The 121,896-nt window shown below is 39.5% G+C and overlaps 2 protein-coding genes and 1 non-coding gene across 6 annotated transcripts in view; all 3 read right to left on the bottom strand.

Annotated features, from left to right (window-relative positions):
* Positions 1 to 1,555: 1,555 nt before the first annotated feature.
* Positions 1,556 to 72,273, bottom strand: marchf6 (membrane-associated ring finger (C3HC4) 6). 2 transcript variants are annotated; one of them, XM_059945386.1, is made up of 26 exons: positions 72,004 to 72,273; positions 52,728 to 52,824; positions 49,446 to 49,519; positions 37,142 to 37,285; positions 31,547 to 31,619; positions 31,056 to 31,224; positions 30,277 to 30,493; positions 29,185 to 29,246; positions 27,442 to 27,474; positions 27,057 to 27,108; positions 24,738 to 24,814; positions 23,326 to 23,406; positions 21,164 to 21,232; positions 20,431 to 20,505; positions 19,909 to 20,043; positions 19,385 to 19,504; positions 15,584 to 15,684; positions 12,002 to 12,139; positions 7,680 to 7,884; positions 6,750 to 6,819; positions 5,929 to 6,110; positions 4,404 to 4,538; positions 4,036 to 4,125; positions 3,070 to 3,202; positions 2,286 to 2,421; positions 1,556 to 1,884 (listed from the first exon to the last, which is right to left on the bottom strand). In XM_059945386.1, exons 1-26 carry the CDS (start codon positions 72,020 to 72,022, stop codon positions 1,797 to 1,799), a joined length of 2,775 nt encoding a protein of 924 aa, XP_059801369.1. In that variant the 5' UTR covers positions 72,023 to 72,273; the 3' UTR covers positions 1,556 to 1,796. The 2 variants fall into 2 exon arrangements, with proteins under 2 accessions (XP_059801369.1, XP_059801370.1); XM_059945387.1 differs by having other exon boundaries at positions 24,756 to 24,814.
* Positions 72,274 to 74,594: 2,321 nt separating this feature from the next.
* On the bottom strand, positions 74,595 to 74,668 carry trnat-agu (transfer RNA threonine (anticodon AGU)). The gene has a single exon. It is a non-coding gene; the product is annotated as a tRNA-Thr (tRNA).
* Positions 74,669 to 98,054: 23,386 nt separating this feature from the next.
* The window catches only part of LOC132378686 (genetic suppressor element 1-like), a 255,016-nt gene continuing 231,174 nt past the window's right edge, over positions 98,055 to 121,896 (bottom strand). For all 3 annotated transcript variants that reach the window (XM_059945790.1, XM_059945791.1, XM_059945792.1), the window contains 4 exons: positions 120,991 to 121,350; positions 116,530 to 116,742; positions 104,599 to 104,702; positions 98,055 to 99,875 (listed from right to left, as the gene is read on the bottom strand). In XM_059945790.1, the coding sequence (XP_059801773.1) occupies positions 99,732 to 99,875; positions 104,599 to 104,702; positions 116,530 to 116,742; positions 120,991 to 121,350 (821 nt within the window). In that variant the 3' untranslated portion in view covers positions 98,055 to 99,731. The remainder of the gene's footprint in view (positions 99,876 to 104,598; positions 104,703 to 116,529; positions 116,743 to 120,990; positions 121,351 to 121,896) is intronic.

Genomic DNA, 121,896 nt, shown 5'->3' with positions numbered 1-121,896 from the left:
TGAAGGCTTTCGGCTCAAATTGTTGACTGTTTATTACTTCCATAGATGTTGCCTGATCTGCTGAATTCCTTCAGTGTTTTGTATGACTTTCTCATCTTTGCATAATTGTCACTTTTGCACTGATTTTTTGATATAAATCATGATAAGATGTAATCAAATCCAGGAAAACCACATTGACTATTATCCAATTTAAGCCATACCTATTTTCATCATCTACATTTAGAACAGAACTTTAAAACCATTAAAAGGAATTAAGTTCATACTGAAAATTTATACAATACAGTGCAAAAGTATAGGATGCCCAAGACTTTTGCACAGTACTGCAGTAATTTTATGTATTGCACTGTACTGCTGCCACAAAAAATCATGACACACACGAGTGATAAACCTGATCCTAGTATTGGGCTCTACTGTACACTGAGGATGGGAAGGTGGTAGGGAGAGGGGAATCAGGGTTGGGAAGGAGTGGGAAGCACCGGAGACATTCTGTAATGATCAATTAACTAATTATTTGGAATCAAACTACTTTGCCTGGTGTCTCAGGGCTGGGTCTGTCTGCACCTGTGCCCCTCCCCACCCCTGGCATTCCTTTGCCACCTGTCCCACAACCCTTTCATGGTGCCATTTGCGACATCCTTTGCAACTGCCAGATTTACAAACTTGCTCTCTGCTCCATGTTGACAAATACTGTACTGTTCAAAACTCTCAGGCATCCTATCTATCTATATATATCACCAGATCATAACTGCTCAGCAAGATCTCTTTAGAATATGATCTCACTAAACATTTTGGATAGCCACAGTACTGGGTATTTACACAGTACAGCTGGACATGACGACATATTCAAGGGAATGCATCCAAAGTTATTTTGAATTATGTAGATCTTGGAAAACCTAGACATCAGTGTCTGAGCTAAGCACAGAAAATATCAGCTTTACTAAAAGAGTGTCAATGTGTTAATTTAGATAGTGCAAAACCAACCCTGTCCCCCAAATTCCGTATCACAAAATATTAGAATTACATAATGGAGTTAATTTTGTGACTGTGGATGAACAGATGGAGGATGTGACATTTTGCCAAATCTACACAAACATTAGTTGCACATCAGTCCTGACGAAGGGTCTTGGCCCGAAATGTCAACAGCGCTTCTTCCTATAAATGCTGCCTGGCCTGCTGTGTTCCACCAGCATTTTGTGTGTGTTATTAGTTGTACCAGTTATTTGTGGTATGTGCCTCAGGCCATTTTGATGGTGTTATCATCATGATCCATCATTGCTATCAATATGGATGATCACAGATTTATGTAAGTATATTTACACTGTATGGATAAACATGGCTGTTGCCAGAAATTGTCAAAATTAAATAAAAGCTCTTATTATTGTCATTCATTTGCAGTTGGTTTTTCTTTTCCCATTTAATAGTTTATTTTTATTCTGTATTAAAACATCAGCCATTATGAACATTTCTAAAAAAGTGAGTTTAAGAAGTATCCAAACACCTCATTATATTGCCTCTCTGCCACCGTCACTCCCAAAATGTAGGACAACAGTCCAAATAAAGTGATGACTACATTTAATAAATTAATATACATATTTTAAGATTTACAATGCACATTCATTTATCTTTAAAGGGGCTCAGAATGTTCATTATATTTACACATATACAGTTACCAGACAGACTGTAGGACTTTTTTGCTGTACGTAAACAATGGGGAAAAGGAAGAGGTTCGGTTTGGGGAGTTTGGCGGGTTTTGTGGTAGGAATTTATAGGAGGAAGAAATAGTCAGCCAACACCGACTACTCTTCAGAAGAAGTTGAAGCAGTTGACGTTGTTTGTTTACCCATCTTTCGCTCATAGTTAACAAGCCGCTGACCAACGAGATACCTAGATTTAATGAAAGACAAAGCATCATCATAAAATGCACATAAAATTTTCACGAAGATTAAAGTTAAATTCAAGCAGTGGTAAAACTTGACCATGTAATACAAGGGAACTTGTGCAAAAAAAGTTTGAAAATATGTGGTATCATTAACAAAGCCATAATTTATAGAACTAATGCAAAAAACAAATTATTATTCAACTCTATGTTTTTCCTCTTTTGTAGTACTTATTTATAATCCTTATTAATACAACTCATGTCCTTCTACAAATTGCCCATTAGATATTGGCATACTTCTGCTGGCTTCAAGTCCAGAGATAAAAGGTTAATCAAGATTTAAAGCAGGGACGCTTAAATCTATGATTCATGTATTTGAATGTATAATGTTGCAAACTGAAAGACTTACTTGTCATTTTTAATGTGCTCATATAGGCGCTTGAACTGGCGGATTTGGAAGGACAAGACTCCCATCAATATCACCACCATGAGAAGGAAAGGATAAATTCGACGCTGGACTAGATTTTGCATCTCTGTGGTCACACCTGCATAGTCAATGGAAACAAGTTCAAAATTTATATTGAAAATTCCACATGAACAAGCAAGCGAGAAATAAATCTGAAGTTATATCTAAAAAGGATGATGCAAAATAAAGAGAATTTTAAAAACACAGGTTCTTTATGCTGGCTTTCATCATTCCTTCAGCATGGAGACTTCCACTCACCTTTTGAAATTAAATCATGTTACTTCATGTTTAATTCAAACTGATGAGTGCACAGAACATTTATCTGTGTTATCCAAGGATGTATCCCGACATCAACACAGTCCATAAATAACACAAACTCTTGTTTGACAGTCCATAAATAACTTACAAAAGGAGTGCATAAATGACTTCAAATGTTTGAACTCGGACTGTTGGGGGTTAGACTTAATAAATAAATAAATATGCCCAAGTTAGTTAAAACTTCACCATTTAACATAGTTCTTGGAGCATAAAAATGATTCAAATTTATTGGTGGAATTTCATTTACAGATACCCTACCTAAATTTCAGTTTGGGAATTTTAGAATGTAAATACAGAGATCAGACAGAAATCATACTATCCAGAACAGCTTCTTAACAATTGCTTTTGCCAATCAAGTTGGCATTTGTTGAGAAAATGAACAACCCTTACAAAACGTTTCAGTACCTACCCAGCAGCGGCACAATGCCTGCAGCAATGACATAGGGCAGGCAGAGTGACAACAGTAACACGGCAATGACTGGCGCTGCTAGCTTGCAAATTATAAAATGCAAATCGATGTTTCGAATTCCATTTGCATAGACCTGAAGAGAAAGTGAAAGTTACACTTCAAGTTGTAAGTAATACACTGATTATCATTTCTCTAGCCGTTGTCTCCAATTTCAAAATATGTTACTGAATCAATGCAACCATGCATGGTGATAATTTGTAACAGTACAACTCTGTTCAACCAGATGAGATAGGTGTGATGTGACAGCTTGAGTTGGCAATGGTGGAAGACAGTGTATGTTACAAAAGAGAAGTGCTGATAGTTTGATGTTAATATAAAAAACAAAACGAAAAATCAAAAAGCATTCAATTCACAATCATCTGCCTCCACTGCACAGTATAATGTGGATTCTGACAGAACCTGTGTGTGATCTATCATCAAATAAGGAACTTGAATATGAGAAAACACAAGGCACAGATTGGGGAAAACTAAATACCAATGTTTAACATACATATGAATATCCATCTTAAATCATGTAACAGAAATAAAAGGTTCTGCCATTTTAACACTGCAAACTATAAACTTTTCAAAATGTCAAATACAGTATAAAATACTTTTAACAGAACCAAACACTATTTTTCCTCTTACTGCTATGAGCCTTATTTGAATGTTATTTCATCAGCAGTTTCTATGCATGCGCTCAGGTCAATGCAGTTAATGTAAATGCAACTCCTGATTTGGGAAATACCCCATAATGAAAGCACATTTCTTCAGTGTAAAGGTAAAGTGTAAAGTCCTGACGAAGGGTCTCGGCCCAAAACGCCGACATCGCTTCTCCCTATAGATGCTGCCTAGCCTGCTGTGTTCTACCAGCATTTTGTGTGTGTTCTCCTTTACATTTCCTATCCATTCTTTTAAGAATTTTACCTGTTCAATAACAGTTTTCAGCCACCACTGAGGTCCCATCAGTGTTATAGCAGCAATTATTTTTGCATGAAGAACACCAAGAGCCCAATCCTATTGCAAATAGAAACATGATATCAAAAAGTAGAATTTCGGGTGATAGGTGCCAAGTCACAACATTCAATGTCTTAAAAGCCTTGAATCTGGTTTAGAGAAAATTCAAGAAGGCTATCTTAAGTTTTTGAAACACTCCTCCCATTCCAGTTTTGATCCTGGTTGACCATGAAAATCAATTTAAATTTGATTTGCATCAATATTTTTTAACAGATAGTCAGCTGAGCTATTTCTATGCATTAAAGACTGAAAAAATGTATTTAAGGATGGTCACGCACCTGCCAAGGGTAAAAGAGAGGTGTCTGATCCAGAGGTACTCTCAAGGGAGCTACGATAACTAATTCGAACAAAAGTCCTAAAAGGAGTGGAACCATTCCAGCCAACAACAAAGCCACTATTAATGTTTTCACAATCTATGGAGAAAAAAGTTGCAGAAAAACCGTTAGAACATGAGGAAGCAGGACTCGGGGGAAGGACAAACGACCCTTGTGTCTACTTCGCTACTCAATAAGATTATAATTGATCTAATCACAGTGATACACCACTACTCCACTCTCTACCAAACCCTCACAGCCCTGTCATTCAAATATTTAACAAATTTTGCCTTGAACACATTCAGTTTGTCTGTATTCACAGTTGAGGTTAGAAAATTCCAAGAATCAACTTGCAAAGAGGTATTTCCTCATCCTGTCTAGAATGGGTAAACCCTACTCTGAAACTATGCCTCCTGGTTCCAGATATCCCAAATAGCAAACAATCCTCTCAGCACCCAGTTTTTTAACCTCCCTAAGAATCTCATGTGTAAATAAGATTGCCCCTCATTTGTCTAAGAGTTTGAATAAGAGTTTGTCTAAGAGTATTGAATACAGGAACTTTTCTTTATACAACAACCCCTCTATCACAGGATTCAATCCTGTAAATCCTCTCTGATTGTCTCTCATGTAAGATCATTCCTTAAATTTGGAGATCAAAACTATTAGCAATTACTCAGGTAAGATCTCACCAGCACCCTGTAAAGCCACACTGAAATTGTTCTATTTGCAATAAAGCCCAATATTGCATCAATCTTGCTAATTTCTGATTATACCAGCATGCCAATCATCTGCAACAAATTCAGAAAACATTAGAAACGATCAGTTTCTAGCCTAGTTTTATATCTGATTTTCAGTATTTGCATTTTTAAGATATGAAATTACATGGCAACCATCTGTTTCGTACACTTGGGTACAATCTTCCTTCCCAAATGCACTCCATTTAAAAAATAACCTGCCTTATCGTTCTTCCTTTAAAAGTGGATAAAGTCATTTTCCTACACTCTATTATTATTTTAAAGCCACTCACTTCTTATTGATAATTATTCCTTCTATGTCTTTGCAGTTTTATGTCACCATCTATATTTGAATCATCAGTAAATCTGTAAACTTAATGTTTTCACCCCAGTCATTAATATAGATGGTAAACTGTTGATCTGATAGCCAATGTGAAAATGACCTACTTATCCTAACCTTGTTTTCTGTTAGTCAGACACTTCCCTACCTGGTACATCACCCCTCACTATGCATGGTCTTATCTTGTGCAGTATCTTTTTATCTGGTACTTTACCTTCTGTAAACAATGGAAATCTGAGTTTTTAAAAAGATTATTAACAAGTTAATAATTAATATGTTAATTCAAGGAATGATCTCTCTCCACATCCATCCAGAAACACGGTCTTCTTTTGCACCTCAATTAACATTATTTAGCTGCATATTTATCCAGAAACTCATACAATTTGCCTTATCTTTAGAAACTTGAATGACTTACCATGAGGGACCACTCCTTTAGTTTCTGAAAAATAACATCTCGGCCCTGTGGCATCCAAGCAGCTAGTACTGTAATTGCTCGGATAGTTAACCAGCAGATGTATAATCCACAGGCAGCTGTGTATAGCTCATGAATTTTGGCACTCCCAGTCCAAAATGACATCAACCAACGACCTGCTGAAACTGCATACATAATACTATGAGAGTCTAACTGATTCACTGAAAAATGCAAAATACAGCAGAATCAAATCAACTCACATCTTGAAAATAAAGGCCCCAAAAATATTTTAAATTCAGTTTTAATATAAACGCTGAAAGAGTTATCTAAGTTCTCTTTGAAGTATGAAGTCCAACATTTTAGTACTTCAATTCACCCAGTCCAATAACCCCATTATGATCACCTCTATAACTTTGCATTTCACATGCCCAAAAAAATCATTTTTACTATTTAGTATCAATACTGAGAAAGGGAAAAGTTAATTATTTTAAATATCTACTAGCCACTGAAGTTTGGCTGGCCAGGCAAAGAAATCTTGTGTTCAACTAATATAAAGCATTTAGTTGATATTCTTTACTCGTGAGGTTTTATCTTTAACCAATTGCATTTCAAATAGTAGAATTTAAAATGAGTAGTCTAATTCCAATCTGTCTTCATCAAATATACATCCCAATCACTAATACTACTCACTAATACTATGCTTGAACATGCTGCATTATTCAAATGTATTAATATCCACCCAGCATAAATCAAGAAACTGAAAATTTATGCAACAAATTCTTATTGAAAGTGTTGGGGAGAAGAAGATGCAGGTTTTCACGTACCTGGTAGTGTGAGGCAGATGAGACTGGCAATCAGCAATGTTAGACACATGAAGATGACCAATAAGAGGATCTAAAGGAAATAAAAAATAACCTTTGAGTGATTGAAGTTAGCTTGGTAAAAACATGACATGTTAAGCACAAGAACAAACTCACAAACTGCCTGAACTGCCAGCAAGTATTAGCTTAAAAAAATAGGACAGGCCAGTAAGGACCTTGATGAGGAAATAGGAAATAGTGAACTTATGGTATTTTCCACCACATAAGGTGTTACAGTGATTTTTGGGTTCCGGTCATTTACATTTAGCAAATGGCTTTGGCGACCAGTCTTCTGTTCCTTGAAAATGTATTGTGGATTTAACTTGGAACAATGCATTCCTAAAAGCTGTGAATCCCAGTCTACAGATGCTGCTAACATCTGTGGGATGGGTGCAAATCAGAAGGTGTGAAGTTTGTATGTAGCTTCAAAAGAAAGCATTGTCTATAATTTGTAAATATGGAATTGTCCTTTGTGTTTAGCAAATAAATATCGAGCACCACGTTGGGCCAGCAGACCTTTCCACTGAAAGCATCTCTGTATGATGCCTGCTGTATGTTTAGTCAAATAAAGAAGCTGCTTTGTATCTACCAGTAGTTCTCTCCGGCAATTTCATTCACGCAACAACAGAAGGCAGTTGAGGCAAAATCATCAAATATATACATGAAATTAGATATAGTTCTAAAGGCTAAAGCAATCAAGGGATATCCGTAATGATGACTTGGAAATAGATGAGTCATACAGTTATAGTCAATCTTTTTCAAGGATTAGTGGGCCCAGTTGTTCTTGAAGCATTAAAAAATTGTAGCATCAAAAATACAAGAATATTTCCCGACCATTGTAAGTAAAGAACTTAAACTTGGATTCTGAGAAAACAACTTTAAAATGTTACCTACCCTAAGAGGAAACTGTAAAGGCTTCCGATAAGGCTGGAAGCCTACTGGCCCACCCTGTTGCAGTATGGCCTGGTGGGCTGCATGAAGCCCTTCACCGACTATCGGGATTGCGTTGTTATTACGAGGCTGCTGATTGTTGTTTGCGGGTTGATTGGCGTTGTTCTCATTTTCCTCCTGGTCGCCAAGCAAATACGAATGTAGATCTCTATTAGCAAGAAGAAAATGCATTCAAGACATTAAGATGAGAGAGCAACAAGGTTTATACAATTGATTTTTGTAGCATACTGCTATTTTTGACACTTAGTTTGCTAAACTAAGTTTGGTGACACCTTTAGTTCTTTACTGACACAGCACGTGGTTTATAAAGAGCTCGAGTGCTTTGTTTCTGGGACTTTTTGGCAGGCAGCAGTCATAAAGATCTACTAGGCACATGGCAGGGGCCAATAAAAAGAAGTAAGCTGTAGGCAGAGGTGTGAGTGGACAGTGTTAAGAGTGGTCAGGTTTTGGCTCAACAGACTTGAACAAGAATAGGTGGAGGTTACAAGTAAGTTTCTTGTGATTTTTTCTCCCCCTTAGTTAGAAAATAGCTAGTTCTTGAGGAGTGGAAAATTGCAAATGCCACTCAGAATCAGAAATAGATTTTACATCACTGCCATATGTCGTGAAATTTGTTGTTATGCAGCAGCAGTACATTGCAATACATAAAAACTATAAATTACAGCAAATAAAAAAAGTTAAGTAAGTAGAGTAAAAAGAGAACAAAAGTAGTGAGGCAATGTTCATAGGTTCAATATTCATTCAGAAACCACACGGCAGAGAAGCTGTTCCGAAATCGTTGAACTTGTGCCTTCAGGCTCTCGTACGACTCCCTGATAGTAGCAATGAGATCACCCTGGGTGATGGGGTCCACAATGATGGATGCTGCCTTTTTGAGGAATCACTCTTTGAAGATGTCCTGAATGCTGGTGTATATGATGGAGCTAACTGATTTTGCTACTTTCTGCAGCTTATTTCAATCCTATGCAATGGCCCCTTCCTCCCCACCAGATGGTGATGCAGCCAATTAGAATGGTCTCTGTGTTACATCTATTAAAATTTGTGTTTTTGGTGACATACCAAATCTCCTCAAACTCTTAATGAAATATAGGTGCTGTTGTGCCTTCTTTGTAATCAATACGATGGGCCCAAGATAGATCATCAGAGATGCTGACACCCAGGAACTTGAAATTGCTCATCTTTCCACTTCTGATCCATCGATGAGGACTGGTGTGTGTGTGTGTGTGCCCTCATCTTGGGCACTGGTGTGTTTGTTGCCCTTTTAAAGCAGGTGGGTGACAGTCCTTCTCCGTGGATTGTCATCTTGTCATGGTGGAGAAGCTTGTGTGGTCCTGAGATCCTTGACAAAGAACAATCCAACCAAGACTTCAATAGTGGAACAGGTAGATGAAGTTACTTTGACTCAACGGCTGTGAAGGCGGATGAAGGCTGCAATAAATCAGCTCCAACTGTCGTGGTTTGCATGCCATTGGAATTAGTTGGTTGATTTGTGAAGTATCGTGTGCTTCTTGGACTGCAACATCAAGTACACGTTAAACAAATACACGCACAGGCGTCTTCTCTCTGTGGGCCTCATACGCCACTTAGATCAACAGAACGAAGACCATCATCCTCGACCTCGAGGGATAGCCACGACGAAAACAGGTGGGAGCTTCCGACCAGATGGTTGGCACAGGTTTTCAGAGTCCTACTAGGTACACTATCGGGGTCTGTCACCTTGCAAGGGTTCACCCACTTCGTTCTGACATTGGCATCCAAATCAGAGGTCACAGGGTCAATGGATGTTGCAGGGATCCTCATATGGTAGCTTTATTCTCTCTTTCAAACCATGTATAAAAGGCATTGAGCTCATCTGGGAGTAAAGCACAATTGCTATTCACGATGTTACGTTTTGCCAACCCTGTCAGAGTTGTGCATTCAATCCTGTCTCTAACCCCAAACAGAATTCTTCTTTTGCTCTGGAGATAGCCCTAAGTCGTACCTGGCCTTCTTGTATAGTTCTGGGTCACCAGACTTAAATGTCACAGAGTTTAGCCATCAGCTGAAAACAAATCTCCTGGTTTATCTACAGCTTTTGATTTGAGTATGTAGGGCATGTTCTCATAGGTACACATTCACCCACACAGGTTTTGATGAAGTCAGTCACAACGGTGGGATATTCATTCAGACTTGAAGATGAATCCACTCTTTAAGAATGGAGGGAGGTAGAACAAAGTAAATTGTAGGGCAGTTAGCTTGACGTCAATTGTTGGAAAGATGTTGGAGTCTATTATTAAGGATGAAATTTTGAGGTATTTGGAGGCACATGACAAAATAGGTCAAAGTCAGTAAGGTTTCCTTAAGGAGAAATCTTGCCTGACAAATCTGTTGGAATTCTTTGAGAAAATAACAGGCAGTATAGATCAAAGGACAGTCAGTGGATGTTGTTTATTGGGATTTTCAGAGAGCATTTGACAAAGTGTCACACAAACAGCATGAGACTGCTGAACAAGTGCCCATGGTATTACTGAAAGATATCAGCATGGATAGAAGATTGTCATGGAAGATTTAGAACAGGGATGAGGAAAAATTCCTTTTGCCAGAGGGCAGTGAATCTCTAGAATTCATTGCTACAGATGGCAGTGCAGCCCAAGAGATAAGGTACATTTAAGGCAGAAATTGATCAGGGTGTCAAAGGTTATAGGGAGAAGGCAGGAGAATGGGGTTCAGAGGGACAGTAAATCAGCCATGAATGGTCCAATTCTGCTCCCACATCCTATGTTCTGTTATAGATGATCATTTCAAAATCTGGATCGTAAAACATTTTTAAAAGCAGTCATAAATGTGAGCTTAATTTCCCCATAACAACCTTGAAGCTTTTCTCAGTCTTTTGAGATTGAAATGCCCAACTTAGAAACATTTAGGGACATAGCACGTTAAGTAAAAATGTATTAATTACAAGAATTGGTGCTAAATCTGCAATAACTTTACTGTAAGCTTTCTAAATTATATTGTGTGTCTTGACACATGTATCCCACAAATTTACCAAAAAATGAATGAGCTTTTTTGTTAAAATGTTACCCATTATAAACTGGCAATATGGATTAGTGTACTCTTCCTTTCAAAGTTAGAAATGACAGCTTTAATAAAATATAAACAAATATCTAATCTATCATGCTGAAAAAAATATTCCAGAACAATTATACTATTGAACTTATCCAAAGATGTTCATCCTCTCCACATCTCTTCAGTCAGCTGACTTCCTCATTGGGAGACCATAATCAATGTGGATCGGAAAAAACATCTCCCTGTAGCTGACAAACAACACTACTGCACTTCAAGGATGCCCACTGCTCTACTCTCCTCTATACCTACAACTGTGTGGCTAGGCACAGCTCAAGCCATCTATAAATTTGCCGATGACACACTTAGGAATTTCAGATGGTGACAAGGACACATATAGGAGTGAGATTGATCAGCTGCTTGAGTGATGTCACAAAAACAACCTAGCATACGTTAGTAAGACCAAGAGATTGATTGTTGACTTCAGGAAGGGTAAGTCAAGGGAACACATACCAGTCCTCATTGAGGGATCAGTAGTGAAAAGGGTAGGCAATTCCAAGCTCCTGGATGTCAACATTATCTGAGGGTCTATCCTGGGCACAACATACTGATGAAATTACAAAGAAGGCATGACAATGACTATATTTCATTAGGAGTTGGAGGAGAATTACTATTTTACCAAAGACGATCACTAATTTCTACAGATGTACCGTGGGGAGCATTCTAACTGGTTGCATCACCATCTGGCATGGAAGGCTGACTGTACAGGATCAGAAAAAGCTGCGGAGAGTTGTGAAGTCGGCCAGCATCCAGGACACCTTCAAAAGGCGATCCCTTAAAAACATGGCATCCATCGTTAAGGATGCCTGTCACCCAGAACATGCTCTTTTCTCATTGCTACCATCAAGAAGGCGGGACAGGAGCCTGATGACACACATTCAACATTTTAGCAGCTTCTTCCCCTCCGCCATCAGATTTCAGAATAGATAATGAACATATGCATACTACCTCAATTTTTTCCCTTTTTTATTCTCTTTTTGCACAATTTAATTTTTAAAATATATTCATTGCAATTTAGATTTCTGCATTGTAGTGCAATATATCACTGCCAAAAAAGAACATATTTCATAACACATTTCTGTGCCAATGATATTATACCTGATTCTGATTCTAATAATCTTCACTGCCAACTAGAAAGGATAAAAGACTGAAGAAGCACTTACAGTAAGTACCCAGCTGTGACTGTCCAAGCTCGAACCAGCCCCTTCAACCACTGTCGCGTGTGTCCCTGTTCCAGTAGAGCCGGCAAAACAACCTGCAGAAGCAGCAGCTCCAATGACAGCTCACTGACTGGGGCATCACTATAGACAGAGGGGAAAAAAGGAAGTTAAGACAAATACCAAACAGTCTATTTATACAATTTATCAATGAAAAGATATGACTCTTTTCTGATTAGCATTACCTCTAGGGAGGTTTTTGAATTGTTGGAATTTTTAGACAGCTGTCATTTTTCAATTTTATCAGTCTGTAAATGACAACTGGAGGACAAAGCATGTTAGATTTCACCTCCTTAAGTAGTTGCTACTTCACCAAATTGCAGAGGGTTGAGGTAACTTTGTGAAACAGCAATGGAAATGACCTGGGTTACTGGGAATGAAAAGAGGAAGACACACAAGGTCAGTTCTGCGTTATCAGATGCCACAGCAACATTGGGCAGATGTGTCTGGAGAATATGAGGCCAACATAAAAGGAAAAGCTTTTAACAGAATTCACTTTCATTGAGATTTTGCAGCTTACCAACACAACTATACTGGATTAAGTATTATGTTATGAACTAGATGTGACGAAGGACCTTAAGGTAAAAGAACCCTTAGGAGGCAGTGATCAGAATTTGATTGAGTTCAGCTTGAAATTTGATAAGGAGAAAGTAAAGTCTGATGTAGCAGTATTTCAGTGGAGTAAAGAAAATTACAGTGGCATGAGAGTGGATGTGGCCAAAGTAAATTTGAAGGGGATGCTGGCAGGGTTGACAGCAGAGCAGCAATGGAGTGAGTTTCTCGGAAAATTGAGGAAGGTGCAGGGTAGATGTATTCCTAAAACAAAAGAAATACTTAAATGCAAAATAGTACAACCATGGCTGACAAGGGAAGTCAAAGCTAATGTAAAGGTGAAAGAGGGGGCATACAACATTGCAAAATTTAATGGGAAGACAGAGGATTGGAAAAATTTTAAAACCCCACAGAGAGCAACTAAAAGAATTATTCGGAGGGAAAAGATGGAAGGAGGAAGGAGGAAGGCAACAGAAGGAAATTATAGACCAGTTAGCCTGACCTCAATGGTTGGGAAGATGTTGGGAGTCAGCTGTTAAGGATGAGGTTATGGCGTACTTGGTAGGCCAAGACAAGATAGGACAAAGTCAGCATGGTTTCCTTAAGGGAAAATCTTGCCTGATGAACCTGTTGGAATTCTTTGAGGAAATTACAAAGGATAGATAAAGGGATGCAGTGGATGTTGTATATTTTGACTTTCAGAACCCTTTGACAAGGTGCCATACATGAGGCTAATTACCACATTAAGAGCCCATGGCATTTCAGGAAAGTTACTGGCACGGTTGGTAGGAGACAGCAAGTGGGAATAAAAGGATCTTTGTCTGGCTAGCTGCCAGTGACTAGAGGTATTCCACAGAAGTCGGTGTTGGGACCATTTCTTTTTATGCTGTATATGCATGATTTAAATGATGGAAAAGATGGTTTTGTTGCCAAGATACAAAGACTGGTGGAGGGATAGCTATTGTAGAGGAAACAAGTAGACTGCAGAAGACTTAGACAGAGAATGGCAAATAAAATACAACGTTGGAAAATGCATCGTCATGCACTTTGGTAGTAGAAATAAATGTACAGATTATTTTCTAAATGGGGAGAAAATCTAACAATTTGAGATACAAATTGCCTTGTGCAGAACACCCTAAAGGTTAACTTGCAGGTAGAATCAGTAGTGAGGAAGGCAAATGCAATGTTAGCATTAATTTCCAGAAGTCTCAAATACAAGAGCAGGGATATGATACTGAGGCTTTAAGGCACTGGTGAGGCCTCACCTTGAAGACTATAAACTGTTTTGGCCTCCTCATCTACGAAAACATTGGCATTGGAGAGTGTTCAGAGGAGGTTCACAAGGCTGATTCTGTCTGTGAATGACAGGGTTATCATACGAGGAACGTTTGATGGCTCTGGGTCTGTAATTGTTGGAATTTAGAAGGATGAAGGTGGGATCTCTTTGATACCTTTTGAATGATGAAAGGCCTAGACAGGCTAGATGTGGAAAGGATATTCCCCATGGTGGGAGAATCTAGGACAAGAAGGCACAGCCTCAGGATAGATGGGCATCCATTTAAAACAGAAATGCAGAGAAATTTCTTCAGTCAGAGAGTGGGGAATTTCTGGAATTTATTACCAAAGACAGCTACTGAGGCCAGTTTACTGGGTGTATTAAAGGCAGAACATGATAGGTTCCTGAATAGATACAGCATCAAAGGTTACAGGGAGAAGGCTGGGGAGTGGGGCAAAGGAAGGGGAAGGAGGATCAGCCATGATTGAATGGTGGACCAGACTCGATGGGCTGAATGGTCTAATTCTGCTCCTCTGTCTTATATGGAGGTGAAACATTTTACAGTATAGCACAGGAACAGGGTTTTCAACCCACACTATTGTACCAAACTTATTAAGCTAATCCCTTTTGTCTGCACATTTTCCATATCTCCCCCCCCCCCCCCCCCCCACCTTCAGAACACTCTTATAAATGCTGCCATTGTACCTGTCTCTACCGCTATCCCTGGCAGCACATTTTGGGCATTACCACTCTGCAAAAAAAGAACTTGCCCCAAACATATCCTTTGAACATTTCCCCTCCCCTTACCTTCATGGTCTGTAATATTAGACACTTTGAGCCCTGTAACAAAGCTCTCTACCCTATCTATGTTACTCATAATTTTTATAAACTTCTGTCAGGTCTCTGAGCCTCAGCCTTTGCCTCTCCAGGGAAAACAATCCTAGCTTCTTAATGTAGTCCTTAATGCAGCAGCTTTGTAAACCTCTCCTGCACCCTTTCCAAAGAATGTTATAGAACATTCTTCCTATAATAGGCCGGGGTAATGCGAAAGAGACCAGAGCTGAATTTAATACTCTGGATAAGACATAACCACACTTTTATAAAGCTGCAACATAACTTCCTATCAAACTCAGTGGGTCATTTAATAAAAGCCTTTTTTGCCACTCAATCAATGGGTGCAGATACTTCCAGGAACTATGGACTTGAACCCCAGGATCCTCTGTACCTAACTTTTTTTAAAGACATACCACATTAAGAATTTAAGAAAAGCTTAAGAGTGCATTGTTATTGGCAGGGGAGTGTCAAACTTTTAATTACATAAGGTACACAGGAAGCAGGACATTGGTACCATTTCTACAACTGGGTGTGAAGTAAATGCCAACATGTTTTACAGCAGTTCAAAAAAAAAACAAGATATTAGTATCAGGAAGATTGTACGGAGCACTTGCCCCATAACAAACTAAAGTTAGTCCAAGGTATGTTTAAGTGTAAGTTCAGTGGTCATTTAGTATAGATGATAAACATATACCCTATGCTGGGATGTACGAATAAGGTCTCAGGACTCTGGTTAATTAAACCTTTCAAGGGACAATGGACATTCAAGTTGTCAGAATATGGCAGCCCAAATCATATTGCCGTTGGACATTTAAAAATCAGGAATGCCTATTATAATATTGTTGTTATACAAGATAATGTTTTACCTGTAAAGCATTACATTGTATGGCAGAAAGTCAGGTAGCAGAGTCTTAATAATACGAATTGGTAACCACAACATCAGAAGGACTATCGATCCAAAGACAATCTGCAATGAAAAAGTCAACATCCTCATATTTAACCAAAAGAGCTATGTAAAGCAAAAAATAAATGCTTGAGTTGTTTTACTTATTTCTCACATGCCTAGAAAGTTTTTCCTTCAAATGTTTTCCATCTTCACCATATAACCATATAACAATTACAGCACGGAAACAGGCCATTTTGGCCCGTGCCAAATGCTTACTCTCACCTAGTCCCACTGGACCGCACTCAGCCCATAACCCTCCATTCTTTTCCCGTCCACATACCTATCTAATTTTACTTTAAATGACAATACTGAACCTGCCTCTACTACTTCTACTGGAAGCTCATTCCACATAGCTACCACTCTCTGAGTAAAGAAATTCCCCCTCATGTTTCCCTTATACTTTTGCCCCCTAACTCTCAAATCATGTCCTCTTGTTTGAATCTCCCCTAGTCTCAATGGAAAAAGCCTATCCACATCTACTCGATCTATCCCCCCTCATTATTTTAAATACCTCTATCAAGCCCCCCTCAACCTTCTATGCTCCAAAGAATAAAGACCTAACTTGTTCAGCCTTTCCCTGTAACTTAGGTGCTGAAAACCAGGTAACATTCTAGCAAATCTTCTCTGTACCCTCTCTATTTTGTTGATATCTTTCCTATAATTCGGTGACCAATTCACCATTTTCTTCCAGTTATTTGTATAATTGTTTCATTTTGAGCACAGAGTCAGAGCAATACTTGGACAGAGGTGCTTTGGCCAGAGTCCACGCCAATCGTGGTGCCCACTCATCTGGTCTCAATTTCCTGCATTCAGCCCATATCCTTCCAATCCCCACTAGTCCAACTACCTATCCAAGTGCCTCTTAAATGAAGCCATTGAACTTCTCACAACCATTCCTCTGGTAGCTCATTCGATATACTCACCACCCTCTGTGTAGAAAAAGTTACCTCTCAGGTTCATATTAAATCTCTCCCCTCTCATCTTAATTTTGTGTCACTTAGTTCTGGACTCATCTATCCTAGGGAAAAGACTGTTACCGACCATCAAATCCATGTCTCTTATAATTCTAAACACTTCTATAACATTGGCTCTCATTTTACTACGTTCTAAGGATATAGACCTAACCTGACCGACCTCTCCCCATAGCTCAGAACCTATGTAACCACAATTTCTATAATAAAGTTTTCAAAACTGCACATGTTACTCTAAGTGCAACTTCACCAACAAATTGTACAACTGCTACATAATGTCTCTTGTTGACTTCGTTGACAACATCCATTGCCCATCCTCACCTAATGTTTTGCTCATCTGTTCCAAAACAACTTTTAAAAGTTTGTTAAGCATGACCTTCCACACACAAAATCATGACGATCATCCAAATCAGACTTTGTCTCTTCAAATATTGGTAAATTCTGTCCCTCAGAAACCCCTCCAGTAATTTCTGAACACTGAAGTCAGGCTGACAAGCCTGTAGTTCCCTTGCTCATCAGAACTAGCCTTAAACAATGGAAAAACATTAGCCACCTTCCAGTCTACAGGAACTTCCCCAGTGGCTAACAAATATCCCTGCAATTTTCCTATAGTTTCCTACAAAGTCTAAGGACCTAGGGCTTATCCACCTTAATCTGCTGGAAGGCTGCAAATACCTCATCTTTTGGTAATATGAATGTTTTCCAAAACACCTCCACTTGCTTCCCTTATCTCTTGAGCAACCATGATTTTCTCTTCAGTAAACACAGAGGAAAAATATTTATAAATATTCCCATCACACTTTCTGTGGATCACGGCATGGCTACTAGCACAAAGGATAAAACATAAATTTTCGTTGATTGGAGCGTTTAAGCCAAAACCAACAAACCATACATAATATTGAAAACCAGTCTCTTCACCAAAATTCAGTCATTATTCTGAACAAGAATCCAGTTACTGAAAAAGTGCCACTGATCAAAAGCTACAGAAGCAACTGGTGGAATGTGCAAGTTTCATCCATATGCAATACAAAAATAATTGAAACATTAAAACAGTCAGTGTTCCACCCCTCAAATGGGTTAGCCACTTACTCATAATCCTCTTAAATACCATGTTAACCAATCTGAGATGCTGATTAATTCTTCACAACCAAGTACTTTTGCACATTTATTCCAAATATTCCTTTCTGCAAACACTCTGGGTAACTCGTCTCTGTTCAATAATTTACCTCAAGAGTACAGGGCACACGTGCTTGGGGTGGGTAGGGTTAGTTCCTAGAAATACATCTATATTGCAATTTTCTCCAACACAAACTCCTTTTACCAGTTGAATCCCACGTTATAAGCAAAGATGGGCCCCAAGGAACAGGATGCATTTTATTGATGATGACCAAGTGACCCACTGCCAAGGATAATATTAAACTTTGCAGATGGACAAGGCTCATATGAAAAAAAAAATCATTAATTTTTATTTTTTAGCTACTCAATACTGTGGGACAATAAAATTTGCATACATTGGCAGTCACAGCTAAGCCTGTCCTCCATCATGGCATCTCTTGTCTGAATTTAGGTGAACAGATGCCTCAGAGTGCAGCACTGCCTCACTCTTCCTCTGCAAGCTAGTTTCTCTGATATGTAAAGCTCATGGATTCAAAAAGTTAAAAATTAGATTATCATCATATGCACAAGGCAATGAAATGCTTATTTGCAGCAGCACTACAGGCAGATATCATCAGATAGACAACATTTGCAGGAAAAACAAGTTATACGTAGCATTTATAAGAAAGAACACAATGGGAACACAAAAATATCCATTTTACTGCAATGACTCAAGTGATCATTTTGGCTGAACTGTAGTGATTATAGTTTACTGTCAAGAACACAACGGTTGAAGGGAAATAGCAGTTCTTGAACCTGTACCTCTTGCCTTATTGCAGTAGTGAAAGATAGCATGGCCAGTATGGTGGGAATATTTGATGATGGATGACGTTTGTTTGAAGCAGTGTCTCCTGTAGAAACAGTACTACCAATGGTGGCAAGGGATGTGCCTGTGATGTATTGGGCAAAATCCTCTAAACTCTGCAGCTTCTTACATTCGTGTGCATTTGAATTGCCATACCAGACCATGCTACAACCACTCAGGATACAAACCCTGGAAAAGTTTGTTAAAGAGTGTCCAATGACAAGCCAAACCTCCTTAAGGGATTAAAGAAATTGGTGTTCTTTTTTAATGAAAGGGTTTTGGAAATGGGACTATCAGGAAAAACGATGGAATTTGAGGGTTGGTGCTCTTGCGAATAGGTTGATGTTGAAGGAGTTCAGCAGGGTACCAGGGGTGAGTTACTGGAAGTGGAGTAAAGGTTGATGGATTACCTTAAGAAACTGGTTATTGCATCTGAATTTCCTCACAGTCATCAGAGAAAATGCTTCATCATTACACTGAGATAGCTATCCACATGTCCTCAGACTGAAGATGTAGCAAAGGGGGAGCTTAGATCTAAGTTTGACCCAATTGACCCTGTGACGCCATATCCAAGTCAAACTGCATCACAGCACAGAATGGCTAAAAATAAAAATAGGCAAAATCTGTTCCTTTCAAATTGTGTTTATTTTACATCCTCCCCAACATAAATTCTGAAGAGTGAATTTTAATTCAAAGCTCAAATCTTTGGGTAATGATTTGTCAATTCTGTTACTAAAATGAATGGCTGTAATGCAGGGGGTTCACCTGTAATTTGTTGATGTGTACTTACCACAGACAATATGAACCGCCTGAAATGTCTATATATGGGCAAATGGATCATCTCTTGAACTGGGTTAAAGTCTGGATCATTCAAATTTCTTAAAAACCATAAGACGCCAGGTCTCAACACCTAACAGAAAGTAACAACTTTAAATAGTAACAGCAATAGATGAAAGTCAAAAAATATAAGGTACAAAATATACTTTGAAAAATGTTGTTTTTGACAAAAAATAACATTTTAGCAGATTTCTTCATTACCAAATAGAAATTAATAAATTTTGTTTTACTGAAAATAATTGCATACATAAGTATTAAATTCACATTATAGGATTTATTTTTTTAAAAGTACATTGAAAAATACTAACTTGGATTTGCAAAAAAAATTAGATGCATTTGAAAGATGAACCAGTATTGTGATGTGCGAGAGGCTGACTGTTGTTAGAAAAATATTTTTAACTATCTTTAAGGACCAGTAACAAAACATATCTAAGGAAAATCATAATTCCAACAGTTTCTGATTTTAGATTAACTTACCTCCCTGAGTAGAAGAATGAAAGATGCAAAATAGAAAACATAGACCATTCCCACCAGCCAGTGCAGAAACATTGTGGTGCCAGGTGCAGATTGAAAACTCAGCTCGCGGTCTTTCAAGGTAGCATCAAACATTTCCTAGAGACCAGATTGAAATTAATAATATGTCAACTCAACAGCTGAGTTTCCAAAGCACACTGAAAGAAAATATCAAATACCAACATCCTGAAAAGGTTTTCCTGTCATTTCTTTCTGAATGAATAGCACCCTATCTGAAGATCCCTAGTTCTTGACTCCAAGTTTGAAAAATCACACCAAGCTGTTAAAACCTTTAAGACTTATGGTTCTCAATGAGATGTCCTCATGTTTATACACTAGCAAATACAACACTAAATGCACATTGGACATTGTTTCTTCCTAAATACTTGTCATTTTCAAAGATTTTGAAAGTAAGAATAATTCTCAAGTCTCACACTGCCCATCAACTAGACCAGATTTCTATTCCATAATTAAAAAAACACTTACCAGTGAGCAAATATCAAGCCACCATCCGCAAATAAGAGGGAACACACCAATTTCTACAACTACCAGCAGAGATACCTATATGAAAATATTTTGTATTACCAACAATCTTCAATAAGAAAACTCAAGATAATTCCAAAATACATGTAGAATCATTTTTAATTTTCAGTCACTGTATTGAAATTAGAGTCTCTAACACAATAGCAAAGGATAAAATAATACAAACATACAAATATATATATATCAAATGAATTTTTAACTTTGTATCATGCTTTACATTGAGGCACTAAAGGAAGGCTAGATGACTCCCTACATAAAGATTCTGGGAAAAGCATCAGATATCTCTCCATAGTACTGCTGTTTCTATTCTTCTGGAAGCCGAGAGACAGGACATCCATTGAGCATTCTCAAAATTATTTCAGTTGTGAATTTCTTCTAAAATGTACTTTCAACACGTTCTAAAATTACTCTGTTGTTTTGATTAATGACAGCAAGTAGTAATAATCCCATTTTAAATAACATTTATATTTAATTTTAATCTAATAACCCTCAAAATTAACAATGACAGAATACATAAGTCAAAACATTTCCAATATACAATTCAAGTTCAAAGTATATAGAATCAAATGCTTCCAGATATATATTCCAGTAATCTGCTTATTTTGAGAATGCACTTAACTTAATTTCAAATATAAAACCACAGACAATTTCAATCTTTAGGCCAAGGTTACAATACCTTAACAACAATATAGCAGACGCCCAATAAACGCCGGGATCTCTGAAACTTCACCAGTGCAGCCAACCCCTGAGTTAAGTTAAGCAAGACAACCAAATATTTCATGACGTTTACATCTACTGCTTACATATTGTATCCAAGCAGCAACGGGAAGGACGAAAGAAGACAGTGGAATTAGGGTAACAATCCTAGTTTCATAACAATTATCAACCACAACTTAAAAAAGATATTCCCGGGCAGCTGTAGAAATCACTGAACAATACTAAATTAAGCACAGCAGGAATGTACTCTATTGGTAATCCAAAGAATTTCAGATGGGATCCTAAAGCTCCCACATGTAATTGAGAGTACAAATCCCTATTTTAAGCCACCAGATTCTCAATAACAAAGAATTGTGAGACAATAGGACCTTGTGAGTCAATGTAGTCATTTTAACAGACCAAACAGGACCTGCTCTCTAACGGCCAAAAATAACTTTAATGATCCTAGCAAAACTTTTCAAGCGTTTCTGAATATCTCTTTTTTTTCCAATAAATTTTTATTCAATTTTCAATTTTAATTACATAGAATAACATCTACCCTCCCACCTCCCCTTAACCCTTCCCCCCCCGTAACATACCCCTACCTAAGAAAAAACAGAAAAAAAGAAAGGAAGAAAGAAAGAAAGACTTCCTGAATATCGGAAGGTCTCCACATGTTCCATGTGATTCAAAATAAATTTAATATATGTATTTGTTTCTTTCCCCAAAGGACCAACATCTTTATCATCAGAGCACCTATATATACAATCCTATCTTTTGTAAATAAGGGCACCAAATACTCAAAAATGTATCATATTTATTCCTTAAATTATAAGTAATTTTTTTAAGTGGAATACAAAAACAGACACTTAAACAAGGAATCCATAAGTCAAGACAAAAATGGGAAATGGATTTGAGTATCTCTTGACATTTAGAAATAACAGAAGATTTGCATATGCTAAATTCATGCTTGATACTTTGATCAATAACAAGAGTGGGTAGCCTGTTCACCCCAGGAAAAAAAAATGCTTGGATGCTAGAAATCTGAAAAGGAATATAGAGTGCTGGAAATGCTCAAGTCAGGTGGGTAATGTCTGTGAAAAATGAGAAATAATAATTCAGTTTGAATTATCATCAGAACTTATATTTTTCTGGGAATAGGTCTGGGGTTTCTGGGCTAGGCAATAGCCTCATGTGTCATGTGACATGATTCATAGGCACAGAAAGGGAGGGAAATACTTGGAAGGAGTTGAGGGGTAGATTAAGAACCGAATGAGATGACATGGAGGCAGAAGTAGGGAAACCGCAGGTAGCAAATGGAATTGGGCAGGATATAGTGGATGGGGGGAGGGAGGTGGGAGGGTTAGGTGGTGTGAGGAAGGGAGACCTCAGAAAGATCATGAGTGAGATCATGTTTCGGAGTCTGTGTTTGTTTAGTCTCTGTGCTGAGGTTATGTACATACGTTAACATTCGTTGGCAAGGAAAGTCCATGTAGAAGACCCTGGATTCTAATGCTTTGAACCATCTTGCTATTTGACCAAGAGCTCACAAATAGACATCAAGCAATGCCATGAAGAATGAATACAGCAAAATTAAAGACACCGGGTGTAGAATTGAAGATATGTGCTGCAGAACTACTTCTTTCCAGTTCCCTGCACGAATACAGCCCCACAACACACAAGTAGTTCAAAGGCTATACTAACAATACCTCCCAAACAGGAGATCCTATCATGGACAGTGGCAGCAGATACACAGGTACCTCATCACCTGTACTTCCACACCATTATCAATATTGCACACCATTCTGCCTTGGAAATACATCACCATCCTTCATAATCACTGAGTCTACATCCTGAACCAGAGAGAACAGCTTCATCGGAAGGGCTGCGCCAGTTTAAGGTTGCACATTGCCACCTTATTGAGGAAAATTAGAGACGGTTAATAAATGTTGACACTGCCAGTGATATCAAGATCCTAAAAATATAAAAAAAACTCAAAAACCCTTAACCTGTTGTATGCTTTGTTGAAACACCCAGTTTGTTAGTCCTGGAAGGGAACCCAAATCACTGCAGCACTGGTGGGAACTTTTACTGATACTGGGAACTCAAAATAACTATTTTTTGAGGAAACAAAAAGGATACATGACAGATTATTAATGTCATAGCCAGCAACACATAGCCAACTATTGTTGTTATCAGGCCTTCAAAATGTGAGGCTTGAACCTGAAAAACACAATTAGTACAGTGAATTACCATCACTGAGCTGCATAAATAATTAATAATAAATTTAAAATACATCTCAATCTTTATTGTTTGACAGACTGCTCACCTTTAAATGCAAAACACATTTTTCCTAATGCTAATTCACTTTTAGGATGTTTATTTAGGTTTGATACATTTTGATAGCAAGAGAACTTTCCAGTAAAACTCTGATAATCTGCGATCTGACCATTTGGAAATCTTGATGGTTTAACATCTGGCTCAAAAGATGTTTATATTTTCCATTTATTGGGTTTCAGCTCTCAGTCTCCACATTTACTCTCCGTCGTGCTGGTTCCAAGATTTCCGCCCATTTGCTGGGACACTGATTCCTGCACTTCTGTTAAACTCACCTGGCTGTGAAGGCCAACCTTCATTAAGATTTACGAAGTTCCCTGTACTTCTTTAAAACTTACCACTTCACTGATATGTGTAATGTTTTTTCTAAAAATTTAAGATAATTTAAGTTGTATTTATAAAACGTTGATAGATTGTAAAATTTACATCACCAAAAATCTCAAATTTGCAATTCAGACTTTTATTGTATTTTTACTTTAAATTTAGAAGTAGCACTGCAAAGCAATTCATTCTCAAAAAGCAACACAGATCAAGTTATCATTTTACTAATAACTTCCACCACTCTTAAACCATGCATACTAATAATTAAACTGATTCTCGAGATGTATATTAGTATAAATAGAAAATACATTAATAAAAATAAGCAACAATGCAGACAGCCAAAAGCCATCAGAATAGACCTTTCCAAGGGAAAATAGGGATGACAATAAATGCTTGTCTGGCCATTGATATTTAAAGATGATTAATCCTATATTAGCAGATATTTTTCACACTCCTGCATATACATTTCCAAAATCAATGCTCATAATGGTAAAGGCACTGTCAGTTGTTTAACTGGTAAGAGCATTGGGATTGGCACCATAAAGGGCCACCCTCTCCCCATCCAAAAGGAAGATGGTCCCCAAAGGGAGGGGAGAGGGGTGGCCCTCTATGGCGCTGATTCAGAACCTTCAATATTTTGCTTTTGGAAAATGATGGATTATCAAAAACACCTCACCAAACTCCAAAAGAATGGTAAATATATTAAGGTATTTTTGTTAAAATGGATAACCAATTTCAAGAGCATATTTACGTAGGTATTCTTGATTACTGTGTACATTTAACTAAAATAAAAACAATCAATTTGGCTCACATAATCAAATATAACAATACCACACAATACTTTTACATTACTAATTTGACTAACTTCATATAGAATCTTCTAATAGGACACGCACCGTATCGTTGGTACTTACATACTCCTCAAAACCCAAACCAACTACTGAGAAGTGTCCGATGTGGTAAGGACAGAATGCTGAAATGTACAAAAGCAATATTACAGAATAATGCACTGGGGTTTGTTCTTTCTATTTTTGTTCGAAAGAATTTTTCGAATTAAACTACTACAAAATGCAAACTAGTTTTAAACATTAAAGAGAAAGGAGGAATAATGGTGAATAAGATGTTCCAATCAACTTATTAAAAGGATAGAAGTTTCACCTATCTGCTGCTTTGATAACATTTGTTTGGACAGTATTTGATTCAGCTGGATATAGCAACACTACAACAAACCCATAACAAAAGAAATTTCTTATCCTTGAATAATTAATGCTGAAGATATAGTACAACTTTTTAAATAAAGCTCTTAATTTAAAAGCTAACATTCTTCCTTTCAGAGGAGCCAAGATTTTAGAATATTGATCTTATCAGTGGCAGGACTGATAGAATTGGGAATGCTAAAAAAAAAGGCTAATGCACTCCTTAAAGAGTATACAAAATTTGACAAACAGTAGTGGCAGATTCATCCTGACAATGAAATGTAAAAGAAACTAATTTATGTAACATTCATAAAATCACTTCACTAAAAGTATGGAAATCATTCATAGGTGCTTGATTTAGAAAGTCAATGGAGGCACCTCTCATAAAATAAATATGGGAATATTTAGTGCTTTTGCTTTTATTTCAACCTAAAGCAAATTAGCCTTTTTCAACAAACTGGTGACTATTCTCCATTTCTTCGCTATAAAGATGCAGGAAAACCATCAGTCACGATTCACATTTCTGAATTGTATGTACATTCCAATTCAATTAAAATTTAAACTAGTTTCAATGGACCAATAATTAAAGTAATCCAGATGAAGATCTGCAGAAAGTTACTATTTCTTTGTAAAAGTCTCTCAAGCATACTTTTTATCCAAAGACTGTCTGATCTTCAACTTGGACATAATCTACCTAATCCAACATCACTTGATTTCCCTAATAACAAAAGAAAATTGATCAATCTGGTTCAAATGAATCAGTGATTATTTCTCTACAGCTATTGATGCTAGAGAATGCCAAAGATTCACCACTGTGCGGAAATTTCTCATTTCAATCCTAGAGGGCCTCCACTTATCTTGAACCTGTGCTGTAGCAGTTCTAGATTCCTCAGTTAAAGAAACATTCTCCCTGTATCTTCCCGAAGAATTATATACAGTTTGATGAGATCTTATTGGACAAAATGCACAAAAAATTGTTTGACATTTGTCAAACAGTTCTCCAGTAAACTAAACCAAATTTCCATTGGGAACATGCTAGAAAACAAAACAAAATGGTCTGCGTGGTCAAGCATATCAATCCTTGTTGTATCATTACTTGGCATCATATGCTTTCCTTGTAGCTATACTGCAGAATTAGCTCATGGACCCTGGGATGAACTAGATTTGACACAGGATCTGTAATGACATTGACTTCAATGGGTTATACAAAAGTAGGTTCTTTAAAAGCTGGACTTTGCATAATGTCCTAATTACTTTAAAGCATGTTTGTTGTTCATTTAGTAATTTAAATAATTGTAAATCTGACTAATTTGCATAATTTAAAATCCCCAACCATCTGGGGGAAAAATAGGGGCAGGGATTCTTCAGTTGTCAAAGCTAGCAGCAAGTTTTGTATTTACCACTTCTCTACTGTCGTCACAGAACTCTATAATACGTTGAGTTAACGAGATAAGAAAAAAGGCACAGAATGACCAAGAGGGATAATGGCAGGATGACACCGAGACTAATTTATATACTTGCCCAAAACATGACTCAGGTATTATTATCCAATAACACTACCTCATCAACCATGTTCTCTATTTTGCTAGTTTTTGAAAACAATGGAACATGAAAGTAGGAAGCTAAAGTTAAAATGATTCTCCTTTGTCTATGGTGTATTCTTGAGTTGTCAGTGGTACAGCTTAATTAATTTCAAAGTTAAATCAGTTGCTAAAGAAGTTGAGCTTTTCAATCATTCCATTATGGAATACAGATTTCAATTTAAGCTACAACTCAGCCACCGGTTCATCTGGATCTTGTAAAGCAAGAATTCTTTAGTATACATGTACCTCTGCAAATTATGATAGCAAGTGAAAGCAAAAATTCAGCTTCTGGAAGAATCATAAATTACTTTTGGTATGTTACAAATACTAACCTTACAGCACCTTAATAAAATGTATGCATGAAAATATACAGCTTATGCAATAAAATCTTAAAGATTTCATCATTACATTGAATAGCAATTTAGGAGGTACTTACCAAATACAAGAATAAAAAGCGTATTTAAAGAAACTACCCAGAAGACATGTTCCTGTCAGAAAAATAAAATTGTCAGTTAATAGATTAACAATCACTATAGTCCTAAAGGTTTAAAAAATATTTTTACTCTTTTCTTAAAAACAAAATAATAAAATCCATTATTGATCCGTATCAACATGCATCTAAACTGTATGCACATATGCACTTTTTGGCAAAATCAAACTTAGATATTCACTAATTTTCCTGTTCAAAATATGAACTGCCACAGCATTAATAGAAGAGTAAAATACTGAAATTTATTTTAGCTAAATATCACAGTGCAAAGTAAGTTACTTTAGGATTGACTGATTTCATTTTACACAAAATAGCAGCTATTTAAGCTTACCAAGAATACAAGGGAACCATCCAATCCAAGCATCTGTGAAACAGAAGACGTAAGGTTTAAATATCGTGAACATTAATCAATATTGCTCTTGAATATTTGAATTTCACGCCTCTTCCCAAAATACTTATATTCAACTACTTCAAAATAAAGTCCAAAACAATGTCCCCATCGTGAGAGATGGAAATGGGCAAGGCCAAACAACAGGGCTCTGGTGAAGCTGTAAAGGCCAATTGATACAGTCAATATAATGGATTACAGAAACATTGATGAAATCCAACATTGATAACTTTGGATAATGGAGAAAGGAAATCATCAACAGTCTCTGCTTCACCAGGAGCTAAGAGACTTCAAGAAGAAGAGAACTTCAAATTAATAAATGACAAAACAACAGAACAGATAATAGGATGATCTGAATTAACATTAATGAAAATCATATTATTGAATCTATCATTATTTATTTGTTTGCTTCTTGAGATACAGTGCCGAGTAGGCCCTTCAAGCCTCACCACTCAGTAACCCTCGACTTAATCCTAGCCTAATGACTGGACAATTTACAATGACCAATTAATCTACCAACCGCTAACATCTTCAGTCTGTGGGAGGAAACCAGAGCACCTGGAGAGAATGTACAAAATCCTTGCAGTGGTGGAAAATGAACCAGGTCACTGGTAAAGCATTGTGATAATCACTATGCTATAGTACCGCCCCTACATTACAATGAATGGAGAAATCCTCAGCCTAAGAAACCAAAATAAAATGGATACTAGTTAGAGCTTTAGGTATTCAAATAAACTCCGTATGGCTATTTCCTTTAATTTACTGATTATCCATTACCCATTAAAAAAAACACCTGCCTACAATGCAATGTTGACTAGAGGCCACCATGGAGCATCTCATATTTTCATCTCATAAGGAACTTTAATGTATAACTATAGCTAGATAGCATATTTAATTATGATTGTTTTATAGTTAACTGTCTCATCATTATTGCAGTTATGTAGAGTGTTGATGAAACAGCACCTGGTGTTTTGGTCTTCTCAAAAAGGATAGACTTGCTATACAGGGAGAGTAGCAAGATTTGCCAGATTAGTTCCTGGAATGGCTGATCTGGCATAGGATGAGATTGAGTAAGCTAAGGCTCTGTTTCTTAAGAGCTTAGGAGAAGCAGAGTAGACGTGGAGAGAATGTTTCCATTGGCTGAAGAATCTAAAACTAGGGGCACAGGTTCAAAATAAAGGGAGTCTTTTTAGGGTTGTAATGAGGAGAAATTTCTTAGAAAGTGTGAATCTTTGGAATTTCCCTTTGTAGACCGTGGGGGGGGGGGGGGGGGAATCACTGATTGCATTCAAAACTGATAGAGAAATTAATGAAATCACCAGATGTACAAATAGGGGCAGTTAAATGTTGAGATTGAAAATAAACCAATCTTTATTACATGAAAAGCAGACTTGAAGGGTAAATGAACTATTCCTGCCTCTTATTTATAATGGTTTTATGATGAAGTACTAACTTTTTTCAGAATCTTCTGAACAGATAAAATGGATCCAGCTCTATGTATAAAGAAAGGCATCTCCCTGGTTCTTCAATGCAGATTTTAACCAGCCATCCATAATAAGAAATGTTTTATTATAATGAATTTTCAATTTAATGAATACTTGTTTTATTCTTTTTTTTGAATAAGAATATCTGTAAGTTAATTATAACTTCTAAAAAACAAATATGAGAAACTATAAAACCACGTACACGTTCCCATGTAAGTTCTTCTGCAGCCCTATCCCATTCTAGTGCATTCCAGTTCATGTCATCTGAAAAGAGAAAGACCATTTTAATTCATCATTTGTACAAAAATCACTTGCACAATTATATTTCTTTTATAGCTCTCTGGTATAAAATCCTTCCTTACAATTATTCTAACTGAATGGTAGAGTTTAATAAAGATTAAGAGTAGGCATATTAAAATACCAAAACATATGCTATACTCATTTTGTCAAAACACAGAGGTTGATATGCCCTATTGTGGGGAGGAAGGAAACAGTATTGATATTTCATGTGTAAAGATTCACAATTACAAACAATTAAAATAGATCCTAAAATTGATACTAGAAAGAAAACAATGTTATTTATACTGAATACATACAAATCGAAGAGAGCAACAAACTGGAATAAATCCAGGATACAGACCAGGAGATAAAGGCTGTTGAAGCACCTGACAATACATAGATAGCAAACACAATATTAGATGTATAGTTCAAGACAGAACCTTTTTTTTCCCCCCAAAAAAATCCTCTGGCTTAATCTTGGTTGACTCATTATAGAAAGAACATGAAGAGCATAGCAAGAGTCCAGAACTATTTATGAGAATGGTAACTGGGATGAAGGACTACAGTTTCAAGCTTCAATTAAAAAGGCTGGGACTGCTTTTGTTTCTGGTAGTAGTGTAGTTAGAATCTGGAATGCACTGGCTTGTCAGGTGATGCACACAAATTCTACTGTAATCTTTAAGAGGGAATAGAATAAATATATGGTGGGGAAAAATTTCCAAGGATTCAGTGGGGAAGGAGGGAATAGATTTAGTGAGTTGTTCTGGTAGACAGCTAGCCAAACAGTCTCCTCCTGTGCTGTAAAATATTAATGATCCAATGATTGTGTACATAAAACACAAAAGTGAGACTCACTGGTTTTTGATTATTGATTACATGAATAAACTCAAAAAGGCTGCCTCCTAATTAATCTTTTGTGATCATGTGAGGAAATTTTTTTGCAATAGCTCCATAAGCAATGAAAGGACTCACATTCAGCTTTGATCCAGTCAGGTCACAAATTTACCATTCATACCTTGAGCACCATTGTTGGCATCAGCGCCATCTTCAACCACTGCATCGTCGTCGTCCTCATTCTCTTCATCCTCGTTTTCACCTTCATCTGCATGAGCGTTGGCATTCTCTGCCACTACAGGGGCAGCTCCCGCAGCTGCTGCTACATTTCCATCTGGTTCCTCAGCTTGTTGAGGATTCTGGGGATTCTCCACTGGAGCATTTGGTGCAGCTTGAGGCTGACAGATCAATATTATTAATGAATTACAATGATGAAACTTTAATTTTTAAACAAACAAAAACTTCCAGAGTGACAGTATAGAGGGAAAGAGAATATGTTGGTGCAAGGATTTGCATCCCTGGTCAGACTCTAGTTGTAGCTTGAGGGAATCTATTTGCTCCATTCGCTGCAACAACTTTGTTACTAGGGGGGACACTATCCTTCTTGCAGTGGTACAAATAAGAAAGGAAATGTAAAAACAGAACTAAATTACTGGTTACGCTCATAATATCTGGCAGCATGACAATGACTAATGCTACTAGTAGCATACATGCTTCTGCCTACAATTTATAATTACCCAGCTTGGGTTAGTATGCAGAGCAATCCATATCTAAAAAACTTTGCAAAATGAATTGATATAAAATCATATATGCTAATAACTTTGCACCTTTTAGAATAGCAACAGTGAAAATGAAAGCATATGAAGGACAAGAGTGAGTGGGGTGAAAAAAAATTAAGTCTCTAATCTTTTTTTTGTTATTCTTGTAAATAGCTTTTTAAGGGGAATTAACAGTCCCTACCTCATTTGGTTGCCCCACTCCATTGGGTGGTTGAGCATGATTTTGTTCTAGCCACTGTGGAGCTCCACCATGTACAATTTGTTCTCGTAACCAGACAAGGCTAATGAATGCACATAGTGTGCACATTACCACAAAACAACCCTGCAAAGAGTCTGCCAGCAAATTCTCTCTGTAAATAATCAAGCATAAAGATACAGAATCAGTTTTATAATTAAACATTTTGAAATCTTAAGTCCAACTATTTAAAGGTCAAATATCCAAACTGGTTACAAACTTTTGAAAAGATGCCAGAATTTATTACTACACCTTAAGTGTAAATTGCAAATATTCATTTGACTAATCAACTTTTAAGCAATATTGGGCCTTGTTGAATAATACTTCATTTCATGGTAATGAAAACAGAAAATTATGGGACATGTAAACCGGATTTGGATCCTCTCTAATTCATTATTTCAAATTGCTACTTCATCAAAAGAAAGACGTGAACTTACGTGGATAACATATCCAGTGGCAATGTCAACAGTGAGCTCACAGAGCCAGTAAACAAACATTTGTAGATACGACCTAAATGAAAAACAGGAAGAGTCAAGGAAAGGTCACATACAGCCACTCAAATGGATATTTCTTCTAATCTGATTTTTTAAACCCATGACTACCACACTTCTTTAATATTAAAAAAATGTAGACTGAGCACTACATAACTCAAGACAGCTCATACATTTCTTGATGAATGTTATTTTACACATTACAGAATTATTTTGGAAACAGCATAATTAATGCCACATTTTTAACCAAAGAAATAGAGGTAAAGTATGTAAAATAAGCACAACTAAGGCCTGGCTAAACTTTAAAATATACAACATGTAAAGCACAGGAATAGGCCCTTCGGTCCACAATGTTGTGCAACTAATCAAATGCCCAACTTAACTAATCCCTTCTGCCTACCCAATGCCTATATCCTTGCATTCTCTGCACATTCAAGAGTTATTTTAAAGTCTCTTATTGGATTTGCCTCCATCACCACCACAGGTAGTGTACAGGTTTTCCCCGCTATCTAAAGGTAGAGTATTCCTATGAAACCATTCGTTAAGCCGAAATGTCGTAAAACTAAGAAGCAATTACCATTAATTTTTATGGGAAAAATTTTTGAGTATTCCCAGACCCAGAAAATAACCTACTAAATAAATACACAAAACCTAAAATAACACAAACATATAGTAAAAGCAGGAATGATACGATAAATATACAGCCTATATAAAGTAGAAATATTCTATGTACGGTGTAGTTTCACTTATCAGAACAGGGAAGACAGTGAGCCATAATTGATTTGGAGAAGAAAATCGGCACGTACATGCATACACGCACAATTGCCCGCATAAGGCTTCACTGTCATTGTAGTCTTTCTCAGGGTAAACACACATATAAAGCGGGCCTTTTTTTTCATAAAAGCGAAAATCCTCTTTGGTCACTGAAAACAGGTACTAATATAGGTCTTTCGTAACAGCGAGCTGTCATAAAGCAATGTCATAAAGTTCAAGAAATGGGGGCCACCTGTATTCCACGCACTAACCACTGTATTAAAAAAAAATCTCATTCCATAAACCTCCTTTGAACTTACCCACACTCAGCTTAAATGTACATTCTCTGTTATTGCACATTTTAACCCCAGGGAAAAAGATAACTGATTATGTCTCTCAGAATCTTATAAAACTCTTATCAGATCTTCCGTCAGACACTGCTGCTCCAGTGAGGACAACCCAAGTTTGTCCAACTACTCCTTATAGCACATGCCCTCTAATCCAGGCACATCATGCATAATAAAGCTGGTGAACCTCCCCTTTACCCTCTCCAGAAATGTGTAATAATCAGATGCAGCCCAACATTTTATAAAGCTGCAATATAACTACTTGACCCTTGAACTGAGTTCCTCCACTAATAAAGGCAAACATCCCATATGCCTTCTTTATCACCTAATTAACCAGTGTAGTCACTTTCAGGGAATGATGAACTTGGTTCCCAAGATCCCTCTGCTCATCAACACAGTTAAAGGTCTTGCCATTAAAGTGTACTGTCCCTTTACATTTAATCTCCCAAAGTGCAAAACTTCACATTTGGCTGGGTTAAACTCCATCTGATATTTCCCTACCCATATTTCCGGCAGATCTATTATCTCATTTTGTCATTTGCAAGTGTTCTTCTACACTGTCCACACCACCAATCTTCAATCAATATATACCATAAAATCATTTTGTGTTGTTGGAAAACATTTTATTATGCATGATGTGAAGGATCTTGGATAACATCAAATACAGAACTAAAATATTGGAAAACTGATACTGTCCACTCACTTCCAAATAGTAATTAGTTGTGAGCTATGCTAAAGATTCTGTACCAATGATGCATCTGATTGAGCAAACCAACTCCATTCACATAGGACACCTTATAAATGATAAAGGGGGAAATGCAGCTCATTAAAAAAAGGCTGTGACATTGCTTCTCACATTTCAACCCACAAGAATTTTATGGCATTGGAGGGTTCTGTCAGTGTACAATACCAAGCTACAAAGAGTGAAGTATTCTGCCTGCAAATTGTAAATAACATGTTTTTCCTCCAACTCCCCTGTTAATTATTTACCACTAGTTGCATCTAAGTGCAGTGCTCCTGTTCTACAACTGGTAGTTACTGTCAACTTTTCCTCATTTTATGGTTCTTTACTACTATAACCTGGGTCAAGATTCAGCTGGATGTCTGAATCCAGACAAACTTGGATTTTGCAGACACATTCTGGTGAAAGTGCTGGATTTCACCTTACGCTGCATACATATTACGTTGCATGACTGAAGGCATCATCTAGATTTCTATCTACTCCAAACAGACATTCTCATATTACTGTGATGTGTTTATGTTATTTTCCTGACTGCAGTGAACTCCTCAGAGTGAGAGAGTTTTCAGCAAAATCTGCAGAAATTGGTAAAGAATTCCTGAGAGACTGTGGCTGGTTAAAACTGATGCATGATCAGCAGTTCAAATTATTTCATGGAAAGGAATGGCTGACAATAGCTAAATTGCAACTAGCTTAAACTTACTTCAATTAAAAATTACTTCAACTGAAGTTATTTTAAGAGTTCTAACACACAAGTCACAAGACACAACAGGAACAGAATCAGGCCATTCACCAGCTTTCTTTTCAATTTTCACCTCTCGTAATAGCCATTTCTATCCTGGCTGCCCATTCAATCTATGCCTATCATTTCATACACTCCTATCAAGACATCTCTCATCCTCCTTCACTCCAAAAAGGAAAGATTAAGCAAGCTAGGGCTTTTCTCATAAGGCATGCTCTCTAATACGGACAGCATCCTGATAAATCTCCTTTGCACACACTCTAAAGCCTACACATCTATCCTATCATGTGACAACAATACTGAGCACAATATTCCAAATTTGGTCAAACCAGAGTTTTATAGAGCTGCAACTTTATCTCATGGCTCTTGAACTCAATCTCCCAGTTAATGAAGCCCACGATACCATACATCTTCTTAACCACCCTATCAATTTGCCTGGTAACTTTAAAGGACTTATCAACATAGATCCCAAGATCTCTCTGTTCATGCAGAGTTATGAATCCTGCCTGAACCTTGCACTCCGAATTCAAGTTCGACCTTGCAAAGTATATCACTTCACATCTTTCTAGATTAAGTTTAATCTGTCCCTTCTCAACCCAGCTCTGCATCATATTAATGTCTCAATGTAACCTGTGACAACCTACCACTCTATCAACAACACCATGCACCTTCAGGTCATTTGCAAACTTACTCACCTATTCCTTCTACTTCTTCATAAATATCACGAAGAGCAGAGGACCTAGACAGAGCCATGCGGAACACTAGACACAAACCTCCAGATAAAATACATTCCATCTACTGCAATTCTAAGCCCTATGTGGGCAAGCCAACTTTGAACCTGAGCGGCCAAGTTTCCATTGATCCCATACCTCATGATTCTCTAAGTGAGCATAACATGGGGAACCTTGCCAAATGCCTTATTAAAGTTCATATTCACCACATCTACCACTCTACTTCCACCCTACCAGGGATAGGTTTCCTCTTGTCCTCATCTACCACCCCACCAGCCTCTGCATCCAGCACATAATTCTCCATAATTTCTGCCATCTCTAGCGGGATCCCACCACTAAGCACACTTCTCTCTCCAACCTCCACCCCCACCCCCAACTTTCTGGCTTCTGCAGGGATCAATCCCTATGCAAGTCTGTTGGAGACAGCAATTGCATCCTGGGCTCCTGGTGAGGCCTCCTGTACAATGGTGAGACCCGATGCAGATTGGGAGACCACTTCGCAGAGCACCTATGCTCCATCCGCCTCAAAATGCGGGATCTCCCAGTGGCCACCCATTTTAATTCCACTTCCCATTCTGCCATTTCCATCTCCCTCCTCTGCTGTCACAGGTTGCTGTCAGGTTGAACCAGCAACATCTTGCATTCCACCTGGTAGCCTCCAAGATGATAACATGAACATCAGTTTCTTGAACTTAGTTAATGCTCCCCCTTCTCTTACCCCCAATCCCCTTTTCCCTCTCTCACCTCATCTCCTTGCCTGCCAATCGCCTCCCTCTGGTGCTCTTTCCCCCTTTTCTTTCTTCCTTGGCCTGTCATCTCCTATCAGGCTCCCCCTTCTTCAGCCCTGCATCTCTTTCAACAATCAACTTTCTAGCTCTTTACTTCATCCTTCCCCCCTTCAAGTTTCATCTATCACCTTGTGTTTCTTCCTCCCCTCCCTTCTAACCCTGACTTCTCATCATTTTTTCCTCCAGTCCCGCTGAAGGGTCTTGGCCCAAAACATTGACTGTACTTTTTTCTGTATATGTTGCCTGGCCTGCTGTGCTCCTCCAGCATTTTGTGCATGTTGTTTGGATTTCCAGTATCTGCAGATTTTCTCTTTTTTGTCACCACTCTACCTTCATCAATTTTTGTCACTTCCTTGCAAAAGTCTTATCAGATTCTCGCAGCTCGACCTGACCTGCACAAATCCATGCTGTTTGTGCTGCGACACACAGCTCCGATCTGCTGATCAAATTCACAGATGACATGACATTGATCAGGCTTATTTCTAACGGTAATGAGACAGCCTACAGAGGAGAGGTTGACACCCTGACACAATGATGCCAAGGTAACAACTTCTCCCTCAATGTCCAGAAAACAAAAGAGCTGATTGTGAACTACAGGAAAAACAGAGACAGGCTCACCCAATCAACTTCAATTGGTCTGCAGTTGAAAGGGTGAGTAGTTCCTCAGTATACATATCACCAAAGATCTCACCTGGACTGAACACACTGGCGGTGTGGCAAAATAAGCACAACAGCGCCTCTTGCACCTCAGGAGACTGAAATAGTTTGGCATGAGTCCCCAGATCCTCAAGACCTTCTACAGGGGCACCACTGACTGACTGTATCAGCACCTGGTACAGGAACTGCACCAACATTGATCACTGGGCACTGCAGAGTGGTACGGACAGCCCATCACACCTGTGCACATGAACTTCCCTCATTTAGGACACTTACAGCAGCTAGCACAGAAAGAAGGTTTGGAACATCACTGGGGACACCAGTCACCCCAACCATAATCTGTTTCAGCCGCTTCCATCTGGCAAACAGTACCACAGCACTGAAGCCAGGACCAACAGCTATGGGACAGCTTCTTTCTACAACCTATTAGACTTACAAATTCACATGTCTGTACATTGCAACTGAGAAATAATGCAAAGAATTTTACTCCCTCTTCATGGTTGGCACAGATTTGAAGGGCCTGATTCTTTGCTGTATGACTCAGAGGCAGAGTGGGATAAGTAACTTCCTCCAAAGCTGGACAACTGCATAAAAATATGGGTCTTCCTCAACACATCTTAATTGGCAGCATTTATCTTAATTTTGAGCTTACAATTTGAAAATAGTTCAGCACAAGGGCTAAAGTAAATAAATCATGACCACAGAAAGTAAAAGGCATTGCATGATTTTTTAAAAACTTGAAATTATAATAATTTGGGACCACCAAGCATAGGGATGTACTTACATGCTGTAAGAGGTACAACTCCCAGCCATGCAAAGGCCACCAATGTATAATGGAACCAGTATCTTATTGCTGTACCAATACTTGTAACCAGTCCTGCAAAAATATCCTGAATTGGAAGTCTAGATGGCATATCTGGAGAATAAACTGGAAAAAGAAAAATGTTTTGAGAATATCAATTTGACATAGTACAAAAAGGGCTCTATGAAAAGACTAATTAATTTCAAATTATATATTTTCACGCAATTTGCAAAAAATTAAGTTTTTGCAACATTCAACATGGCAACATACTGAAAACATACCTTCAATACTTGCCAGAAACATCTTCTAAAATAATTAGCTAACTTAATTTGTAGAAGCATGAACATGTGATTATAGTATCAGAAAGCCAATACCGGGTGCACAAAGGTTTGGGAGAACCAGAAAGCACAATAAGTAATGGAACAATATCAGATGGAATCACACTACAAATACAATGTGAACAAGGCAGCTTTGCAGTATATGTACAAAGAAATAAAACCCTTAATAAAAAGTTGCCATAAGGGGATTAAAAGACTGCAAAGATACTGCAAATGTCATTCAAATATAGTTTCAGATTCCTGTTTTATTAGCCTGGATCCTTAAGGAGCATGCACTCCCTGAACACCACCCTACACAAAGCATTAGAACCAAGAAACATACATTTATGTAATTGAACTTAAAATTCAATACTTTTGGAGGATTACCCAAATCTCAGGGACCAGCTTGGAAATGAAGGATAAATAAACACCCTAAAACCACATCATATTGGATCTCCACATGTATTAACTCAAACAGGTTTAAATACTGTTCACAGAGAGAAAAAGAACATTTCAAAATCAGAACAGCACTCCATAGCACAAATCTGTTAGAAAATCTTCATTCCCCCCCCCCCCCCCCATTTATCAATGCTAAATAATATCCATAAACTCATTGGCTCTACAAAAGTCATCATTCATCCTTAATGAAGATTCTCAGCCTGAAACAACTGTTTATTCCCGTCCATAGAGGCTACCTGACCTGCTGAGTTCCTCTAGTTTTTTGGACATGATGTACAAGATTTCCAGCATCTGTGAAATCTCATTGTTTACTTGATTTTAATCATGTACTTTAATCAAATTTTTACAAAAGAAAATATTCCAACCATACATGACCCAAACATTGGAAAAACTGTAATCCTATTTGACTTTTATATTAACACAGTAACAGTCTGAGGCATATAGCAGGGGTCACCAACCTTTTTTTGCACCATAGACCGGTTTAATATTGACAATATTCTTGCAGACTGGCTGACAGGGGTGTTAATCACAACTGTAATATAGGTGATAAGTCAACTATAAGTCACTTATAAGTGGCTAATACACTCAACTTCATTTCTAAAAGGGTTTATCTAATGAATTTAATATTAAACACACAGCGCATATTTTCCTTGTATGAACATACAAAATCATTGCAACACACCAATATCGCTGAATCAGTGGGAGCCCTGAGCTTGTTTCCCTGCAACAAGACAGTCCCATTGAGGGGTGATGGGAGACAGCAATACTCGAAGGGGGTTCCTTATGTCCAGTCTATTCCGCAATTTAGTTTTCGTTGCATTCATTGCAGAAAACCCCGCTTCACAGAGATATGATGTTGGAAATGAAACTATTGGAGGGGGATGCACAATGTTCAAAAAGACATCTTTAAATGTGAAATATCCTTGGAGAGCAAGACCATATATTTTGGATACATACCTCAAGAATGGTTGAAAAGACATAAATATTTAATGAATATACTGTTGGTGGCTGGTAAAAAGACTCTTACTAGGAAATGGTTATCACAGGAGAGCCCAACTTTAAATACATGGATGGAAATTACAATGGACATTTACAAAATGGAGAAGATAACAGCATCTGTTAATCATAAGCTGGAACAATTTGATTCATACTGGGAAAAATGGTTTAACTACATAATGCCTCATAGGCCTGATTTTATTCTCACAAATCAATGAATCTGTTGTAAAAAAAAGATCACTCCCTACTTGTACATAGTTCTTTCCTTTTACTTGTTTTTTCTTTCCACTCTTTTCTATAAGTGTATACCCAGATAAATACTTTGTGGCAATTTTGTGATATATGATATATATGTACAATGTCTGAAATACATCTTATGGAAATGTTTGTTTGATGAACTTCAATAAAAAAAAATTACAAAAAAAAAGGAAATGGAAACAACATTTTCAGTGCTTTCGTGGCTGTCTCAGGATATTCAGCCTCGACTTTGATCCAGAATGCCGGCAGAGATGTTATGTCAAACATACTTTTCTGCCCCCCGTCATTTGCAAACTCGAGGAGTTGATCTTCTTCTCACGTTGACATGGATGATTCATTGGGGACATTCACAAATGGTTCTCGGACCCATTCCTTTGCATGTCTTGGGTCATTTGCAGTTGGGAAGTAACGCCTGAATTCTGTCAACAGCGAAGATAGGTGATCGCACACCAGCTGTGAGAAGGACGGTGCAGCCTCAGTCTCTCCCAAAATCCCAGCTAATGTTGGGAACATGCCAAATATGCTCCTGTCCACTCGCCGTCCCCATAGTTCCAGTTTGGCTTTGAAAGCAGACACTTTATCTGCCAACTTGAAGATAGTTGTCATTCTCCCCTAAAGCGACAAATTGAATTCATTGAGCAGGTTGAAGATATCACACAGATAAGTGGATAAGTGAGTTTTGCTAATCACTCCTCGTCACTGAAGGGTGCTGCCAGTGGTGACTTTTCTCCTGAAAGAAATCTCTGTAGCGGCTCTCTTAGTTCAAAACCCTGGCCAGGGCTCTCCCCCTTGATGGCCACCTGACCTCAGTGTATAAGAGAAGGCGTTTGTGCTCTGCATCCATTTCCTCGCAAAGCTGCACAACAGATGTGAGTTTAGGGCCTTTGCTTTGATGTGTTTGTTAACTTCAACAACGTCACTCAATACGCTGGTGACATTTTTCAGCTAGCCAGCATTTCCCTGTGTATGACACAGCGTATAGACTGGCATTCAGGAGCAACCGACTCGGGAAGTGAAACCAGACAGCCATCCAGTCATAGCTGCAGCCCTGTCTGTGCATATTCCAACACAGAATGACCAGTCCAGTTTGCGTGACATGTAGCTGTTCAAAGACTTGAATAGTTCTGCCCCAGTGTGTTAGTTGGCAGCCGCAGTGCACACAACATATCCTCGTGTACATACCTTGAAATATATATCGCACATAAGCCAGCAGTATTGCCTGGTTGTTGACATCGGTAGACTCATCAACCTGGATAGCATACCATGGTGATTCATTAAGCCGTTCCAACAGCTGTGCTTCGATGTCCTCTGCTAGGTCATTGACTCTCCTTGAAACTGTGGCAGCTAAAAGAGAAACCTGTGCCACCTTGTTAGCTGCAGCTTCTCCCAATAGTTCACAGCAAATGCCATTGGCAGCAGGCAGAATTAATTCTTCACCAACAGTGAAAGGCTTCTTAGCATTAGCAATACAGCTGGCTACTAAGTACGATGCTCTCAGAGCACCAGCATTTGTGGAGGTGGTGGCTCTCAGCACTTGCTTCTGTCCCGCTTGCTCATGCCTTTTTCTGCTCAAAAAACTTAACGGGTTTGTCTTTAAGTGCAGGGTGTTTGAATTCGAGGTGCCGAAGCAGTTTTGAGGGCTTCATTGCCTCATTAGACAGCTTGTCTCCACATATCACACACAGGGGGCTTGGAGCATGCGAGTCAACGGTCGCATTAAAGCCATATTTTATGTATGAGTCGTATTTTCTGTTGAAGGAACCTTTTTTCTTTTTTGCAGTCTCAGCCTCAGCTGTCTCTGCATTATCATCGTTAGGCCTTTTATGCCCCCTACCACCTCTTCCAAAGAAACTCTCAAGTGATGTTTGGTTTTTACTCATTTAGTTGTAGGTTAATATCCGACTGATGACCTCGCGTGTGTTCAAGTTCAACAGTGGGCGTGACAGGGAATTAGAAAGGTGCAGCTGACTCATATTGTTTCATATCACCAAATCATATCATTTCCTCACGGCCTGGTAGCACATGCTTTGCAGCCTGGTGGTTGGGGACCACTGGCATACAGCATGGAAACAAGGACTCTGCACCACTGAGTAGAGAATGAACAAGCCCCATTTATGCTGCCTGTATCAATGGTTATGAGGTGATGGTTAAAAGTTTCAAGTTCCTAAATGTAAATAACACAAACATTTCCAGCCCCATCAACAGTGGAGCCAAGAAAGTACACCAACACCTCTACTTCCTCAAAAATCTAAGGAAATTCAGCATGTCAAGAAACAGGCCCTTCAGCTACCCTGTTGTGTCAAACTAACTAAATTAGTTATCAAATGGTCAACTAATCTCTTCTGCCTACACAATGCAATATTCTTCCATTTTCCCTACATTCATGTGTCTATCCAAGAAGCCCCTAATGCACCTGCCTCTACCGGGACACTAGCACTGCACCCACCACTATGTAAAAACTTGTCTGTCACATCTCCTTTGAAATGACCTTAAATGCATGCCCTCTGGTATTAGTTTTCAACCTTGTGAAGGAAATAGTGTATCTACTCTACCTATGTCTCTCAATCACTTTATCTTAACACTATATTCCGCCTAGTTTTCCTTTCTACTTTCTCAACGTATGGAATTATCAGTCTTGAGGCACATAAACAAAAGCTTTCTGTTCGTTGGTATATGACAATAATGAATTATTCCAATATTAATCCTTCCTTTTATTTGCATCAACTCCACCCAGATTTCACCACTCAACTACACATAAGGGACAATTTACAGTGGTCAAATAACCTACCAACTAGAAACACACAAAATGAGGGACATACGAAAGAGAGTATAGTCGATGTTTCGGGCCGAGACCCTTCAACAGGACTGGAGAAAAATAAGATGAGAAGTCAGAGTCAGAAGGTGAGTGGACCTTCCCCCCCCCGCCCCCCACCACCTCCCACCTCAAGTCTTGGCCCAAAATGTTGACTGTACTCTTCTCCATAGATGCTGCCTGGCCTGCTGAGCTCCAGCATTGTGTGCGTGTTACTTGGATTTCCAGCATCTGCAGATATTCCCTTGTTTGTGACACCAACTAGCAATCTTAGGGATGAGGGAGGAAACTGAAGAACTAAGACGAAATCTTGCGGACTGTGCAAATTCCACACAAATATCACCTGAAGTCAGGATTGAACCCATCTGCTTAGTATTGTGAGGCAGATGCTCTGCTAGCTGAGCCAATCATTTCAGCAGTATTTACAGTCGTGATAAAAATCACCCAGTGCTATAATTTGACATGCTGACCAGCAGATTTTAATCAATACTATTTTATTGATACTATTCCATAACCCATTTACAAATTGACTGCTCAAGTTAATTGGTAACACAATTTGTTTTTTGACAACATTGGGTAGAAACCAAAATTTTAAAAACTAACAGATTTTTGAAGTTGTGTCAAATCAAACTCAGTCAGTAGCAATCTGACTTCCAAATTTAAAAAAAATGACAACTCAGGAAGCTGTTATTTAGCCCACGGTGTTTGCACCTATTGAGAAAGAGCAACCCAGCTTCCTCTGGTTCGTAGACCTGGAGATCATGGCTCTTCAAATATGCACCCAAGTGCATCTTACATGTGATGAGAATTTCAGTCCTCTCAAAATGTACCAGAATCATGATTACAGAAATAAAGGGGGTTATATTCAGTTTGATGTGTCTCTATTGGCTCTCTGACAGAACAACTCACTAATTCTTGAAGGCCTCCATTAAAACTGCCTCCAGCACAAGTGCAGGTAAAACATTCCAGATCCCAATCCTACACCATGTAAAAAAGAAGTCTTTGTGACACAGTATATTCTTTGCCCCTTTACCTGATACTTGTGATCTTTAGTCCTTGACTCCAGCACCAAACAGAATCACCTTCCACTATTACTGTTCGTCATTTTACAGACAGTAGAATTGTACAGCATGAAAACAGATCCCTGGACTTAATGCCCATGCCAACCCAAGATGCCTAGCTACACTAAATCTATTTACCTTTGTTTGGTCCAAATGCCTCTAAACATTTTCCATCACTGCATCTGTCCAAATATATTTTAAACATTATAACTGCCTCTGCGACTTCCTCTGGCAGCTCATTTCAAATACCAACACCTGTGTAAAATAAAATGCCCCTCAGGTTTGCTTTCACATTTTACCTTAACCTTCTGATTTTAGACCCTATTACCTGTGGAAGAAGAATATCTACCCTATCTGTGCCTTTCATCATTTTCTAAACTTCTACAAGGTCACCCCTCAGTTTCCTTCACTCTAGAAGGATAGTTCTAGCTTATCTAATCACCCCTTATAGCTCAAACTTTACACTACAAGCAACCAACATTCCTATGACTCTTTCCTGCATCCTCCAGTGCAGTCACATACTTCCCACCAGGCACCAGAAGGCAAGCATACCTTATGCCTTTGTCACCACTTCCAGAAACTATGTTGTTTTACCCCCAAGGTTGGTTTTGTTTTTCAACACTCCCCAAGGTCCCGCCATTCACTGTGTTTTTCCTGATCTGTTTTCACTTTCCAAAATTCATGACTTCATCCTTGTCTAGTTATTCCCTTGCCCACTTTCCTAGTTAAGATCATAAGATAGAGGAGCAGAAGTAGGCCATTCGGCCCATTGAGTCTGCTCCACCATTCAATCATGGGCTGATCCAATTCTTCCAGTCATCACCACTCCCCTGCCTTCTCCTCATAAACCTTGATGCCCTGGCTAATCAAGAACCTATCTATCTCTGCCTTAAATGCACCCAATGACTTGGCCTCCACAGCCACTCGTGGCAACGAATTCCACGGATTTACCGCCCTCTGACTAAAGTTATTTTTCCGCATCTCTGTTCTAAATGGACGTTCTTCAATCCTGAAGTCATGCCCTCTTGTCCTAGACTCCCCTATCACAGGAAATAACTTTGCCATAACTAATCTGTTCAGGTCTTTTAACATCTGGAAGTGTTTCTATGAGATCCCCCCTCATTCTCCTGAACTCCAGGGAATACAGCCCAAGAGCTGTATGACATTCCTCATACAGTAACCTTTTCATTCCTGGAATCACTCTCGTGAATCTTCTCTGAACCCTTTCCAATGTCAGTATATCCTTTCTAAAATAAGAAGCCCAAAACTGCACACAATACTCCAAGTGTGCTCTCACGTGCCTTATAGAGCCTCAAAATCACATCTCTGCTCTTATATTCTATACCTCTAGAAATTAACGCCACTATTGCATTTGCCTTCTTTACCACCGACTCAACTTGGAGGTTAAACTTTAGGGTATCCTTGCCAAGGACTCCCAAGTCTCTCCGCAATTCTGCATTTTGAATTCTCGCCCCATCTAAATAATAGTCTGCCTGTTTATTTCTTCCACCGAAGTGCACAACCATACACTTTCCAATATTGTATTTTATTTGCCACTTCTTTGCCCATTCCCCTAAACTAAGTCTCTCCGTTTCCTCAACACTACTTGCTCCTCCACCCATTTTTGTGTGGAGCCACAAATCCATTAATCCCATTGTCCAAATGATTGACATACATTGCAAAAAGTAGCTATCTCAACACCGACCCCTGTGGAACTCCACTGGTAACCGGCAGCCAGCCAGAATAGGATTCCTTTATTCCCAAACTGTTTTCTGCTAATCAGCCAATGCTGCACCCAAACTAGTAACTTCCCTGTAATTCCATGGGCTCTTATCTTGCTAAGCAGCCTCATATGCGGCACCTTGTCAATGTCCTTCTGAAAATCCAAGTAGACTACATCTACTGCATCCCCTTTGTCCACACTACTTGTAATTTCCTCAAAAAATTGCAGTAGGTTTGTCAGGCAGGATTTTCTTTTCAGAAAACCATGCTGGCTTTGGCCTATCTTGTCACGTGCCTCCAGGTACTCCATAACCTCATCCCTACAATCGATTCCAACAACTTCCCAACCACTGATGTCAGGCTAACAGGTCTATAGTTTCCTTTCTGCTGCCTCCCACCCTTGCAATTTTCCAGCCATCCGGTACAATGCCAGAATCCATTGATTCTTGAAATACCATTGTTAATGCCTCCACAATATCTCCAGCTACTTCCTTCAGAACCCAAGGGTGCATTCCATCAGATCCAGGAGATTTATCCACCCGCAGATCATTAAAGCTTCCTGAGCACCTTCTCAGTCTTAATTTTCACTGCACATGCTTCACTTCCCTGACACTCTTGAATGTCTGGTATACTGCAGATGTCTTCCACTGTAAAGACTGATGCAAAATATATATTCAGTTCCTCTGCCATCTCTGCATCTCTCATTACACTATCTCCAGCGTCATTTTCTACTGGTCCTATATCTACCCTCGACCCTCTTTTACCCTTTATATAGTTGATCTACATTCCATTATAAACTTAAGACAACCTTCTTCACTGTCCACCACAGCACCAATTTTGATATCATCTTCAAACTTATCAACATGCTATCCTGATACTTGTCTCAATAATTGTTACATATGGTGAATAATAAAGGACCCAGCATCGATCTTTGCAGCAAACTAATGGCTACAGGTCTTCAAACTGAAAAGTGACCCTTCACTACAACTAAGCCAATTTTATATTGTATTTTCTATTCCTACCTGGATCCCATATATTGTCCTTCTGGACTGTAGGGACTTTGTCTAAAGACTTCTAACAAATCTCCCCTAAACCATTTTTTTTTTAAAAAGGAAAGGAAACAGTCTAAGCCTTTCTAATCCATCCTTTTAGCTATAGGCCCTCATGCCAGGAATAATTCTTGTATATCAATTTAGGACCTTTCTATTGCCTTTACATTCTTCCTATAATGCAGTGACCAGAATTGAACACAATACTCCAACTAGGCCAGACCAATATTATAATGAAGATTCAGAATTACTCCCTTACATTTATATTCTGTGCACCACAGAAATTACACAAAAGTGTGTATGCCTGATCATTTTCTTAACCTTACTACTTTCTATCATTTGTGCATGTGTATTTTAATGTAGAAATCCAACTACAAATTAATCTGCATCTTTTTTCTAGGTCATTTTTTTTTTGTTATACACAAATTTAGAAATTGTGTTGTACCAAGTTTACAGTAGGTCACTAACAACACCGACCCCCAGAAAATGCTATAATTCCACAAGCTCCAGTTTAAATATGATCATTTATTAAGGCCCTGTTGTCCCTACTTAGCCAACTTCTTACCCACGACATCAATACACATTCCACTTTACTCATAAACCTGTTGCCGTCATAATCATGTACCCTTTGAACCAACGAGTTAGAGCCGACCCTTAAAATGTGCATTTACCCTAAACCCATTTCATTAACCTCACATTCCTCTTAATGTTACGCAGACTTTACTCACCTATATATTAAGACCAACTTATAGTGGCCAATTCACCTTCCAAATAGCATGCCTCTGGGATATGGGAGGGACTGAGCAGCCACAGGGAAAATTCCACAGACAGCAGAAGGATTTCACCTCAGTCGCAGAAGCTGAGAGGCAAGAGCTCTACTAGCTGTGCCAGCTTATCAAAAGCCTTCTGGAAGTCCATATACACATTTCAAATAGAGAGCTTTAGACCCCTACTAATCACTGGGTGCAAAATGTTTCATTTCTCCTCCTTCCTTTGTACCAATTATTTAAAATCTATGCCATTTTCCTAAGGGTAAGCAATCCTTCCTAAAGTTAAAAACAGAAAAAAGCTGGAAACACTCAGCAGGTCAGGCCATATTTGTCGGAAGAGAAGCAGAGTTAACCTTTCACTTTGCAGGCCTTTTTTTCTGAATGGTGGAGACAAAAGAAGTCCTTAATTTTGGGACGGGTGGAGGAAGATCTTTCTGATAAGGTAAAACCAGAGTAACCTTAAGATCTAAACTAGGTCAATTAAGATGAGGTTTACTTCAGAGACTATACCTTACCACACCCTCCTTTGTAGGTTTATTAGCTCATGTTTTCCACTCAGTTCTAAGGATCTTTGGGCCGAAATGTTAACTAATTCTCATCACACGGATGCAGCCTGACTTGCCGAGTATTACCAATATTTTGTTTTTACAGCCAGCACCTTTCTAGTATTTCCTACTTACTCAATTTAGGCCACTTCACCTTAATTAAGTCTCCATTCTTTTTTAGTTTCACAGGAAACATCTTCATATCTTTGCTTCTAACTGAAGTTTTCTAGTCCTAACAATAACTTCAGGATTCCTCTGCATCCTTAATGGTGCAATATCTTTATTAAGAATCAGTACTGTAAACAGCCATCAGACCATGGTCTAATCAGCATTACATGCAGTTCCAGCCACTGGTTTTAAATTCTATGCCTAAGCAAATAAAAAACCTGTAGGTTAATAATTTTCTCAACTATATCCTATAACTGGTATGGACTGCAAATTTCAAAAGTCCTTTTGTTTCTCCACATTACTTGATATTTTCCCATTACTTTATGTTTTCTTTCATGAACTAACAGGTTTGCAGCATAACAAGCAGAGAAACCAATATGCTCCTTAGAATGTAATTTTCAAAATGAAGATTTATTCCTGACAAAGCTCCAAGTACTGTACTGAGTCACTAGAATTACTTGGAAAAAGGAAAGTTAATGCAGTTTGCTTTCATGACAAAATATAATCATACTGAACATACTCAGTTGTTTGGATACAGGCAAAAACTTAGAGAACTAGATTAATTACTGTAAATACTGGGAAGCAGCATTCTCTGCCGAAGCATAGTATTGTTTATCAATAAAGTGTTCTGTGTGACAGCTTGACAATTCAACTTTTTGGAATCTTACAGATTACAGAGTAAAATAGCTGGATGGGTCCCTCTCCCCTCAAATGGTACATTTTTCTTTTCATTATTAATTATTGTAGCCATTCTGGTTACAATAATTAACCAGAAATTATTTATTCTGGTTATAAAAATATTAAATAAAAATATTAAAAGTTAGAGAAACTGTGGTAAACCACTTTTTAGAAGGAAAAAATACTGTGGTTATTGGAAAGCTGCAGCATAGCTCATTGGATTCTACTCAATAGGCAAGAAAGATCAGTCAAAAGTTTCTTGCATCATACAGTTAAATTTACATAGTCTTTGGTGAGCCTTAACCTTATAAAGGGAAACTTCAAGATGCCAATTAAAAAAAAAAATAACCACTAGGACTACATGCTGAAATTAGTACTAATAAACAAATCAGACAGAAGAGAGAGAGAACAAAGATACAATTAAAGACATCAGGTCATATGCTGCTCACAATATGTGCCATCCATGCATTTCTCATCTATTCATCATGCACTTTGGACCTGGAAACAGCCATGCCTAACTCAATCTTAACTTTGAAAGTTTACAAAATAAGTCACCTAAGATTAATCTTATGTGGTATCCATGCTGGATTGGGGGCTGACCCCTGTGCGTTCGTCTGTGGACCTCTGAGTGCTTGTTCTTGCCAACAACAATGCACCATAGAACATCTCACTCAGGGACTTGGGCTATTTTTTTTAATTGGGTGACTGTATGTTTACTGCTACCTTATCTTTACTAAATGTGCCTTGTGCTGTGCTTGACTGTTATAACCATATAACCATATAACAATCACAGCACAGAAACAGGCCATCTTGGCCCTCCTAGTCCGTGCCGAACCCTTAATCTCACCTAGTCCCACCTACCCGCACTCAGCCCATAACCCTCCACTCCTTTCCTGTCCATATACCTATCCAATTTTACCTTAAATGACACAACTGAACTGGCCTCTACTACTTCTACAGGAAGCTCATTCCACACAGCTATCACTCTTTGAGTAAAGAAATACCCCCTCGTGTTTCCCTTAAACTTCTGCCCCCTAACTCTCAAATCATGTCCTCTAGTTGGTACTGTGTTTTGCACTTTGGCCCTGGAGGAATGCTGTTTCATTTGGCTGTATTCATGTATGATTGAATGATAGCTAAACAAACTTGAACTTGAGATTTGAACTTAACTTAAGTGTGTTCTTCTCCAATTGTTTTACATGCAGGTCTATAACTAAAATTACTCAAGTACAATAGTTTAAGCAACCAGACTAGGATACGAAGCAATATATCACAAGTTCTCGATCTAAACCATGTAACTATGTTGAAGGATATCAAAATAAAAGGTATGAGTGACTAGTTCAGAAACTTTGAAGCAGTTATTTATGAACTTTGTTTAAGATGGTGCATAGCCTACAATAAATATATGAAAATGACCAAGGTAGAAAAAAGGTACACTGATAGTCACTTACTTGGTGTAAAAGCAAATCGATGTTTGCATAGTTCACAATATTCTTTTCTGCTGTGTTTGAGCCACTGAACTAAACTGGAAGGAAAATGGAAAGTTAGCAATTCCAAAAAATCTTCGTTTTTCAAAAACATGTCAGATATTTGTTAGTAAAATAGCACTGACACTTGGAAGTTTACGGGAACTATGTAAATATTGAATTACTCCACTTTATACAGTCCTAATATTTTGCTTTCAGGTATTCTCACCTATCAAATCTCTGTCGATATTGTTCACTGTGTTGGTCACAAAGTATCAATTAGTTAACTACCTTTGCCGTTAGGGCAGATACTGTCAACAAATTATGTGCATTAGCAGTGAGGTCCACATCCAGTGGACCTGGATCAATGAGTCACAGATTAAAAAAAAGATCCTGTCCAAAACAGAATACATACTTAAATACAGAACTGGATGTATTGTTTGTTAAAAATCTAGACCAGTAGTTATCTAAGCAACACACACAAAATGCTGGAGGTACTCAGCACACCAGGCAGCATCTATGGGAAAAAAAAGTACAGTCAACGTTTTGAGCCGAAACATCGACTGTACCTTTTTTCTATGGATGCTGCCTGGCTTGCTGAGTTCCTCCAGCATTTTGTGTGCATTGCTCAGATTTCCAGCATCTACAGATTTTCTTGTCAGTAGTTATATAATATGGCTTGAAGATGATTTTACCAATTTGAAGCCAAGCATTCAGAGAACCCCAAATTTATAGCAAAAACATTATTTATGAAATGTAATCCATGGATATAAAAAAGTTGCTGAAAGTACAGTACCTATTAAAAGTATTCACACCCACCCCCAGAAACTTTCATGCATCATTGTTTTACAACATTGAATCACAGTGGATTTAATTTGTCTTTTTTGACAATAATCAACAGAAAAACTTTCACGTCAAAACGAAAACCAATCTCTACAAATTGATCTAAATTAATTACAAATATAAAAACAAAATAATTAATTGTATAAGTATTTCCCCCCACCCCCCCCCCACTTTAATATGACACACCAAATCATCATTGGTGCAGCCAATTGGTTTCAGAAGTCACATAATTAGTTAAATGGAGATCACCCAAGTAGTTTCAATTGATTGTAGTAAAAATATATCTGTATCTGGAAGATCCAATTGCTGGTGAGTCAGTCTCCTGACAAAGTCTACACTATGATTGTAAAAGAACACTCAACTCCTTGAAAAGGTTATTGAGAGGCACAAGTCAGGGATGGATATAAGAAAATTTCCAAGTCACTGAATATTCCTTGAAGTATAGTGAAGTCACTCAAGAAACGAAAAGAATATGGCAGAGCTGTGGTGACCCACTTCCTAGTGCACTCGAACCGGCTCACAAATAGCCAGCGCGCCGGCATAAAGGCCAGTCCCAAAAGGGCGCCAGGTCTGCTTCACCAACAAAGGGAAAAGCCCGCGCAGGACTGTGAATACGTGCACCCTACAGCATCCACGCCCAGGGAGGGCGGGATCAGGGAAGCTTTAAAACGAGGCCACTAAGTTCGAATAAAATCTTCTTTAACTGCAGTTTACCGACTCTGTGTCATTATTTTAGCACTGCGTGTACCACACTGCTACAGAGCTATAAATCTGCATAGAGCACCGTTCTCAAAAACTGAGTGACCAAGCAAGAAGAGGGTTAGTAAGGGAGGCCACAAAGAGACCTATGACAACTCTGGAGGAGTTACAAGCTGCAGTGGCTGAGATGGAAGAGACTATGCATACAACAACTGTTGCCTGAATGCTTCACCAGTCAAAACTTTCTGGGAGAGTGGCAAAGAAAAAGCCACTGTTGAAAAAAACCTTAAATGAAATTTCAGCTAGAGTTTGCCGGAAGGCATGTGGGAGACTCTGAAATCAGCTGGAAGAAGGTTCTATGGTCTAATGAAACCAAAATTGAGTTTTTTGGCCATCAGACTAAATGCTACACCACGCATAATCAAAAACACACCATCCCTACCGTGAAGCATGGTAGATATTGCATCACGCTGTAGGGATGCTTCACTGCAGCAGGGCCCTGGAATGCTTGTGAAAGCAGAGGGCGCAATGAATGCAGCAAAATACAGGGAAATTATGGAGGAAAACCTGATGCAGTATGCAAGAGAAGCGTGACTTGACAGAAGATTTGTTTTCCAGCAAGTCAACGACCCCCCCCCCCCCCCCCACCCCCAAGCATAAAGCCAAAACTACACAGGAGTGGCTTAAAAATAACAAAGTTCTTGTCCTGGGGTGGCCAAGTCAGAGTCCAGACTTCAATCCAATTGAGAATTCGTGGCTGGACTTGAAAAGGGCTGTTCACTCACAATCCCCATGCAATGTGTCACAGGGCGAGCAGTTTTGTAAAGAAAAATAGGGAAAATTGTAGTGTCCAGATGTGCAAAGGTGATACAGACCAGTCCACATAGACTCAAGGCTGTAATGGCCAAAGGTGCATCTACTAAATACTGACTTGAAGGGGGTGAATACTTATACAATCAATTATTTTGTGTTTTATATTTGTAATTAATTTAGATCACTTTGTAGAAATCTGTTTTCACTTTGACATGAAAAAGTCTTTTCCTGTTGATCAGTGTAAAAAAGGTCAAATTACATCCACTGTGATTCAATGTTCTAAAGATGTAAAACATGAAAACTTCAGGGGGGTGAATACTTTTTTTTATAGACACTGTATATTTAATAGCAACTTTCAAGATCTGTAGGATAAATTCTGGAAGTAGAAAGATTTTCAAAGCTATGAAAGAATAGGAATCAGCAGGGAGGATACACTTCGCCCACTGTATCGTCCAACCACCACTTCTTGGTTAGAGACTGAGAAAGAGCAGATTTCTCGGTAGAGGCTGAAAATGTAGGCTTTCTTGGTAATGGACTCATACTCAAATATTTTAGATGCCCCAAATGAATTAAAACACTGAATGAGCTACTATTTATATTTCTAACTTACAATTTAATGGTTTTTAAGATCTTGGATGTTATCTTATTACAGAAAAACAGTGAAATTAATTTAAATTACTGCATAATTTGCGATATTCCAACCTTCCAGCTTTCATTTAATGTCATTATCAGCAGCAAAAGAGTTTTAATCAACTTAAAAATTATTATTCTGCATATGAACATTACTGATGTTAATTTGCATACAAATACTTGAAGAAAGCCAACGCTGGCAAAGAGTTCTCTCTCAGGAAAATTAAAATTGTCTGCCCAAAAGATAAAACTATTCCATGCATAAAATATGACCCAACCTACCATTCCTGATGGATAAATTTTATACTGCCAGTGCACACACAAGGATGGTAAAGTGGTTTATCTGGTGTTCCTTCTGATCGACACACCCGACATATATCTACAAAAAGGAGGAAAATAATTTTTGCCATTGAATTTTTCCAGACCATTTTGTACATTTAATTGTATCAAGACAGGCACATTCGTATATTTTCATAGAGACTACAAAATTGTGCACTATTTACTCTGACAGTACAAACTAAAATATAACAAGCAAAAAAAAACAAATATAAGGAACACAAACGATGTTCATTTACACACTAAATGTAAGGAAGCACAAATTCCATTTCCTACAACAGGACATCTGCATTTACTTGGAATGTTTCTGACCGAAAATACTTCATTCATTGTAATTTTGAGGGCAACTTTCTCCCCACAGTTGTCCCATAGTTTTGATTTCTATTTTATTGGCAAGAGGTTGCAATTTCCTTCCTTTTTAGGAAAGGAAAAAATAAAATAGGGAATAACAAAATTCAAACCCAAAAAAACTTACTCTCATGCACACTTGCACAATATCAACATGAACTGAAACCAAAAGGGCACAAGCTTTCTACTGATACTCATGCATGTGAAGACACAATGTTTATTTGAAATACCAAAGACTGAATTTCAATACAGCTTATGCAACGTACCACCCACAGCAAAAACAAAGACCAAGAGTAATCATGTGGAAAAACTAGGGAAACACGCGATTCCTCAAAATAGCAGAAAATACTGCAGTAATCACGAGACAGAGAATTAGACAATGCTACAGACATAAATAAAACACCTTTTGTATTAAAATATGAAATTCAAACTAACTTCTCTCTACAATATTTCATGCAGTCCAAACACAAAAAAAGTGCACTCCTTTGACAATACTGGGAAGAAATATCATTTTTGGTCAGTGCATTCAAATACTGCTGTATTGCAAAACTGATAAAATAATTGCTGCTCAAGATCAGCAAATCAGGCTCATTTATAGTTTCAACCAATCACAAAATACTTAGAATCATCATCCTTCTGAAAGACAACACGGACTGATACTACAGAGAAACCAAAACGTTATGCCTGTTTGGGTAGCGGAAATTCAGCCCTGTTGAATTTCACCAGGTTACACTACTTAATCCACAAATAACATGTGATTCCACCCAAAGGTGGAAGGTATACGGTGGGGAACACACTTGGGCCCAATCTACATCCGACTCTTTGGAATGCACGGAATGGTCCTCGCTTTCAAAGTTCAAAGTAAATTTATTACCGAAGTACATACACATATGTCACCACATACAACCCTGAAATTCATTTTCTTGCGGGCATACTCAATAAATCCAAAATAGAATAACAACCATTTTTGATATTATTTCAGTAGTTTTGTGTATTACTGCAATTACTATTACTGCAAATCCTATTACTGCAATTTTGGGATTACCAGTGAAGGACTGTAGTCATTTATCCCCTTCAGCTTGCCGTTTGATTGCATTTGTTACATTAATAGCCAGGAGATCCATTTTATTTAAATGGAAAGATTCTAATCCCCCTACTACATTTCAATGGTTTTCCCAAACTATAACATGTTTAAACTTAGAAAAAATTAGGAGTGGTACTATCGACGTTTTGGTTAAATTTGAAGAAAGTTGGAGGCCATTTATTCAACACTTTCATATGATGTAAGCTGACCTTTTCCAAATCCTTCTCAATAACTTTTTGTTTGTATAGAGGAGCGGAGTTAGTAACAAATAATGATTTTAAAACATGAAACATGGCAGCCCAGCTTTTGTTTTGTTTTTTTTTGAAGTTTAGGGGGACTTTTTTTGTATAAAATGTTTTGAATTTTTTTTCATGTTCAGTTATTAAGAGATTGTGAGGCTTAGGTTACATACATTTCTTGGAGTCTGTGTCTGTATACGTTAACCGTTATTAATGTAATCTTGAACTCTTTGTATCATTAAGATTGCTACGTTTATCAATTTGAAACTTAATAAACACGATTGAGAAAGAAAGAATAATAACCATAATCGAATCAATGAAAGACTGCACCAACCTGGTCTTTCAACTAATGTGCAAAAGACAGCAAACTGCAAACACAAAAAGAAAGAAATAATAAAGAAATAAGCAATAAAAATTGAGAACATGAGATGAAGAGTCTTTGAAATTGAGTCAATAGGTTATGGGAACATTTCAATAATGGGGCAAGTGAAAAGTTGAGTGGTTATTCCCTTTGGCTCAAGGGCCCAATGGTGAGGGCTAAAAATTGTTCCTGAACCTGGTGGTATGAGTCTTCAGACTCCTCTAACTTCTTCCTGATGGCAGCAACAATATGAGAGCATATCCTAGGTGGTAGGGGTCCCTGATGATGGATGCTGTTTTCATTCAACAACATTCCATGTAGATGTGCTCAATGGTGGGGAGGGCTGTACACATGATGGACTGGGCTGTATTCATTCAAGGGCATTGGTGTTTCAATACTAGGCTATGATGCAGCTTATTCTCCACTGCACTTCTATAGACAAAGCTTTAGAAGTTATGCCAAATTATTTGCAAGGAAGTAGAGGCACTGCCGTGCTTTCTTTATAATTGCACTTAAGTTCTAGGTGCAGGACAGGTCCTCCAAAATAATAACACCAAGGAATTTAAAGTTGCTGACCCTCTTCCCTTCCGATCTTCCAATGAGAACTGGCTTGTAGACCTCTGGCTTCCTCCTTCTGAAATTGTAATCAGCTTCTTGGTCTTGCTGACAATGAGTAAGAGGTTGCTGTTAATGGCACCACTCAGCCAGATTTTCAATCTCCCACTTATATGCTGATTCGGCCTACAACAGTCAGCCAACTAGAATATGGCATTGGAGCTGTGCTTAGCCATGCAGCTATAAGTGTAAAGTGAATGGATCAGGGGGCCAAGCACACAGCCTTGTGGTGCATCTGTGCAGATGGAGGTCGTGGAGATGTTGCTGCCAATCCTAACTGACTGGGGCTGACATGGATTGAAAATTGGCTGACTGACAGGAAACAAAGAGTAGCGATTAACGGGTCCCTTTCGGAATGGCAGGCTCTCACCAGTGGGGTACTGCAAGGTTTGGTGCTGGGACCACAGCTGTTTACTATACATTAATAATTTAGATGAAAGGATTAAAAGTAACATTAGCAAATTTGCTGATGACACAAAGCTGGGTGGCAGTGTGAAATGTCAGGAAGATGTTATGAGAATGCAGGGTGACTTGGACAGTTTGGGTGAGTGGGCAAATGTATGGCAGATGCAGTTTAATGTGGATAAATGTGAGGTTACCCACTTTGATGGCAAGAACAGGAATGCAGATTACTATCTAAATGTAGTCAAATTAGGAAAAGGGGAAGTACAACTAGATCTAGGTGTTCTTGTACATCAGTCAATGAAAGCAAGCATGCAGGTACAGCAGGCAGAGAAGAAAGCTAATGGCATGCTGGCCTTTATAACAAGAGGAATTGAGTATAGGAGTAAAGAGGTCCTTCTGCAGCTGTACAAGGCCCTGGTGAGATCCCACCTGGAGTATTGTGTGCAGTTTTGGTCTCCAAGTTTGAGGAAGGACATTCTTGCTATTGAGGGAGTGCAGTGTAGGTTCACAAGGTTAATTCCCAGAATGGCGGGACTGTCATATGTTGAAAGAGGATCTGATTGAAACATATAAGATTATTAAGGGATTGAACATGCTGGAGGCAGGAAGCATGTTCCCGCTGATGGGTGAGTCCAGAACTAGAGGCCACAGTTTAAGTATAAGGGGCAGGCCATTTAGAACAGAGATGCGGAAAAACTTTTTCACCCAGAGAGTGGTGGATATGTGGAATGCTCTGCCCCAGAAGGCAGTGGAGGCCAAGTCTCTGGATGCATGCAAGAGAGAGTTAGATAGAGCTCTTATAGATAGTGGGGTCAAGGGATATGGGGAGAGGGCAGGAACAGGGTACTGATTGTGTATGATCAGCCATGATCAGTGAATGGCGGTGCTGGCTAGAAGGGCCGAATGGTCTACTCCTGCACCTACTGTCTATTGTCTATTGAATTCTACTCAAGGAACCTCATCTGCCTTTTTCTGGCGCAATGACAAGTGCATTGATGCTGCTTTCTATTCTCACAAAAATTTCATCACTTTTACCATGCCTAGTCTCACCTTCACATTGTTCAGCTGACACTTCCTCTTTCAGGATTTCTCAGTCTCTGGGGATATGTCAGCTACTTACATCCATTAAAAGTAACAGTCTCGTCACCTTGACTAATTTTTCCCCACACTGGGGCATCATCCCATTCATCCAGGTTTTCTACTTCCACAATATCTGCTCTTTTCATTCGGGCACTGCTAAAGTGACTTCCTTTTCTTATAGCCATAGTTTCTTCACTACTATAGCTTAAGAACATCTAATTTGTATATTAAACCTCTGCGCTCAAACCTTTTCTCCTGTCCAGAACGACCATAGGTTATCTGGTTCTCACCTACCACCCTACAGACCTTGGCCTTTAAAGCATTGGTCCATGGCATAAAAAAGTTTATTGGAAACACATTTTAGATGGTACTTAGAATTTCTGCCATCTTGAACAATATTTCACTGTTTGACACCACCTATCAACCCCTTCCCCAAGTACACCAAAGGGAGCAAGTAGTTTACGATACCCTAATCTGTTTTCCCATCTCCATAAACCTTCTCACAACATTTCCACCAAGCATCTGAGGGAGTTTCAACACCTGTGACTCAAACAGCCCTTTCTGCTGGAACAATGATTTACTTGCACTTTCAAGCTAATGCATTCCCTTCAATGCTCAGAATGTGGTCTCTACTAGGAACCAAAGGCAGCTGGGTAATTGCTTTCTCCAACCGAAGTAAAGGATTCACTTTGATTCCCTATCCTACTCTCATTTAGATCTGTCTGTGCCTTTATGCATATTCCAATAAGGCCCAAATTAAGGTTGAGGAACAGCACCCCATCTACCAATTGGGCAGTTGCAGTCTTGGGAATTGCAAGAAAAGTCAATAGTTTCAGGTAACTTGGACTTTTTTTTGTTGTATAAGAACTGACCTTTTGTACTGTACTACCATCTATCTGTGACATTAGGTTAGACTTTCCTCACTTTACAGACAATGCCAAATGTCAGCAATGTTTCCAACATTTCTTATGTTTTCAAGTCTCATAAACAGTTGACTTGAATTCCACTTCTTTTACGTAACCTTTGCTTGTTCTTTTCCCTTAACTGGTTCTACTAACTACCCTCATTAATCTACTAGTTGTGTTAACAGTGGATGACTTGAACAATTATGATTTCACCCTATCCAAGACAGTCCTTTTGCCCTATCCATCCATCCACAACTTTTTCTGTAACTTAAAGTAATTTGCTTTCTTCATTCTCCATGGTTCCAATAAAACAATCTTCAATCCTTAACCTATGACCTCTTGTTCTTGTCTCACCCAGCCTCAGAGGAAAAAGCCTGCTTGCATTTACCCTATCTATACCCTTCATAATTTTGTATCCCTCTATCAAATCTCCCTTCATTCTCCTACACTCCAGGGAAAACAGTCCTAGTCTATTCACCCCTTCTCTATCACTCAGGTCCTTAAGACCCAGCTAAATCTTGTAAACTTTCTCTGTACTCTTTCAATCTTATTGATTACTTTCCTGTAGGTAGGTGACTAGAACTGCACACAATACTCCAAATTTGGCCTCAGCAAAGTCTTATGTAACTTCTACACAAACATCCCACCTGCTATACGCAATACTCTGATTTATGAAAGCCAATGTGCCAAAGGCTCTCTTTACAACACTGTCAACCTGTGATGCCACTTTCAAGGAATTATAGATCTCTATACCCAGTGTGATGAAAAGCTGGAATAAGAAGAGAGCTGACATCATCAATCAGGAAATGGCTGCTGGAATTTCTGGGACATGTACCAAGGAAAGAGAAGCTCAAACATCTTGCAGTGACGGAAAAATTAATGGAAGAAAAAGCCACAGTTGACAGCACATGACATTCATGAGTTACATTAAGGGATAAACGGAAACGTTTTAAATAGCTTACTAGAGCTTCTCAGATTAAAGACAGATGGAGGACCAAGACTGCCCACGTCATACAATGTGGCACATAACTATGCTGATGACCAGATCCCTTTGTTCTACCATATTATCAGTGCCCTACTGTTAACTGTGTAAATCATACCCTGGTTTGTATTCACAGATCACTCTTCTTGATGTGTCTCGCAAATGGGACTTTGTCAAGGGCTTTTTCAAAGTCTATGTAGACAACTTCCACTGCATTTCCTTCATCAACTTTCCTTAGTAACCTCCTTGAAAAACTCACAGTTTGGTTAGAGACAACCTACCACACACACAGCCATGTTGATTATCCCTTATCAGGCCCTGTCTTATACAAATACTTACATATTTTCCTCCTAAGAATACCTTCCAATAATCTATCCACTGTTGATGTTAGGCTCACCAGCTTAAAGTTTCCTGGCTTATTCTTAAGAGCTTTTGTTGAACAACATTGACTATCCTCTAGTCCTCTGCCAATGCACCCATGGATAAATATAGTTTTAATATTTCTGCCAAGTGTCACGAATCCTGTAACAAGTTGAAAAGGACCAGCAGAAATGGAACACACCTGGAGTCTGGTTTATTATAAATTAAGACTATATTTATTACTACTATGAATTAATATCATTAAAACTGGATAATATGATACAGGTTATAAACTATTTTTTATATTTATATCTCCGTAGATGTCTGTGTGTGGATACAAAGATAACAGTCCCGGAGGTAGATATCAGTCTTACGGTGTCAGGTAAGTTTAAGCAGTTTAGTTCACTTTGTGTTGCGTCAAGTTGAATTGATGGAGAGAGAGTTAATTGAGTTGATGTTTACGTTGGCAGCTTTAGTTGTTTTTGATTCCGAAGCCTTTACAGTCACTTCGTGTGAATCCCACACAGACACAGATGGACAGAGCCCCTTCTAGGGAATGGTCTACTAACCCACGGCACGGGTTCATCACCAGCAGACCCCCACAGACAAGCTCTTACCCACACTGGTAATCACAGGTCAAAATTAATTGGTCCGTGGCCTCCACCCTCGTGGTGGTCTTAAACTCCACTACTGGTTTCTTGGGTAGCTTCCACAATTCTCCCATGTTGTGTCTCCTCTGCCGTTATCAGACCCCAAAGCCTCAACTTTTATATTCCATTCGAAATTCCAGCCATCTGTTAGCTCAACTGGTCTGAGCTGTTACCATGGTGACTTCCCAACTCGTGTCTCAGCTGGCGCCATACTCTCTTTCTCTCAAGGTCACAATTAAAAGTGTTATCAACACCAAGTCAGAGTCCTCTCTCTCTTTTAATTGCCTCCTTGTTCATTAGACTGCTGAATTTTCTAGCAGTTTCTCACCTGCATGACACCTTCCCCCTTTTAGAAAAATTTTGACCTTTGAGCAAAATTTTGCTCACTCACAGATTCTACACACCAAGCACTACATTCTACTTCACAAAGTGTACATTTAGTATTTACACAGTTCATCAGCATTTTTTTTAAACAGTGGGATAGGCAATCTGCAATGACATTGTCCATACCCCTTAAGTGTCTTATCACGATATCAAACTGCTATAAACACAGGGTCCAGTTTAATAAACGCCGATTTCGATCTTTAATCTTATCTAAAAAGACCAAAGCGTTGTGGTCAGTGTACACCACTAACGGCTTTTGAGCGGCACTGACATAAACCTCAAAGTTGTAATGCAAAACTGTGGGACAGCAATTCTTTTTCTATTGTCGAGTAATTTTTCTGGTGCACATTAAATTTTTTGGAAAAGTATGCCACTGGATGTTCAATACCATCATCTCCCCTCTGTAATAGCACCGCCCCTGCAGCTTCGTCGCTAGGGAGAACGGCTTAGTGAAGTCCGGTGCCTTTAGCGCCGGATGGTGACACAAGATACCCTTTAACAGTTCAAATGCCTTTTGGCAACGCTCATCCCACACAAATCGTTCACTCTTTCCCAACAGTTTTGTCAGTGGAAGGGCAATATCCGCAAAGTTCTTGCAAAATTTTCGATAATACCCCACCATACCTAAAAACCTTCTCAGGGCTCTCTTACCCATTGGAACGGGTACATCAGCGATAGCCTGCACTTTCCTTCTTTCACAGGAGCTAGTTGACCCTGGCCCACCACATAACCAAGATATGTGACCCTGGTGTGACCAAACTCACTCTTGGCAAGATTCACTGTCAGAGCGCCGGTGAAATAATTTCTCTACTGTTACAATGTGTTCCACCCACGTGTCGTTCCATTCTACTAAATCGTCAATATATGCCCCACTATTCTTCAAGCCTTGAATCACAGAGTTTATCATACGTTGGAATGTCCCAGGGGCATTTTTCATGCTGAAAGGCATCACATTATACGCGTACAACCCGGAAGGGGTGACAAATGCTGATATCTCTCGAGTCCTATCAGTTAAGGGAATGCACCAGTACCCTTGACCAGTAACTTGTCATCCCCTTGTCTGAAAAAACTATCCCAACCAACACCTTTCAGATCCTTCCTGATGCCATCAAAATTGGCCTTTCTCCGATTTAGAATCTCAAACAAGATTATAAACTAGGACCAGTCTTACTCTTTTACACACAGTTGGACTTCTGTTTGTTCAATTACAACATCTACATAAAGCTATGCTTCCCATCTTCAAAATCACTTAAGTATCAATAGTCTAATACATTCTATATTATACGTATATTCCAGGATATATTTAGTAATGGAAACTGCATATTAAGTATTATATTTTCACTTTCTTTAATAGCAGCTGCTCTTTGGCTTTATCAAAGGCTTCATGAAAAATTGGTAGATAATTTTTAGAGATAAATATTCCAGTAAAAACTCACAAAAACTGTTTCTCAAATTACATCCGTCAGAGGTGAATGGACTTTGAATAGGCTTGAAATTGGCAACTAGCATAATTATTAGGGGCAACAGCACTTCAAAGATGGACTCAAGATGGTTTTTTGCATCAACTGAAGCATATTCTCGCATTTATTGCTGGTACTGTTGAGGAGATATAAACTCTAACTTTGTTCATATGACTTCCCTGGAATAAATTATTTTAAAATGATTTTTAATGAGGAAACATTCACCCCTGCTTGTACTAGGTTGAAGCTTGAGTGCTAAACAGTCACATCCAGCTGAGCATACTTCATGGCTATTCATTTGGAACCATCTAAATTGTGAAGTTACTAAATAATCCTGTTTCTGATGTGACCCTTCACAGATCCCGATTCATTTACCACAGAGACATACAGCGGTGAAATGCATCGCTTGCGTTAACAACTACCACTACCAAATGATGTGGGGGTGAGGGCACCTCGCAAGTGTTGCCACACATTCCAGCGCCAACATAGCATGCACACAATGCTCAGCAAAACAACTCAGAACACAAAAAGCAATAAAACAGCAGCAAAACAAGCCTCATTCCATTCCACCCGTGCACACAGTGCTCCAACCCCAGGAAAGGCTGTCCTTGGCCTTCAGCTGACGGACGTATTTGCAGACAGTGGGCTTCGCCTACTGCGGCAGACTAACAGACCCAGGCTTCCATAGACTTCTCAACTTCCAATTGACCTTAAGGCTTTAACCTTTAGAACTGACTCCAGGACTCGCTTATCATGACAAATATGATCGCTGAACACTAGGCCCCAAACTCCAAATTCATCAATTTGCATAAATATGGGGTCACTGGCCCTCATGCCTCCTGCCTGCACAGAACTTCAATCCCACTGATGATGCCTTGACCTGTTTGGGGGAGGGGGCAGCCACCAGCCCTGATCCTCGCTGGTCTGCTAGCCTGACATTCGACCATGGATGTACCCTATCCACATCACCATCTTCAAACCGGGGCAGAGGACTAGACTCCAGCCTGACCTCCAATTTCCCCCACATTCCTGTCCGTAAAGCCTAACCTGACACCTAACACCCTTCTCTGTTGGCACAACCACCCCTACGAACCTAAAAAAACTAAATCTGAACCAAGGCCTCTGCAAAATTTATACCCAAACCATTAAACCAAATTGATCAGCTTGGCACACACACAATTGAACAAACAGTTTTGGTAAAAAAAAAGCTGCAATGTAATTCCTACCTGATGAACTTCAGGTTGAAATTAAAACAAAAATACTGGAAACAGTCTGTACGTAGAAAAAGTAGTGCTGATGTAGCAGGTCTGAGACTTTTTATCAGAACTTAAGGTTACTGGCCAATTCTCAAAAGGCTTGTCACAGTCTTTATCCGACTAGCTCAAAATTCAAAGGCAGTATTGAGGGAACAGATGGAAGTAAAAAGTACAAAGTTTTGTGTCACATTCTTAAGATCATGGTCTGATTTGCTAAAAAAAAGACATTGTGGTGCAGGCTAAAGTCCTCAGGGAATAAAATGCACTTCTTAGGGTTTCCTGTGTATTTTAACAAAGATAGTACAGGACAGTTTAAGGAAATTGTTTGTCAATAGTCACCTTCAGTATGGGTAGATAGATTTCAATGTTTATCGACTGAGATCGATTTAAACCACATTACAGCTAAAGGAATGAGACACTAGGGTAACCTGAACTAATTCTGAGGATTTCTAGGGTCACTTCCTCAAATTTACCTTTAGGTTATCACCCAAGGTATGTATTATCTACCTGACACCACAGTTCATATTCTGGAACATTTCTGGCTAAACTGCTCCTAAATTAAAAATGAGCATTAAGGCAGCATTTTATGGTCATCAGCAGAACTGTATCTCTCCACTATTACCAACAAGCATTATCATGGCAGATGATCAAGCCTAGTTCAATAAGGCTTGGAAAAGCATGTTAGGAATAGCAATCAACAGAGAAAATCCATCTGTAATCCCCGACATTCAATAGCATTACCGTCACTGAATCCCCCAATCTGAATATCCTGGGGGTGTCACCATCAGTCAGAAACTGGAGTAGCATATACACAATGTGGGCACAAGAGCAGGCTAGATATTGGAAAACTTGAAGCAAAATACTCACTTCTTAACGGCTCAAAGGCTGTCTACAATCTACAAGGTACAAGTCGCAAGTATGATGGAATACACTCCACCCACTCACTCCGCCACCAACACACAGCAGCAGTTAGTAGTATCTACAGGATACTCTGCAGCAACTCAGCAAAGCTCCATAGACAACACACTGTAAACCCACAAACTCAATCAGCCAGAACAAGCCCAGCAAAAACATGGGTACATCACTACCTGGAGGCTGCCCTCTAAGATAGCCATCATCCTGACTTGGAAATATATGTAACACAAGAAAGTTTGCAGATGCAGGTAATCCAAAGCAACACACACAAAATTTTGGAGGAACTCAGAAGGTCAAGCAGCATCTATGGAAATGTATAAACAGTCAATATTTCCTTGTCAACTTGTCCACAAGTAGGGTCTAGGCCAGAAATGACTGTTTATTCATTTCCATAGATACTGTTGGAAATATACTGCCATTCTTACACTATTGCTGGCTTAAAATCTTGTAGCTTCCTCCCAACAACATATGTATACGCATACTTCAAAAAGCAAGGTGTGAGAAGCTTACCTGTTTGCTTGTGTTTCCTGGCATAACTGGTGTTTAAATTAGGCTTAACTGAGGACTCTATTTAAGCAAAAACATAACTGCTTTTTTCTGATTTGCTGAGCAATTCCAGCAACTACAGATTTGTTTTTCACATTCCCAGCATCAGTATTTTTTAAAATTTTGTATCCATCTCAGGGCATTGACGACTTCACTTTTGAAAGTTAAGACAATTCCATTCTAATCATGTTTACACTTCTTATTAGTTTATTTCTTCCTCAGAACGATTGCTCTTAGAACTACTTTTGCATTGATGAATCACCCAGAATAAATCACCAGAATTAGTTCACTCAACTACAAAATTAAAACAAAGGGAACCTGATTTAAACTTTATAGAACACATCCTTCAAGACTTCAGAATGTGTATGTAATTATCGCACATGAGATCAAAGCTTGGCCAATGAGATCAGTTGAATGAGGTCAATGAGGGCAGCTGGGCAGCATAGCAGTTAGCTTAATCACTTTACAGCATAAGCTTTGTAAGATTGGGGTTCGATTCCTGCCACTGTCTATGAGAAGTCTGTACGTTTTCCCCAAGAACGTTAAGGTTTCATCTGGGTACTGCAGTTTCCTCCCACATTCCATAAAACAGAATTAAGTCATTGGCCTATCAGTCTGCTCCAACATTCCATCAACGCTGATTTATTATCCCCCTAAACCACATTCTCCTCCCTTCTCCCCAAAATCTTTCATACCCTCAGTAGTCAATAACTGATCAACCTCTACTTTAAATATACTCAACACTTGGCCACAGCCTTCTGTGGCAATGAATTCCACACATTTACTACCCTCTGGCTAAAAAAATTCTCTTCATTCCTGTTCTAAAGGAACATCTCCCTATTCTCAGCTGTGTCCCATGGTCCTCGACACCCTAAACGTCCTCCCACATCCACTCTATCTAGGTCTGTCAATATTCGATAGGTTCCAATGAGATTCCCCCCCTCATTCTTCTAAACTCCAGCAAGTAGAGGCCCGGAGCCATCGAATGGTCCTCACACATTAATCCTTTCATTCCTGGAATCATTCTCATGAACCTCCTCTAGACCCTTTCCAATATCAGCCATCTTTTCTTAGTTAAGGGGCCCAAAACTGCTCACAAATACTCCTATGTCTGTCCACTCAAGATGAATTCTGGCACTGTATTTGTCTTCCTTACCACTGACTCAAAGTTCAAAGTAAATTTATTATTAAAAGTACATATACGTCACCAGGTACAACTCCGAGACTCGCTTTCTTGTCAGTGTATTCAGTAGAACCGAGCACCGTAATAGAATCAGCCAACAAAGTGGACCAATAACCACTGCGCAAAAGGCAGCAAACTGCGCAATCCAAAAGAAAAATAAAAATAATAAATAATTAAGCAATGAATATCAAGAACATGAAGAGTCCTTGAAAATGAATCCACATGTTGTGGGAACAGTTCAGTGACTGGGCAAGTGAAGTTGAGCGAAGTTATCTCCTCTGGTTCAAGAGCCTGAGGGTTAATAATTGTTCCTGAACCTTGTGCTGCAAATACTTAAGTTCCTACACCTTCTTTCTGATGGCAGCAGCGAGAAAAGAGCATGTGGTGGGTGTCCCTGATGACAAATGCTGCTTTCCTGCGATAGGGCTTCATGCAGATATACTCAACGGTGGGGAGGGCTTTACCCATGATGGACTGGGTCGTTTCCACTACCTTTTTTTCCAAGGGCACTGGTGCTCATACCAGGCTGTAATGCAACCCAGTCAACCTACTCTATACATCTATAGATCTATAAACATTTGTCTCAACCTGCAAATTAATCTGTGGGGAATCCTGCATAACGACTCCCAAGTCCCTTTGCACCTCTGAGTTCTGAATTTTATCCCTGTTTAGAAAATGGTCTACATCTTTATTCCTTCTACCAAAATGCATGACCTTGTGCTTCCCTACACTATATTCCTTCTCCCACTTTTCACTTTCTCCGAATCTGTCCAAGTTCTTTTGCCGACTCCCTGCTTCCTCAACACAACCTGCTCCTCCAATTATCTTTGTATCATCCGCAAACTTGGTCACAAAACCATTAACTCCGTCATTGCAAAGAATAACGGTTTGGGGTGAGTTGTGGGCAACTACATTGGTGCCAGAAGTCTGGCTACAATCCCAGGACAACTCTTCTAATTTGATTTGACTTGACGCAAACAACACATTTCACTATGTGTTTCAACGTACATGTGACAACACTAATCTTTAATATGAAAATACAAAGTTAATCCAAAATTTTATCTTCCGTTTATTCTAAGAATTTAGATCATTAAGCATAGTGGTCTTCTACCAGATACCTACTCTCAGATTTGGAAAGTAAATTTCACTAGGGTTTACTTCTCTCAATTGTAATTTAGTTCTACATTGGCCAACTTAAACTGCAATACTGTGGAAATTGTAATCCCAAAATATCAGGGCTCTTTTGTAATGTAGCTTATCTCCTGATCACCAAGCACAGAGTTCAAAAAATCACCCAAGTGCAACTTCACCAGTCTCTGACCAAAGAATCAGTCTCAACTTATGTTTAAGCTACAGAGGTACAATACATCTCATTCCTTCAACCATGCAGGTTCATTCTGCTGCAGCGCCACTGATTAACCTGTTATTCTACCTCAAAAATTCCAATAGTACTGGCAGCACATTTTGCATCAAAGTTTTCAAAATTTGGTCCATTTCACTCAGGGCTTGATTTTAAAGCACAACAGAAATTTTTAATAGGAGGTCAATCAACTCTACATCACCTACCACCAGAAATTTTACTCTTATCAATGGCAGTGGCACATTGGATAATAAGTGAAACACTGTGGGACTACTAAACATCCTTCAGAAAGTGATTGATATACTTCTGATAAATATGAAGTAAGACTATGGTTAAATTCCAGCAAATGATGATTGATGTCACTTATACTAATATAACGATGCAAAGTTACAGATGTACATTTGAGTTTGGCAATTCAAGTAGCAGATTACCAATTTCAAAGTTAGAGAAGTGTTACAAGATCACCCACAAACGATGACCCCCCCCCCCACCACTTTAATCGCACGCTCAAGACAGCCTATTGATCCTCAAAGTCGACAGACTCTGAACTGCAGACTCAGGTTACAACTGCAATTCCCCTTTAAAAAAATATCAGGAGGGAAGGAGCGCTGGGCTACAGGAATGATTGAAACGCAGAGGCCTTATACCCTCATTCCCAACATTCTGCTGGCAAATGTATAGTTTATGAAAAATAAAATTGAAGAGCTCTGAACAAGATTGTGAGGACCAGAGGGATATTAGAGACTGCTGAGTACTTTGCTTCATAGAAATGTGGTTAACTCTGCTATTTTGGACAGTGTTGCAGCCTGATGTCTTCATCATTCACTGTAAAGACAGGTCAGCTGCGTCAATAGACAATAGACAGTAGGTGCAGGAGTAGGCTATTCGGCCCTCCTAGCCAGCACCGCCATTCACTGTGATCATGGCTGATCATACACAATCAGTACCCTGTTTCCTGCCCTCTCCCCATATCCCTTGACCCCGCTCTATCTAACTCTCTCTTGAATGCATCCAGAGACTTGGCCTCCACTGCCTTCTGGGGCAGAGCATTCCACATATCCACCACTCTCTGGGTGAAAAAGTTTTTCCGCATCTCTGTTCTAAATGGCCTGCCCCTTATTCTTAAACTGTGGCCTCTAGTTCTGGACCCACCAATCAGCGGGAACATGCTTCCTGCCTCCAGCGTGTCCAATCCCTTAATAATCTTATATGTTTCAATCAGATCCCCTCTCATCCTTCCAAATTCCAGTGTATACAAGCCCAGTCGCTCCAATTTTTCAGCATATGACAGTCCCGCCATTCCGGGAATTAACCTTGTGAACCTACGCTGCACTCCCTCAATAGCAAGAATGTCCTTCCTCAAATTTGGAGACCAAAACTGCACACAATACTCCAGGTGGGGTCTCACCAGGGCCCTGTACAACTGCAGAAGGACCTCTTTACTCCTATACTCAATTCCTCTTGTTATAGAAGCCAGCATGCCATTAGCTTTCTTCACTGCCAGCTGTACCTGCATGCTTGCTTTCATTGACTGATGTACAAGAACACCTAGATCTCGTTGTACTTCCCCTTTTCCTAACTTGACTCCATATAGATTATAATTTGCCTTCCTGTTCTTGCCACCAAAATGGATAACCTCACATTTATCCACATTAAACTGCATCTGCCATACATTTGTCCACTCACCCAACCTGTCCAAGTCACCCTGCATTCTCATAACATCTTCCTGACATTTCACACTGCCACCCAGCTTTGTGTCATCAGCAAATTTGCTAATGTTACTTTTAATCCCTTCATCTAAATCATTAAAGTATATTGTAAACAGCTGTGGTCCCAGTACCGAACCTTGCGGTACCCCACTGCTCACAGCCTGCCATTCCGAAAGGGACCAGTTAATCGCTACTCTTTGTTTCCTGTCAGTCCGCCAATTTTCAATCCATGTCGGTACTTTGCCCCCAATACCATGTGCCCTAATTTTGCCCACTAACCTCCTATGTGGGACTTTATCAAAAGCTTTCTGGAAGTCCAGGTACACTACATCTACTGGCTCTCCCTTGTTCATTTTCATAGTTACATCCTCAAAAAACTCCAGAAGATTAGTCAGGCTTGATTTTCCCTTCATAAATCCAAGCTGACTCGGACTGATCCTTCTACTGCTATCCAAATGTGTCGTAATTTCCTCTTTTATAATTGACTCCAGCATCTTTCCCACCACTGACGTCAGGCTAACGGTCTATAATTCCTTGTTTTCTCTCTCCCTCCTTTCTTGAAAAGTGGGACAACATAAGCCACCCTCCAATCAGCAGGAACTGTTCCTGAATCTATAGAACATTGGAAAATGATTACCAATGTGTCCACGATTTCTAGAGCCACCTCTTTAAGTACCCTGGAATGCAGACCATCAGGTCCCGGGGACTTATCAGTCTTCAGACTCAACAGTCTATCCAACACCGTTTCTTGCCTAATATAAATTTCTTTCAGTTCATTCTTTACCCTAGTCCTCCAAAGGCGAGTATGCTTCATGATTAACTCATCGTGGTGCACAGACATGATGGTTCAGTCTGTCTTCCACACTCAACCGGGAATAAATAGTGGTCAAGTGACATTCATTTTATCTGCTGAGGGTGTTTTCTGCCATCATTCTGGTAGCAGTGTACTTTCCACCTCAGGTCAATGTCTGGCAGGCATTGGAGGAACAGAACACCATTATCAATTGTCACAAAACAGCGAACTCTGATGCCTTCCCTCTCCTTGTGGGGGGATTTCAACCAACACATCACCCAGGGAACCAGAGGAGACAACACAGGAACACTTATACCACCATCAAGAACACTTGCCATGCCATCCCACACCTACGCTTTAAAAAGTCTGATCATTTGACTGTACTTCTACTCACAGCATATAGGCAGAGACTGAAGATCGCAGCACCAGTGGCGAGGACGAAGAAGCTATGGTCAAGGAAGGAGGAGCAGTGCTTACAGGACTGCTTAAAGTTGATGGACTGGACAATATTCAGGGATTCATCTTCAAATCTGAAAGAATGTGCCACAGCTGTCACAGACTTCATTAATACTTGTGTGAATGAGCATATGCCTTTGAGAACATACTAGGCATACCCAAAGCAAAATCCGTGGATGAACCTCTCACTCAATGTCAGTGAGATCAAGGAGTTGATTATTGACTTCGGGAGGAGAAAACTCATCAGAGGATCAGTAACTTTAAGTTTCTTGGTGCTATCATTTCAGAGGATCTGTCCTGGGTCCAACATGTAATAGCCAGTATGAAGAAAGCATGGCAGAACCTCTACTTTCTTAGAAGTTTTTGAAGATTCAGCATGTCATCTAAAACTTTGACAAACTTCTAGATGTGTGGTGGAGAGTATACTGCCTGGTTGCATCACAACCTGGTATGGAAACACAATGCATTGAACAGAAAGGACTACAAAAAGTAGTAGACACAACTCAGTGCATTACGGGTAAAGCCCTCTCCACCACAGAGCAGATCCACAAAGGATGCTGTCGCAAGAGTGCAGCATGTCATCATGGAGCCCGACCATCCAGGCTTTGCTCTCTTCTCACTGCTGTCATCAAGAAGGTACAAGGGCTTTAATTTCTACACCACCAGGTTTAGGAACAGTTATTACCCCTCAAGCATCAGACTCTTGAACAAGGGAATAATAGCTTCACTTGCCCCATCACTGAACTGTTCCCACAACCTAAGGATGCAGTTACAGGGACCCTTCATCTCTTGTTGCCAACATTTATTTATTTTTGCATTTGCACACTGTTTCTTGCACTGTGCAAAGTTGCTTTTAAAGTCAGAGTTGGCAATGTTTAATAAATGAATTGACTTTGGTTATAATTGTCAGAAGGAAGAACTTTCAATATCTAAAATATTTCATTGTAAAGCATCCTTTTCGTGAAAATGCTGAGAAGGCCAGATGAATTATCATTCCCTGCAGTACCCAACAGGAGCTTGAGCAACAATAGATTGCTTTTATAATAAGGATGTAAACAAAGTAGTTGCCAACCAACTGAAGCAGGCTGGATTGAACTAACTTGCCTCATGTTGGGTAATACTGAACTTTAACAACATTTGTACTCAATATATGCATGAAAGTAACTTAAAAAAAATTCTTCATGATGTACAGTATTAGAAAAGGTTCTGGTCAAGGCTTCTCGTATGCATTCCGCAAGCATACCCTCCAAAAATCATAATCCTGCAATTATATTACAAAATTTAAATTATGAACATGCTAAGTAGTCATAATAAAATTAGAAACATAATGGAGAGGTTCAAATGTCAACTACAAGAAAATCCTACAGATTCCAAATGCTCCAATGATGAATTTAAAAGTTACACTTATTTGTTTCCAACAAATTGTTCTATTGATATTATGCACACAAATGTTCAAGGCGATGAATCCCTTAAATCTGAAACTCACTGAAAGCTGCCACACCGCAGCAAAACGAGTAAAAGCAACATGACCAACAACTTCCTCTTAACCAGTATCTGATTACTCCGTTTACATGCTTATTCGGAGCAAGCCTATAAAGTTTTTGGTCACCTGTCCTAACGTTGACTGCCCTAGATTTAGCACCCTTCATTGGGAAGCAGTGTTCCACAATATTTTAAGGCGTTGGCCAATACAACATATTAATTTCTCGCCGTGACAAGTAAAAGTTTTGCTTTCATGACAAGTTCCACGTTGAACAATATTCCAACAGCACTTCACTGGCATTGGTGAAATGCCTCCATTTGCCGCTGAGACCGCGTGTCCCTTCGGAAATGCACCTTATGTGAAACGTCAGCAGAAGCAAGGCTTAATTAACCCTTGCCCCAATACCATCGCCATCCCTCGGACAGAGACCAGCACCTGATTTAATCCCCTTCTGCCCATTATGTTACCGTCACGTATTTGGGGGCGAGGTTTAGGAATATTTGCCCGATCCGAACTGCTCCCGATCGTCGAAACCGCGGCCTGGGCTGGGGTTGCAGAGAGTTGCCGCCTCCCGGGGCCGGTGAATGGCCTACTCCCCTGCCCGATCCCTCCCAGGGCCCAGGTCGGTCGCGGTCCCCCTTTTCTCACCCTCCTCAGTGCTCTCCATGGCGGCTCGGCAGAGCAGCTGCCTGCTCTGGCTGGCGGCGGCGGCGGGGGCTGCGCCCCCAGACTCTTTGCCGGTACTCGGTGTGGCTGCGGCCCGAATCGTCCCACCGCCAGAGTCAATGCGCGAGAGAAGACGGTGCGACGCACAGCGCCATTGACGGCCGGAACGTCCGTGCGCTCCACAGCGCCTCCGGGAGACGGTGTGGCGGCGGCCGCGGCTGCCTCAGCCTCCCCACCACGGCTTGTGCTGACACCTATGCCGACTATGAATCAGAATCACTGTTATTACCGTGACATATGTCGTGAAATTTGGTGTTTTTGTGATAGCAGTGCAGCGAGAAAAAATACTGTGAGTTATACTACTTCCCCCCCCCCCCCCCCTTCTCATGCTGCCTCCTTCACCGTTCCTTTTCCATCCCTGCTGAAGGGTCTTGTCCAGAAACGTGAACCGTTTAGTCCTCTCCATGGATGCTGCCTGACCTGCTGAGTTCCACCAGCATTTTCTGCAGATTTAGTGTCTGCAGATAGATAGCAAAAAGAGGAATAGAGGGTTAGTGTTCATGGACCATTCAGAAATCTGATGGCAGAGGGGGAGAAGCTGTTCTTAAAACGTTGAAGTACAGGACTTCAGGCTCCTATACCTCCACATTGGTAGTAATGGGAAGAGGTCTTTAATAACGGAGGCCATCTTCTTGAGGCGCCACCTTTTGAAGATGTCCTTGATGATGGGGAACATTAAGCTGGTCTGCGACATTCAGTAGTAGGATTTTTTAAATAAAAGCTCTTTGATGCCTTGAAAAAATAAGATGGTATTAAGAAAGAGGAACGAACTTTTGGGTCTGCCTTCTCAGTCATGAGAGAATCTCTGGCACAGAAAAACTTCACTGTTCCAGCCTGGCCTGTACTCCTTTGCTATTTTGACATAACCTAATCCAATAATTTACTTTCTCCATCGCCTTGAGAATGTCAGCAAACTTCTTGGCTATTTCACTTTCTGGTGAAGGTTACTCCCACCATAATATTGAGTTTTGTGCAATCATCATCATCAAACATCCACACATCTGGCCTTAAAAGTGGTCAGATGTAAATGGCTGCATTTGTGCTTGCTCTATGTGAACAAGGAATCTATATAAATAGTAGATTATTTCTATTTTTTTTATGAATTTCAGTGCCCTAACTACTAGAACAGTTTGGGTAAAGAGAGATGCAGGAAAATCTGAGCCTGAAGAACCAGCAAGCTCTGGTGTTTGCAGCACATATTAGCGATTCTAGACATCAGCAGAATGAAACTCAAACAGAAAGGCGCCAGAAACACTCAGCAGAACAGACAAGCTCTCTGGAGAGAGAAACAGAGGGGTCTGAAACATTGATTCTATTTCTTTCTCCAAATGTGCTACCTGACCTGCTGAGTGTTTCAAACATTTTCTGATGTTCCAGTATCTTCATTTGTTTTCTTTTGATTTAGCGAATCATATTAGTTGAGGGCTGGCTTCAGTGATGCAAAGGAACCAAAGATGATATTGAAACTTGAAGGCAGTTTTGGCGGATTACTTTTTGATATATTCTTAATGTTATTTTCTAAATGAACATTGGTTGGTTTCATACTTTGATATTAAAGCCAGAACAAAGTATATTCCAACTCATGTGATAACAGGTTATGATGGAACATCAGTCTGCCTGTGTTGATCCACAACAATTGTTTGAGCTACCAGATCTATTCAGAGTCCATACTATTAGAATATAGACATAATTTAGTTTCACAAAAACGATGCCAGTCATTCCTTTCTATATATATCTCCACCTTAAATACTTTTAACCACCTCTGGGGCAAATAATTCTAGGATTCCACTACCTGCCCAGAGAAGAAATTTTTCTTCACTTGATTGTAATTGTCCTGCTAATTTACATATTGCCACTACAGAGAATGGTAGATTAATGAGGGCGAAGTCCAAATATGTTTTCTTTGCAGTTGGCTTCCATGTTTCGTTACTGCTGCTTCGTATTCTTTCAGAGCCATTTCTCACCATTGAAATTAATTGTCTCTAAACCCGCACTAGGCCTGACTAGGTGCAGTTTCAGTTTTCTGCAGGGAAATTGCAGGATGTTGGTGCCCTGCCAACGGTTACATTAAGAGTCCGATGTCCGAGGGCATTTGGAATAACATTGGCGACGCCCTCCCGGGGAATTCACGTGAGTGGCTTTCAGCAGTGTTTCACTTTGATGGCTCCCGCTACGAAAACAAGTATTATGTACTTGTGCTTTAAAAGTTGAAGGTTAACAAGGTCGGAAATGATTATTTATTAATATAATTCGAATTAGTTAGCAAAAATTAGCTGTGAAGAGATTATGCTGAAACCAAGATTCCTCAATTCTGTCGGGTAAAACTGAAGGCAAGACGAAAGAAAAGGAAATTCTCGTTTATTCACCGGAGACCGAACAGAAGGTCCATACAGAAAGATTTACGGAAGAGCCAACGCTATAAAAGTTTGCGGATTTAGCCCTTTGAATATTTTTCAATATACGTGAGAGATGCTAAACCTGAAAAAAGAGCAGAGGCACGCACCTTCCGCCGCAGGCACCGCTGGGATTCGAACCCAGGATCTCCTGTTTACTAGACAGGCGCTTTAACCAACTAAGCCACGGCGCCGCTATAGCTGCTTGGCAGCCAGACTACCAAATATTGACTGCCCCACAACGGATTTTAAATTGTTTTTGTTTCATTTTGCTGTTGTTTTAAATCGAATAGTGCGTTTATGGATGGCCCTACAAAAATAACACATATGCGCTGGGCTGGCGGTGCCATTCATGCAATGCAGATCAGAAGAAGGAATTACACGGTAATTGCAGCGTTCGCTGTCCCGACACTGTGGAAAGTTAGAAGAGATTATCACCACCCTGCGCTCGGGTGCTCCACACTGCAAAACCCACATCGGTGTTGGCTCTTCGTGCACCGGGTATTACCTAGCATCCACTCCTCTGCTGAGCATTCACCCAAATAAAACAACAAGCTGCAAAACGCTGGAAACAAAAACTCAACTAGTCAGACTGGCATATTCGGTTTGGAAGACTTTAACTTGTCGTCAGGATGCAGATTTTCTTTCAGACCTCCGGGTCTTTCTTTTTGTTTCTATATAAATTTATATTTAATATCTTTAAAAAAATTCCCACGCCATTTATGCACTCCAACATTAAGCAAACCAAAGTGTAGTGATTTGAAATTCTAAATAAAAATAAAAATATCTGAAACTACTGATCTTCTCAGGCGTTGTCTCTGGGGCAATATTTTGATAAAGTTCATAGTCTTTCACTTGATCTTGAGATGTACACCCACCTGAAACATTAGCTCTTTTTCTGTCTCCACAGTTACTGCCGGAGCTGGTGGGTACTTATTGCTTTTTTCAAATCCATCATTGTCCTTCAGTGTCAAATTAGACCTTATATTTACACCTAACTATAATTTCCCAATGTTTGCTCTGTGCTTAAGACTGTCTGTCAATGCACTCTTTAACACAGCCATGGGTAATGCCATCGAAAGCCGAGAAATGGTGGTAGTTCTCTCATGTTGATGATGGTCATCACTTGGCAATTTTCTCGTGAAACCAAGGGACCCAGGAGTAGAAAGGCATGGTTTGTTGAAAGCAGTGTCACAGAGTGGTGAAAAGGGCATGTTAATGAACACATGTTCATTAAGGTCAAAGATGAGTTTATTGCCACATCACATGCACAAGTACACGTATGCACAGGGGCAATGGAAAACTTACTCGCAGCAGCATTAGAGGCACATGACATTAGAATCACAACATTCACAGGAGGTGAAGAGAGGAGGACTGGTGGGGTGGTGGGAGAGTCGGGGTGAGGGCAGCCGTGTGCGAAGTGCAAGAGGTGCAGTTGAGGGCAGCTTGGCGGCCCGTTTCTTTGAAGAAATTGGACCTCATGCTGCCCTCAACTGCACCTCTTCTATTTTCTTCGAAGAAATTTCATTCTGGAATGAAATGTCTCATTACAGAAGATGAGGTGGAGACAGAAGAATTGAGAGAAGGGGATGGCATTTTTACAAGTAATGGAGTGGGAAGAGGTATAGTCCAGTCAGTGGGTTTATAATAGACTTCAGTAAATAAGCTGTCTTCAAGGATAGAGACAGAAAGATCGAAAAAGGGGAAGGGAGGTGCCAGAAATGGACCAGGTAAATTTGAGGGTAGGGTGAAGTTGAGGCAAAGTTGATGAAGTCAATGAGTTCCGAATGGGTGCAAGAAGCAGCCAAGGAACTTGAACTCATTGAAAAGATCAAGAGTGTGTGAAGTGTCTTTGACGTAGGTAGGAAAGGACTGAGCCAGGAATAAGCAGAAATAATGAGTCTATCTGGACAGGCCGGTTTGTGGGTCTGGTAGGAGGTAGAGTTGGGAGAATCAATGAAAGGCCACATTCCTGGCCCAAAGATCCTATAGCTATGATGTATTGCTCTATGACTCTATAAATATTAATTGCATCTTCTGTGGATTCATTTCATTTGCCATGCATTTGCCCATTTTACAGAATGTTCAAACTTCAAAATTTCAAAGTACTCCTCATTGATTGTCAATGTCTACGGTATACAACCTTGAGATTTGTCTTCTTGCAGGCAGCCAAAACACAAAGAAACACAATAGAACCCATACACACACACACACACACACACACACACACACACACACACACACACACACACACACACACACACACACACACACATATCAAAAACATGCAAGCAATAAAAAGATATTGTTTCCTAGCAGGAAGGTTTGCTCATGCTGCCTGAGGAGGGTGGGGGTTGGGTTTAAACTAGAGTTGCAAGGGGACAGGAACCAGAGGGCCAGAACAGATGGTGGAGAAGTTGTGCAGACAGGTGTTTTTAAGACATCAGACAAAGTCAGGAATCAAAAGGTTGAGTATGGTGTAACTAATGTTCTGAGCTACGTATACTTCAATACAAGATATATTTAAAGAAAGGCAGATGAGCTCAGGGCATGAATCAACACATGGAATTATGATATTGCAGCCATTATTGAGATGATTGAGGAGGGATAGAACAGGCATTTCAATATTCCAGAGTTCCATTGTTTTAGACGTGATGGAATGGGAGGGATTCAAGTGGTAGTATTACTAGTCAGGGAGAATGTCAAAGCAGTGCTCCATCACGACAGACTGGAGAACCCATCTAGTGAGGCTTTATGGGTGGAACTGAGGAATAGTAAAGGTATGACCACATTAATGGGACTATATTATAGAGCACCCTACAGTCTGCAGGATTTAGAGGAATAAATCTGTGAAGAGTTTGCAGGCTGTTGTCATTAACATAAGGTTGTTATAGTAGGTGATTTCAACTTTCCACATATTGTTTGGGACTCCATATTGTAAAAGGGCTAGATGGGATAGAGTTTGTCAAATGTGTTCATCAAAGTTTCCTTAATTAGTATGCAGAAGTCCCAATGAGAGAGTGTACAATACTTGAACTATTAAGAAATGAGACAGAGCAGGTGGCAGAAGTTTGTACAGGGGGACACCTTGCATCTAGTGATCATAATGCTATTAGTTTCAAAGTAAATATGAAGAAAGATAGGTTTGGTCCATGGGTTGAGATCTTAAATTGGAGAGATGACAATTTTGATGTTATTGGAAAGGATCTGGCAAATGTGGATTGGTACAGGTTGTTCTCTGGCAAAGGTGGACTTGGTAAGCAGGAGGCCTTCAAAAGTGAATTTCTGAGAGTACACAGCTTGCATATGCCTGTCAGAATAAAAGGTAAAGATAATAGGTTTAGGGAACCTCAGTTTTCAATAGATATTGAGGCTCTGGTTGAGAAAAAAAAGGAGGTGCATTGCAGGTATAGGCAGGCAGGAACAAACGAGTTACTAAAGAAGTAGAAATATAGAAAACCTACAGCACAATACAGGCTCTTCAGCCCACAATGCTGTACCGAACACATACTTATTTTAGAAATTACCTAGGATTACCCATAGACCTCCATTTTTCTAAGCTCTATGTACCTATCCAGGAGTCTCCTAAAAGACCCCATGGATCTGCTTTCACCACCACTGGCAGCCCATTCCACGCACTCACCACTCTCTGCATAAAAAATTTACTCCTGACATGCCCTCTGTATCTTCTTCCAAGCACCTTAAAACTGTTTCCTCTTGTGTTAGCCATTTCAGCCCTGGGGAAAAAGCCTCTGATGATCCACAAAATTAATGCCTCTCATCATCTTATACACCTCTATCAGGTCACCTCTCATCCTTCATTGCTCCAAGGAGAAAAGGCCGAGTTCACTCAACCTATTCTCATAAGGCATGCTCCCCAATCCAGGCAACATCCTTGTAAGTCTCCTCTGCACCCTTTCTATGGTTTCCACATGCTTTCTGTAGTGAGGTGACCAAAACTGGGCTCTGTACTCCAAGTGGGGTCTGACCAGGGTCCTATATAGCTGCAACATTACCTCTTGGCTCCTAAACTCAATCCCACGATTGATGAAGGCCAATGCACCATATATCTTCTTAACCACAGAGTCAACCTGCGCAGCAGCTTTGAGTGTGCTATGGACTCGGACCTGAATATCCCTCTGATCCTCCACACTGCCAAGAGTCTTACCATTAATACTACATTCCGCCATCATATTTGACCCACCAAAATGAACCATTTCACCCTTGTCTGGGCTGAACTCCATCTGCCACTTCTCAGCCCAGTTTTGCATACTATCGATGTCCCTCTGTAACCTCTGACAGCCCTCCACGCTATCCACCGCACCCAAACCTTTGTGTGATCAGCAAAGTTACTAACCCATTCTTCCACTTCCTCATCTAGGTCATTTATAAAAATCACAAAAAGAAAGGGTCCTAGAACAGATCCCTAAGGCACACCACTGGTCACTGACCTCCATGCAGAATATGACCCATCTACAACCACTCTTTCCCTTCTGTGGGCAAGCCAATGCTGGATCCACAAAGCAAGGTCCCCTTGGATCCCATGCATCATTACTTTCTCAATTTGCCTTGCATGGGGTACCTTATCAAATGCCTTGCTGAAATCCATTTACACTACATCTACTGCTCTACATTCATCAATGTGTTTAGTCACATCCTTAAAAAATTCAATCAGGCTCGTAAGGCATGACTTAACTTTGACAAAGCCATGCTGACTATTCTTTATCATATTATGCCTCTCCAAATGTTCATAAATCCTGCCTCTCAGGATCTTTTCCATCAATTTGCCAACCACTGTAGTAAGAGAGCATCTAAGAAAGAAATTAGGAAGGCTAAAAGAAGGCATAAGGTTGCCCTAGCAGACACGGTGAAAGAGAATCCTAAGGATTCTACTGATAGATTAAAAGCAAAAGTATTGGAAGGGACAAAATTAGTCCCCTGGAAGATCAAAATGGTAATCTATGCATGGAGCCAGAAGAAATGGGGTGGGGGGGGGGGGGTAGATCTGAAATGGATGTTTTGCATCTGTATTTTCTCAGGAGATGGACTCAGAGTCTGTAGAAGTGAGGCAAAGCAGCACCAACTTCATGGACCCTGTACAGATTACAGAGAAGGAGGTGTTTGCTGTCTTGAGGCAAATTAGGGAAAGTAATTCCCCTGAGCCTGACAAGGTATTACCTCATACCCTATGGGATGCAAGTGCAGAAATTGCAAGTGCCTTAGCAGAGGTATTTAACTCATGCTTAACAACATTTGTGGTTCTGGAGAATTGGAGGATAGCTAACTAGGAACATGTTTGGCTCAACTTTGTGGGCCGAAGGGCCTGTATTATGCTGTAGGTCTTCTATGTTTTCTATGTTGTTCTACTGGTTAAGAAAAAATAAACCTGCAAATTATAGGCCGGTGAGCCTGATATCAGCAGCTGGAAAGTTATTGGAAAGTATTCTAAGGGATCGGATATATGAATATCTGGATAGACAAAGTCCTAATCAGGGAAAGTCAGCACGGCTTCATGTGTGGTAGGTCATGTTTAACCAATCTTATACAGTTTTTTGAGGAAGTTACCAGGAAAGTTGATGAAGTCAAGGCAATAGATGTTGTCTACACGGACTTTAGCAGGCATTCGACAAGGTCCCGCACGACAGGTTGGTTAAGAAGATTCAGTCGCTCGGCATTGAAGGCGAGGTACTAAATTGGATTAGACATTGGCTTTGTGGGAGAAACCAGAGAGTGGCAGGAGGTGGTTGCCTCTCTGACTGGAGGCCTGGGACCAGTGGAGTGCTGCAAGAGTGCGCTGGGTCTGTTCTTGCTTGTCATCTACATTAATGATCGAGATGATGACGTGGTTAACTGGATCAGCAGGTTTGCAGATCCCACCAAGATTGGGGGTGTCGTGGACAGTAAGGAAGACGATCAAAGCTTGCAACTTTGTATTAGATGGAAAAATTGGAAGATGGAATGTAATGTAGACAAGTGCAAGGTGTTGCACATCAGTAGGACCAAACAAGGTAGGTCTTCCATAGTGAAGAGCACTGAAGAGTGCAGTAGAACAAAGGGATCTGGAAATACTGATCCATAATTCAGAGAAAGTGGTGCAACAGGTAGATAAAGAGAGCTTTTGGCCTTCATAAATCAAAATACTGAGTACAGCAGGTGGGATGATATGTTGAAGTTGTATAAGGCATTGGTGAGGCCTAATTAGGAGTATTGTGTGCAGTTTTGGTCACCCTCCTACAGGAAAGACGTAAATAAGGTTGAACGAGTACAGAGAAAATTTACAAGGACTTTGATGGGACTGGAGGACTTGAGGTATAAGGAAAAATTGAATAGGTTAACTAGGCTATTTTCTAGGTTGTAGAAGATTAATGGGAGATCATACAAAATTATGAGGGGTATAAAAAATGCAAGCAGGCTTTTCTCACTGAGGTTGAGTGGGACTATAACAAGAGGTCATGGGTTAAGAGTGAAAGGTGAAAAGTTTAAGTGGAATATGAAAGAAAACTTCTTCATTCAGAGGGTCTTGAGAGTGTGGAATGAGCTGCCAGCTTGAAAGGTGTACACGAGCTCAACTTCAATGTTTAAGAGAAGTTTGGATAGGTATATAGATGGAAGTGGTATGGAGTGCTGTGGTCTGGGTGCAGGTTGATGGGAGATGGCAGTTTAAATGGCTCAGCGTGGACTAGATGGGCTGAAGGGGCTGTTTCTAATGCTGTACTTTTCTCTGACTATGTGACTCTAAGTAAACAAATAACACACAAAACATTAACCACAGAGTCCCCGAAAGTGAGACCACAGCCACGGAGCCAGTTCAGCGCTGAGGAGAGCGAAGCTGGTCCAGGAAGGAGCCCAATGGCTGCAGGCCACAGCCACGGAGCCAGTTCAGCGCTGAGGAGAGCGATGCTGGTCCAGGAAGGAGCCCAATGGCTGCAGGCCACAGCCACGGAGCCAGTTCAGCGCTGAGGAGAGCGATGCTGGTCCAGGAAGGAGCCCAATGGCTGCAGGCCACAGCCACGGAGCCAGTTCAGCGCTGAGGAGAGCGAAGCTGGTCCAGGAAGGAGCCCAATGGCTGCAGGCCACAGCCACGGAGCCAGTTCAGCGCTGAGGAGAGCGATGCTGGTCCAGGAAGGAGCCCAATGGCTGCAGGCCACAGCCATGGAGCCAGTTCAGCGCTGAGGAGAGCGATGCTGGTCCAGGAAGGAGCCCAATGGCTGCAGGCCACAGCCATGGAGCCAGTTCAGCACTGAAGGAAGTGCCAGTGGTTGAAAGCCACAGCTACAGAGTGATATCAGCAAAATCTTGCAGAACTGTGATTTGAACATCAGTTTGCTCTTTGCCCTCAGACTTCATGCCTTGATTAAATTGAGCAGGTTGTAAAAACCTAAACAAAACACATGGAACATGAACTGCAAAATCCCCAAAAGTGAGCCGCAGATATGGAGCCCATTTAGTGCTGAGGTGAGTGAATCCTGATCTAGGGGTTGAATGGCTGCAGGCCACAACTCCTCCCACACCTGGCACAGCAGGACCCAAGACTCCTGCACCTCTGCCCGATGGTAGTAGCAAGAAGAGAGGGTGATTGGCCAAAAGCAGGCAGACGGCGTTGAACACCTGTTTATTTTCCACTCTTGTTCTTGACGATTTTTTTCTTGCTCACCGTGGAGTAATGGAGCCCACCACGAGTTTGTCTTCCTCCATCAGACCTCAAATGCAACGGCCACCCTCGGTGGCCAACTCAGTCGAAACTGCACTCTCAAGAGTATAGTTTGTCAACTCCCCCAGGTGATTGTAGAAGCACCAGATCACTTAGTCAGTTCAAAGTAACATCCTTAAAAGAAAAACTACAGGCTGTAGACTGCAGTGATCGCATTTCAGTAGAAGAAGTGTATCTAGTAGTTTCATGGACTGTCTGCAAAACTTCACCAATATTTGCTGACACCAGCTTTCTAAAGTGTTTGCGTCCCCCCAAAGTGTACTACCATTCCTTTTACTATTAACTACATTCTGTGTCATCAAACGTCTTGGAACAGAAAGGACATAATTTCAAAGTCCAGTTCAAGAACATATATAAAAATTTGCAGTGATTCTGAAACAAGTCCTTGGGAGTCAATTTACTTCTTTTCTGAAGAATTATCATTTACTCTGTCTCTGCACTCTCTGATTCATAGACAATGTAATATAAACAGTTTTTAATTTTGCTAATTAGTTTATAATACAGTGCTTAATCAAATGCCTTTTGAAAATTCATATCTGCAGAACTAACAACCCTTCTATATTTTTCTATCAACACACTGAATCAAATTTGCTATGAATGATAGTGCCTACAAACAGTATTTTCCCAGGGAACATTGAATTTTGCCATAGCTTATTAATTCTGCAAGTTTTCCTATTAGAAGCAGAATCAGAATCAGGTTTATTATCACCGGCATGCGACATGAAATTTGTTAACTTAGCAGCAGCAGTTCAATGCATAATCTAGCAGACAGGAAAAAAATAATATATAAACAAGTAAATCAATTATGTATATTGAATAGATTTTTTTAAAAGTGCAAAAGCAGAAATACTGTATATTAATAAAAAGTGAGGTAGTCTCCAAAGATTCAATGTCCATTTAGGAATCGCATGGTAGAGGGGAAGAAGCGGTTCCTGAATCACTGAGTGTGTGCCTTCAGGATTCTGTACCTCCTACCCTATGGTAATAGTGAGAAAAGGACATGACCTGGGTGCTGGAGTTCTTTAACAATGAATGCTGCCTTTCTGAAATACCGCTCCCTAAAGATGTCCTGGGTACTTTGTAGGCTAGGGATGGAGCTGACTAGACTTACAACCTTCTGCAGCTTCTTTCAGTCCTGTGCAGTAGCCCCTCCATACCAGACAGTGGTTCAGCCTGTCAGAATGCTCTCTATGGTACAACTATAGAAGTTTTTGAGTGTATTTGTTGACATTCCAAATCTCTTCAAACTCCTAATATAGTCGCCGTGGTGCCTTCCTTATAACTACATCATTATGTTGGGACCAGGTTAGATCCTCAGAGATCTTGACACCCAGAAACTTGAAGCTGCTCACTCTCTCCATCTGATCCCTCTATGAGGATTGGTATGTGTTCCTTTGTCTTACCTTTCCTGAAGTCCACAATCAGCTCTTTTGTCTTACTGACGCTGAGTTCCAGGTTGTTGATGTGGCACCACTCCACTAGTTTGCATATCTCACTCCTGTATGCCCTCTCGTCACCACCTGAAATTCTACCAACAATGGTTGTATCATCAGCAAATTTATAGATGGTATTTGAGCTATGCCTAGCCACACATTATGAGTATATAGAGAGTAGAGCAGAGGGCTAAGCACACACCCCTGAGGTGCGCCAATGTTGATCGTCAGCGAGGAGGATATATCATCACCAATCCGCACAGATTGTGGTCTTCTGGTTAGGAAGTCGAGGATCCAATTGTGAGGAAGGTACAGAGGCCCAGGTTCTGCAATTTCTCAATCAGCATTGTGGGAATGATGGTATTAAATGCTGAGCTATAGTTGTTGAACAGCATCCTGACATAGGTGTTTGTGTTGTCCAGGTGGTCTAAAGCCGTGTGGAGAGCCATTGAGACTGTGTCTGCCGTTGACCTATTGTGGTGATAGGCAGAATGCAATGGGTCCAGGTCCTTGCTGAGGCAGGAGTTCAGTCTAGTCATAACCAGCCTCTCAAAGCATTTCATCACTGTCGATGTGAGTGCTACCGGGTGATGGTCATTTAGGTAGCCCACATTATTCTTCTTTGGCGCTGGTATAATTGTTGCCTTTTTGAAGCAAGTGGGAACTTCTGCCCGTAGCAGTGACAGGTTGAAAATGGCCTTGAATACTCCTGCTAGCTGGTTGGCACAGGTTTTCAGACCCTTACCATGTACTCCATCAGGACCTTCTGCCTTGCAAGGGTTCACTCTCTTTAAAGACAGTCTTACATCGGCCTCTGAGAAAAAGATCACAGGGTCATCAGGTGCAGCAGGGATCTTCACAGCTGTAGTTGTGTTCTCCCTTTCAAAACCTGCATGGAAGGCGTTGAGTTCATCTGGTAGTGAAGCATCGTTGTCATTCATGCAATTGGGTTTCGCTTTGTAGGAAGTAATATCTTGCAGACCCTGCCAGAGTTGCCGTGCATCCGATGTTGCCTCCAACCTCGTTCAAAATTGTCTGATATTACAAATATCAGACGTGTTTGTGACTGCCACACCAATCACTCATACCTTTATTTTAACATTTTAATCATATACAGTACTGTTTAATTTTAAAAGCAGACATTTTTGTCTCCTAATTCAGTACTATTGTGTAAAATCAGGTTTGTGATGAATGCATGCTCACAAACCTGATTACAGAAAGCAAAGGCTTAAGTTACATATTTTGTGCAGAGCACGAGGCAGTCCAAAAACTTTAATAAAACCTGACAATGCTTATATCATTGTTTCTGAGCACCTCTCACAATTTTCTATCCAAGTTCTTTGAATGGCCTCTGTGCTCTCTCATTCACTCACATTAGGTGAGGCATGATACATAACATATTAAAATATACACATGGGGTCAGTTGTTGATATCCGACATTGATGCTGCCAACAGCATTTTTATTGCACCTGTGCATATATATATATATATATTGCACGTGTGCATGGTAATAACATCTCCTCTTCGCTGACGATCAACTGGGATGTGATCGCACATCCTGGCGCACCACAGGGATGTGTGCTTAACCCACTGCTCTGCTCTCTCTACACCCATGACTGTGTGGTGAGGCACAGCTCAAATTCCATCTATAAATTTGCTGACGATGCAACCATCCTTGGCAGAATCTCAGATTGGGATGAGAGGGCGTACAGGAGCGAGATACACCAGTTAATTGAGTGGTGTCGCAGCAACAACCTTGCACTCAATGTCAGTAAGACTAAAGGTTGTGGACCAGAAAGGGAGAGATGAAGGAACACCTACCAGTCCTCATAGAGGGATCAGAAGTGGAGAGAGTGAGCAATTTCAAGTTCTTGGGTCTCAATATCTCTGAGGATCTAACCTGGTCCCAACATATTGATACAGCTATAAAGAAGGCAAGACAGTGGCTATATTTCATTAGGAGTTTGAGGATACTTGGTTACTCACCGAAAACTTCTACAAATGTACCATGGAGAACATTCTGACAGGCTGCATCACTGTCTGGTATGGGGAGGGGTGAGGGTCTACTGCACAGGGCCAACAGTAATCACTATCACGGGCTCCAGCCTCCGGAGTTTCCTAGACATCTTCAAGGAGCGGTGTCTCAGAAAGACAGCATCCATCATTAAGTACCCCCACCACCCAGGACATGTCCTCTTCTCATTGTTACCATCAGGAAGGAGGTACAGAAACTTGAAAACGCACCCTCAATGATTCAGAAACAGCTTTCCCCCTCTGCCATCTGATCTCTAAATGGGCATTGAACAGTACCTCACCTTTTTTATTATTTCTGTTTTTGCCCTACCATTTTTAACTTAACTATTTAATATACATGCATATACATAAATGTAATTCATTTATTTTTTCTATATTATCATGCATTGCATTGTACTGCTGCCACTAAGTTAACAAATTTCATGACATAATACAGTGATATTAAACCTGATTCTGATATGAAGATAAACTTGATTTTGACTACATTAGACATGTAACCTAAAGATTCCCCATGGGAATTATAAAATAAAATCAATTCTGATGAGAGGTCATCAATCAGAAATTTTTACTTTGCCGACATTTGGTGCCTGATGGCGTATCCAGTATTTCCTGGGTTCCAGCCTGCTCAGTGTTTATTTTCATTCATGTGTAATATGACAGTAATGCCGTCAGATGGCACGAATTTGGAAAATTTGCAATGTCTCTACCAGTCACAGTTCCACGTCTCACCACCGGGTGGTGCTGGGGAACCTAATAAAGTCATTCAGATCTTTCTCATTGCTCTTGATGGAAATCTAAAATAAAATAATCCTGACGAAGGGTCTCGGCCCGAAATGTCGACAGTGCTTCTTCCTATAGATGCTGCCTGGCCTGCTGTGTTCCACCAGCATTTTGTGTGTGTTGTAAAATATTTTTATACATTTTTGATACTTTGTGATATATTTTTGTTTTAATTTATTGAGCTATAAACTGGTGGAAAATAGAACACTATTTTAGGACACTGTATACCAGAAGTCAGACTGTAGCTCTCGAGTAGTATGAAGGGCTGTCCTATTTTTTTTAAGGCTTAAGTCCAGGAGCCATTCAGCTTTAGTTTTCTTCTGGCTTTTAGTAGCTGGTCTGAACCTTGATTTCATTTGTCTGCTAAAGACTCCTTATGCCAAAATCTGTCAATCTTTGATATAAAATTGCTATTGTTTTAGTCATCTTTGAAAGCAAGGCACTAAATTGGAAGAACTGTACTTAGAATTCTTCCTGTTTAGTACAATGTATTTAGTGCTCATGATGCGTCCTGCTCTACACTGAAGAAACCAAATGCCGTTCAGCTGTCTGCTTTGCAGAAGACATTTATTCGGTTTGCAAGGCTGAGTCTGAGCTTCCAGTTCTCTGTAAATTTAAAGCAACAAACAATCTGCTGGAGGAATTCAGCAAATTGAACAACATCTGCAGGAGGAAAGCCACTATCAAAGTTTCCAGTCAAAACCCTGCACAGGGTTTTGTAAATATATTTCTCCATTCCACTCCCACTCCATCCTGTTTTCAGTCTCCCACACCCAGTACTAGCCTGAGTTAATCTTACATCTGGTTACGTTACATACATAGAGTATCGAGCGATACAGCACAGATAAAGGGTCTTCAGCCTGACATGTTCGGGCAGATATGGGAGCTTGTAGGGCAACTGTTCACTCCCAGTGAAAACAATACGCTGTAGGTCTACATATTGCATCTGTCAGGCTGAGTTTTCAATGGTCATCGCAATGGAAAATGCATCTGTAATTGTATCTTCACTAAACTCAGATTTTCTGTTCGTATTAGTGCTGAATTGCATGCTGTCACCACTGATCCCTTGGCCGGTGTGCAGCAGACAGTGGCCTGGGGCCACTCTTGACATGGGACACGATTAGGCCAGACTATTGTGTGGGGGTTGTAAGGGCAGAGAGCCGATCGCTGCGTCTTCCTGCCCTTGTGTTTTACCTGCCTTTTGTTCAGCCTTTCCTTTGGCTGCATTGAGAGCATTAACTTGCTTCCCAGGGTCAGCAGTCAACAGACACTCAGAAGTTCGGTTTTAACATATGATTTGGTATCAATGTAGAACATTTGAGGGACTTTACCCAATCTCACATATTTTTCTGAGGAATTTTAGTGCAGCAAAAGAGGGGGAACACATAATTTATAGATATAGACTCATAAGTATGTAAGAAAATGTAATTGGGAGAAACGTATATAATTCACACCCACTGACATTGAGTTGGGCTTTTGCTTTAAGAGGCTGGTCTGACATGATGACATTGTTCCATAAGGATTTTTAGCGTACTTTTGTGATTAGGTTTTGGAGTTCAGTAAGATGTGTCACAGGTTCCACATAAAACACCTCACTTTGTTTTATTTGTAAAAGCCTGCATTGGTGACCCCGATGCTCTAGGTCATTCCAGAGTTATTGAATGTGTCCCACATTCTCCACGACAGTTGATTCTTAATCCTGCTAAATGCTAATTTGGGTTGTCAACGGTTGCCTTTCACGGCCATCACATCTTCACAGGAAGTGCGAACACCCTCCCATCAAAGGTAGCCGCTATTACGGATTTCCCACCGCTGAACACTACTGAAAATCTACAGGAGTTTTTAGGCATGGTGAATTTCAATCACGTTTCATTCTGTGGGCTGCTGAACTCATGGTCCCCCTGTATAGTGCTCTTAAACCAATACCTCTAATTAAGTGCTTGTGTGGTCAGCAGACATGTCCATGGCATCTAATGATACCCAATGAGTTCTTTCTGACATGGCCGTACTGGCGACCTGTTCCCCAACATACCCATAGCCATGACTGCTGAGGCTTCAGACAATGCTGTAGGTGCTGCGCACAAACAATTGGTTGGAAGCATGTGGCAGCTGCTCGCCTTCTTCAGCCAGTAGCTCCGCCCCTCTGAAAGGAAATACCGCACGTCTGACCGTGAGCTTCTCGATCTCTATCTGGCTGTCGCCCATTTTTGTTTTCTTTCAGAGGGTTGCCATTTCGCAGCGTTGATTGACTACAAACCCCTCGTGTATGCGATGGCCAAAATATCAGCCCCTTGGTCTGCACGGCAGCAATGCCGCCTGGCCTATGTATCCAAGTTCACAATGAACCTAAAACAGTATCAAGGAGAAATATAATGGCATGTCTGATTGCCTCTCACAGCCAGCCATTCAGGCCATGTGCATTGGGGTTGACTATACTGGCATGGGAGCTGACCAAGTTACTGCAGTCTGTATGGTGTGGAAATTAACTATCATGTTCAGGCACAATTGGCACCTTTTGAAGTCCCTGAGTGATGATTTGACCAGGTCAGTGTGGATCTCCTCCCTCCCACAGTTCCACACACCTTCTTAACATGATGGACCGTACCACCGATAGGCCAGAGGTCATCCCTCTAGCATTGACAATGGCCGCAGACTTGATTTGGGCGTTCATCAGCACCTGGGTAGTTCGGTTTGGTTTCCCATCTAATATTTCCTTTGCCTACAGTCTCTGATTCATTTGAGACCTCTGGGCTGCAATGGTCAAGAACCTTCACATTAGGTTACATCACACCACAGTCCATCACCTGCCATACAATGGCCTATGCAAGTGGTTTCACCGTTTCTTAAAGGCTGCTCTGGGGGCTTCCCTGAATGATGAGGGCTGGCATGATCGTCTCCCATGGGTGCTGCGGGGGCTCAAAATTGCCCCAAAAGAGGACCTGCAGTTGTCCCTAGCTGAGTTTGTATATGGACAGCCGTTATGAGTGCCAGGTGATTTCATTCCTAACGTCATGACCAACTGGTGTTCCACCCCCCCTCAGTAAATTCAATTCCTTTTCACTTATTCCTACCTCCAATCATGGCATGCAGCCCTCTTGGATTCCTGTTGACCTACATTCCACCTAGTTTTTCATCTGCCATGACACACACCAACATCCCCCTACACCCCCGTATGATGGCACGTTCCATGTTTTGGAACGGGAAGAAAAGACATTTATCATAAATAAGAGGGGTAAACCTGAACATATTTTGGTAAATCGCCTAAAACTGGCCCACCAACGTTTGGCATCACAATACAACCATGAGCATGTCAAAGCACCTCTGGATGAGCCAGAGACACCAGCAGTTCCTTCCCCTGTGGAACACAAGACCTGAGCCGGGCAGCTCCTCTGAGCTCCAGAGGGCTCACAATGCCAGTTTTAGTGAATCCTGGGGTGGGGGGGGGGGGGGGGCGGGGCTGTGTAGGATAATGTGATTGGGAGAAATATACATAATTCACAACCACCGACATTGAGTTGGTCTGAACATGATGGCATTGATATGGAAGGATTTTTAGCGTGCTTTTGGAGCTCAATAAAATGTGTTACAGGTTTCATTAAACATAAAACTCCTCACTTTGATTTATTTGTTGTGGTGATATCGCGTGCAATAATGTGCCAGTAGATGATTGGACAGAGCACTGAGCATGCACAGGATTGCTAGAATGTTCCAGCACGTGGCTGGGTTGAGATGTGTTTGTTTATTACTGTAAATAAAAGTTCTCTAGTTCTTCCAGAATATGATTCTTCATTGTTAATGGTACACTTAAACAGAAGTAACATGACATGGTGTCAGGAGTGGTTCTGGAAGAATAATACGGGAGAATCGAGAATCGAAGATAATTGATAAAAAAGAAGAAAAAAAAGATCTAACTGTAAATGGTAAAATGAAGGGTTACAACCCCCATCAAATCTTCAGCTGACTGGCAATGTAGCTGAGAATTGGAGGATATTCAAGCAACAGTTTGACTGTACTTATCAGCGATCGATTATGAAGAAATATTGGAAAAAACCAAAGCTGCGCTTCTGCTCCATGTAATCAGAAGATGCAGCAGAGGTATATAATAATTTTATCTTTGAAGCTGGAGATAATTTCTATTTAAAATCAGTAACGGACAGATTTGAAGTATTTTGTATTCCTAAGCGTAATTTAATGTATGAGTGATGTAAATTCTTCACATGTGCTCAGAGAGCTGCTAAAAAATTGATCAGTATGTTACTGAGTTAAGAAAGCATAGTAGAACATGCGAATTTGGATTGCTCACGGACTCTCTCATTAAAGATAGAATTGTTTGTGGTATTCGAGATAATGCTCTGAGAGAAAGGCTATTGAGAGAGCAAGATTTAAATTTTGAAAAAGCTTTGGCACTTTGCAAAGCTTCTGAAACCGTGACGTTGCAGGCTGAAGAGCTTTTTGTCGAAAACTGCAAAGTAAACGCTGCAAAAGCACAAATGTATCAAGAAATATAATAATACATCGACAAAACCGACAGCGAGCAAGATGGCATTTGAAAGAAAAAACTCACATAATCGCTGTGTGCGGGAACATCGTCCAAATCAGTGTCCTGCATATGGCAAAATTTGCAATGTCTGCGGTAAGATTAATCATTTTTCACGCTGTTGTAAAAGTAGAAAGAAGCAAAATAAAATTAAACAAGTAAATGCTGTGCTTGGAGATGAATGTGAGGAGTTTTACATAGATGTGCTTTGTGAAAATAAATGAATATAAAAGTGACTGGGTATTCAGGTGCAGACATTCCAGTTAAAGGAACATGCGTGGCAAAGGTATCACACAAAAGTATTGAGCACACACTTTCATTTGTGGTCATGCCAAAAACTGTACGGTCAATTCTGGGTTTATCTGCCTGTGAAAGACTTAATTTGGTGAAAAGAGTTTTAGTCTTGGATGGTGATACAGAGCTGAAGCGACAGGATGTTGCATTACAGTCGGCAGAAGGTGATGTAACTCGACTGCAGGTCCAGCTCGTGGAGGCAAATGCTGACATGCAGAATATGAAAGCTGTAGCTGCAGTGTCTGAGATGACCAAACAGGAGGCAATTGATGATGTGAAAAAGCAATGGCAGGAGGAGGTTGCTTCAATGCAAACGATAATGAAAGAGACACTGAGAGAACATGAGATTCAGTTCCATCACTATCTAGAGCAAGAACGCTTGCAGTGGGCACAGTATAAGGAAGAAGTGAAAGCACAAGTGAAAGAATTGAGAATTTTTATTGAAATGATGAAGTCTCAGCATAAAAAAGAGATTACACAGTTAATGAATGAATTTGATGAAGAAGATTTCATTCGTATTTCATTACAAATGGAAGTGGAATGTGAATTGACTGGTCTAAGGAGACGTTTGTCTGAACGACAAGGAGACAAAGTGAGGATACAAGATAAAATGAACACATGAACACAGACCAGATCACGCATGGTCCAAACTGAGGAGGGAGCAGTATTAAGAAGACATTGCAAAGACCTTAAGAAAGAGCCAACTTCAGAGTTTTGGTTATCTGATATAGACCTGTTCTGATTAACTTTGTTAATTTTTTTTTTCTTTTTAAGGAAAGGAAGATGCGGTGATATCACGTGCAATGATGTGCCAGTACATGATTGGACAGAGCACTGAGCATGCGCAGGATTGCTAGAATGTTCTAGCACGTGGCTGGTTGCGACGTGTTTGTTTATTACTGTAAATAAAAGTTCGCTAATTCTTCCAGAATATGATTCTTCATTGTTAACCCACGGTACGTTTAAACAGAAGTAACAAAACATTTGTGAATGCCTACAAGTGTTCCTATGCAAACAAAACCCATTAGATGCCTTGGATTTGACTTACCCACTTCAACTCATGAATTTCTCTCAGTGCTCAGCTCACTTAAGGATTTTCCACATGAAATGTCTGGTTTCACTGTCTTATGTTTCTTAACCAGAGAGTCTACAGGTGGAATTTTGCAACTTAAAAGGACTGTTCTTGAACTGAGAGAATTTTATTGTTTTGTCATTTTAGTTTCAACACAAGCTGAAACAGTTAAATCTAGAACCTGGATCACAGAAAATCTATTTCGTCTTTTTATGTGTATCAACACATAAAACATTGTTTGTGGTTATGTTTTGAACTTTTTGCGTGCATTTCCCTTTAGGAAATTGGACAGGGAATTTCCTGGTGCAATTTATCCTCACTCTGACGTCATTTCATCATTGTATTCTGCCCACATAATGATACAATTAATGTACCCAGTGCCTTCTTTCCTTAATTGCAGAAATTGGATGAAAAGAATGTGATTTATGATCCGTGTAATCAACACATAGTTCAACAGGGAAGACATCATGATGAAAGTAATGAAACCTGCGTGTTTCCCTCTGGGTTATCAATTTTCTATGTCTCTCCACTGTGCATCTGTACAAGTTTGTCAAAGTTTTAGATGACATGCCAAATCTGCGCAAACTTTTCAGGAAGTAGAGGATTGCCATGCCTTTTTGTTGGTGGTACTTATGTGCTGGTGCAAGAATAAATCTTCTGATTTGATAATACCAAGGGATTTAAAGTTATTGTCTATCCAGGAGGAGGTTTAGAACACTCTCTATATTCCCCGCCCTCCAAAAGAATGGAAGCTCTCTTATGAATAATGGAAAGAAACACGCACAAAATGGTGGAGGAACTTAGCAGGTTAGACAACATCTATGGAGAGGAATAAACAGTTGATATTTTAGGTTGTGTCCCTTCATCTATCTTATTGTTGCGAGAAACTGAATCTATCAACAGCAGCTATAACAGACTCCCCAAAAGTGATCTAATTAAGTACGGGCCCTTTAAGTAGGCCTGCTTCCTCCTGTTAGGGCCTCTTTTCTGTAAATGTGCCATGCTATTTCTTCATTATATGTGTGTGATTGATTTGCAGCTGCAACACCAGTTGCATAGGTATGAAAATTGTCATCACTATTGCAAGATTGCTCATCACACACACACAAAACATGCTATCCAGTCAGATAATGGAAAATTTATGTACAGTAATATCATTCAGTAGTCAAAGCTGTACGTCAATTCATATATGAATCATGTGCCATACAACTGTTTTTGACAGAAAATGTGACAGCAGGATAAGTATTTGCCATGGGGCAAGTGAAATCTTCCCAGTTCCTTTTTGTTTTGCCATGTAGTCTTTTACATTCATCTGAAGGAACTGGGGCTTGACTTAACATTTCAACCAAAGTGTAGCTCCTCCCATGACGAGCACATTTAATCTAGATTAGGTGTTCAAACCTCTGGAGGGAGACAAACCAATATCCATCTAATACAGAGGTTAAAATGCTACCAGGAGAGTGTTGCATGTCACTAGGTACAATACCAATGTTTTCTGGACGTAAAGACATTGAGAAAGATTTTTCTTGTTTGGAATGTTATGATCCCAGCCCCCTCCTTTGTGAGAATTGCAAGAGCACCCGTCGAAGGGGGGGGGGGGTCAGTAGACCCAGTAGGAGAGAGAGAGAGAGAGAAATGTGCCGCCGAATTGCACGTTCACTGACAGTGACTATTGTCTCATGGAGACCACATGAAAAGCCCTCGGGCAAGGTGGGCTGGTTGAGAGAGAGATTGCATCATCCCAACCTGATTGACACCTGCGACCCTGTGAGGAAGTATAAAGGAGAGTCTCAGGGGGACAGCCCTCTCAGATGCACCAAGAAGACACAAGAGAGTGATCCCGCAGTAGCGGGAAGCCATTCTGAAGGAAGCCACGTGCGTTAGATTCCGGGATTGGAATTTGTGGCTGGAATCACAGAAAACCGCTTTTAACTAACATCGGGGAGAGGAAACCAATGCCCCCCCCTCCCCGATTTCATGGAAGCCTCATCAAGACTCGGCAAGTTCTTTCTCTTCTCCCCAATCTCTCTCTCTTTCGGTCGCCCCACGTGAAACCCAGCGATTTTCAAAGGGCTGAGGCCTGCAGCCTTCTGAGTGACTTTTATATTTCCAACGGACAATCTATTAACCCCAGACACCAGCAGAGCTCACTTCTTAATGATGATTATTACTATACCTGCGCTTTAGATTGAGTGTTGACGATGTGCACTATCTGAATGTATGTATTAACCTTACTTTTGTGTCCCTTTATAAATAAAAACGTTTGAAAATAGTGACATCAGACTTCAACGGACCTCTCTGTCTTTGCTGGTAAGTTATCCAGTTACGGGATACATAACAGGAAGATGACAGGTAATAATGGAACAGGGAATAATGAAGACTAAGCTATTTTCTCATAAAAGTTTAAGTTGAATTATTTGAAACGACAGGGCAACACACACAAAATTCTAGAGGAATTCATCAAGTCAAGCAGCATCTATGAAAATGAATAAAACAGTCAATGTTTTGGGCTGAGGGTCTTCTCGGGACTGGAAAGGAAGGGGGAAGATGGCAGAACAAAAGATGGGGGAAGGGGAAAGAGGACTAGTTGGAAGGTGATAGGTGAAGTCAGGTGAGTGGAAAAGGTAAAGGAATAGAGAAGACAAAATGTGATTGGAGAGGAGAGTGGACTGTGGGAGAAACGGAAGAAGGAGGTGTTCCAGGGTGAGGTCACATGCAGGGGCCAGAGTGGGGATAGAAGAAGAGGGAAGGAGAAGGAGGTAAAAAATATACAGAAGGAGAAATCAATGTTCACGCCATCAGGTTGGATGCTACCTAGTATATGGGGTGTTGCTCCTTCACCCTGACAGTGGCCTTATCATAGCAAGAGAGGCGGCAGTGGACAGACATGTCGGAACGGGAATGGGGACAATAATGAAAATGGTTGGCCACCAGAAAATTTTGCCTTTGGCAAATAGAGTGGAGGGGCTCGCCAAAGTGCCTCTCCCCCAATTTACATCAGGTCACACTAACAGGGAAGAGGCTGCATCAGGAGATCTGAATACAGCAGATGACCCCAACAAATTCGCAGGTGAGGTGTTGGCTGACCAGAAAGGACTGTTTTGGGCCTTGCATAGAGGTAATGGAGGAGGTAAATTGGCAGGTATAGCATTTCTGTCACTTTCAGGAATATGTGCCACAAGGGAGATTAGTGGAGAGGGACAAATGGATCTCAGCAGAGAGAAGGTAAAGATGTATTTTGGGGTAGGATCCCACTGAAGATAGCACAAGTTGCAGAGAATGATGTGTTGGATGCGGAGGCTCATGGGGTGGTAGGTGAGGACAAAGATGAACTCTATCCTATTAAGGTGTTGGCAAAATGGGGTGAATGCAGATGTCCGGGAAATGGAGGAGATGCAGGTGAGAGCAGCATCAATGCTGGAGGAAGGGACTTTGAAGAAGGAGGACATCCTCATCCTGGAAACATTTGCTGCAGAGATGAAAGAGCTGAGAAAAGGGAATAGCATTTTTATAGGGAGACAGGATGGGAGGAAGTTTAGTCAAGATAGTCATGGGAATTGGTAGGTTTATAAAACACGGTGATAAATGGTTTGTCCAGAGAAGGTGACTGAGAGATTGAGAAAAGGGAGAGAGGTGTCAGAAATGGACCAAGTAAATTTAAGGGCAAGGTGGAAGTTGGAGACAAAGTTAATTAAGTTGATGAGCTCAGCATAGGCGCATGAAGCAGCACCAATGCAGTTGTTAACATAGTGCAGAAAGAGTAGTGGAGCATTACCGGGGAAGGGGTAGGCATAGCTGGGGCTCATGCGGGAGCCCATGGCTGCCCCTTGAGTTTAGAGGAAGTGGGAGGATCCGAAGGAGAAATTGCTGAGGATGAGGACCAATTCTACCAGATGGAGGAGGGTGGTGGTGGAGGGGAATTGGTTGGGTCTTTTGTGGAGAGAGGCAAAGAGCTTTAAGGTCTTCTTGATGGGGGATAGAAGTGTATTGGAACTGGACATCCATGTTGAAAGTGAGGCGATGAGGGCCAGGGAATTGAAATTTGTTGAGGAGATCAAGAACATGTGAAGTGTCATGGATATAGGTGAAAAGGGACTGAGCCAAGAGGGATAGAATGGAATTGAGGTATGCAGCCATGAATTCAATGGGGAAACTGAAATATCTGAAACAACTGCAAATAAATTAGGGTTGTATGGAATACAATGGATTCCAGTTAATTCAGACACAAGGAAACCAGTACATTTTGGCCCAATTAAGTGGTTGCCCTAACTGGCTGGTTTTATAGAAATAGTTAAAAAGGGATAAAAAAAAAAGACAATCTGAGTAACAAATTATGTACTTAAATGAAATACAGAACAAATTAGAATACTACCAATTCTACTGCAGTACTAATAAGCTGTGTGATTTCCTAATTGTTATTGATGGAGAAATTCATTTCACATACGCTGCCGTGTTTGTAAATGAACAAAATCAGCACAGATACCTGGCGCAGATAATGAACTGCCTTCATACAATGCTGTCAATGAACGTACACTCCATATCTTCTTTTTCATTGTAACATTCAACACAAAGGTAGATACCTTCAAATTCTTCATAGTTTCTAACTTGCTGAAGTTGTAAAAATCGTTTCATTTTCACTCTCAGCTGTTTCTGGCTTCTCTAAGCCTGAACTCTTGAAATTGTAGTGAGCAAAACTGTTCTGAATTGTCTTACTGCTTATTTCTCACCAATTATTAGTGACAAAAATCGTTACTTTTTGAACACAAATACATGCAACTGATGCTATTTAAGAACTGTTTAATTGAAGTACAGTGTTGTGCCTAATGGCCATGCAAGCATACATGACTGATGCAAGTTAGAAACTGCTTGGCAACAGTTTGCTGCCCCAATTAAGTGGCAGAGTGTCCCAAATAAGCAACTGCTCCGATTAACCAAAGGCCCAATTAATTGGAATCCACTGTAACCCATACTGTGTACAGGTATGCATCGCTCAAGGTCCATGATACGTTCTGTAAAATTGGACATTATGTGAATTGGACGTTGTGTGAACACCATATTATATACTTTGCCTCTTGCTGCTGCTATCACTAGGAGTGGTTTTGCTGCATTTGGAAGCCATGATGCACTTTACAGTAATATTTTCGAAAGAAATTTAAACATAGATATAATGCTATTACACTCAAGAGACGCACGATACACGAGATTGGTTACGTCCGCTATGTCACGTTCTCCAATTGGGACTACGGACGTATATGTGATCGGACGTTGTCCGATTGGACATTAAGTGGCGCACACTGTTTACTAATTTACATGCAGTATCAAGGCACAGGATTGAACACTGAAAGTTGGCAGCTTTAAATGCTATCATAGATTTAAGTGGGTGTTAAATTGTAGTGCTTAATCTCTTAAAGACAGGTGATGAAGAAAAGCATTTGTTTTCATTGTATGTAACCAGCTGATTAAAATTGCAGTGAAGAATCTGGAAGATTGAGAATGGACGTAAGGCTAGTGATGCCCTGAATTCCTGTCAAACACAGAATTTGAAACTGGTGTGTGCACTGTGGATGCTCATAATTACACACACGTGGATTGTGTGCACATGTGAATTATAAATACTACGTTTCGAATACACATCACATTAACAGTCCCGATTTAAAAGAAGCTTGATGCATACAAAATTTTTATTAATAAATGCTTATTTTAGTCACAGCAGACAAAATGAATAAATATTTAAAATCATGACTTAAAGTAATAAATACCTGCTACATTTTGGAAACCACTGCTGTGGTAAAATCTAGGCTTTGCTAACAAACAACTAGGCCAATCTTATCTAAGTATGCGACAGTTGGTTTGTTCACTTGACCAATATTTAACATAATGAATAAATGAGAAGCAACTTAGTTCAGAGGACTTCAAGAAAACAGTCACAATTGCAAATTTTTCTTCTGATAATTTATTTGAGGAACTACTGAAAATAGTCTAAAGCTATCTTTTTAGTAACTGCTACAAAATGCTTAATGGAAGCAAAGTTTTAATAGCACAAGGCTAGTATTTTGAACAAAAATATTTCATTGTACAAAAATGCATCAGATAGTATATAACAATTCTTGTAAAGATTACAGTTATACCTCCTGCAATTAAAATTATTTTAGACTAATTCAACCAACTAGAATTCACTTGAATTTTTGTCTTTATTGGAAACTGAGAAAAATTCATACAGCATATCATGCTAAAAACATCATGATGTTTGGAAATAAAGGCATTTATGATCCTTATTCAGAGTGAGGCCAGGTTCATTAACCTGTCACTGCAAAATTTCTGCCATAACTAACTTCAATACAACAAAAATATAGAAAGATTACTTCAAATAATTTCTTATATTTAAAGTGGTGTTGTGTTGTAAAAGGTAGTTTTTCCTTAACATTTACATTATTTATGCAACAAAATAAAAATAACAGATCTATTCCTTTACAAAATTCAGTCTCTAGCTCTCTATTTAGCTATTTATTTCATTGTAAATCTGTACCTTTTAATTACCAACAACTGGATTAAAAGCAAACCTGCTGCAAAACATCAACATATACTTTTAACTTTATAATCACTGAACAATGCTATAAATATACAAATCAAAGACTGTTTAATGTGAATATATATAAACATCAAAAGTACAAAGCTCCACGTTCCAGGCAAAGGGTAGCATTAAAGAAAATTACATTAAAGAATGCAGTGAGTACGAGTTCTGAAAGCATTTATTTCAGATTCATCACCACTTTATTTCAACAAAGAAAGTAACCTGAAATAAGTCAACTCTTCTGTTAAAGGGAGGAATTTGGTGACTGTTAAATACTTATTACTTTATCCTTAAAATCTATTGAGGCTACAAATAAAATGAATAGTTTATAATAATTTGTTTAGAAGCTTGCATGTTCAAACTACTTTACATAATTGGGTTTTGGTCTCATTGTCTTTCTGATACAAACTTACAAAGACGCATTTTCTGCTGCTAAAATTTAAGGAAAACAAAAATATTATTTCCATTTAATACATAAAGGCACACAGACTAATTATTCATTTATTTAGGCCTTTACTGCATCATTTAATATAGCTCCTGAAGCTTTCAGGTGTCTACATCCTGCTTTGCATTTTAACCCTCAGTGGATCACTGATAAAACTATAGTAGCTTTGGATTAAGCTTGGCTGAGTGGACTAAGCATGCAAGCTGAGCTGTTTGGCAACAGGAATCCCCTGGAGAGCTTCCTTTTGAAAATAACTTGAAAACCTCCACACTGTATCCTTGAAACAAATGATAATGGTACAAATGGAAGGTAATCAAACTCTTTGAAATGACCAGTTTAAACTCAGAGCACACATTTCCCCACTAAGGTTTCATCTTTGCTCAGTCAACGTCAAACTCCTCACTTCCCCTGTATGATGATGTTGGCAAGTGATGTGTCAGATCAAGGCACTTGCGTAGATGGCAGAGGGCAGCCTGCTGATGCTGACGCTCCACTTCATATCTCTGCTTACTTAACTGCAAATCCTGCAGGGACAAAATGCGACATGCATAGCTATTTATTTGTGATAACCAACTTCATATTTTTATAAACTGAGTTGACCAACTTTTAGTCATTCTTGGATCATTGGAGTTGTTAGAAATGCGATTTGCAAATGGTAACTAAAAAATATCTTTCGCCTTGCATATTTTCACAGCCAGGTGATACCTCGCTTAGGCATCAAAGTTCAAAATAAATTAAATATCAAACTACATATATGTCACTATACAATCTTGTGATTCATTTTCTTGTGGGCATACTCAATAAATCCTTAATAGAATAGAACCCAAATCATTGAAAGACTGCACCAACTTGGGTGTTCAACTAGTGTGCAAATACAAAAGAAAGAAATATAATAATAAATACATAAGCAATAAATATCAAGAAATTGAGATGAAGAATCCTTGAAGGTGAGTCCCTTGGTTGTGGGAACATTTCAATGGTGGGGCAAGTGAAGTTGAGTAATGTTATCCCTATTGGTGTTAGAGCCTGATGGTTGAAAGGCAAGAACTGCTCCTGTACCTCCGGTGGTGTAAGTCCTGAGTCTCTTGTAACTTCTTCTTGATGCGAAGAGAGCATGTCCTGGGTGGTAGTGGTGGGGTGGGGACTGCTGATGGGTGTTGCTTTCCTGTAACAATGTTTCATGTAGATGTGCTCAATGGAGGCCTTTACCCATGATGGACTGGCCTGAATAAACTACTTTTTGTAGGATTTTCTGTTCACGAGCATTGGTGTTTCCACAGCAGGATGTGATGCAACCAGTCAATATACTCTGCACTGCACATCTATAGAAGTTTGTCGAAGTTTTATAAGTCATGCTGAAACTTTGTAAACTCCTAAGGAAGTAGAGGCGCTGCTGTGCTTTCTTTGTAACTGCACTTACAGAATGTGCAGGGCTCAGGACAGGTCCTCCAAAATGAAGAATTTAAAGCTGCCAATCCTCTTCACCTCTGATCCTCTGACGAGGACTGGCTTATGGACCTCCTCCTGAAGTCAATAATCAGCTCCCTGGTCTTGCTGACATTGAGTAAGAGGCTGTTGTAATGTTATGGCACCACTCCCAGACTTTCAATCTCCCTCCTATATGCTGATTTGTTACCTCTTCTGATTTGGCCTATGACAGTGGTATTGTCAGCAAACACTGTGCAAAGACTGTCTATGTAAAGAAACTTCACAAACAGCTGTCTGATAATGATTCCTAGCGTATGTGATAGTGAATAAGGACATTACAGACAAGCAAAAACAGTGTTGACCGTATCAGTGACACCCCCCTCTCTGATGCTCTAAACAACTTTTATGCATTCTTTGAGGCATGAAGCTCAACACAGCTTAAAAAACGGTACCCCCCCCCCCCACACAGCTAAGCAGCCACTCTCTGTAAAAGCATCAGACATGAGAAGGTGCTCTTTAGAGTCAACCAACCCCCCCATAAGGCGACTGGGCCAGACAACATGCCAGGCCGAACACTCAGGAAGCGTGTACACCAGCTCACTGATGTTTACATGGACATCTTCAACACTTCACTCATCCAGGCTGCTTACCCACATGCTACACCTTCAAAACTAAATGACTACTGCCCAATGGCACTGACGCCAAATATCATGAAGTGCTTTGACAGCTGATAATAGCTCATATCAAAAACTCCATTCCTGCCACACTGGACACTTATCAATGTGCTGTGCAACAGCACCTGTCATGCATCTAGCCCTAACACAAACAAGAAAACAGGGACACTTATGTCAAAATGCTGCTTCTGGATTTCATTTCGGCATTGAACACTATTGTCCCACAGACCTTGGTGAACAAACTCCTACTCCTTGGTCCAAATACACCACAGTGCAATTGAGTGCTGGACTTCCTAACAACAGACCTCAAACAGTCTGGATGTACGACTGCTCCTCCATCTGCATTACCTTCAGCACGTGCCACCCAGGGCCATGAGCTGAGCCCACTGCTGTACACCCTGCTCACTGATGACCGCGTGGCCAAACACCCGAGCAATCACATTGGCACGTTCGCCGATGACACGACAGTAGTGGGGCTCATCACCAACAATAATGAGATGGCTTACAGACAGCAGGTGGAAGAGCTTGAGACTTGGTACCAGACACATAACTGCTTCCTTAATGACAACAAGACAAAGGAGATGGTTCACACCACTCACACCCCTCTATACCTCAGCAGCACAGCAGGATCAGAATCAGGTTTATTATCAGCGGCATGTGACGTGAAATTCGTTACCTTAGCAACAGCATTTCAATGCAATACATAATCTAGCAGAGAGAAAAAAAATATTTTTATTTGTTTCAACCTCTTGGTCCGAGAATACATCCTAAAAAATCAAAAAGGTTCCCCAATGCCTCTACTTTCTGAGGAAGCTGAAGAGAGCTGGATTTTGCACATCCATGAGGGCATCTTAACAGGGATCACTGCTTGGTATGGAAAATGGACTGTGGTGGACAGGGAGGCTCTGGGTATTCAAAACACCATCACCACCTCTTTGTTATTTCCTGTCAGTCACCTTATGTACAGCCTGGTGTCACTTTATGGGCATATAATCAATCTATGTATAAAAGCTATCTGATGTATTTCTATTTATTGCGTGTATCTTTTTATCATTATTATTGTGCTTTTATTTTTGTAGGCTTTCTTGTGATGCATCAGATCTGGAGTAACAATTATTTTGTTCTCCCTACTCTTGAATACAGGAAAACGGCAATCTTGAATCTTGAATCCTGCCAGCCATCAAGAGTATACAGCCAGAAGAAGTCCAGCAATATTTTAAAAGATCCACCCACCCTGCTAATGGGCTGTTTGTCCCAATCCTGTCAAGGAGGAGGCTATGTAGCATTCACACCAGGACCACCAGACTAAAAGAGTTATCTTTCCTAGCAGTGTTGGAGCTTTTTCTGGGGTTAGCACATATAGCAAATAACTTCAGCTACCGTCTTCAGATGCAAATTTGAAATCTAAATCTAAAACGTAGCTCTGAACAATGGGTTTCTAACAGTCGTGAACCAAGTTAATTTCGTTATTTGTGTGTATTGGTGTGTCATAGTACGGATGCAGCGTCATTTACGAATGTACATACAATCAAGCTATGTGCATAAGCTATCTTTATGTGTATTTTATGATTGTGTTCTTTATTTTATTATTTTTATTTGTACTGCCTCAGATCCAGAGTAACAATTATTTCATTCTCCTTTACACTTGTGTACAGGAAATGATATTGAAATCTTGATACTGGAGCTAGAAATCTGAAATAAAGACAAAATACTGGAACCATTCAGCATATCAGTCAGCATCTATGACAAGAGAAACAAAGAGAATATTTCATATCATAAGCCTTTTATCAGAACTGGGAAAGACAGAAAACAAATAAGTTTTAAATTGCAGAGAGCATGAGGGAAAGATGGATGGGACAAGTTTAAATTAAGTTAAATTATAAAGGTTATCTGGTTGATATGTTAATAGGGACAGTTTCTAAGACAGCAACATAAAACCTATGAGATGGGGCAGTTAAAGAATGAAAACACAAACAAAGGAATGCAAAGTTTGCAAAATACAGAACTGTAGGATGTGTCTGGCAGGTTGTACTGATGAACAAAGATAAAGAGAGCCATTTCCACAAGGGATGATTTACAATGAAATACCCACTTCAGGTAAGTCAGCCATGCACGCACACAGAAGGTGAGGTACTTTTGCTCAAAATTACATTGAACAATGGTGCAGGGGGTCGATGACAGATGGATCAGAGTAGGAATGGAATGGAGAACTGAAGTGGCTAGAAGTTCAAGGTTACCAATGCATACTGAACGCAGATGCTCTGCCAAATGGTCTCCTAGCTGGTTCTCCAATACAGAGAAGACCAAATTTTGGATGGATTTTTGTTTTCTCCAGACTCTCCCTTGAGATCGAGACAGAGAGATCCAAAAATGGAAGTATCAGAGATGGACAATATGAAGGTGAGAGCAGATTGGAAATAAGTCGCAAAAGTGATGAGCTTTTCAAAGTTGCTTATGAGTGCAGGAAATTCTTCTGGAGCATTTTGTTTTTTTTAGAAGATCTTCTGCTTTAATAAGATTACTAGATTAAATAATATCTCTGTACATGAAAATGAGTGGTTATAAAGCAAAGATTATGTAACTTTGTAAATCTCTAAGTCCCTCCTGGAATGTATGTGAGGGCAGACATCTCCATCTGACCCTGGAAGTTAATATCTGTGCTGTGATATTCTCTCCTGAGGTAAATCAGATGATAATCTCTTTAGATTACATAGGCTGGTGGAAGAATATAATCAGGTGGGTGTTAAATAACTCAATACCAAACTGGACTTTCCCTTCTGCTCATGAAAAAAAAAACATAATATTTCCTTTCTCTTAGTCTGCACCTGGAAGTAACTCCCTTTGTAAGGTGGTGATCTGGTTGGGTAGACAACCATATCAGTACCACCATCCAGTGAAAAATTTCTTGACAACTAAATATCTACTCTGATTAACAGATAATATCTTAGAGTAGTATATTGTATATAGATCTCTGATTATTGAATCAACAATTTTGTTGGAATAAACAGAACTGAAAGGCATATGGATTGCAGAATGTTACATCAAAACTCAAAGGCTCATGTTACGGACAGATATGGTATGTAAAAAAATGTATGTTTGGAAGCTTTATTTTGAGCCATCTGGTAATCATTCAATCATTTCTTACCAACATATGTGTACTGAGGTGCTCTGCTGTCAAATTCAATTCATGATTTCTTTCCTTAAGACGATTCAGTTGTTCCTGAAGGATTTGCAGCTCCAGATCTTTTTCTGTGCAACAAAAATGATTTAACAATTGCATTAATAAAAGTTAGATAGGACTGCTTTATCATTTCCGTTCACTACATTTCTTGCCTTATGCATTGCTAAGTTTGCAGCATTTACTTTGTTATCCCCGGAATGAAACTGAAGCAATCTCAATCATCTCAATCTTGACTGTCTGTGCAGCATAGTCACATGCTGTGCAGAATGAATTTAAACTACTGAGAAGGGCAGAAATATTCGAGTTACTGAGAGTAAAATAAGGAAGGTAACTACAAAGACATATGACTGATTCAGAAAGGTGTTAAGAATGTGTAACACATGGCCGCGAAGAAGTAAAGAAAGGTAATGAACAAAATTAGAATGAAGCGGGCTGGTAATATTCAGAGAAATAAAGAACCAATAGGAAAACAAATGGAAAGTAAATTTTTACATTCTTTAAACATTTTTTTGTTCCACATTAATCATTTTGATGTTGTTTGTGTTGATCTCAAATTGTACCCAATATTAATATCACCATCTCATAACTATAAAGGTGTGGATAGTGTTTGGAGTGGTTAATAATGACCTGTAATGAAGTGACTTGGCATTAATTGCTCAGTACCTAGCATGGAAAGCTACCTAACAATACAGAGAGTAGTTGCTTCACTGGAATATCCTCTGTCAAATGGGAAAAAGTGGATAAGTAGCTGTTGACTGATAGAAGAAATGCATTCGTTACTTGCCAAGGAGCCAACATCTGGCTCTACTTATAAATACCATATGGAAACTATCTGAGCAACTGAGTAGGACAGAGCAGATGCAAGTTTCTCATGAAATCATGGAGCTACTACAAAATTAATCGTTATAAATATCAAAATGTGAATCATGGATCATCTGAGATACACCACATGAAGTTTGGCTATATTAGCACAGAAACAGTAGTATGTGGGGTCACAGTAAGATTGGAGTGAAGAATATTACAGCATTGGAAACAATTAATCTAATATTACAACAATGACTTGCATTTATGTATCTGAATATCATTTTAAGGTCAGAACAAAATAAGTTATTTTGCAGGAAAATAAAATGGAACAAAATTGACACAGTCAAATAAGTAGTTAATAGGAAAAACAAGTAATTAGCAGCGATAGAAGGTTCCACTGAAATGCTATTAAGCAGCAACTTCTCTACAGTAACTTGCTCACCAATGTCCAATTTAGGTTTCAAAACTGCTCAGCTCTGAGTTTACCACAGCCCTAGTCCAATATGGACCAAGTAACTGAACTTCAGAATTTCAGAGTTAGGTGAAAGTAATTGACCTCATTGAGGCTACACTTGATAGAACAGCATCAAGGAGCTCTGGTGAAACTGAAGTCAAGGGTCCTGAAGGGAGAACACCTTAAGTCGTTGGCTGCAGTCATCTCTCACACAAGATGGTTGACGTTGTTGGAGGTCAGTCATCTCAAACCCAGCAGATCACTGCAGGAATTTCTCAGTGCTGTCTCTAAGACTCAAGCACACTCAGATGGTTCATTAATGACCTTACTTCCATGATAAGTTCTCAAGAGATGTTTGTTGACGATTATGCATTGTAAGAAAGAAGGGAAGGAAGGAAGGATGGGAAGAAAGGGATGGTGGTGGGGGGGGGGAAGGAAGGAAGGGTGAGAAGGGAATTTAAGCGAAGGCAGTAAAGTGCTAAGACCATGAAAATATTTGAATAAATATAAGAAAGAGAACTTTAAACTTAAGACATTCTTGAACTAGGAACCCATATGGAAAGTACAGTAGTGAATATTGAGCAAATGAAGAAACTTAAAAAGTGCCACTGGAATATGTAACTGAAGGGCACAATGATATGCAAAATAAGAAGCAACTATACATAGGTCTTTGAGAGTCTGGAGAACGGCTGGTTGCCGATCACGTGAACTTTAGTGACAATCACTAATAGGTAAGAGTGGATCTAGGTATATAATCTAGGATCTAGGAGTGGATATAGCAGAACAATGTTGATGTGCTGATGTGTTTTAGTGCTTTCAACCAAACTAATGGTTACAAAACTATTGAGAATGAAGAAGAAAGATATACTAATGCCACTGTTATGGAAGATGCCCAAAGCTATTTTGATAATGATTGTTTCATTTCTTTGGGAGGATGACAAATCTCATTGGAGAAATTGAACTGTCCATTTGTAAGAAAAATAGGCATACATTTAAGAGGCAAAGATACTGATAAAGAATATACACTCAGGTGGCCACTTTATTAGGTACAGGAGTGGAACCTGGAGTGGTTTTTGCTGCTGTAGCCCATTCACTTCAAGGTTGATGTGGTTTGCATTCAGCAATGTTCTTCTGTTCTCTACTGTTGTAATGCCTGGTTATTTGTGTTACTGTTGCCTTTTTGTCTGCTTGAACCAGTCTGGCCACTCTCCTCTGGCTTCTCTCATTAACAAGGTGTTTTCATCCACAGAGATGCCACTCTGGATGTTTTTTGTTTCTTGCACCATTCTCTGCAAACTCTAAAGATGATTGTGTGTGAAAATCCCAGGGGATCAGCAGTTTCTGAGCTACTCAACCTACCCTTTATGGCACCAACAATCATTCCACAGTCAAAATCACTTAGATCTGATGTTTGGTCTGAACAACAACTGAACCTCTTGATCATGCCTGCATGAGTTGCTGCCACATGATCAGCTAATAAGATATTTGCATTGGCAAACAGGTGTCCAGGTGTACCTAATAAAGAAGCCACTCAGTGTGTATTCATGTTTGCAAATATTCACTGAAATCAAAGCAAAGGGTTAGAGTACAGCAATGCAGACAAAAGACAGCTATCAAAATTAACATGTGCTTCTCTGTGTAGTCTCCGTGTGATGACAAACTTAAGACAATGCATGCAGGGCAAACGTTTCAAGAAACACAAGTTCAAAAGTGTAGACGTCTGAATTTATTTTCTGCACAGTAAGCTATTTCAGCCATGATACTCAAGTTGGTTTGTTCTTTTCTTAGTGTATGATAGTTTTAGATGATGAATGAGGTCTTCAAAGTTGATACATCTTAAGTTGTCTGTGTTCAACAATCTGCCAATGTCATAAAACACACTATAAAATTAAACCTATTAACCTGAGGTCAGCAACCGATGGTTGATGCATTAGGATAACTGCACTGCTCCGAAGAGAACTATATGAGGTCAGTCTTACCCTCAGTCATTAGGTTCTATAATGAGCCAACCTATAGTCGGGGAAGTGATGGTCCCCTCCTGCTAGACTGTTTGAGGTAACTTATTGTTTTTATCCTTTCTTACTTCTCTTCTAATACTTGTATACCTGTGCACCTGTAATGCTACTGTGACACTGTAATTTCCTTTGGGATCAATAAATTATCTGTCTATCTCAGCAAACTGTGGAAGCTGCTGATATAATCAGAAATGAACTGACTATGAACAGAGCAGAACATTGCTGTTGTCAATGAGTGACAACAGAAGAAGCAGCCAAACTTAGCCTAGTGTCTAAACATGAGAGAGTAGCTAACTGCTTAACTACACCTTGGAGCAGAACAGGATTTCTGTTAACTGTTTATGAAAGAAATACCTAATTATGTTTTTGTGGTCTTGTGCCAAATAAAATAACATGATGATTGATACCTAGGTTGACCACCGATTTATCGGAAACTGATGGTTCTTTTAATTTGGATGAAATTATGAGATGTAGTTTACCGGGTGGCCACCAGATGGCACCATGTGTAATGCATGTAGCGCCATTTCAGGCGAGACTCATTTTGACAAAAGCACAATATTTTTATTAGCTGCATTGCACTTGTTGGTGATAGTCCCAATATCTTGTTCTTACTTTTACTTATTTTACATAAATTTAACCCTAGCTATGGCTACTAAGATAATTTGAAGTACTAGTGGCGGTGTCAAATGTATACTTCAGTCCATATCAATACAAGGTTGAAGTGTTGAAAAAACTGGACCGAGGTGTTTCTCTGCGTAAGCTGTGTGACTTACTGTATATGGCATTGGTTCATGATATAAAGCACCAAAGAGTAAAAAAATGCAATTCTACGCAAACAGTGATTTGCTAAAGCAAATGAACATTAGAGAAGCTATGAAAGTTGGTAAGAGCATGATCAAGTGATGATTGAATGGTTTCACCAGCATCAGTGATGGAGTCGATTTCTCAGGCAGTTATGTTAATGAACCAAGCTAAGTTATTCCATAACATGCTTGTGACTATAGTGAAGGATGGCTTCAAAGGTTTAAGAAGCGACATGAAATTTCTATTTGCATAAAGTGTGTGGAGAAAAACAGTCTGCAAACCATGAAGGAGCTACAAAGTATGTGGACAAATTTGCGAAGTTCATAGCTAATGGAAACCTTGGTCCTGAGTGAGCGTATAATACAGATGAAACTGCATGATACTGGTGGTGCACACCTAGGAAGACATTAGCAACAGAAGACGAAGAAGATCCCACAAGATTCAAATGATCTAAGGAGAGAGTTACCATTTTAGGTTGCTCCAATGCAGCAGGTACTTACCATTAGTGATCTGAAGAAGTAAATGCCCTATCGCCTTGAAAGGTGTTAAAATTTACCCGGTAACATATGAGCAATTAAAATTGCTGGATTACCAGCAATATCATAAACAAGAGAACATCTGCAGATGCTGGAAATCAGAGCAACACACACAAAATGGTGGAGGAACTCAGCAGGTCAGGGAGCACCTATGGAAAAAAGTACAATTGACGTTTTGGGCCGAGACCCTTTGGCAGGACTGGAAAAAAAACAGCTGAGGAGTAGATTGAAGAGGTGGGGGAGAGAAACAGCAGGAAACTTGGAGAGGGAGAGATGAAGTAAACAGCTAGGAAGTTGATTGGTGAAGGAGACAGAAGGCCATGGAAGAAAGATGGGGGGGGGGGGGTGGAGGAGCGCCAGAGGCAGGCGATGGGTGGACAAGGAGATAAGATGAGAGAGGGACAAGGTGATAGGAAATGGTGAAGGGGGTGCAGGCATTACTGGTAATTTGAGAAATTAATGTTCATGCCATCAGGTTGGAGGCTACCCAAACGGAACATAAGGTGTTGTTCCTCTAACCTAAGTGTGGCCTTATCCGGATAGCAGAGGAGGTCATTGATGGACATATAGGAATGAGAATGGGAAGTAGAATTAAAATGGGAGATCCCGTTTGTTCTGGCAGATAGAGCATAGATGCTCGGTAAAGCGGTCTCCTAATCTGCGTCGGGTCTCACTGATAAACAAGAGGCCACACCAGGAGCACCGAACACAGTACATAACCCCAATAGACTCACAGATGAAGTGTTGCCTCACCTGAAAAGGCTGTTTGGGGACCTGAATGGTAGTGAAGGCGGTCTAGAGGCAGATGAACCAACATTATGTTAGAGTAGTTGGAAAAATATTTTGTGCCAAAAGCCAGAGCAGATTACACATTTGTAGGGCTACCCAAAGATTGCAAAGTTTCTCTTATTTTGGGTAACTGTTCATCTCACCCCAAAGGTGAACTCCTGTGTAAGAATAATGTTTTTCCAGTCTGTTTACTACCAAACTGTACATCGCTTATCCAACCCCAAGACCAAGATATACTGTGTTCTCTAAAGGCCCAGTATCACTTGCTTTTCATGAGATCTGTTAGATGAGGTGAATGCTGACAATTCTGTACCGGCATTTACCAAAGAACATGCAGTATGTTCTTTGGTTCATTGCTCGAGGGTGGGAGAAGGTAGAACCTTTAACACTAAAGAATGGCTGTCTGCCTCGATGTTTGATAATGCGCCTGTAGAAACCCATGAGGAAGATTTTACAGGATTTCGTGTACCAAAGGAGAAAGTAGTTGTTCATGATTTGCTTGTCTATGTAAAAAGTTTTACAGATCCTGCTTTCAAAGATATAACAAGTAATCTTAATGAAGAAAATCAATGTGAATGAATGATTGTCAATAACGTCGAGGTTCTGCATGGAAGGTTAGTTAGGAAGGTTCAGTCGTTAGGTATTAATATTGAAGTAGTAAAATGGATTCAACAGTGGTTAGATGGGAGATGCCAGAGAGTAGTGGTGGATAACTGTTTGTCAGGTTGGAGGCCGGTGACTAGTGGTGTGCCTTAGGGATCTGTTTTGGGCCCAATGTTGTTTGTAATATACATAAATGATCTGGATGATGGGGTGGTAAATTGGATTAGTAAGTATGCAGATGTTACTAAGGTAGGTGGATAATGAAGTAGGTTTTCAAAGCTTACGGAGAGATTTAGGCCAGTTAGAAGAGTTGGCTGAGCGATGGCAGATGGAGTTTAATGCTGGTAAGTGTGAGGTGCTACATTTTGGTAGGAATAATCCAAATAGGTCAATGGTGGGGCATTGAAAAATGCAGTAGAACAGAGTGATCTAGGAATAATGGTGCATAGTTCCCTGAAGGTGGAATCTCATGTGGATAGGGTGGTAAAGAAAGCTTTTGGTATGCTGGTCTTTATAAATCAGAGCATTGAATATAGGAGTTGGGATGTAATGTTAAAATTGTACAAGGCATTGGTAAGGCCGAATTTGGAGTATTGTGTACAGTTCTGGTCATCGAATTATAGGAAAGATATCAACAAAATAGGGAGAGTACAGAGAAGATTTACCCGAATGTTACCTGGGTTTCAGCACCTAAGTTTCAGGGAAAGGCTGAACAAGTTAGGTCTTTATTCTTTGGAGTGTAGAAGCTTGAGGGAGGACTTGATAGAAGTATTTAAAATAATGAGGGGATAGATCGAGTTGACATGGATAGGCTTTTTCCATTGAGAGTAGGGGAGATTCAAACAAGAGGACATGATTTGAAAGTTAGGGGACAAAAGTTTAAGGGTAACACGAGGGGGAATTTCTTTACTCAGAGAGTGGTAGCTGTGTGGAATGAGCTTCCAGTAGAAGTGGTAGAGGCAGGTTTGGTATTGTCATTTAAAGTAAAATTGGATAGGTATATGGACAGGAAAGGAATGGAGGGTTATGGGCTGAGTGCAGGCCAGTGGGACTAGGTGAGTGTAAGCATCGGTATGGACTAGAATGGCCGAGATGGCCTGTTTCCGTGCTGTAATTGTTATATGGTTATAATGAAACACCTGCTGTGCATCACCTTACAGTCTGGGAAATTATAGACAGTGTTCTGAATGCTGGTAAAAATACTGCAAGGGATGAAGATTGCAGTGATGATAATGAAACAGATAAAAGCTGAAAGATTTACTATTGACAAGTTAACTGAGTTGTTGGGTAATTTAATCAAAGGGTTAGAGAAACGCACTTTCATGATGGAACAAGAGCTGATGAATTTTTATTTGATGCAAGAAAAATTACACAAGGAGAGATCAAAACACATGAGACAACACCGTCTAGATGAAATATTTAAAAAGATAACCAAGAAGTAACATTCTTTGTAAGCATAGTAATTAATAATCTACATTTAATTTTTGTTTAATTAATAATCCTTTTTTATGCTTCTGCAGTCCATTTTTGCCATTATTATTGTGTGATCTCTTTTAATCTGGCAAGGCACAGGAACCAAGGGTTACAGAAAATTGGTGGACAACCTGTACTTCATAAATTTATTAGAACCATAACTAAAGTTTTAAAACGTCAAGGAAGAAAAGGAGGTTGGAGAATTGACATGGGCAAAGGGAAAATATGACTTATTTGAAATGTAACAGAATGATAGCAGTTGTGAAAAGATGTGAAGAGAGGGAAAAGATAGTTCCCAATATTCGATAGCAGAGCAACCAAGACGGGTATACAGTTCATCTGAGAGAAGATGAACTTGGAGAGTCTATAAATGAAAAAAGGAAAGTAATTGGAAAAAGATGAAAGTTCATGGCCAGGAATCAAACATGTTTAAATTGAAACTTCTAACCAAATTTGCTTTGGTGTGCAAGGTAAAGAAATGAGACAGAGAAAGCCAATTAAATAAATGATTTTTATGATTCCTAAACAGTAATTACATTTCCTTCATTAAAAACAGAAACTGTTGAAAACACTTAGTTCCTGAAATGTTAAATTGGTTTCTCTCTGTGGAGATGCAATCTGGCGAGAGTGTTTCCAGCATTCCCTGCTTTTACCCCCATCCTTCCCTTTCTTCTCTTTCCCTGAGTTCTAATGAAAGGTCATTGACTGTGGCATTAACTCTGTATCTCTTTCCACAGATGCTAATTAACTTGTGCTTTCCTTTCAGATTTCTGGCTACTGCAGTTTCTTCTACTGTTAAAATTCTGTGCTATTAATGCATGGTAATCAGACAGAATTTATATTTTGATATCATGTTTTGTGTGTAATGAACAAAACTGAGGAACACAATTCTGTGTAGAAATGGGATGAAAAACCAGAGTTGTGCATGATAATGTTATTGGTGAAATTGTTTTCACTCTGGAAGCTAATTTTCTGAACCTTGTCCAGTATTTAAATAAGCAAATAACTGCTATGGTAGAAGAACATGATCCCAAACAAGGAAATCACTTCCAATAATAAATCCATTTTCAAGTAGATTGTAAAGTAGGATTGCTTCAATTCCTGTTGATGTTTACACAAAGCACCAGCATGAACATAAACATCTTTATCATCATGTTCACATAGTAATAGGGGTCTCGCTTATGTTTGCTTTAAAATCAGGGAAACATGTTTTTAAATCAAGGAACAGATTAGCTAATGTGGCTTCCAAGATCAGTGCATATTGATATGATATTATGGCTTTGTTGCTATTTCTATTTAATTGCATTTATAGATACCAAAAGAAAGCAAACAATGATACGTTTTATTAACTGAAGTTTTTAAGTAATTGAAATTAATAGATTATGCTGAACTTCATTCAGAATACACCTGAACTGAAACAAAAATAAAAACTAAAAATTTTAAGCTTTATACAGTATATGCTTCAAAACTGCAATAATGTTAATTATTATAGTAATCCAAAGTAAAATACCACAGATGGTTTAAGTCTGAAATAAAACATAAAGTGCTATAAATGCTTATTAGGTCAGTCAGTATGTGGAGAGAGAAAACCAGTTAATCTTTGAGGTCAACGACCTTACTACTTCTTTGCTTTATGTTTCTTTGTTTATATAAAAAGGAAAGTGCTGAGGTGGATTGGGAGAAAATGAGTAATTTTCTCGGTGAAACCAGGAGAGAAGACTTTTGGCTAAAGAAATGGCATGAATGCAGAGGGACAAATGAAGAGCTCAGCAAATGAATTTCAATGAAGGGATGTAAAAGGGGATGAAGTTGGAGTCTGATTGTTTATGGGGAAGCGTCATAAAGAAGGTGAATACATGGCAATGGTGAGATTGGGAGGAGAGATGGGGTCATGATGAGATGAAGAGGAACAAAGATTCAGGAGTGTTATTGAAACTTGTGATCTCTGGCACCTAAAAATAATAAAAAACTGCCTTTTGTTACACTATCAAATGGAGGAAACAATGAAAGGCATTTGAGGACTAGGACAGTTTGAAGAAGAATGAGGCAGTGCTGGTGAAGAGTATGTTTGATTGCAGATCTGGGGATTGACTAAACAGCAATTTGAGAAGAACCTGAAAAACTGGAAGAGTCTGAATCCATATGAGATAAGGCAGAAATGGAGGCATTTCCTAAGAAAAGAATATGGCTAATGGAGTGTGATTTGCTAGATATATGATCTATGAAAAGAAAATAAATAGAAGTCAATGAGCAAAGCAAAAGATTTAAACAAAATCCCTTCAGAATGAAAAACAGACTTCCTTTCTGTATATATTCCTGGAAGAGAATAGGCAGTAAATTAACCAGTAATCCAGGAACAAAATACTGCAGAGGATGGAAATTTGAAATAAATTAATAAGTGCTAAAAAGAACATCCCTGGATGATGAATGTGTTTTGTTTTGATATATGTCCATAAGTTGACGTTGTCTGTCAGAAAATAAACACAAATCACTCAATATGGTAACCATATCTTCAATCATTATAATGAATGGCATCAAAGGACATAATATTGATAAGAAAGAACAAATACAAAAATTGAATGGAAAGGAAACTAGCTCTGCTAATCGTAGGAACAAAATTAGGTATGCATGTTGGACTGTTGAATGTAATAATATTATGAGAGCTCATTCATTTACAGTTAGCTATTAACTAGCTGTTCTTAACCCAAGTGTAATTCCTTAGTTGGTAGTTCAGAACCAGAATTATCATTTCAGGCCAGTAAGGTCCATAAGCTGAAATGTGAATACTTTTGCTGCAGATGCTGAGTGACCTGTTAAGATCATCACCACTTTTATTTCCATGTTAAGTATGTGTTATTTAGTAACAAAATACCAGAAAAATGTAGGATTTCAAGAGGTTAAATGCTGCTCTTCTCTGGTATTTTAAATATGTGGATATTACACCCCTTATGGATTATTGACATAATTGGAAACAGAAAAGTGAACTTCTGAAGCACTGCTTAAGTGCTTCCAATGCCATTAATCATCCTTCTATTTCTACAGGCTGTCAACCAAGCTCACTTCTAATTGTTTAAAGATTAGATGAATTAGCATTTTGAACACAGAAATTCATTTTGTTCCCCGACAAAAGGCAAACTTTGACACTGCTTATCATTCTTTCACTACCTCTCAAATTGAAAGATTGAACAGGTTAGTGGATTTCTTGCTTCTTTGGCAGGCTTACATTGCTCCTTGTATGAAGCAGCATTTTGAAAATATCTGGTACTTCATGCCTGTCAAACATGGATTATAAATGATTTTCTCTTCCACTGGGATCAAACATACAGAATTTAATTCACAAGCTAAATGGAATGGACCAGCTCTAGGCACTGACCATTTCATTATTTTTCCTTGGTGAACCTCCAAATATTTCTGAACGAATGCACACTGTATCCTCAAATTTCTCACCTGAATGGTTGTTGCCTCCAGCTTCTCTGCTAAATTTCTAAGCAAAACTGCTGAGACATTGCAATCAGACTGGAAATGAAGACTCTTAAAAACTATGCCCAGAGTCCATCTCCTATCATTATGTAGTAACATATTATATACAGTAGTAGCATCATTGCATAGTCTACCTCTGAAATTCATGACATTGATTTAAGAAGGTAAAGAACAGCAATTTTTTCATCTTTTTAAAAAATTTATCTATGGATGATGTATTTTCAGGTAGCATTCTTTCACAGAGACCCATGAATCAGGGTTAGAGGTCATGAGCCCCTATCGAATGCAGCAAGCCCAGTGGAAGTCGAAACTTGAGACCAGAATAATTCAATGTATAAATCCTAGAAGGAGTCACTCAGTGGATCCCAGATGAGTCACCCGTGTCAGAAGGTGTGAAGCCGACTAACTCGAGGGCTGGGCTGGCTAGCACTCGGAATGTGAGAAGGGAACAAAATCCAGAGAAGGGGTTGGCTTGCAGAAGTTTGTAGCTGAAGGAGCATCCCAAACATCAAACATTTTTCAGGGTTTTGCTTTCTCAATTAACCACAAATGTACTGTCAGAAAGCTCAGGTTTGGCAAAGGTGGAGCATGAGTGGTGCATGCACTTTGTTGCTGTTCTCATTGGATCCTGTTTTCCAATTTATGAATGGACTGTTACCTGGAATATACACCCGGACCATCCATCCAAAGATGGTAGATGCCATTCTATCTATATAAATAGGTGTTAAGTAACCCATTATTATTTTCACGCCACTATCATCTCTTTTCTGTGAGGAGTGAGCTAAATCTGGCCCTAACAATTCCATTCCGCTATAATTTCCAGAAAAATGTATCATTTTAATTTGACATAAAACAGAACCTAACTTTGGATATGACACACAATTGCACATAAATTAGTTGGACAAGTTGGTTAATTTAGCATCTTCTCTCATCTTACCTTCGAAGTATTCTTGGTAGGCTTCAAGAACAGCTGTCACACCTTTCCATTTTGGCTGCTGATCTACTTCTTCCTCACTGTCTAGTCCATCAGGCTGAGGGCCAACTTGTCTGCTCTGATGGAACATCTGAAATACTTGCTCCTTTAGTTTGTCACACAATGACAAACTCTGAACCGATGAGCTATAACCCCTGTCACTGCGCTGATCAACCACTAGAAAATTAACACACAAATTGACAATTCAGTTATCAGAATGCTATATTTTGCAAATGTTAAATTTGAATAACATGATGTTACACTTTGAAGAGAAATAAGTCTAAATTCAATATCATAATTAACATGGACTCAGGTTCTGAGTGAAAGAGAAATGACAATATAGGAACAATCCTTAGCCTAATAATCAATTATTTCTTTAGAAATGGACATAAATGAGTGAAATATGCATCTATTTAAACTACTATGTAAGCACATGGTTAAATCCTTTAAAGCTGGCCCACATTGCTTTGTTCTGACTTCAAAACTTTTGCACAATCTTGTTGCACACAGCTAGGGGTGCACTAGAACTAGAAGGCTTTCCCTTAGAGATTAGCATCACTGGGAGAAAAGAGAAAAGTGACATAGAGAACACATCAAAGAAGAGGGATGAAGATGGTAAGATCACACCCATTAGGATTTTCAGGAGATCCATTAAATTAAATTAGTAACAAGATAACAATATCTTATTAAGCTATCAGCAAAAAAAAGATTGTACAATAATCAATCTAACCTATATTGATTATACATGAAAAAGATTAAGAATAGACATCAAAAGAAAAAAATATATAAAAATACAGGAAAAAATGTATATTAAAAAAAATAAACCTAAACTAACATGGGCAATAATAATAGTTTATATGTATATGATAGTGTCAAAAACTCTGGAAATCCATACCAGAACAAGAATAAAAAGAGTAAAGGTCTGGAAGAAGCCAAATTAATTCATATGAAAGTGTCGAATGAACGGTCCACAAGTTTCTTCAAATTTAATTGATGAATCGAAAATAGTACTTCTAATTTTTTCTAAACTCAAACAAGAAATAGTTTGAGAGAACCACTGAAATGTGGTAGGAGGATTTACTTCTTTCCAATTTTGTAATATAGACCTTCTGGCCATTAATGTTACAAAGGCAATCATTCATCTAATTGAAGGGGAAAGTCGACTATAATCCTCATTTGGTATACCAAAAATTGCAGTGATAAAATGAGGTTGTAAATCAATATTCCAAATTGAGGAAATGGTAGCGAATATGTCCTTCCAATAGTTATGTAAAGTGGGACATGAGCAAAACATGTGGGTCAATGAAGCCACATCTGAATGACATCTGTCACATTGAGGATTAACATGAGAATAAAATCGAGCAAGCTTATCTTTAGACATATGAGCTCTATGTACGACCTTAAATTGTATTAAAGCATGTTTAGCACATATAGAAGAAGAATTAACCATTTGTAAATTTTTTTCCCATTTTTCCGTTGATATATTGTATTGAAGTTCTTTTTCCCATTCCTGTTTAATTCTGCCCGATACCTCTGGTTGTATCTTCATAATCATATTATAAATAAGAGCCACTAATCCCTTCCGACAGGGATTTAAAGTAAAAATCAAATCTGAAAAATCTATCAACGTTGAATTAGGAAAGGATGGTAAAACTTTATATAAAAAATTTCTAATTTGTAAATATCTAAAAAAATTAGATTTAGGTAACTTAAATTTGTTGGAAAGTTGGTCAAAAGACATCAAACTACCTTCAGAAAAAAGATCGCGAAAACGTATTATACCTTTCCTTTTCCATATGCTAAAAGCTTAATCTGTTAAAGAAGGTTTTAAAAAAATTAAGTAAGATAGGGCTATCAAGAACAAAGATTTTCAGAGTAAAAAACTTACGAAATTGAAACCAAATTCGTAATATATGTTTGACAATAGGGTTAAGTATCTGTTTATTGAGTTTAACTAAATCAGCAGGGAGAGAAGAACCAAGAACAGAGAATAAAGATTATCCTTGTGCATCATTACATTCTAAATTTACCCACTGTGGGCACAATGGTAAATCTAAATCTAGTTTCCAATATATTAAATTTCGAATATTATTCGCCCAATAGTAAAATCTAAAATTTGGTAAAGCTAAACCACCATCTTTTTTAGATTTCTGTAACTGTCTTTTACTTAATCTGGGGTTTTTATTTTGCCACACAAATGAGGAAATTTTTGAATCAATGTTATCAAAAAAAGATTTAGGAATAAAAATTGGTAAGGCTTGAAATAAATATAAAAATTTCGGTAAAATCATAATTTTAATAGCATTGATCCGACCAACTAATGATAAGGATAAAGGAGACAATCTAGTAGTAAGTTGTTGAATTTGATGAAGCATAGGTAAAAAATTCAATCTGAAAGGAGATCCATAATGAAGAAGAATATACGAGACTCCTGCATTTCAGTAAGGGCACACCTGACAGCCAAAGCAGACGAAACAGCAATCTTAGAGATGCTTAGACAGCTTGGTTAGAAGATATGAAAATGTCCATGGGCACCATGATTTGATCTTCTACATAGGAATGTGGATAGAGGAAGGCCTAATAGAAACTTGTGTAAATATTAGATAAGATTTACTGGGATATGGAGGAAAAAATAAATGGTTTGGGATTCTTCTCAATGGAATTTGAAGAATGAGAGGCAATCTAATTTTTTAAGATTACAAGACAGAAGTCACCTTGAGCTTTCAGTTGCACATCACTTTAATTCTCTATCAGACTCCCATTCCTACAGTACTTGGCTGAGGAAAAGTAAATAATTTTGTGTCTGGACATAACTGCAACCTTTTGTGCCCCACAATTTCAAATAACTTGCTTCTTCTGTTTTTTTTCAGAAATGGCCAATTCTTTTGTAAGGTTATCCATCTGTGCTGTTAACTCCATGTCTGTGAGGAGAGGTAATCTGTTTGATCTCCTGTTTGCCTGTACTTTCACCATTTTCAGGTCTCAGCATCAGCTCAGACTTGCATTTTACAGGTTTCTCACTCTCCCTAACTGGCTTTACTAATCTATCCGCCAAATTATACTGGTAAACAATGGAATTACTTCAGCGATCCTGACCTCACCCTATTGGATGTGCTACCTTTGCCCTATCTATCACCCCAATGTCTGTCTCTTTGTTCCTTAAAAGGAACTCACTAACTTATTTTCTTACTTTCCCAGTTTCGACAAAAGGTATTTGACTAGAAACATTAATTATTTTTCTCTTTCCACAAGTGCTTCATGACCCACTGAGTATTTCCAGCATTTTTTGTTTTCAATTCAGATTTTCAGCACCAGCAGATTTTCCTTTTCTACTTCAGAGTTTGGATTTTGGCTCTTGAAGTCATAATGATGTTTACAGATGAGTGAAAGGTCAGAAATGGGGAAGGATATTTATCAGAGGGTTGTAAGGCTGAAGAAGATTGGAAGATACGGAGCATTGAATCCATAAAGGAATCTGAAAACAAAGATGATAATTTTAAAATTTAGGCATATTAACTAAGCCAGTGTAGACCAGATACTAGAGGTGATGGGTAAGGGAGGAGTGTGAATTAGGAAAAGTTTTTGGAAGGTAGGACATTGTCTAGAGGACACCCACTATGCTTTGGGATAGTTTGTATAGCAATAAAGACATGGGTGAGGATTTCAGCAGCAGATGAATGGATGGAGGGATGGAATCAACTGATATTGCAAAGGTGGAAGAAGGTGGCATGAGTGATAATATAGATGCATGACTGGATGTTCAGATGCAACTCTGCATTTATGAAGAGTCTAATGCAGTTTTAGACAACTGCCAGCAGTAAACAGAGTAGGGAATTGGGGACCAGGGATCTTTGTTTTGATCCTTGTAGATTTAGTATTTTTAAAATTATTTCCCTGACTATTTTCTTAGCCTTTCAATACCACATATCATTAACGCTAAGGCAAAATAGTGATCAGAATACATGACACAAATTAGAATTCAAACGTTAATATGGTTGTATTAAATTTAATTTTTCACTCATTAGTAAATTCCACTAAAAGCTCTGAGCAGTGCAGGTGACTTACTGTTGCCAGAATTTGACAATTCACTGCCTCCAATATTTTTAATGCAAATTGCACAGCTTTATCCCCAATCTCTGGAAACGACGTTTTCTATAGAACATCATCTTATAGAGTTTTCGCAGACCACCTGCATATTGATAATGGTGGCTGACTCAGCTTATTTTTTTATGGTGTTTCTTGCTGCCTAATAGTGGAATGTGACTGATAACAGTTGCTATATTTTAAAGGCTGATGATGATTGATGTTGCTGGAACCCAGAGGAAGGCTAGTGAAGGCATAAAGAAGGGCTGTACCTTTTAAGTAAACAAAGAAATAAAGAAAAACTAGAAGCGCTATGCTTAAAATGAACTGTTACGTCATTACCGTTTGGTTGATCTGAAGCCTGTTGTTTAGTGCTTTCCAATTTAGACTCCTGGAACTCCTGCAAAAATGTACCTAGTTTGAATTTTTCATTCTGGTCATTTACTGTCCCAGATGGTTCGGCCTCATCACTTGAGGTGCTGCCAGAATCTGCAGCTCCCAGCTTGTCAGATTTGTTCCCATTTACGTTGCTTGTGTGATCTTTTGACACAATCTCTGATGCTTCTGCTGTGAGCAGCGGCCTGTATTGCTCTGCTTGAGGCTGAGCCGACAGCTCTTCCTGACAGCAAGCAGTTGGACTGCTGTTAGGTGGAATGACTGAGGGATGACTGATGCTAACCACATCTGGATAGCCAGGTGAATCTGCAAAATATAACAGATAATCTTTTTGCTTTTGAACATCTTTATGAAAGTTCAATTTCCTAGATGTAAATATACTAACAGCAACATTATTCACATGTGGTGATATTCTATTATTCTACGTTGAATAGTTGAGCTGGTGAGTTTAAAGCAAACTTGACATAAAATCTGAAACAAGTGCCTGCAGGCATCAATTATGAAGCTAGAAATGAAAGCAAGCTGAATCAATTTATTATAAGATCAGATGGTTGGCCCATGTATTTTATATCCTTACTGAAAATTTAGCATACCCACTTCAGTTAAGGTTAATTCAAATTGCCTGCATCCCATCAAATTTTTTCTACATGAGTGACGACAGAAACAAAATTACATTTACTATGCACAGCTGGGGAGCTGCCTCATGATGCAGGGACTCCAGATTGTCTGAATAATTCAATTCACTCAAGGGAGTTTTAAGTTCTCAACACTCATAATGGTGTCACCAGTGGGCAGTAGCCCTGACAGTTTGGCAGTGCATTTGTTGTAGAAAAATTAACTCATCTGCTTCAT

Source organism: Hypanus sabinus, chromosome 20, assembly GCF_030144855.1.
Source record: "Hypanus sabinus isolate sHypSab1 chromosome 20, sHypSab1.hap1, whole genome shotgun sequence".
Classification (NCBI taxonomy): Eukaryota; Metazoa; Chordata; class Chondrichthyes; order Myliobatiformes; family Dasyatidae; genus Hypanus; species Hypanus sabinus.
This window is presented reverse-complemented; position numbering and strand designations above follow the sequence as displayed.

Coding starts and splice junctions, on each gene's coding strand:
- marchf6 (XM_059945386.1), bottom strand. Junction 31,620..37,141: donor AGTTGTACCTCTTACAGCAT/GTAAGTACATCC, acceptor TTTTTCATTTAG/GTCGTATCTACAAATGTTTG. Junction 6,111..6,749: donor CATCTGCCTCACACTACCAG/GTACGTGAAAAC, acceptor TTATGTATGCAG/TTTCAGCAGGTCGTTGGTTG.